Genomic DNA, 142,973 nt, shown 5'->3' with positions numbered 1-142,973 from the left:
TGCTCTCCTTCATATAGCATCATTTTCCTCTCCCTAATGATAGGTTTGGCTGCCACAACTTTGTTATACCTTTCTTCAAGTGCAGATGTTGTGAATCTATGGGAGTCAAATTCCGGAGGGGGGGTGGAGCTAGAGGCATCCCCTGTGGCCTTGGTCTTCCTTGCCCTCTTTCCCAAATTTTTATCTTTGGGTGCCATTCTTGAAAATCAGAAACTTTTCCAAGTTAGTGTAACTTCTAGGAAAACAATTCCCAGATTTGTTTTCAGATGTAATCTGAAAATAATAAACATGTATGGACTCAAAGTGGAGATATAAATTTGTCACAATTATGGGATCATTTAGCTAATGAGTGGGAACAAGTATGACATTGTATATCATTTAGCTAATCATGGTAACAAGTATACAACTCTGAATTGTTCTATTCGCAGATGAACACACTTACCATGATATACAATGTCATACTTGTTCCCACTCATTAGCTAAATGATCCTATAATTGTGACAAATTTATATCTCCAGTTTGAGTCCATACATGTTTATTATTTTCAGATTACATCTGAAAACAAATCTGAGAATTGTTTTCCTGGAAGTTACACTAACTTGGAAAAGTTTCTGATTTTCAGGAATGGCACCCAAAGATAAAAATTTGGGAAAGAGGGCAAGGAAGACCACAGGGGCTACCTCTAGCTCCACCCCCCTCCGGAATTTGACTCCCATAGATTCACAACATCTGCACATGAAGAAAGGTATAACAAAATCGTGGCAGCCAAACCTATCATTAGGGAGAGGAAAATGGTGCTATATAAAGGAGAGCACCCGGATTTCTACAATAACTTAATCCGAGGGAGGTGGAACTCTTACGCAATATCACTGACAGATAGCTCCGGCATAATTTGCAAGGAGTTTTACGCAAATGCCTACAATTTTGAGAAAGGGGCAAGGCGGATATATAAGAGTTATGTCAGGGGCAAGAGGATATTCTATGATTCAGATGCGTTACAGGAACATTTGAAGACAGCCCATCATAATAGAACAGTACCGCGTGATTACAGAAAGCTACTAAGCAGGCTTGAGTATGGGCCTGTCAGAGGCAATCCTGATCATGATACCTGGAATCCAGTGGAAGAGGCAAGACCTATTCTGCAAGCAATTGCACTTCCAGAGCAAAATTGGGAGCTAACTACAGATAACAGCCGTCCCAAGCTGTTAAAGCTAAGACAACTGAATGCAGTACAGGTCAGCAAAGCACCTCTCATTTACACCATTATGAATGGTGGTACAGTGGACCTTCCTCGAATTTTGGCAGGTGGTATTTATGATTTTGCCCATCAGAAATCTCAGAAAGCTGCTCTTGCACACATCTCCCTTATTCAGACCTTGTGTCAAAAAGCAAGAGTAGAGATACCCACCGAACACAAGCCAGTGGAAGTGTGCCCCCTATTCATGCTGCATTCATTAACTTCACCATGGGTATCCCTCCAGCACCTCCAACACAGCCTGTTCAGCAGGGAAGACAACCAGATCTCCCTGCTATATGGGAAGCGGTGCAATCACTGCAACTCCAGCAGGGACAGATGCAGAGGAGAGCTAGATACTCTGAGAGCAGACAGATAGCGTTTTAGGACTACATGAGTGCACATATGGTGGAGTTATGCCAGCAGCAGGATAGACATGCAATACCCTTTGAGTATCCAGCATATACTGGATCTGATGAGGAGGAGACAGGCACGACCTCCACACATGCTGTTGATGACACTGCTGCTGCTGATACTGCTGTTGCCGACCCCGCTGAGGCCGACATGACTGCTGACATCACACTGGACCACACTGACATATACACTGATGATGTTGATGCTGCTGATGAGCCGAGGCTGAGCAGTATGCAGAGGAGGAGGACGCACCCACCACTGATATGGAGGAGGATTGACCCTCCTATCAGTTTTTAGACTTTATGTTTTGTTCATTTTTCTTATTTTGATGTTTTGCTGTTAGTAGTGCATGTTGACATGAGATGTATATTGAGACTGATCCTGACATGACTATGATATTTTTTGTGGATATATGACATGCTGACGTAGTTTCTTATCTGTGACATGTGTGCAGAGTACAATACCAAAATTTCCTGACTTATTGCTTAGGATTCTTTTAGATTTAAATTTATTGCTGATGACAGCAGGATTTAAATCTGGGAATGGGTACCATGCAATTCATCAGACCACAAACTTCACATGGTCGGCAGGAGAAACTCATGATTACACAGATTTCACAGAAATATCCAAATTACAAATGCAGTTTTTCAGGGGAGTTCTCAATATTATTTTCATATTATTTTTATATTAGTTTATTTTAGAATTATTTTGATTACATATTAGTTTTTTTTAAGGTCTTCATATATATTAGTTAGTTTAATATTTAAGTTTTTTTTAAAAAAAATTAGTTTTAAGACCCATTCCATCTTAGTCAATAAATAATTAGTGGATCTTAAGAGATTTTCCATTGTGCTTGATATGGATGCATAATGAATAATTACATGAAATTGGTTTATAGTTGATATCAAGAGTATAATGATGTAAATAAATTTTATTTTCGTACATAAATGAGCGTCAGTCAAGCATGCTTCATAGTTCACTGGATAAGAGAAGAATAACTAGAGTAATCAAATAGAGAGCGGAAAAATAAGTCTCACATCTTTAGCCGTAAGCTTTTGAGCCTAAACATAATTTTTTTTTGTGGTGTGAACTTTACTGTTGAATCACTCTAGAACTTGTTTTGTTTCTCTTTGAAATGGTCTGTAGTATACAATTGTTGAAATGATAGAGGCAGTTCTTTTTAAAAGCTAGATAGCCAAATAGCCACCCTGAAGGTTTATTCTTAGATTAAGCCCTTTTGAGCCTAGGCCTGTTTGTTCATTGACAGTACATTATGAATAGCCATTCCATACACATCCTCACCTGAACTGATTAATTTTAAAAATTAAATGAGGAACTGGATAGGATTGAAACAAAGGAGAAAATCAAACTCTAAGTGTATGGGAGAAAAAGGTGAAAAGAGGGAAATTGCCACAAAGTGGTGGAAAAAGGAAATGAAAAGAAAAAGGTTGAACTGTTTATCTGTACAAAAACAGAAAAAGAAAAACAAAAGGAAGAAGGAAAAGAAATAAAAGACTCATATTATATGAATAAGTGGAAGAAGAAAAGAGAAGAAAAATAAGAGAAATCTGTTTACTATATGTTGAACAGTTAAACTAGTTCATCTTTGAAGTTGAATTTTGATCAGTTATCTTAAGCCACTTACCCAGATGATTCCTTTCCTTTTACCTAAGCCTCGTTACAACCTTAACAAAGACCTCTTGATTGACTTTGTATACTAGTAAGACTGTGGAGAGTGAAAATATAAACAAGCCTATAGTAGTGTTAATGCAGTCAAGTAAGAGTGAAACACATACCCTCAGACATTTGAGTATGAAGGAATAAATGAAAATCCTAGTGAGAGGGTGTTGTGGGTTTGAATTATACTACTCTTTATTTTGACTCATGTTATGATTCTATGAATAGTGAGTTGTGAATGTTTGCTTGAGTTTGATGTGTCATTAATTTTTTATCAAATCTGAATGCTCTGAATTCTCACTATTGGTCAGTTTCTTGTCTGTTATTCATTAAGCAAGACTAGCCGTCTTCAAACTTTCCCATAGTTTTATTCTATTTAATTGCTGAGGACAACAATGTTCAAATCTGAGAATTGTTTGATAAACCTTTAGTTTATCTTATTTTATAGACTAAATTAATATAAAATATCAAGTTAAATAAGTTAAAAACTAGGGTTTAATATAATAATCATGAACATTATCTGAATTTTGTTTGATTGAATTATCTTTGCTAATTTTAAAGGAGTTGTTGACAAAGAGATTCAAATATGAAGATTTGGATAAAGAGAGATCAAATCAGAAAAGAAGATGAATCAAGGTGAAAACAAGAAGATTGAAGATCTTATCAAGTTGTTAGCAGAGGGAGCTTAAGCCCCCATTTCGAAGCTTAAGCTCCCTAAAAACGCAAATAGCTACTGCCTCTGGGCGCTTAAGCCCCCAACTCAGGGCTTAAGCGTGCCACAAGAAGAAAGTTTTGTCGCGAGGAGCGTGCTTAAGCTCCCTCCATAGCGCTTAAGCGCGCAACGCGAATCTAAAATCACCGTCCTAGGGCGCTTAAGCGCGCTACAGCAAGCTTAAGCGCCCAGTCAGATCCAACTTAGGCCCATTCAATGTGTTTTATTGGGATACTAACTCTTGGCCAATAAAAGGACCATTGGGGACCAGAAATACATAACTTTTACATTGCAAAATAACTCTTGGGTGCTTGGAGGCTGAAGGAACGTGGAAGAAACATCAGATTCATGTTCGTGAGCGGCGGAGACGGATCAACGTCAAGTTTTCACTGGAGATATTGAAGATTCACCAATCACCTATGGAGTTTGGGGAGCTTTTCTATTGTCTTTTGTTCTTGATTTTGCTATGTATGGCGAGTTCTTTAAGTAGTTAGGGTTAGATGGATTTTAGTCGATTTATTATGCTTTGAACAATTCGTCTGTTAATTTTCCTTTATATCATGAATAAAGTTATCTGTTTTTAATGCTTTATATAGGCTTGGATCTTATATAATGATCATAGGTAAATGCATGACAATAGGGATGTTGGTGTGTGATCCATATCTGATAACTTCATCGTAAACATTATGATTCTAGGGATAGATAGGGTTTGCGTAATCTTTAAGATTCTTGAACTTAATGCTTATGTTCTTGGGGAATAACCGGGGAACTAGGGTTCTTCCAAGATCGTGAAGGTTTAGGGTAACAAGGGATTGAGCCCTAATCACATGCGAAAGAATTGATTAGATTGATACTAAGGACGATTAACATTAAGAAGGAATTCAAACATAATAAAGAGATTAAAGGAAATCGAACCCCTAGCTACGTTTTTTTTATTTTATCAACTTATTCAAATCTTTAATTTCTTGTCTTTAATTCTTGCGAGTAATTAGCTTTAATATTTAATATTTTAATTTTTCAATTCAAATTCTATTTCCAAATACAACTTTGATTGTCCAACTTAAGTTGCGATAGTGAATTGGTGTTTGAACCGTAATCCTCGTGGGAATGATCTTTTACTTAACACATTATATTACTTGTACGATCGGTGCACTTGCCGTGAGTAGCTAACAGAAGTCAACAAAGCCACCAAATCGCAAACCTTCACATCTCCCAGCACTCACCCCCTAAACCACCATCATCCCCCTACCAACAAACACAAACCAAGTATAGTTCAGACACAAAATGAACTTACCCAAAGAATCAGAGGTCTCCGAAGAACTGGAGGTGTAGAAGTCTGAATAACTAAGTGGAGAAGGCCACCATAGGGGAGGCACCTTGTAAAGCCCCAAATCTTCGGCGATAGCATCCCACACGCCGTAGCGTATGAGCCGAGCATCCTCCAGATGATATCTACCTAGCCGATTGTCAGATGACTCGTCATATTTGCGGCGATGAAAAGACCTAAGAATTTGGGGAATATGGCCACAAGATGTGCATAAGGCGACAGGTGGTTCAACAGTCGGATGAATTATTTGTAAAGGGCGAGGTTAGTAATACAACTCTAGAGGGCGATTTCGAGGCTCACAATTGATAGAGGATAAAGTTCGAATAAGTCGCCCCACTCTAAAAGCAGGGCGCCGCGAAGAACGGCGACGCGAGTCAGACCTATGATAATAGGAAGAACGACCAGAAGAACTGAAACGCCTCCTATGTGGAGGACAAGGCCAAACACCACTCCGAGACCCACCAGACAGACTCCTACCGGGTCTAGAAATCCTCCCACCAGGTATGGCCCTACGCCTACCATGAAAACCAGAACCAGGAGCCTCCCTAGAATACGGAACCACAGGTCCCAAAGCCCTTTCTGGCAAAAGCCCAGAATACTCTCGTGGCAGCGAGTATGGTTGTATCAGCCACATGTCATACTTGCCAGTAGGTCCAACGAGTTTAGTGATATATATACCCTCAGAAGCACGGACACACAAGTTTTCAAAAAATTTGCGTGTCAGACATACAATAATCCTAATTATATGACTTTTAAATTAGAGGGTTATGATGAGGACCTTATGGTCATAAATGGAATGAGGGTATTTTACACAGGTGGATTTTGATCTGTTATTTTTGACTGCTGACGCAGTAACAGTCAGTAGAATAGCTCCAAGTTAGCAAATTATAGTCAGAGAGCTAATCTAATGATATAAACATCACGAATGAGGTTAGTATATGATTTGATGAAGTTTGATACCCATATTGGGGTATTTTAAAAAAGTCACTTCTACCGGGTATTTTGTACTGCTGTAGAAGCAGCCGGTAGAATCCCAAAACGGGAAAAGATGAGAAAATGGAAATAAAGACCAATACATGTCTAACAAGTCATAATTAGACCAATAATGTTAAAGTTAAGAAGATTATGAAATCCAGATACCGTTAAGAATACCGATAAAGACTATAGTGTAATTAGACCAATAATTACACAGGTGAATTTTTATCTGTTATTTTTGACTGCTGACGCAGTAACAGTCAATAGAATAGCTCCAAGTTAGCAAATTATAGTCAGAGAGCTAATCTAATGATATAAACATCACGAATGAGGTTAGTATATGATTTGATGAAGTTTGGTACCCATATTGGGGTATTTTAAAAAAGTCACTTCTGCCGGGTATTTTGTACTGCTGTAGAAGCAGCCGGTAGAATCCCAAAATGGAAAAAGATGAGAAAATGGAAATAAAGATCAATATATGTCTAACAAGTCATAATTAGACCAATAATGTTAAAGTTAAGAAGATTATGAAATCCAGATACCGTTAAGAATACCGGTAAAGACTACAGTGCAATTAAACAACCGTTAGTGGATCTGTGATCCACTAATCAAATTTTTAAGTTATAAACATGATAAATAGACAAAATTAATGTTAGAGTCTTGGGGATTTTCGGGTAAAAATTTGACGCCGGTTCAGATAAAAATTACACCGGATCTCACTAGAGGACAAAGTGCCACTAAAGTGACATGACACCCCTAATTAGGGCACCATGCCCTTCCGGTGCCCTTCCCTCTCATTCTGATCAGCGCCTCCTTCCTCCTCCCTCTCTCTAAAATTCAATTTTTGAATTTGCTCTCACTTCTCTATAAGATTTCATCTCCAAAACCTCACAAAATCTCCTTCACCAAACTTGTTTCCTTCACTCTCCTTTTCACAACCATACCATTTTCATGGTGTGGATCAAATCCTCACACCAACATACAACCACGGTTTTTGGAGTTTCAAGGACCATGAAGTTGTGTTCTTGAGTTCTCTTGAAGAACAACACTTGTGTGCTTGGTTCCTTTGATTTCTAGTGTAAGTTTCTTAAACTCTTCTTGAAAAATATCATCTTTCTCTTTTGTGTTCATGAGCTCTAACTCTTGAGCGTGTTCTTTGAAGATGTGTTTTTGATTAAAGGAGCATTATTGGTGGTAAAAGGTGATGCTTGGAGCCAAATGTTTGAACTTGAAGATGTAAGCTTCACTTTGGGAAAAGATGACCCAAAAGCCTTCTTTTGTCCTTTTGATGCCACTATTTTTGTCTTGTGGGTGGGGAAATATTGTTGAAATTTTTTTAAAGTAATGGTTTTGATGATCATTCTTGAGGGTGTGTGAGTTTTGAACTAAGAAAAGGTTGGCTTGATGAGTAAAGGTGCAACCTTTGGATCCTTGGTGTGGTTTTCATGTAAAAGTTGAACATGAACCCTAAAAGGACCCCTACACTATTCGACCATGTTCATGGAGACTAAGGTGTGATGACAAAAAAATGTTAAAAGGTTGTTAAGTGTGAAAAAATCCTAAGAGAAACTAAGAAAGATTAAGTAAGTAGGTTATCTCTAAGTGAAACCTACTAATCTTGATTAAGGATGGCTAAAAACCCTAATAAATATAACTAATCAAATCTGCTACCTTTGGTATAATGGGGATTGGTTGTGTTAAAAATAAGGAAAACATGGATTAGTGGATTAATTAAGTGTAAGTATTAATTAACTAAATAAACGACTAAGAAATAAGCTTAAAAATACTAATTTGAACACTTATGCAATTCCCATGTAGGTTTAAGTTAGGGTCACTGTTAAAATTAATATTAAGACCTAATTAGGACATTAATCTAGTGATTAAGTGAGGTGGACAATGCATAATACACTAATTAAATAGTTAACCCTAAAAATGGACCTAATGATAGAAAAATAATAAAATTAAAGTGCCTTAGAGTTTCTAACCAAAGATAATTAGGATTTGCTAATTAAACACACTTAGGGTTAAATGACCAGTTTTTAGGCTAACTTTGGGAGGGCATATCTCTCTCAACAGAGGTCCTATAGGGATGTACCTTATATCATTTTGAAGCTTGAGAAGTTAGCTATGTGGTGTCAAAATTTGGTATCATTTAAAGATGTATAGCATTTTGTAGGTTTGAATGAGTGGAGACTTTCCTGGGAGGCCATATGCAGGGGCTGTACATGGCTACATCTTCTACGAATTATTTCTCCCTCATTTCTTACTCAAATTAAGCTTATAATATGTCGAATTAAAGTTGAAGATGTCTAGTTTCCTGTATAAAATTTTGAGAGCAATTGGTTTAGTAGATTTTCCAGAATCGTAGAAATGGTAAGGGATGTTTAGGCCTCTGTTCGGAGTTGGCATACAGTTTTGCTTGTCCAACTTCAAACGGTGATAATCGGAGATAGAAAACTCTAAATGAGGCATGTGATACCTTGTTGGAAAGGTAATTGAGTCTAGGTTAACATACTAAACGATGAGAATTTTATAACAAGTGGGTTATGCACAATGACTAGAAAACAGAAGCATGCATAGTTTTGGGAAAACCGTAAAAGTGATATTTAGGCTAAGTGGGCTTATGAGAACCCTTGTAACTTATAATAATTATATATATATGGCTTGGATGAGTTGAAAATAATCTAAGTTACCTTTGTGATCCTAGAATGTGATTCTAAGATTATGTAATGTGCTAAAACTACGTGGTTGATTGTGTAATAAGTGAACACTTCATAATGCACTAAAATACGTAATTATGTAATAATTGGTCTATACTTGTAATGGACATATTATTGGCATGTAAGAATGAAATGTGGAATCATTAAGTTTGCCTAGAGGATTTGGCACTTAAGGGTTTACTGGAGCTTACGTATTTTATTGTTGGAGTTGGGCTTGTGATAAGCTCAGAAAGGTATAAGCTCCTAGTTCTAGTTGCTCCTCTCTCTTGTGACCCCACCATGATGATGAACATTATGGTTGTATTGTATGAAAGTATGTGGTATAACGTATATGTGCATTTATACACATTCATATAGATGTTATATGATTCTTGATGTTATGATGATGCACTGATGATATATGTTATGAGAATCTGGCCAGTGATTATGGTATGTAGGCTGCCTATGACTTGACTCTGGGAGCTATTTCATATAGATGTTATGTTGACTGTCTATGGCTTGACCCTGGAGTCACACATGTGTAACCGTCTATGGCTTTGACCTTGGGGTTACACGAGGATGATATGATGATGCTATGTTTATGTTGTATGCCTGTATTATATGCTATATATCTGACTTGTCATCCAGGAAGTGGGCTCAGGAGATTAGAGGATCCTCTATGAACCTTGAGCTTACTGAGATATGTTATCTCACCCCATTTGGGGACATCATTTCAGGTACTCAGAGTAGTGCTGATGCTTCTAGGGTAAGGCCTCCGTCTTGGAGTAATGGACGATGATGCTAATTTATTTATTATGATTAGACTATATGATGGCAGGTATAATTATTAACATGCTTAATTATCATATGTTGAGATTATATGATGTATTTATTTAGGCTCATGACTTTATGATTGGAGCCATGGATTATTTACTGATGCTTAGACGTTTGGAAACTAATATAGACTTGATGTATGTATTCAGTTATTTGAGCATGGAGCCATATTATTTGTATTGACCCATTAAGGGGATTGCAGTCCGTGTGGGACTTGAAAGCTGTCTGTTTAATTGGAGCCAAGGATTATTTACTGATGCTTACTGATTGTATGATTGGAGCCATGAATTATTTACTGATGCTTAGACGTTTGGAAACTAATATAGACTTGATGTATGTATTCAGTTATTTGGGCAGGGAGCCATATTATTTATATTGACCCATTGAGGGGATTGCAGTCCGTGTGGGACTTGCAAGCTGTCTGTTTAATTATTGTATCTATCAGGTTATTGCATGCGTGGGACCTATGTTCCCAGTTATCGAAAATACAGTTGTTATGCTATCTGTGAGACTCTGTCACAAATGACTCTTGAGGTCATATCCGGAAGGTCAACGGCCACTAGTGATGGCCAATGATTTTAATTAATAGACTTAGAAGTTAACGTTACGCTAACACAATATATCAGATGAACGCTTTGAAAATGTTTTAGAAATATTTTGGAAAAAGTTTACTCGTATTTTTATAAGACGTGGCATTAATTTTCTTTTAAAATAAAGTCTTCCGCTGTGTATGCTAAATATCATGTATGTTAACAATCGGGGTACTACGGGGTGTTACAGGACACGTGTCGGTGGCCGATATGTTCCGACACACGATCAACTCTCCGACACGCAGTCAACTTTTTTCGTCACGCGGACAACGCTCCGACACGTTCTTTTAGTCTTAATTTAATTTTATTAACTAAATATAAAAAAATTAATTTATAAATCAATTTTTTTCTAGAGTAAATACCCTTTTTAGTCCCTAACAAAAATCACAGTCCCCACTTTAGTCCCTTACAAAAATAAATTAGTCATTTAGTCCCTAACAAATTCAAAGTGGACCCATTTAGTTGAAATCGTGGTCCCTCACAAATTCAAAAAAGACCCATATTAGTCCCTCAAAAAGACTAAAACGGGTCCACCTTGAATTTGTTAGGGACTAACTGACCAATTTATTTTTGTAAGGGACTAAAGTGGGAACCGTGTTTTTTGTTAGGGATCAAAAAGGGTCTTTACTCTTTTTTCTATTATGAAATTTGACATGAAAAATTAACAAAGTACGAAAAACTATTTTTGTTTATATTTATGTTATGAAATTTGAATATTTGATTGGTTATATGACTTATTATGGACTGTTATATGGATTAAATATAAATTATATTATATATATTAAAATTTTTATTTAATATCAAAATGTGTCCCAACGTGTCGAAATATGACATTTTTTAGAATTAACATGTCGGCGTGTTGTGTCGTGCCGTATCCCGTGTCCCGTGTCGGTGCATCATAGTATATACCCACCTCTCATTTCCCACGTATCATGCAATTGTCTATTCTTTTTATAAAATTCCTTTTAATTCTCTTTTTATTTGAATTTTTACATAATAAGTGACACTAACAATGATTTAATCGCCATTGTATACTATAACAAGAGGAGATATTTTGGACCGAATGGTCAAGTTTTTAAAGGAGATACGAAAATGTTTCGCATGAGTCCCCGATGCAATTATAATGACTTGAAGAAGACAATATACAAGAAGTTGAGAATACAACTGGGTCAATCTCTATCTTGGTTGTGGAGATTGTCGAGGAATAAGATGTAACGTTAGTAGTATATGCATATCGAGATCATTCAGACTCCATATTTATTGAACTGTATGGAGAAGTAGACTCCGATGGACAGTCTAGCAGTCAACAATCCCTTCCTTCCATTCTGTCTTGGTCAATCTCTATATTGGTTGTGGAGATTGTCGAGGAATAAGATGTAACGTTAGTAGTAGATGCATATCGAGATCATTCAGACTCCATATTTATTGAACTGTATGGAGAAGTAGACTTCGATGGACAGTCTAGCAGTCAACAATCCCTTCCTTCCATTCACTCCATCGACATTAACAGGAAGCCGCTGGTCAATTTGGAAGATAGGTATGTGTCACCCATACCACCACCCCTACCAATGTCTACAGAAATGCTTATTTCCCATGACATGCATGATTCGACGTGGTGTACTGACAGTTCCGACGAAGAGGCGGATGAAGGTGTTGTTCCAGACAATGACTCATCGGATACCGACGTTGATGGTGATTTCAATTCTTGTCTGTCTACTACAGTGTGTCATTTGATTCCTTCATCGAACATTGTCGGAATGCATGACCCTCCAGTAGTAGGTTAGAAATCGTAATGGTAAAATTTTTTTAACATAATTGTTAACGACACAATTGATCAATTGCTATGCATGTGTGATTATACAGGAGAAGAGAAGTCATTATACGGATATTTAATTGGGCATACCCAAATCACTATCCCAAAAAATAGACCTGCTTCACTAATAAGTTGACTTTATTGTTGTCAAGATTCTTTAATAGTAGTATTCCTAAATTGTTCTCCTTGCATGATGTTTGTCCAACTTATGATGACATAAACAAATTATCTTCTCAAGGTTTGTGCAGGCAATCATGACAAATTTAGTCATCCACACTCTTCTTGTGAAAAAATGAAGAATTTTTTCATTCAACTTTCTTTTAAACTTGTTCAATTCCAGAGGATCAATTAATGTGACATATGAGAATCCCTCGTGTGGAAAAATAAAGGCTTTTCATTCAACTTCCTTTTAACCTTTGTTCGATTTCAGAGGATCCGTTAATGTGAGATATGAGGACGGTCATTATTTATGGTTTATGGATGAGATATTTGTTAAGGGTGGCAAAGCAATATGCACAAATAAAGGGAAGAAGCCAAAAAGAATGTGTGTATACAACTATAACAGAGAGATTAGAGTTTTAAGAATATGTGTATGGGATTTAATCCTTAATTTATAAAAAAGTTTTACCTGAATGAACAAAGTTCATTATCTCCCAAAACCTGTGGAATCCAGAATAAAGCTCAACTAAGATATTAATCCAACCAAGACTCATCTACGATTGACACCTAGAGACCTTGCCTTAGCTAGAGAACAATGTTCCCAAGTCTCAACCTCAGGGAAGGTTAATAGAACCAACCAAATCAGATTGAGCATTTCAAGTTTTCTCAAAGAAAAAATTGGTTGCAATTAGGCTTGAGTCTAAAGACAGATAGATACAAGACAGCATTCCAACACATTTCAACTTTTCAAAGTAAGCATTTCAGTTCCATTTTTCGCACTAAGATCAAGACTACAACGAATTACAATTTGGGGCGGAATCTAATTGTCCACCGTCAATCCAATATAGTGAAGGAACACTAATTGTGCTTTCTATGGGTACAAATCATTTATATTTTCGGGTTATTCAAATTACATATATCCAGTGTGATCATTGAGCAAAAGCTATCCATGAAAAAAGATAGAAATGTCAGCAGAATGCTAAAGTTTTTCTAGCAATATAAAACCATGAACAATTTTGTTTTTCTTAAAATGTTATAACAATAAATTAATAATAAAAAAGTACAAATTGCAATAAGGAATATAGAGAAATTGAATAAGAAAGAAGCATAACGAGATATTATGTATGGAAACTTCCCCATATATATGCTCTGCCTAGTTACCAGATTTTGTGTGTGGAGTATGAGTTTGTGAACAAGCTGAACCCGGACTCTGTAGTACTTGGCATTCATCTCCACCAGTTTCAGATTCAGATTCAAACGCCACCGTTTCTTCAGTTTTCACCTTCTCAACAACATAGAAATGTACATTTCACCATTCTCAGTCTCTCTTTTTGATCGATTTGTATATGCAAAATTTGTAAATTAATTTCAAAAACTGAAAACACCACATGAACTATACACATACCTTCGACGGCGATGGAGCTTCGTTAACTATCTTTTCTTGTTCCTTCTCTCTGAGCGTTCGCATCGGAGAAACTCTCTGTTCCAATCACGAAAGAAAAAAAAAGAAAAATCAACACTGAGAAATCAAAGTTGAAAACGAATCGAACAGAAAAAAAAAAAAGTTGTGGTTGTGCAACATTGTGCTTACCATGCAGCGATACTTGAGTTCCTTCAATCGGAACAACCGATCAACCTGGATCTCGAGGTTCTTCTGAATCTCCGATCTCTGTTCTATGTCCTTCATCATAGCGTCCAGCACCGCCTCCTTCTCCTTAAGCGTTTTCTCTGTCCTTTCTTTGTCCGATCTCAGCCTCTCCAGCTTCTTCTTGATCGCGCTCAGCTCCTCCGCCAGCGACGCCTCCGGCAGCAGTGGTTGCGCCAGAGCCGGAGGAGTCGCAGCGGCGGCGATCGGACGGTTCTCCTTCTCGGAATCGTGTATCGCTGAGATCTCGAAAGTTAGATGGTCGAGCTTGGGTTTGGGCTTAACGGAAGGGTGGATGGGATCGGCGGGAGAGTTCTTCGGCTGAAGCGGCGTCCGGCCAGATCGCGGCAGCAGTTTCGGTGTTCCGGTTGTCGGAGTTTGCATTTGCGTTTGCGTTTTAATCATATTGTGTCGTTTTTGGTTAGTTTGTTATTGTTTTGGGTTTTTGGCTTGGTTGGGGAGCAGAAGGGAAAGAAAAGGAGAGTGGTGGATAAAAGAGGTTGAGATCATGAGGGTAGTTTTGAATTTGAAACCAGACAGGCGCTAACGGCTAGTCAGTGCTGCTCCTTTATTTTTTTTTCTTTTGTTGACTTGGCTAGAGTTTTGTTACAATGATTTTTGCTTTTAAAAAAGCCACATTGGATTCTTGTGCAATTTTTTAAAGATAGATCTTCTCACGTAACTTTGATTAAATTCTATTTAAATTTAACAAATGTTTGTTAACTTTTAGGGGTGTTCGCGGTCTGGATTGGATCGATTTTGAAAGCAAAAATCATCCAATCCAATCTTTTCGGTTTGATCATGTAATCATCCATTCAGTTTGAATTTTTTTTCAAATCCGACCCAATCCAATCCAATTTTTTACGGTTTGGATTGGATCGGTTTTCAATTTTTTGAAAATCCTAAAATTTGTTTCATGATTATTGCGCAAATAACATCTTTTGTATATATTGGCTTTGTAAAAAGAAAAAAATTTGAAATACAAAAGCATCAGTAAACGATAATATAAATTTTTTTGGGCAATAAGATATGAAGTTCTACACAAATGAAATTTTGTTGATGAGATGTGACTAGATTTTTTCTTGAGTTTAGTTAATAGGTCTTGGGTTTAAAAAATTTTGGGCTATGATTGGGGAAAAACCCAAGTAGGTAGAGGAGAATTAATATATTGGATCGGTTTGGATTAGATCGATTTTCATCAACCAATCTGAAAATCGGTCCAATCCAATTAAAATTTGCGATTTTTTTTCGGTTTCGATTTTTGTTTTATTCGGTTATCGATTTTTCGATTCGATCACCGCGATTTGAATCGGTTTGAATTGGTTGATGAACATCCTACTATTTATCTACAACATAAGAGAAGTATTTCCCAAATATAATCTCACTATAAATATTATAACACTAGTTTAATATGCGATGCCATAATATAAATGTATATAAGTAATGAATAAATGATAAAACTTTTAAAAATTTGTATTCATATAAACCGGTTGGTTTACATTAGAAGTTATTTTTTTTTTGGTGAGCAGAAGTTGTTATTTTAATTTAGTTTGATATCATTTTCGTATTCTACTAATTTTAGGTAAAGTTATGGCGAAATATTATTATTAAATATTATCATTTAAGATAACGGCCTGACCTATAAATTTGCAAGTCTTGTGAGAAATAAACTTGTGGTGAAAGAAATATTCATTGTCCTATAAAATAATATATTGTACTGTAATGATATTATTAAATTAAAGTCTTTATGCTTACCAAAAAAAAAAGAGTCTTTATAATTACTAATATAATTATAAATGGAACACATAAAACAAAATAGTATAGTATAATTTTAAATTTTAATTATGATTTCATTTTATATATGGGTGTAGACTAAATTTAAGAATTAAAAGTTATGAGTAATTAACAAACTATTATATTCAAAGAAATGGGGGAAATTATATCATTTAAATCATTTCAAGTAAATTATGAGCGAAATTCTAACTAAATTTAAAATTTGTAAATTAGAGTACATGAAAAATAAGGTTATAAACAAATAAGTGTAAATGTAAAGGAAAAAAATGATTTGTATAGTAGATAATTTGATGTTATAATAAAGAGTTACTAATGAATGACAATTTGAGGGAAAAAATTTGGCATTAATTGATCGTTATTGTCATATAGGTGCATAAAAAGTAAAAAAATTAGTATAATGATGAGGGATTAAAATAGCCTGCATAAAGTTATAGATTCAAACCTAATGAATGACATCTGTCAATATCATTACGCGTTATCTAGGAAAAATATTTCTAATTTTATTTAATTTATTTTTACCACATTTATATAAAAAAGAGTAGATTAAAAAAATCAGTGAAATTTACTAAAAAAATTAGAGAAATTCTTTTAACTTTATTTGAGTATGAAAAACAATTCTTTTTAATATTAAACCCTTTATAAATAGTATATAATTTATGAATTTGTTTAGATTGAAATAAAAATAAAAATATGGATTCAAAATATTGAATTTTCTTAAATATTAATAAGTGCAACGACTTCAAATAAAAAATATTAAATTATATTAAAATTAATTTATTACGAATTAATTTATATATTCATCTCTTCAAGCATCTTTTTAAAATCAACTTTCAAACTGTTATAAAAAAGAGTGTTTGAAACCTGCTCCAATCTAATTCACTACAGATTTATATCATTATAAAGTGTGTAAAATGCAGAGATTAAAAAGCTCCATTAAATTTTAAGATAATTTATGTTCTATGTTTTGTGATGCTTGAAAAGGATCTAATTGAGCTTTCTATGTTTTGATGCATTTGGGAAAGAAGAATCGAGGACCACTAATACGAAGGTGAGTAGGAGAGAAACAAAACTCCAATAATGGAAAACTCAGACACAGATAATAACCAATCGATTATGCTCGAGTCTTCTCTTTCACTCCCTAAACACATCTCTTACAAAATCTCTTCTAAAACAAAGAATCTTGCAGAATATTCCTATGTCCCTAAAGATGCCAAAATACTGGAAACGGTACCACCGTTGCTCAGTCCCTATAACATCTTTAAGCGACAAAGATATGTGATTAAAAGTATTTCTAAGTTGATCTCTACTAGAAGACAGACTATGAAAGAATATGTCCAATCTTCCAAGATGGACTAGTGTGCACTACAAGCTACTTCCCAAGAGCAATATGTAAATCTAAAGATTCCCACAGAGCTTATCAATTACTGGAAAAAAGAAGGATATACTACACTACAATTTGGTGCAATTAGACTAATCTTTTCATTCCATGAAAGGAAAGGTCTTCCAATCACTATGCTCGTGTTGCCTTGCTAGATTCTAGCTACCTCCACAATGAAAATGTTGTTATTGGCACTATTCTTACAACACTCCATACTGGAAGGGTGGTTCTGGCCATCTTCCCGAATTACAATGTAAGTATGAAGGATAAGACCCTATTCAAAAGATTCAAGGTGCAGACATGAGCAAATCAAGTTCCTGAGATGTACTCAGCTACTCTTCATCATCAAATAATCTACAGGCTCCAAGATCATTCTGTTGATTTTCCACAACTTCCAAACAGTCACAATGATGCCTTATTTGTTGTTGCAAAGAACCCAGAAAATACTCCTTTGATTATTCAAATCCCTAGAAAGATATCTCGAGAAGAACTAACGAAGCTATTTTCGTTAGAATATGTAACTAACCATGAGAAGATTCATAAGGCAAGCACGCATATCCAGTCCCACGAAGCAAGTTTTAGAAGATCTGTACATGGAATTGTTAAAACCATCTTCAAAAAGCTCGGCGAAGCTACATCTAGCTCAACTCCTCTGCTTTTTCAATCATTGATGATTTTGTCATCTTTCACAGAAGAACAGATTCCAATACATGGAATCTAACTAGATGGATCTCCTATTTATACTGATTGTGTCAATGGTCATTTCATATGGTATGTTGATCCTAATAGGTGTGATTGCTGGATGCACTTTGGAGATACCAGTGATGAAGATGAAGAAGATACTAGGAGATGCAAGCCTCCTCCACTTCCTCAAAGAAGGTCTGACCCAGATAATGAACCCTGGATTGGTCTCATAACTCATAAGAAACCTGAGTCTCTTTGGATCTATAAAAGAGGTTTAGAAATTCTTAGAGAAGAATGATTGCTTCATCTTGAGCCACCAAATGACCCAAATCTTGTTTCTTGGTCCCAAAAAAAATACTTTTCTTAAGTGTCAGCCTGAATTACAACAGGTCTCACAACCTATATCATGTACGGTGTTTCCATCAGTTGACTTTCCACCTTTAGAAAGACAAACCAACCATGTTACCAAAGCTATCACAAAACCAACTATTCACCAAGGAGAAGTTCTCCCATATGAGAAACTTAAACCTCTGAGCCAAGCTGAAGAAGTGCTGAACTAGCAGATTGAGAATGCTCAAGCTCAAAATTCTATTCCAAAAAGGCTTGATGCCAGGATAGATATAATTTCCAATAAGATGGATGCAACTAAAGATCGTCTACATCATCTCCCAGAAAAGATGAGAAAATACTACAAGAAGACCTTGATAAAGATATCTCAACTTGAGGAAGAATCCAGAAAGTTAGGATTCAGTCCTGAGGCTAGTTTGAAAGAGAGAAATAAGGAGATTGAAGGCAGCAATACAAGATCTGCACAGATATATTGAGCACAAAATTAAGGCTCAAGAAAAGCCAGAAACAGAAGAATACAATCCATTCTTGACACCATCTATTGTGCCACCTACTATTCTTCTTTCCAAAAGCCACCTACTTATTTAACAAAGGTTGATCAGTCTTGGTATCATACTTTCTATAGTAGTCTCAACTTCGAAGAAAAGCGAGAACTTAATCTGACACCAGCCAATCAATCTTGCAGAGTGATGACTAACACATATAGTCACTAATAAAGTCATTTTTTAAAAGCCATCATAGTCAAAAGCTACTTTAGTAGTTTGAGGTTGTAATTGAAGTTACTTTATGGTTTGGATTTTAGTATGCTAAAGTGAAAAGTAGTTGTCTCGTCAATATTATGTTTGCTTTATTAGTTTGGATTATAGTGTAATTTGTCAAAAAAGCTAGTGTGATTTCTCAAAAGCCTAGTGTGCTTAGTCAAAAGGCTATTTTTAGGTTTTTGATTGTTATGTACCTTGTCAAAAGTAGTAGGTAATATGTCCTTATCATGTCTGCTGATGATGTAAGCGATAATGTTAGTGTTTTCTACTTCCTTGCCTATAAAAGAAAGCTTGTAATCTGTAAAAATATGACTTGAAGGAACAAGATCTAGTGTGTTTCTTCTATAAGTACTTTCCATTCTTCTTTCCAAAAACCTAGTATAATGTTATTACCATGATTGCTGTCTTTCTAAGATAAGCAAGTATGCTATACATTTACCCTATTTAAGGGATCCTGTGTATCGAAAAACTTACTCTGATGATGATCCATATGTTCTGATAGGCTGCCTAGTGAAGGCAGTAGGGGAAAACCTTTCAAGTTTTTTCCAGAAAGAGGGTGAGAATGGTAATAATATTATATAAAGGTGAGTAGGAGAGAAAAACAACTCCAATCATGGAAAACCCTGACACTGGTAATAGCCAACCTATTATGCTTCAGTCTTCTTTATACCATACAAGGCCACAATTCCTAAATATCCATAGGTTAGTCATCTCTACCATCCTCTTTTAGAGCATTCCACGGCATCCCCTCGGCTTATAGCTCTTTTCCAGATGACTTAAACAACTATCACCCATTAATTCTTAAAGATAGGAAGATCATAAAATATATGGATCATCATCAGAGTAAGTTTTCGATACACATGATCCCTTAAAAAGGAGAAATGTAGAGCATACTTGCTTCTCTTAGAGAGGTGGCAATCATGATAATAACATTTTACTAGGTTTTCAGAAATAAGAGAGAAACTTAGAAAGTACTTATGGATGGAACACACTAGATCTTATTCCTTCATGTCATATCTTCTTACAGATTACAAACTTCCTTTTATAGACAAGGAAGTAGAAAACACTGACATCATTGCTTACATCATCAACAAACATGATAAGGACAACTAACCACTACTTTTGATAAAGTACATAACAATCCAAAACCTAAAAATAGCCTTTTGACTAAGCGCACTAGGCTTTTGACAAATCACACTAGCCTTTTTGACAAATTATACTACAATCTAAACCAATAAAGCAAACATCATATTGAATCGACAACTACTTTAGACTTTAACACACTAAAATCCAAACCATAAAATAACTTTTAATTGCAACCACAAACTACTAAAGTAGCTTTTGACTAAGATGACTTTTCAAAAGTGACTTTGTCTCTTTGTCATCGTTGTCTACGATTGATTGACTGGGTATCAGAATAAGCTCTCACTTCTTTCTGGGTTGACAATACCATAGAAAGTATGATACCAAGACTGATCGACCTTTGTCTTTTCTTCCATGACATCATTCATGACCTCTACATTAGGATCTTGAGAATCTACAAAGTAAGGATAAAGATAAGGATCAAATTCTCCAAGCTTATCTGGTACATCAACAATGTTATAAAGAGGAATCTCCATTGGGCCTTGTGATGAACTTGGGCCAACTGGATCAGGATGTGTAACAACAAATCCATTTATCTTTTTCAGGTACTGTGACAATTGGATCTTATAGCTTAGATCTATATGATATTCTTCAAATGTGTTCCATAGATAAGCTATATTCTGAGACCATAAGATTCCATTGGGCTTCTGCCAGTAAAGACGATGAAAATAGCAATAGTGGTTACCTTGGCAATCTGTCCATGTGTCTTACCATTGATCTCTTTGGAATGAATGATGTTGTGTAGTTCTATTCTCCACCAAGATAATGGAGAAAACCATTCCAAGAGTGTCCACAAATAGTAATCTTGCTTGTCCGGATCAGTGAGTATACTGTATGTATCCAGCATCTTCAGCATCTTCCATTGGTATTGTGCATTTGAAATGCAAAATGCACTTTTGTATTGATCAGTAGGATCACTACCAAGTTGCCAAAATCCAGATTTGAGATCAAATTTGGAAAAGATACGAGTATCTTTGATCAGTCCTGGAAATGCCAAGGCTTTTGGAATAGGAAATTGTTGAGTAGCTTTTAATCAATCATCAATCATTTTTTTGCCTTGAAGTTTTTCTGATCTCTTCTCTACACAGAAAGCTTGACATGCCCATTGAGATTCAGTTTGTTAAATTAAACCTAGTCTCAGGAGTTCTTGGCATTCTTTTCTAGTAAGCTGGAGATTTGAAAGAGTCATTCCTGGATGAGTTGCCTTTGTAAGATTGATATCTTCATTGAGTTTAAATGGAAGTTAGATGAAAAACTTCTCATTTTTTCATAAAGGGTTAGGATGAGAAAATCCTTCATGATTATCTGCACAAAGAGACTTGAGTTTTTCTTTGATGTGGTCAAGATCATGTGGTGCTTTAGAGAGTCCATACAACTCTCTGAATAAGATTTGAAATCCCTTTTGAACTTTATGCCATAAGGGAGAATCTGGACTCTATGAGCAGCAGAATAGACATCCATGCCAATAAGAATATCTTTGTTTGGCAGTTTAGTTCCAATGATTTTGGTCCAAGCAATGCATTCAAGGAACAATTTTATCCCAATAGGTTGTTTGGTGTTCAACTCTTGATTATGCAGTTCTAGCCATCAGTATGCCTGTAAGATAAGCAATGGAAGTTTATGAAGACTCTGATATGGAATCAAAAGTCTGAGAGTAATCTTTTGAAGAATGTCTTCTGGAAGAGGATGGTTCATCTCTTCAAGATTTGTGTATATAGATGTTAGCAATTAGTAAAGTCCAAGGTTTAGGAGTTGGGTTTGTGAAATAAGCAAATGGATTTTGGAAAGGAGAATAGTAGATAGGCACAACAAATGGTGTCAAGAATGGATTGTATTCTTCTGTTTCTGGTTTTTCTTGAGCCTTAATTTTGTGCTTAATATATCTTTCGAAATCTTGAATTTTTGCCTTCAATCTCCTTATTTCTCTGTCTTTAAAATTGGCCTCAGGACTGAATCCTAACTTTCTGGATTCTTTCTCAAGTTGAGATATCTTTATCAAGGTCTTCTTGTAGCATTTTCTCATCTTTTCTGAGAGATACTACAGACGGTCTTCAGTTGCATCCATCTGATTGGAAATTCTATCTGTCTTAACATTAAGCCTTTTTAGAATAGAATTTTGAGCTTGAGCATTCTCAGTCTGCCAGTTCAGTACTTCTTCAGCTTGACTTAGAGGTTTAAGTTTTCCATCTGGGAGAACTTCTCCTTGGTGAACAGTTGGTTTATTGGTAACTTTGGTAACAGGGTTGGTTTGTCTTTCCAAAGGTGGAAAACCAACTGATGAGAACATCATACAGGGTATAGGTTAAGAGACTTGTGGTAGTTTAGGTTGATACTTAGAAAAAGTATCCTTTGGGGACCAAGAAACAAGATTTGGGTCATTTGGTGGCTCAAGAGGAAGCAATCTTTCTTCTCTGAGAATTTCTTAACCTCTTTTATAGATCCAAAGAGACTGGAATATAACCAGCTCTTGATACCATGAAGAAAAGAAGAAGTGTTTTTCTGAATAACACAATTTTCTTAATACATTGAGAGACCCAATAGGACCTATTTATATTGAGTACAGAGAGCTATATTAATATATAGCAACAGTAAACTAAGAGACTTATTTACAATAACAAGAGACACTAATAAATAAGGGAACAGATAGCAAGAAAGTAATAAATGATAAATGATAATCTAGAATAATCTACAAGATGTTATAGCAATTGAGCAACGGTGGTACCGTTTTCAGTATTTTGGCATCTTCACAAACATAGGAATATTCTATAATATTCTCTATTTTAAAAGTGATTTTGGAAGGGATGTGTTTAGGGAGTGAAAGAGAAGACTGAAGCATAATAACTATTATCAGTGTCTGGGTTTTTCATGATTGGAGTTACGTTTCTCTCCTACTCACCTTCATATAATACTATTATCATTCTCACCCTCTCTATGAGGAAAAAACTTGAAAGGTTTTCCCCCACCGCCTTCACCAAGCAACCTATCAGAACATATTTGTGGCTTTGATAGCATACAATGTGCACATTGTTATTCAATCCTGAAGCATATTTATCGGGAAAAAAAAAAAGAAAGAAAAAGAAAAAGAAAAATTTACACCATCTATGTCAAACTATGGAAATTGCTTATTATCATTATGTACGGGACATTTATTCAGAGTTGAATAGGCAATACAAGCTAAAGAGATTGCTAAACAAAATATAAAAAAATAAAATAAAAAATCTAAAGAAATTGAGTGAAAGAAACTATACAAATGAAAGCCTACTTACCACCAAAAAGGAAAAAGGTGTGTTTTTACATGAAATTCTGCAGAAAATATATGAGAATCAGAGGTAGTCCATCGGCAGCTCCCAATTATCTTCATTATCCCATTCTCTTCGTTTGGGTTTGTTTCTTCCAAAACTTTTCCTTCTCCTTGAAACACGACCATATGTCACAGATTGTTCAGAGTCGTAATCTTCAACATCATCATCCACTGAAATTCCCACATTCTGGTTGCCCAAGAAACCCTAGTACAAGAAAAAAGGTCGTTTTATGATCAACAGGATAAAATAAATGAATGACTTGTTACAAAGTGCAATAAAAGGATGCCTTAATTTATTTAATTATTTTTAATTGGAAATCACAATGTTCAGCCAGTTTTCGCCACTGAATTCCAAATCATCTTCCAGATTAAAAAGGGAAAAAACTGGTCCTAGAAAGATGGCATCAATGATTTCAGATGAAAATGGACAAAGCCACTAATTGCCAAAGAATATAATTACATGACTGCGTAAAATATGAACTCAGTATGCCATAAGCAGGAGAAATCAAAAGGTATCAGAACTGAGAGTGGATCCTCTCATGTGAAAAAGTGGTCATGTGATCATGTTATTTGATCACAACCACTCATTGATCACAACCACTCATTTAAAAATTATACACTTTTCTCTCTCTTATCTCATCATCAATGAGTGGTTGTGATCAAATAACATGACCACTTCTCCACATGAGAGGATCCACTCCCATCAGAACTGTGAGTTTCCCATGCATAAACCATAATAAGCATGAGGTTACATTTATGTATCCGTCAGAACTGGAAATCACCGGCATTGACAAAGTCAGCAGAAGCATAGAAGCAACATATTCAGCAGCTAAGAAACAGAAGAGAAGTGCAGTTTTATTCTTGAATTAAAGGTACCTTTGAAAGCCTTTGTATACGTGAAGCAGCAGCTTCATGCACAATAACTGCATCAGAAAGAACTTCCAGTACGTCCTCAACCAGCAAAGAGTAGGTACTCACCTAAAATAAAACAAGTGTATGTTTGGATTAACTTTTTTTGTATACAAAACAGTTTATAATCAAAAGCTTTGTGAGAGAGCTTTTGCACACAAAAAAAATAATTATTTCCCAAGAAATAATCAAAATCCAAAACACACTCTTAGTATTATAATTTACTAGACTAAACCCTTAGGAGCATTACAATATGAAGGCTAATCATTGTAGCTTGGATTTGGTAACATAAGACCAGGGGCCCAGCCAGGATTTTATCCTTAGGGGACCAAGACTGGTGACTAGATATATTTCTGTGAATAGAATTGATGAGCAGAATATTTGGCATTATTTGTGCAGATTTGTAATTATATCCTTAATTAATTAGCCAGCTGTAGGTTATGATTTGTAATTATATCCTTAATTAATTAGCCAGTTGTAGGTTATGATTGTGTAATTATATCCTTAATTAATTAGCTAGCTGTAGGTTATGATTGTATAGTTATGATTGTGTAATTATATCATACTATTTAAATGAGAATTCTCCAAAGGAGAACATAAAGTTTTATCCCAATTTCTCAAAGTTTAACATGGTATCAGTCTAGGTTTCGTTACTAAATTTTTCGCTGTGCTCACAGTCTCTGAGTTCCCAGTTCTAGTCTTTTGCGCGTACTGTTCACGTCGCGATTCTTGTTTTTTTTTTCCTCTTGCGATTTTTCTCAGCATCATGTCTACTGAAAAATATGATGTTCTTTTTGTTCGTCTTAATGGAAAGAACTACTCCACCTGGGCATTTCAGTTCCAGATCTTTGTCAAAGGCAAGGAGCTTTGGGGTCATGTTGACGGAACTAATTCTGCTCCTGACAAAACTACGCACCAAGCGGCACATGCCCAATGGGAGGCCAAAGATGCACAGGTAATGACTTGGATCATAGGCTCTGTTGAGCCTAGTATTGTCCTCAATCTCAGACCCTTCACAACGGCAGCAAAAATGTGGGACTATTTGAAGAAAATTTATAACCAAACAAACACTGCTCGCAGGTTCCAGCTTGAACATGAAATTTCTCTTTTGCAACAGGATAGTCTCTCAATTTCTGAATTCTATTCTCATTTCATGAATCTTTGGGCTGAATATACTGACATTGTCTATAAAGATTTGTCGACTGAAGGACAAACTGCAGTCCAAAATGTTCATGACACCACAAAACGAGATCAATTTCTTATGAAATTGAGATCTACTTTTGATGGCATTCGCACCAACCTAATGAACAGGGCTCCTGTTCCCTCCTTGGATGAATGTCTAAATGAATTGCTTCGTGAAGAAGAACGTCTCCTTACTCAGACAAACATGGAACACCAGAAATCTGCCTCCCTTCCTGTAGCGTATGCAGTACAAGCCAAACCACGAGGTCGAGACATGAGTACTGTCCAATGTTTCTGCTGCAAAGGCCATGGACATTTTGCTTCAAACTGTCCTAAAAAGTTCTGTAATTACTGCAAAAAAGGTCACATCATCAAAGAATGTCAAATCAGACCACCACGGAGAAATGCAACAGCCTTCACTGCTACTGTTGGCTCTTCTACTACTCCTGTTTCTGTGGATCAGAATCCGCCTGTTTCTGTGCCAACTTTAACCCCTGAAATGGTTCAACAAATGATTGTTTCCGCATTTTCTGGTTTGGGTCTTTGCGGTAAAGTTTCTTTATCCAGCTCTCCTTGGTACTTTGACTCTGGCGCATCCAATCATATGACCAACAATGTTGCTTCTCTTACCAATGTTACAAATTACTCTGGTAATTTACAAATACACACTGCGGATGGAAACAATTTACCTATCACAGCAATTGGTGATATTTCTTCATCTCTTACCAATGTTTATGTTTCCCCTGATCTCACCAGTAACCTTATTTCAGTTGGTCAATTAGTTGACAGTGATTGCAAAGTTGAATTCTCAAAGTCTGGTTGTCATGTGCAGGACCAATACTCAGGGAAGGTGATCGCGAAGGGGCCTAAAGTTGGACGTCTTTTTCCTCTTTATTCATTGTTGTCACCATGTTCTTTTCAGCCTTTTATTTCTTGTAATTCTGCAACTGTTAATTTTCAATTATGGCATAAGCGTCTTGGTCACCCAAATTCGAATGTACTTCATGCCTTAATGAAATCTGGAGTTCTTGGTAATAAACATTTACCATCTTTTAGTGCTGTTCAATTTGATTGCAATTCTTGTAAACTTGGTAAAAGTAAAATTCTACCATTTCCAGTTCATCAATCAAATGTAAATCAGCCTTTTAACATAATTCACAGTGATTTATGGGGCATCACACCTGTAATATTTCATGCACATTACAAATATTTTATCACTTTTATTGATGACTATAGTCGTTTCACATGGGTCTATTTTTTGCGATCTAAAGCTGAAGCTTTCTCTGCATTCCAATTTTTTCATTCCTATGTTCAAACTCAGTTTGCATAAAAAATTAAAACTCTGCGTTCTGACAATGGGGGGGAATACACATCTCATTTGTTTCAAGAGTTCTTGCAGAAAAATGGTATATTATCTCAAAGGTCGTGTCCTTCCACACCCCAACAAAATGGGATAGCTGAAAGAAAAAACCGTCATCTTCTGTTGTCCGTACCTTAATGTTGGACTCTTTAGTACTCTCCCGTTTTTGGTGTGAAGCTCTCTCAACTGCTGTCCACCTTATTAATCGGCTGCCTTCTCCAGTCTTGCACAATGATTCCCCTTTCTTAAGGTTATTTGGTAAGCAACCCAATTATTCAACTCTTCGCACCTTTGGTTGTGTCTGTTATGTTCATCTTCAGCCACCAGAACGCACCAAACTCACAGCTCAATCTGTTAAATGTGCTTTTCTTGGTTACTCAGCCCATCAAAAAGGTTTTTTATGCTATGATCCTCACTTACATAAGATTCGGGTTTCTAGAAATGTCATCTTTCAAGAAGATACATATTTTCTTGCTACTAACCAAGACACTCAATCTTCTACATCCAAATCTGTCTTGCCATTGTTTCCTAACAGTTTTGCAGAAGACCAAGCTCGTCCTCCTGTCATTGTCTACCAAAGACGTCCGACTGTTCCACCAATTCAGACTTCAATCCCTTCAAGGCCCCCTTCTGATCATTCTCTGGCTGCTGATCCAGTGCATGCACTAGAACCTGCCCCTTTACGTCGCAGTACTCACATTCGTAAACCACCGGAAAAGTATGGTGTTTCTGAATCTTTATCTTTGACAGCAACTTTAGCATCTATTCCTATTCCTTCTTCATATAAACAGGCAATGGAGCATAAATGTTGGCGGGATGCTATAGAGACTGAACTTCTTGCACTAGAGGAAAATCAAACATGGGACATTGTTCCATGTCCTTCATCGGTTAAACCTCTTGGTAGTAAATTTGTATTCACTATAAAGTTGCGTTCAGATGGATCCATCGATCGATACAAGGCTAGATTGGTTGTTCTTGGAAATAAGCAAGAATATGGCCTAGACTATGAAAAGACCTTTGCGCCGGTGGCCAAGATGACTACTGTGCGGACTATTATTGCCATTGCTGCATCTGAATCTTGGCCAATTCACTAGCTAGATGTCAAAAATGCCTTCCTTCATGGTGACCTCAAAGAAGAAGTTTACATCAAACTTCCTACGGGTATGCCCTCACTATTACCTAATACTGTTTGTAAGCTAAAACGTTCTTTGTATGGATTAAAACAGGCACCAAGAGTGTGGTTTGAAAAGTTTAGCACAACATTACTTGGTTTTTCCTTCATCCAAAGTAGCTATGATCCATCTCTTTTTCTACAAAGGACCTCCAAAGGAATTGTGATTCTCCTTGTTTATGTGGATGACATTATCGTCACCGGCTCAGATCAAGAGGCTATCACTACAATCAAACAATTGATGCATACAACTTTCCACATGAAAGATCTTGGACAGCTTACTTATTTCTTGGGATTAGAAGTACAATTCCAACAAAAAGGCATCTTTGTCACTCAGCATAAATATACTCAGGATCTAATTCAGCTAGCTGGTCTCACCACTGCAACTATGGTTGACACTCCCATGGAAGTTAATGTAAAGTTAAGACGGGATGAAGGTGACCTTCTACAAGACCCAACTTTATATCGAAAGTTGGTAGGAAGTCTCATCTACCTCACCATCACAAGACCTGATATCTCTTTTGCTGTCCACACAGTCAGCAAATTCATGCAAAATCCTAGACACTTGCATCTTACAGCAGTACAACGAATCATTAAATATTTGTTGGCCACTCCCAGTCGTGGTATCTTCTTTCCGACAAATGCAACAATACAACTTCAAGCATACAGCGATGCTGATTGGGCTGGATGTCCCGACACAAGGAAGTCTACTACTGGCTGGTGTATGTTTTTAGGAGATGCCCCTATCTCCTGGAAATGCAAGAAACAAGAATCTGTCTCTAAATCCTCCACTGAAGCAGAATATCGGTCCATGTCTGCAGCATGCTCTAAGGTTATTTGGTTACGGGGCCTTCTTTCAGAACTTGGTTATTCACAAGCAACACCAACTCCGTTGTATGCTGATAATACAAGTGCCATACAGATTGCAGCAAATCCTGTATACCATGAAAGAACAAAGCACATAGAGGTCGATTGTCTTTCAATCAGGGAAGCTTATGACCGTAGAATTATCACTCTACCTCATGTCTCAACATATGTTCAACTAGCTGACATCATCACCAAGTCTTTGACACGTCAACGACATAATTTCCTTGTCAGCAAATTGATGCTTGTAGATTCACCAGCATTAATTTGAGGGGGGATGTCAATAGAATTGATGAGCAGAATATTTGGCATTATTTGTGCAGATTTGTAATTATATCCTTAATTAATTAGCCAGCTGTAGGTTATGATTTGTAATTATATCCTTAATTAATTAGCCAGTTGTAGGTTATGATTATGTAATTATATCCTTAATTAATTAGCTAGCTGTAGGTTATGATTGTATAGTTATGATTGTGTAATTATATCATACTATTTAAATGAGAATTCTCCAAAGGAGAACATAAGGTTTTATCCCAATTTCTCTAAGTTTAACAATTTCTTCATAAATCTAGGTGAACAAAAATCTAACCATCATACAATATAAGTATACAAATTGAAATAAATTCAATTCATAATCAACATACTATAAATTAGAAAAATCCATAGTCAATACAATTGAATATAAGACAATTATAAATACTCACCTTCACTTTTTAAGTTGTGTTTGAGACACTATTTCAAGGAAGAGACAAGACAAGCATCTTTGACTTTTCTATAAAATAATTTTTAGACAAAAACCCTATTTTGATCCCTTACTAATGCTTTCATTCTCAATTTAGTTTATGAAATTTAATTTCTCATTAATCAAAGTTGGCCACAATTTAATCCCTCTGTTAACACATTGATAGTAGTTAAATACTTACGTGTGACTAATAAGATCTTGTATGGCATCACAGACAACACTATTTTTCTATCCACCGATATCTCAGTAAGCATTATTTATCTCTCATAAGCAACATCATCCTCATTCTACTCTTCTCTCTTTCAACTCTCTGTTGCGATCTTGCCCCTGCCTTCCCTCCTCCATCTCTTGCAGTTGCAAGTTGCAACGTAACTTCTTGGTCGCAACCGAATCCCCTAGGTGCAGATTCCAATTCAAGCAATAATGAACCTCTAAATTCAATTGAAGAAATGAGTGTAGACAGAACTATTGCTGAAACTTCCAACTCTTTGATATGAAATGTCATTGGGGAATTGAATTTGTAGGTTGACGAGGTCACGAGGGAAAGAGTGAGGAAGTGGTGGAAAGACAAGGAGCAAATGCAATAAGACGAGGTTATGCAAGGTTACCAATATTGGTGTTCTTTGTTGGTTTGTAGGCAATGGGGAAAAAAGGAATCAAAAAGGCTTTCTCTGATTTCCTGAATGGGTGGCCTTTATGGTAGCACCAGAGGCATTTGACAAATGCTGAGGCTCACGCGAATCACCATGATGCCACCAAACAGAGTGCTCTAATTTGTTGAAATCAACAAGCACAGGTTTGAGTGACATTTCAAAATGATAATAGAAATCACAATGAAGTATTGGATAGAAGAAAATTTGAATATTCTAATGGAAAATTAAAAATAAGATATTGAAGAATGTAGGTAGCACATAGAATAACTTTCAGTTTTGTTTTTACCCAGAAAGTAGATAAATTCAGCCAAACATAATAGCCCCTAGTTCTTTTAGCTGCAACTACAACTGCAAGTGTGGCATAAACAAGTATACATATTTCTTAACCCAAAATATAAAAAGGAGTTAAATGCTGACTGAGAGAGACGAGTTAAAAAATGCTGACTGAGATGCCATAAAAGATCTTAAAGCATTACTAATGGTGCATTAACACATGAATTAAAATGAGGCCAATTTTGTTTTTGAGGGACTAAATTGAGAATGAAAGCCTCAGTGGGGGACCAAAATTGTGTTCTTGCCAAATTTTTATCAGTTACTTTTAGTCAAGTGAGAATTAGTAGGAATTTCAACTTATTAAAGGGCCATATTGGAAATGTACTATTTTTTAGGGAACCACCAACTTAAAATAACAAGAATAGACAAGAAAATTTTTGGAAGTTGCCCCCTTTCTCCCACTCTGCCACTGCATAGGATACATATTTCCAATTAAATTGACATAAATTGCATGCAATCTGTAGTTCTGTACTTGTTTTATTAACCTTACAAAGAAGCAACCACTTACCACACTTGATGGAATGATAGATAGTCCAAATGAATCAAGCTCAAGTTCTTCAACAGCACCTGAATTGATGCTGAAAGTGTACCCACGCACCTAAAAGTTAAGATTTCCATAATTATATAATTGGAGATAGATAAACTGGTGAAAACATCATGGGGCAAGAAACATATAATCACCTTTCCAATATTACGTTGAGAGGGCGTTAAAACTTTGTATCCAACCTAGCAAATACAAAGAAATTAAGATATTTCCTAACCAGGGTCAATTCGAGAGACGTAGTAAAGGAGCCAAGATTGACACCAGAAAATCCATGGAATCACTTTCTATGATAACTAATTGAAAATGGGGAAAAGAAAGGCTGAGGAAAAAATCATATACAGGTACTGGTATTTTGGATAAGAGTATGGAAAACCATAACTTCCACAAAAGATCTCTTTTCAATCTTCATATTGATAAAATATAACTGGTCACAACTAGTCATTATTGATCTTAAGGAGAAATAAGATAACTCCATTTTACTAGTAAGTAACTGAATCAACTATCATTTACAACATGATAATTCATTATAAAAAATTACCAAGATTGGGAAAAGGGTCCTCTGACATTTTTTGTTTGTGATACCTTCTGATCTCATTGAACTTAGCCAATTACCAAGAACCAATTCTTGTTGTTTTTAGCTTTTAATAATTGATTGCAACTTCTTTGGTTTTTTTAATATTGTTTTCATTCTCCCCTTATCTTCTTAGCTGTTTGAATTATGTTGGGCTTCTCTCTCTATCTCTCTTTTTTATGATACCTCATAGCATCGATGATGAAATTCAGTATACTTCGTACACTCATAAGAATCACATCTACTAAACTCCTAATGTTAGTTTAATGGTTCAGTGACTTCCCTCCTCACCAGAAAAAAGAAATCATAATTTCAAGCTAACCAGCAGCCAACTCAAATGCGAAATTTATTTTCAAATTTTATTTGAAAAATTCATTAAAGTTATCCAGTGTCAAGCACTGCCAAGCTAAGTTTCCTAACTCCACTACTAATATTAGCTAGAAAATAGAACCCTATATTGCCACTGGATAATCAATGGGAGGACATGTTGAGAAATATAAAACCATTAAAAAAATCTCACCCACCAGCTTAAGCTTTTGGGTTGAAGTGGTTCTTTACAAGGTATCAGAGCCTCGTGTCCCGGGTTCGATCCTCGCCGCCCCCCACTGTCTTTCAAGTGGAATTTCTTTGTTCGTACAGGTAGGTGGGTCTGTGCATTGTCCACCCTTCAAGCCCAGTGGGCTTTCGTGTGAGGGGGCGTGTTGAGATATATAAGATTTTGGGTTGAATTGGTTCTTTACAGGACATATTGAACACATTCAAATAAGATTTTTGAGATCCACATTAACATTCAAATAGAGAAATTTACTCATCAGCAAGAAGAAAAAAAATATCCATCAGAGCGGGGATTATGTTCTCCTTACCAAGTCCATACGAACAACTAAAACATCAGATCATATTAAATATTAACATAATTTACAAACCATGGGAAGAAAATCCCCTGCTATAAGCCGTGATACTTTAGGCAATATAAAAATTTCCCTCTAATGCATGATTTGAGTCTTTGCATGAAACATAATTATCTGCATTGTTTCAGCAACACTTCAGAGTTTAAGTACCACATATAATCAAAGAAGACTTGTTATCCATATTCTGCCAGACAATGAACTCCACCAGTAAATCATGTGAAAGAAAATAACTCACAAGTTCGAGTCATATAAAACAGTAAAACATACCAGTGTCTCCAATCCAACCATTTTAAATTCGTTGTCTATCACACTTTCATCCTGGACAAGGACAACATCCCCAACCTGAAAAAGGAACAGGCAGAACACTCAATAAAGTGAAATACTCAAGAAGTCACTAGCTGGCAAAGCAACAAGGTACACCATATTTATTATTAGCAGTTCAATACAGCCACAAGACAAAGTTACAAAACCATGCAGCAAATTTGCCATCAGGACATACAATACATTGGAAATTCCAAACAAAAAGATTTAGAAGCACCCCCATAATTCACTGGTATCTGACCTAAAAGATCATCTTTCATATTATTGCAGGCAAAATAACTCCCCAGAAGCAACATAAAGTAAACGTAAGGGTAAGTAAAATAATTTTTTGTTTTTTTGGATACATTATGGGTATCCTGCACGGGAGGCAATCCTGTTCAAGCCGAAAACATCCACATCATGGTAGGGCTAGCTCTTCCAAAGGAGATATTTTGCATTCACAAGAACTTGAACCCAAGACCTTGCTTAAGTAGAATCAAGTATGTACCACTTGAACTAACTGCCTTTGGTGTTAAGTAAAATATGTTTGAAGCAAGCATATACACAGTCAACTTAGAATATGATCAATCCTACTAAATCAGAAAAAGATAAGCTCTTTTGACCCCAAACCTGTTATATACCTGACTAATATCCTCCAGAAGAAATTTCTCTGAATCCCCAGAAAGCAAGTTTGGCCTCACCTCTACAAATAACACCATCCACTGGAAATGAAATTCACCAAAAACTTAAAATAAACAAACAAACAAATTACTTAGTCCCACAAATAGATATCATATCAGCAAAACAAACAAATGTCATAAATAAATTCCAAAAAAAGTTTGCTTTTCCAAATACAGACTAACAAAATGCACAAAAACCAAGATTCTGCTATTATTTCCATGACTCACAGAGTTGGTGTCCACCCAAAGCTGCGAGATGAATCCCAAGCTAAGAGCAGAGCGAATGCTGATCACTTGCTTCGCCAACAAATTCGACCTCTTGATTACCTGTTTACCACTTCTGAATCTGAGTTTACCATCAAATTTCTCAACTTTATCATCTTTTTTCAAATCAACACCATCATCATCATCATCACCCAGAAACTGAACCAAATCATCCTCTCCCAAATTGTTCTCGCTCTTTCTGTTTTCCTTATTATCACCATCCCCAGAATCCAACCCAACAAATGGGACAGACCCAGTTTCACTAAGCGAACCTTCGTCAACAGGGTTTCTCTCCAACCCAAAATTCTTGGCCTTTCTGTCGTCAAATTCAAGTTCGTTGTAAAAGCTATAACCCCTTGATGACCTGGAGCTCAGTGCCGCAGAAACGCTCTTGTTACCACCGGTTTTGGGTAGCTTGGGAGAAAAGAGGGCATGGGAATTTGGGTTGAGTTGGGGTCTAGTTGTAAGAAGGGTTGAGCATGAATTGAGAAAGAGGAATCTTGGAGATTCTGCAACTGAAATGGCAAGATGGTTCGTAGCAAGAAACTCAGTCATAGTGAGCAATTTTCCAGTATTAGCATACGGTGACTGTGCTGAACTCAGAAGAAGCATAATGGATATGAAAAAGCTGTAGAAAAAGAAAACTATTCAGAACATGCTTTGTCTATTTTATTTTATTTAAAGTTAAAAGGATAGTTTTAAGTTACAGTTAAAAAAAAAAAGAAGTTAAAAAATGCAACTAAAAATTATTTGATGATTATATAAAATTATTCTAATAGTTTTAAAATTTATTATTAGGATGAAGTATTAAGATAAATGATAAAATTTATAAATATAAATTTAGAAGAAAAGTAAAATAATAAAATAAATTTGAAGAGTCAAAAAAGCTGGCACACATTTAAGAAAAAAATCTCCTCTTGATTTTTTTTCATTATAAAAGAAATATTTTTATAAAATATGTTTGGCTAAACTTCTACTCTTAAGAAGATGCGAAATAGGCGCGATGCATGATTAAATTACATGTATCTTTTAGGAAATTAGAGTATTACAATTTATTATCATTTTGTTTTTGTTTTTAGATGTAGGAGGTAGATTAGCAGTAATAAGTTTGTGGATTGAAAAAAGGAATGCAATATTATGTTTATTTTTTTATGTTTATTTTATCTATTTTTTTTAACACTGTTAGATCAAAATCTTAAGAGAATAATAAAAGAGTGAGAGTTAGTTGATATTCTGATCTAACAATATTAGATATGGGTAGATATAAATAGGCATGAAAAAAAGAAGCACAATATCCTATCTTTTAAAAAAATTATTATTTTTTATTTTGGTCCATTATTTTATTAGTTATTTTAACCGTACTCAGTTTTTTAAAATAAGTTGAGTGTAATTAATGAAATTTCAAATACTTATTGTGAAAATCAACCTATAATAAAAAAATTACGATGGAGTGGCTAATATGTGGATTAAGTGTTATATGTTTGTTGCAGTTTAATTAATGGTCATGAGTTTGAGTCATGGCTATAAAATTGTCTTCAAAATTTGACGAATTTTTTTTTTTATCACTCTAATGGTCTGAACCGGATTAAAAGAGTAAGGTAGTGTTTGGTTGAAGGATTATTTTGGGATTGATGGGAAAATGTAAGTGGATATTAGAGAATACCACGTTTGGTTCAGGTTTTTTCAAAAAATACTAGACAAATGGGATAGATAGGGAAATGACTTTTGTGTTGATTTTTGGATGAAATTCACTGTTACAGAATACCACTTGAGATGTGGTATTTTGAGATAACTGAGGAAGTGAAAAAACAGGTGCGAAGTTTCTCCCGAACATAGATTTTGCAAATTTAAATAAATTTCCCTGGTAATATTTCGGTCAACCAAACAACTTTTTTTACATTTTCCTATCAAACTCATTTTCCAACTATTTCCCTAGTAATTACATATTTCCCTAGTATTTAAAAAATTTCTCCTCAACCAAACACCCCATAAAAAGAATTTTGGGAATTAGAGATGAGATCTAAAATTCAGCTCAGGAGAAGAAATTTGGGCCATGGCTTTGGACTGAGCAACCAAGATGTCGTATTGATCATATATACTAATCCCAGAAGCTAGAAAGCTCAAATCTACTGCTGAAAGAACTATATGATCACATGAAGGTCCTAATTGGATCCTAATGACACAATCATAATATCTATCAATCACTGCAAAGAGATACACATTTTAATAGGTGACATAATTGCATCTAAGATCACATTTGTTCTGCTAGATTTGGAACCTAGGTGACATAATTGCTTCCCTAACCTTTTTTAGAGCAATTTCTTGCTCAAAATCTGGTCAACGCTGCTGAAAAACGATGTGTATGAGCCAAGCTTTTACAATTTTTTATAATGTATAAAATATATTTTAAAATAAATTAATATTAGTGGTAATCGAATAATGATCCACACCTAATTCTCGAATATAACATACACACCAAAGAAGAACATAAGAGGCATATTCCCAATTTCCCAAACGCTACGAGAGAGAAGAGTCCACGGAACAAGTGGGGCCAAAATCCACTTGGTCAAACTCAACCAGTTAAATATCGACACGTGTCCTGGAATAATAAAAGAGAACCATGAAAGATGCTATAAGTGGCGACGCGAATGGCTTTCCACAAAAATCATAAAATATTCTTGAAAACAGCCTCTTCCTCCAACGCCTCTTCCCTGCAACCTTCCCTGGTAACTCTCTTTCTCTCTCAATCGATATCGATTTCGGTTTTTTAATTGCATCATGCAAGTTAGATTTTATTTTAATTGTGCTTATTAATTGTGTCTGTTTAGTTTATTTATTGTTTTCATTATAATAACCCTCGTTTCGTTTTAGCCTTTCGATCCGTGATTCTTATTTGGGATTTTTTCAGTTCGATTTCGATATCTACTGTCTTGCCATATAAATAATCGTTTTGTTAAGGTTTTATTATCCCGTCGTGTTTAATTCCAAATGATACTTATGTTAGTGGTGTTTGTATTCATGATAATTATGTGTATTTATTTAGGTTTATGCTTGGTGGTTAATTCTCTTTGAATGTTTTAATGTCTTATTATGGCAGTGATGTTATGGTATAATGATTAGATTAACTTATGGTTGTGTTTGTCCGTGTGTTATCTATTTATTTCATTTTGTTTCCTTTTTTTTTTTATTCTTTTTGGTGGTGAGTTGAAATGCAGATTGTTAATTGGATCTTCATGAGTTCAAAAACCACTGGAGCATACTTGGTTTCCTGTGAATCGGGAAACAAGAACAACCTCTTCTGCTGGATTTTGGTCTGCTTGCTGCCGAAATATTTGGGAACTCCGTTTGCCTACATTAACTTTCTCTTGATTCAAGCCATTGATAGGAGTCCATCAGCAGTGGGGGTATTGGGGAACTTCGGGGCGATTAATCTATTATAGTCTTTGTTGGTTTTGGTCATCAGCATATTTAGATCCCTTATTTTTCGTTGAGTGGTGAAAAATGGTTTCCTCTCAGTTTTCTGGTTTCGCGTACAAACCATTGCAGACTCAGTTTCTCTTTCCTGCGAACCTTCCTGATTCAGTAAACACGGATCATATTGAGCTAGATTTCTCTGATGTATTTGGTCCAGTTGCGGTTCCGACCTCAGTAGAAGTGAATAACGATGATTCCACTGATGCTGAGCCTGCAGAAGAATCAAGTGAGCTGGTTTATGATGACCCAGCTGTCATTTACACCCGCTCACATTCTCTGGTTGGCCCTTCTAGTTGTGTTAGTCAATCTCTGAAGCTTGGCAAACTCACCATACATGAGACTGAGGATTCATTGGAACTAGTGGACCATGTCACTCGGGAGATCATTAAAGACGTCAAAGAATCTTCCTTTGACAATGTTATCATCGAGGAATCTTTGAAAGATGAAGATGGGAATCTCATGAAGATCCAGAGAGTTAGCATTGAAGATTTTGAGATTTTGAAGGTTGTGGGGCAGGGTGCATTTGCAAAGGTATACCAGGTTAGGAAAAAGGGTACTTCAGAAATATATGCCATGAAGGTAATGCGGAAGGACAAAATTGTGGAGAAGAATCATGCTGAATACATGAAGGCTGAGAGGGACATTTTGACAAAGATAGAGCACCCCTATATTGTACAACTCAGATACTCTTTTCAGGTAGTTATTTTCAATTATGTAAGAAGGTTATGTAGCTTCTCTTCTGTTTTTATGATGATTTCTCTTTAATGATGTAGCTTTTCAAAATGCAATGAAACTTTCATTTGATTTCTTCCCACTTTATTGTCTGTCAATTTCAATTGTATATGTTACCCAAAATCTAAATGAACAATATGTTAGTTTACGGCATGTATTTTTTGGATTACTTTGTATCTGGAATTGTGTTCTTTGTAAGTAAAATACTTTCTCTTGGTAATTTGCTTATAGTACAAAGTGGTCTCCAATAATAGAAATTAAAAGTGATGTGTTCTGCATATATTGTTTCAGACAAAATACAGATTGTATCTTGTTCTGGATTTCGTAAATGGGGGCCATCTCTTCTTTCAACTTTATCACCAGGGACTTTTCAGGTAAATTTGGACTTTGGATTTGGCTTTTTCTTCTTCTTCTTCTTCTTTTTTAATGTTTTAAATTTGAAGCATTAATATCTGGTTCTATTCTCCGTCTTTGCATATTCAGAGAGGATCTAGCCCGCATATACGCAGCTGAGATTGTTTCTGCAGTTTCGCATCTCCATTCAAATGGAATAATGCACAGGGATCTAAAACCTGAAAACATCCTACTAGATGCTGATGGCCATGTACTGTCTTCTTTCAGTTGTGTTTTTCATAGTGACTTTCAGCCCTGCTTTGTACATGTAATAACTGAAATGAGATTTATTTGTGCATCTACTAGGTTATGTTGACTGATTTTGGCTTAGCAAAACAATTTGAAGAGAGTACAAGATCTAATTCAATGTGTGGAACATTAGAGTACATGGCACCTGAAATTATTCTTGGCCAGGGCCATGACAAAGCTGCTGATTGGTGGAGTGTAGGCATCCTATTGTTTGAGATGCTTACTGGAAAGGTTTGCGCCTTGTTTCTTGTAAATTTTTACCATTGGTTGTTCATTTGGATCTTCATAGTTAGACGTTTATTTACTGTGGGTAGGATGGTCTGTTTACTTGCATGTTGAGTAAAAATTTCACTTGGTGGACTTATGTTACGACTCATGTTATATCTCGGACACCTGGCAGTTAGTCAATTAGTAGTTGTGGACTATTCATTCTATTGAGGGCTTTAATTACAGCTATGGGTAGTTAGTAACACCCTATTAGGAAGTTAGGCAGTTAGATGTATTGGAGGAATTTACAGAATGTGTATGAAAGGGGCATAGTTCCCATTGTTAGTTACTCTCTTTGAAAGCTACATGTTTCGACCTATTCTAGAAGAAAGATATTTGACTATTATACGCTGTCTGATACCAGAATACCAGGCTGAATTTAAGTCATTTACATGCTAATCTTATATTTTATTTCTCTCCATGGACTTCTTTTAAATGGCATTTTTTAGCAGCGTCTTTGTAGCTTGTTCAAATTTTCCATTTCTATGGCAGCCGCAGTTCTTATGAAGTTATGATTGCTAGGTTCATTAAATGTCTAATTGGCCTTAGGATTTTAGTGTACCTTCTTAATTGATGGTAAAATGCTAAAACATTCTTTTTATTCAATAATACAATTCTCATATCTTTAAAGGGTAATTATGTTATCCAAAAAAAAAAAAAAGGGTAATTATATAAATGTTCTAATAAATTTAAATGCTCTCAAGCTTGGAAGCTGAGTCAACTGAAGCTCCTGGGAGCTGGCTTATTGAATGAGCTTAAAAGTTCACTCAGCTTAGTTAGAAGCTTATTAGTCTCTTGGCTCACTGATAATTTTACCACTTTCCTCAAATTAAAGGGAGAAAATAAAGGAAGGGGAGATTGTCTGTCATTTTTGGGAATTCTTACAACAATATCATCACAGATATTATTGGTTCATTGTTTTGTTATAGTAGTACTATATGCTTGTAAGTTGTGATGGCTTCGGTACTATATAACTGCTATGTCCTTTTGGAGTTGCTAAATGACTGTTTCTGTTGTTTCACCTCCTCTGAAGCCGCCCTTCTGTGGTGGGAACCGTGAGAAAATTCAGAAGAAGATAGTCAAAGACAAGATTAAGCTGCCAGCATATTTGTCAAGCGAAGCTCATTCACTGTTGAAAGGGGTAATAACTAGTACACATAGAAGATATTTCCTTTGGTTATCCTAGCACAAACACAACATCATCTGAAATTATATATGACTATTTGGCACATAATAAATTGTCCATAACTTTTGTGTATTCAATTACTACTATCAATTTAGGCATACCTGTATGTGTCAATTGCCCTACATTGAGGGGTCTGTGCATAACTAGGGTTTCATTTAAGCATGATAACTAATGTATGTATTGTGAAGCTTTTCTTCCATGGACTTTAAAAGGCTCAAGTTTTTTCATATAACGAATTCATTCTTTTTTTTTTTTTTTTAAATTATGTTCAAAATTTATCTTCTTTACAAGAAATGGCAAGTCTTTGATTCACTTTTTTTAGCTTGCCTGCTATTATATATTGCTAATTTGCTAGTTGACATAAACTAAATAAAGATGATTTATCCGTTACAGCTGCTACAGAAGGAGGCAAGTAAACGCATTGGTAGTGGACCTAGGGGGATTGAGGAAATTAAAGGCCACAAGTGGTTTAAACCAATCAATTGGAAAAAGTTGGATGCACGAGAAATCCAACCAAGCTTTCGACCTGAAGTAGCTGGGAAGCACTGTGTTGCCAACTTTGAGAAGCGCTGGACTGATATGCCTGTTGTGGACTCGCCAGCAGCCAGCCCAAATGGTGGAAACCCCTTCAAGGACTTCTCTTATGTGAGGCCTGCGGCATCTTTTCTTCACAACAATAGCCCTGCTTACTAACTTGACACCTTGCGTTGGCATTGGCTTAAGATGGATGCACATTTTCTATAATAGTTTTCTTCTTATGAGGTAGTTGCATGTATTTGGGTGCGTGAACAGTGGTACAGTGTCACGGGAATTCCCAACAAGGAACATTTTCTTGTGACCTTAGAAGTTGTGTGAACTTTGCAGGTTGTGAGTTTCTTATTTAGTGCCTTGCGGCTCTACAATTGCGTTGAGCTGACTTGCTAGAACTTGTGATGTGGAGAAAATAAATTGCTTTATGCTATACACTTTTAAAAAATACGTAGTATCTTATATCTGGGACTTAAACTGCTAAACTCGTCTTTACTTGCCTTTCATAAGAATTAAGTGTTCTCAACCAGTTTTATAATTTAGAAATAAAGGTTTAACATATGATTATGATTACTTGTAAATTTTTAGTTATCATCTCTCTAAAGTCTAAACTGTTGTGCGGCAAGCTCTGCTGTCTTGATCGTAGAACAATTTGTTTCCTTAATGTTTGATTGACGGTAAAATGTAGGTTTGGGATCATATTAAAGCAATTTGACCGTAAGTACTGAACTGTCACGCGGGTGGCGTAGTATATAAATTTTAAATGTTGATTTCTTTCACGCAGTTATAATATATTACGTCAAATTTATTAATTAATTAGTAATTTTTAATAATTTTTTTTAAGTTTGACACATGTGTCAAAGGATTATATATATATATATATATATATATATATATGAGAGATTAATGTTTCTCATGTTTTAGTATCTACTAAATATATAAAAATGTGTGGGAATCTCCTCTTCACATGGTCCCATATGAAACTCTCACATTTTTATATTCTCATATATATATATATATATATATATATGGGACATGATCATCTTACACCGATGTAAGAATAATAAATCTTACACCAAATCTTAACCTTTGATTTTCTGCATCTAACGGTTAAGATTTATTAGGTCTCATTTATTAATTAATTTTTAATTCTCAATAAATCTCAACCGTTTGATACACGGAAATCAACGGTTAAGATTTGGTGTAAGATTTATTATTCTTACACCAGTGTAAGTTGATCCTATCTCTATAGGATATTCTTACACCGGTGTAAAAGTTAAAAGTCTTACACTCAATCTTAACCATTGATTCACTTGTATCCAATGTCTCACACTTTATTTTCATAATCTATTTGCTTTCTTGATGATTTCTTTTCTACTTATTTTATTATTATTATTATTATTTTATGGGGCAGGATATTCTTACACTGGTGTAAGAGTTAGAAGTCTTACACTCAATCTTGACCATTGATCCACTTGTCTCCAATGGCTCACATTACTAAAAAATTTGAGCCCTTAGATATAAATGGGATCAGTGGACAAGATTAAGAGTGTAACTTACACTGGTGTAAAATGATCCTAACCCTTATTTTATATATGCAAACAAATTGTTTGACTTTCTTGGATCAGGTTTCAGATTATTTTGAACCAACAAAATGCATAGAAAAGGAGGATAAAGTAAGCAGAAACAGATGGCCAAAGAGCTACCTCTGCTGACACGTTTATTATTTTATTTATTTATTTATTTATTTATAGTTTATAGTTTTATGAGAAACAACCAACGTTGCTGTGAGGGAGCAGCATTGTCTTGTCTGGAAATAACGGTCATGGCTTCCTTGCTCCACACAACTGCAACTATACTTCAACATAATCATAAAATCTGCTTCTTTCCTCTGAAACTCACTACCCCAAATCACATTTCTTTCTTAACTAACCGTTTCAAGAGTAACTCTGCAAAGTGCAATGCATTTTTTGATAACATCCCCAAAGACTTGTTGGAGAACACTTTTTGTCTGCACCACTTTCCTGTTTTTCGATCAGTGTTAGTGAAGTTTCAGAGTGTAAATGAAGACTTATCAGACATGCAGAGGTGGGGTTTTGTGATTTTTTCTGGGCTGACATGGATTTACTTAACTGCAAGGCCAGGTGTTCTTGTTGCAGCCATTGATGCATTCCTTTTGGCTCCTACGCAACTGGTTTTGGAAAGCTTATCTGGAAGGAGAAATCTCAAGAGGACTGATTTTCTTATTGTTGATAAGATAGGAGAAGGATCATTTGGTGTTGTTTATTCAGGTGTTTTGGTACCAAAGAATGTGGATGTAGAAGAGATGATGCAGAAGAGTGGAAGAGGCAAGGTGACAAAGTTGGATGCTAAATCTAAGGACAAAGTCATTCTTAAAAAGGTGTCCTTAAGATGAATTTTCCAATGCTTACTTAGCCATTGAGGTCATTCTTAGAACGGTGCTATCCTGTGGTTTTCAATTCATTTTAACTAAATTGATACTATTTGCTGATCTTGTTTCTTAATTACCTGTACTTGAATGTTTTGTTTCTGTCCTGCATCTTTTGGGTTTGAAAATGAGTATAATTGTGTTAAGCATATTTTCATTCAACAATCATGATAATAAGGGAAAATACTTTGTCATACTGTTAAATAATGCAAATGAACTAGATTTTTATTTGAGAGTAGGGGGAATTTAGTTGGTCTATTCAATCAACTGTATAAACAGTATCAATCACCTTACTCACTTCCAATCTTATAAGGGATAGGATAATTGATGAAGAAGAATTGGACATCTCCTGAGAAAAGGAGTCTTCTTACTATTTCTTTCTTTCTCCGCAAGTTTTCTTTGATTTTGGAGGATTACAGATCCTTTTGTTCAATATTTCCCCCCCTTGATAGTTTCTTCTTGTATTAATGAAGAGGAAATAGATATCTAGATGTTCATATGTTCTTAATTGAACCCTCAACCCCTCTTTTTTGTTGGTAAATTACAAACTTATGCACGGAATCAGCTTATCATTTCTCAACTTATATATGATGTACTTCTTGTTCCTTTTCTGTTTTTAAATAGATTCAGGAGCTGACTGATGGAACATGCAGGTTAAGGTTGGAATTGAAGGAGCTGAAGAATTTGGTGATTTTGAGGAGTGGTTTAATTACAGACTCTCTAGAGCAGCTCCTGAAGCATGTGCTAAGTTCCTTGGAAGTTTTGTAGCTGATGAAAACAATTCACAGTTCACAAAAGGTGGAAAATGGCTTGTTTGGAAGTTTGAGGTGCCCTACTTGTTATTCCTATTAGATAAACTACATGCATAGATTACCTATGCATGCACTAATTAACTCTAAGGAGTTTTGTAACTATTTTGTTATGGTGGTTTTAAATGTTATCATGAATATATCCAAAATATCTATCTGGTTTGTCCCTTCATTTATTTAAATGAATTGCATAAATTAAAGCATGCACATAAGCTCAAAATATATTTTAAGATATGCCAACTATTCTATACACTAATTGCAGGGTTGTCCATTTCACAGGGAGGTCGCTCTCTTGCTGATTACATGGCAGATAAGAACTTTCCTTCAAACTTAGAGTCTGTCATGTTTCGACGTGTCTTGCAAGGTGTAGACTCTTCTAAACGAAATGCATTGATCATCAAACAAATAATGCGTCAGATCATCACATCTCTTAAGAAAATTCACAACACAGGCATTGTTCACAGGGATGTTAAGCCTTCCAACTTGGTGGTTACCAAAAGGGGACAGATTAAACTCATTGATTTTGGTGCAGCAACAGACCTGAGGATTGGAAAGAATTATGTTCCCAGTTATGCCCCTTTGGATCCTGATTACTGTCCTCCTGAATTATATGTACTACCAGAAGAAACATCAAGTCTTCCACCAGAGCCAATTGCAGCTTTTCTTTCACCAATCTTGTGGCAGGTTTTATTGCTATACCCTACTTATGTATTCAAAATTAAGTTTTTTTTTCAAGGGTGTCACTTTGTTAGTTTTAGTAAAACAATATAATACTGGCTTCAACAATTTTTAGAATTAGTTAAATTAGTGTATAGGCCAAGATGTATTCACAAATTCACAGACAATAAAAATTCTTTGGAGGATTTCAATATAGGAACTCTTAGTGAAGGTGCTTCTGCTTTAGGAATGTCAAATTAACTAGATGATTGTTTTAAGCACACCTTGACTTAATTAAATACCCTTTTTCCTAATGTTCCCAAATTAGAAATATCTTCACTATGATTTCTAAATCGCGCTATGCCTAAATTCTTCCTTTTACTGTAGTTTTCACTTCAGCTAGAATTTCCAGATTGTGGTATCATTTACTACTAAATCAGTATGGTCTCATTTTCTTCAAGCAAACACACTTTTCATTGTGTATGCATTATGCTCTTGCCTGCTTGTTAGAAAAAATTAGAAAGTGCTAAATGGAGCTGTGTGAATACCATTGCAGTTAAATAGTCCTGATCTGTTTGATATGTATTCTGCTGGGATTGTACTCCTGCAAATGGCAATACCAAGCTTAAGGTCTTCATCTGGTTTGAAGAATTTCAATTTGGAAATAAAAACATATGGATATGATTTGAACAAATGGAGGGACTCTACTCGCTTAAAGTCTGGTTTCCAAGTTCTTGATAGTGACTATGGTAGAGGGTGGGACTTAGCAACAAAACTTATCTCAAAGAGAGGTTCCCAAAGAAGAGGACGTTTATCTGCTGCTGCTGCTTTGAGGCATCCTTATTTCCTTCTTGGTGGTGATCAAGCTGCTGCAGTACTTTCAAAATTAAGCTTTAGCACAAAGTGAGTTTCGTAGCAATGTTATATAAGTATATTTGTCCCATTTTCTGATGTTATACACGTAAACTTGAGAAGATCTTGTTGGATTCTAAAAATGTATCTAGAGTTGTAAGCTCCAATGAAAAATCACAAGGTTCATTTCATCAATATAAATATAAATATATATATATATTTTTGGAGAATATCCCTCGGTAATCTTATAGGTTCCCTGTGGACTAATCCATAGTTCGGGACAGGTTCAGTATTAAGATTTTAAACCCTTCCCAAAGATGATACTGGTGAGAATCGAACACATGTTGTTACTCTCACCTGCTCAGCTTCTATCCTCAACTGAGTTACCATCATTTCACTGCTGGCTCGTTACACTTGATGACAAAAACCCTCCTCCTTTATCCTGACTTAGGACAGGCCATACATGTATGCACATATAGGTGGAGTTTATCTAGAGTTGTAAGCAAAGTAATTAAATTTGAATATGAAAACAAACTTAATTAATTAAACAGGATGAAAGGGGATGCTTTATGCTAGCAACTTGCACTTTATATGCAGTCTTTTGCACCATATATGAGGTGTGGTAACAACTGTTCATTCAAAAGATACCTATTTATTTTTGCTCTTATGATGGGTGAGAACCATGTCACTGTTAGTTGAAGGCTTGAAGCTTTATGTGGCAATATTGTTACAAAACATCTATTGTCTTCAGGGGGAGCTCATTTGATTTGGATACAAAGTTGTCCCATCCGAAGGCCCAACAAATTGTATGAATTAACCAGCAATATGAGTACATGGACTGATTTGGGTTTAGGCCTTCTATATTGAAAGGCATCTATGAATACTGATTAGTGATAACGACCAATTTGACACATTTTGTAGAAAATAAAAATAAAAATACAATACACTATGGTCCCCAAGTAATTTTGTATGATTTTTTTTTTAATTACTGTGAGGACTCATTAATGTTTAAAGAATTAAATTAAAAACTTAATCAAATTATATATACTAAGGTTGGTAGATAATCATAATCCGTCTTCTAAAAATTCAGTTCAACACAACAGAACACAGATATATAATATAAATGGTCAAAAAACAAAAGATGTATAATATAGAGTACAGTTCAGCATTGAGATCAGAAACCGCGTGCTGGCTAACCCACTTGCAAATCAAAACATGAAAGTCATCGCCACAATAATCACCATGGAAGTTTCTTTCTTTGGATCGGACGTGGCAAGCACTTTATACCACGTGACACTCATTGATACGTAAATAGATTTTGAGACCCTTTTGTTTTCCTTTTCTTCTGTCAGAATCTGATACATTCCTGTTGTGTAGGTATATAAATGATCATCGATTCTAGCTATAAATTATAATGTTCTATGTTATAACATAATAAAGTACAATTTGATTCTTGATTATTTTAAGGGTTTTATAATTCTCATGTAATATAAAAATAAAAATTTTCTTACACACCCTTCAATTTCCGTATTAAAATGAGTCTCACACATGATTTTCTCTAGGGAAAAGTTCACCAATGCCCCTGTGATTTACTCTAGAATCACTTATATTCCTGTGATTTTTTTTATCACATATATCTTTGTGATTTGCAAAAGGGTATGTTTTTTTATCACATATGCCCCTGTGATTTTTTATTTTTTACAAAGCACAGGGGCATATGTGATAAAAAAAAACTACAGGTACATAAATAATTCTGAAGCAAACCACAGGGGCATTGGTGAACTTTTCTCTTTTTTCTAATATATGAGTCTCCCGTAATTTTTTGTCTCTTTGGCATAAGAATTTCCTTCTTATATAACATAAAAATTATAAAACCCTTATTTTAATGTACTTTAAACCAATTTAGAAAACGAGAAGAATTAAGGCTTTAAAATCATATTGGTATAAGTAATGCTTACAAATTTTGGCATCTTTTCAAAACAGTCACTAAAGGCTAAGGTAACTATCAAGTTTTAACACAATTATATTTCAGAGACTCAAACTCGAAATCACTGATTAAGTTGGAATAATTATTAAGTTGGAATAATCCCTTACCAATTGATTCACTTGCTTGGTGGTAAGCTCTTTTGTCTTTAATTACAGATATTATCACTGAGATTAACTCTTTTGGCAACAAGAAGGACAACACTTGCCTTATCTGCATTTAAACCCTAATCATTTCTTAGTTAGACTCACTTGATACCACACTCAACCAACGTGCAACCGTTGTCTTAAGCAAGATACGATGGTTAATTATAGAGTAAACACCCTTTTTGGGCTCCGGCAATATCTACAAAATCCTTTTTAGACCCTGGCAATAAAAAAGGACTAAATTAGTTCCTAAAATTATAAAAAAAGGGCCACGTTAGTTCTTATGTCAACTCCTCCGTCACTAACGTGGTCCTTTTTACATACTGTTAGGGACTAATTTGGTCCTTTTTTATTGTCAGGGACTAAAAAAGATTTTGTAGATATTGTCAGGGACCAAAAAAAATGTTTACTCTTAATTATATTAGGTATTATAAATTGATTAACATTACATATAAGTTTGTACCAATTCAAAGTTGGAGGCTTTCACTTTCAGATGCACGCCACTCATACATCCATACCCAAACTTGATTAATACTATATAAATAGCTTGTACTATACAAGAACCTATTTATTAGTATATTGTGTTTTAACCAACAAAAACACAACAATTTTTTTCTGGGAAATCTAAGTAGCTCCTTATCTTCTCCGAATTTGAGGTCTATTGTAGTTTCACAGTCCCTCCCTTGTTCCATCCTTTCTGTCTTAAGCAATCTAACACCACAGTTTTGTAGGTAATTTAATAGTGGCTTTTCTTTTTCTCCATTTGCATAAATAATCCCTTTTTCCCTTGTTTTCCTTCAGCTATCTTTCTCTTCTTTTCTTTTATTAATTTATTTTTGATGGGTTTGTTTTTGTTCCATGCAAAGTGATGGAAAGCTCACAACTTTAAATTTCAGATATAGAAATCATGTTATTACAAGCAAGCTGATACTTTATTGCCTTTCAGTGAATGAGCTACATTGTTTCTTTCTGTGTTTCTCAGCAACCAAAACCAAAATGTTGGAGTTTATTAACTTTGCTTTGCATTTTGGGAGCACTTGTGTCTTATGGCATTCTTGGTATGAGTGGATGCAAATTTGAAAAACAAACCATGTATCATGGCTAAATATACATGTCTAGTTTCTCTAATCAAGTGTTGCATACAGTTATGAGTCAATCTATGACTTGGCTATTGTTTTCTGTACTTTCTCATTTGTTCTTCTGAAACTGGTGGTCTTTCTTCTTTCAGGCTTCCATCATTAAACTCTTTAAGAGTTTGTGGCTTTCAAACAATTATATGGGGAATTGCGTGGTTAAGGTTAGATTATTTGGATATATCAATCATATTCTTTATTGCTATACTCAATAAAAGTTGAAAGCCTGAGGCCTTTCTCCTGTTCTCTCTGATAAACTGTTGATTTCAATAGATAGCATACTCTAAAAGAAAAATTCTTAATTCTTTATGCTTCTGGAACTGTGTAATCTATCAGTCTACATCATTCATTGGTAAGTAAATTAACAGAGAAGATTCATGTTTCTGATGCTCATGGCCTCAGGCTAAGGATAATGATTCTGATTATAATGTGGATTTTGCTGCTGGGAATGTGAAACTTATTACCACCAAAGAAGCTTGGGACCAAAAGTTGGAAGAAGCAAGGAGGGATGGCAAAATTGTAAGTTTTCCCTCTTTTTAGTCATAAAATTGTTGTGTTTTAAGTTTTGTTTCTTTTGATTGCTTTTAGTTTATTGTCAAGCTAATTTTGGATTCTGTTTCAATTATAATCCAAAAGCTAATCAAAATGTTACTGTCTTATTCCAACGTTGGTAATGAGTTGTAAGATTTTCTTTGTAAGTACCTGACCAAACAATGGGTTTGTTCTAATTCAGAATCAGGATATACCGTGTTTCACGACTATACGGGGTGTGATTTATGTGGCACTCACGCTTGAGTGAGGTGTGTCCAGTCATGCCCAATCCGAACATGACATTTTGTAATATATCTGTAAATAGTATCTGTACAGAATCTTGGGATACACCACCTCAAAAGCTAGCTCAAAGGGTGGGAGTGCCCAAGGCCTTATAAACTTCACATTAGTTGCACACATACAACCAATGTGGGACTATATATCTCAACACGCCCCCTCACACGAGAGCCCATTGGGCTTGAAAAGTGAACAATGCAACAGGCCCAGCCTACCTGTGCTAAGAAACGCCACAAGAGAAAGTGGGGGGGCGGCGAGGCTCTGATACCATGTAAAGAACCTTGGGATAAGGTATCAGAGCCTCGCCCACCCTTTGAGCTAGCTTTTGGAGTGGTATATCCCAAGGTTCTACAGTATGAAAACAACTATATATTTGTAATTATTTTTTTAAATTATAATATTTTAATTTTTTTTCCGCAGAATTTTCATGTTAAAAGGAAGACTAATGTTTAAGACTAATGGTGGACATGATAAGATAAGAACGGATAGGATAAGAGAGTTGAATAAGGGTATGATATAATATAGGGCTGATGAGCCTATATCATGTCCTGTGTTTGACCTGATTAGCAATCTGATAAGATTATGTTATCATATATCATGTGTTTGAGGCGAACCAGATATCATCATGATATGATACAAATAGACTAAAATACCCTTTTTAACATAATGTCATATAGTTTATCAAAAACTAAATTTTAAATTGATTTATACAATTCTAACAATTATAATTTTAAACAAAATATTTTTAATTAACTTTTTCACTCTTAAGACTTTTTCTCTCTCTTCAAGCGAGTATTTCCCTTTCTTTTTCCTTCCTTTGTTCCTTTCTTAAGTTTTTTTTTCTTTTGTTTCTTTTTTAAGTTCCATTGGCCAAATTTAATCACAAGAGGTTGTTGAGGATTCGGTCTCCGCCGACCACCGCTTGAAGACTCTTCCTCTTCTGCGTTTTTTTTCTCCCAAATCTAAGCCGCCATAAATTTGGGTTTTTTCTCCACCTGAATCGCTTCAATGGTGGAAACGTTTGTTTCCACTAATCTTATGCGTTTACACGTCGATCCCAACCAGTTTGAGAGAAAAAACGATCTCAAGTACGATTCAGATCCTGTTGGATAGCGTGGCGTAGGGATATACTGGATATCTAATATTGATATCCTATCATGTTGAATCTTAACCCAACTCACCCCATAGGATAAGAAATCATGTATTGTTGGATAGGATAAAATTAGACAATAAAATAAGCTAATCATATCCTATTGACCCACTAAACAAGATATAAGAGTAGGATATGATAAGTCATTCTATCATATCTTTTTTATCATGTGGTCCAAACAGACCCTAAGGATATAACATGATATTCTCAGTATTGGTGTGGGAAGACCGTGCAATGTACTATTGAGCCTTATAAAGGACAACATGACTTTGTCTCTCTTTTAACGTGATTTTACTTTGGCTAGTCTAATAATGGTTGCAGTGGTGGAGCAAGTGAGGGGTGATTGCCCTTACATTATATTTACACTTAAAAGAAAGAAAGTGTAATATTTTTCTCCTCATTATTATTCACGTAAGAAGAAAACTTGGAGAGTTCTTCAAATCTAAATACGTATCGATTTAGTATCGTGTTGCCTTAACTAAGTTAATATGAATTTTATTTTCCACATGTCACAAAATTTTCTTGCTCCATCAATGGTAGTGATGTAGAATTTGTGCTAACTAGGTATTAAGGTATTATCTTAATGTTGGTCAATAATCTCTCTGTGTGTGACACATCCACACACAAGCGTGCATGCTTACATATACTCTGAAGTTGACCCTTCCCATTTAATTTGGATAAAATATTGAATTTATTTGCTTGCAGATTTTCCAGTATATTTTCTTTGACTTTAGTATACTTGTTATGCTATATAATTTATTTTCTTTGGGTATATTAGTTAATACCAAAGCTCCATGTTCAACAGGTGATTGCGAATTTCAGTGCAGGATGGTGTGATCCTTGTAAGATGATTGCACCATATTACAGCGAGTTATCTGAGAAATACTCATCTATGATGTTCTTATTAGTTGATGTGGATGAACTAACTGTAAGTCGTGATGCTATATATTATTATTATTATAGTGATTATTTTATAATTAAAGTTTTGTTAAATATATTAGTTGAACTAGTATTCTCCTTAAATATAAGGGCCTCCTGCAACAATTAAACATCTTCCTTTATCATAGATATTGTCCCTGGTAAATGTTATTGTGAAGATGTTATGTACTACATTATAATAATAATAATAATAATAATAATAGAGGGGGGATATTTTGACTACCAAAAGTGTCCACTACCACTTTACTACCTATCAAATCACCATTGGATCAAAGAGAGAGAATGTTAAAAAGTTTTTGAAGAGAGAGAAAATGTTAATCCAATGGTGATTAGATAGGTAGTAAGGTGGTAGTGAAAACTTTTGGTAATCAAAATATCATCCCTCATAATAATATATAATAAGAGAGTTTGTATCATTTTAAATGAAACGACCGTGTTCTGATATATATATTTATTTACCTTTTATATTCTTCTTTATAAAAAAATTAAGAGGAAAAAAAAAAGAGTCTTGTGGAGGAGAGGAAATGTAAAAAAAAATGTAAATACTCTATTTGGTCCTCAGCAAATTTCACGAGGCCCGTTTTAGTCTCTAGCAAATAAAAAGACCCATCGTGGTCCCTAAAAAATTTAAAATGGACCCATTTAGTTGAAATTGTGGTCCTCACAAATTCAAAAAGACCCACATTAGTCCCTAAAAGGACTAAAATGAGTCCATTTTGAATTTCTTAGGGACCACAATGGGCCTTTTTATTTGCTGGGGACTAAAGCGGGTATCCTGAAATTTACTGAGGACCAAAAAAGGTATTTATTCTAAAAAAAAGTAAATATCCACCAAAAAAGGTATTTATTTTAAAATGGACCTATTTAGTTGAAATTGTGGTCCTCACAAATTCAAAAAGACCCACATTAGTCCCTAAAAGACTAAAATGAGTCCATTTTGAATTTCTTAGGGACCACAATGGGCCTTTTTATTTGCTGGGGACTAAAGCGGGTATCCTGAAATTTACTGAGGACCAAAAACGGTATTTATTCTAAAAAAAAGTAAATATCCACCAAAAAAGGTATTTATTTTAAAATGATAAATATTTTCTCCTAATAATAATAATAATATGCCAACAAACTTTATTGAACATTGTTGTGTATGTTGTAGGACTTCAGCATTTCATGGGACATCAAAGCAACACCAACTTTCTTTTTTCTTAAAGATGGAGAAGAACTTGACAAACTTGTAGGAGCCAACAAGCCAGTGCTGGAGAAGAAGATAGATGCCATTTCTGATTCAGTTTCCCAGTGACTATTGTTTTATTCCTCTTTGTAAGAAGCCGTTGGCTTCTTCCTTTGACAAAGTAACAACTCGTGGTGTTGAGTGTTCTACATGTTTTTTTGCCGTGAGTGTCTTTGTATTTGATGTAAATTAAATATAAGACCGTTTCACATGAATTTCTCCTATTCAAAGTGATGTTACTGGTTGTTAAACAAGCCTGTTTTGCAAATATAAAAAAATTTGTTGTGCTTTGTTGTTTAAGCAAATTTAATTCGTTACGCTTTGTACTTTTTACCCACTTATTTTTCTTTTTCGGCATATTTTGACAAAGCTTGCGTGCAAATATTTTCATTGTTAAAGCGAATTCTAATAAATAATAATTCCAACAACAAAAATATGCTATTTCTAACGTCTGAAGAAAAGATAGTAAATCGACTAAAGTGTTATTATTTGACAAATCTTTTATTTAAATGCCACACAAATAATATTTTTTACCAGATTGTCATGGACATAATTTGTTACGACCGGTAGCAAATTACGTTTGACAATAATTTTATGACACGTGGCATATTTTCACAGAAAAAAAGATGAAATTCGCTACTAGTGATATGAAATCATAGGCGATGAAGTTTGATACCAGTTCTAACAAATTACATCACGTGCAATCTAATAAAAAATACTGTTCGTTCCTGTGGTATTTGTATAAAAAATTTACCAAACTATATGAGACTTTGATCACTGTTGTGAAAAGATAGGTCACGGAGTTTTGCACTTAGACACGTATAAGAACTTTTAAAATATATTCTTATTCAAAGTCTTACAAACCTCAAAATTTTCACAGACCACATTATTTTTTAATAATACTTACACAAACTAGTTTCCGACAAAACTTCACAAATCATTGTAACCTTAAAAAGATGGTTTTTGAGTTATATAAATGAATAAGATAACTGTCCCCTTTATTGTTTGACCCCAGACAAGGAATTTTCTTTATAGTATAAGTACAAATTTTCTACTCTTCGTGTTTTTATCTTTCTTTTTTCTTCAATAATCTCCCCATAATTAAATTTAGTTAATTCCATCCAACCAACCAACCATATCCAGCTTATTTCACGTTTTTCCATTCCAATTTCATGGAGACATAAACCTAAAGATTACACCACCAGCCAATTCAAATCAAGCAAAATTTATAATCACATGCCTTACACACAAGAAACAGATTACCTTCACTTCACATTTAAGCATTTTATAGTCAAATTTTTCATATAATATAAGCTTAATATAAACTAATATATAGAGTAATAATTATAACCCTATATAAAAACAGAAGAACACGAATGAATAAACAAATGTGATGGTTGATGGTTGATGTTTGGTGCAAGTGTCTCCTTCATCATGGTTGGAATTGACCCCTTCCTCATATATATATTTTTTTCCTCTTTATGTACACACAGCATGGTTGAGTCATACACACAGCAAAAGTTGAAAAAAAAACTCTATCCCGCTAACACTCACCCACGTTGTCCCTGCTGAGTGCTAATCACCCTATTTATAATTTAATATTTGATATTTTAATATTCCCTCCCCTAAAGTCTTGTGTCCTCTTTTTCCACGAGACCTACCGTTAAATTCTTAATGGGGATTATAATGATTAGTGGAATCCACACAAAAATTCATTATGGTTATATTCTCAGAAGAAAATTTTCATGTAGGAAGACACTAAGAATTTTACTTCAGTGTGCAAAATAATAAAAAATTGAGCCGAACCATGAACCGAACCGAACCAAACCGTCCCATAAAATAACCAGTTTTTAAAAACCAGTTCATGAACCGAACCGATTTTTAAAGAACCAGTTAATGAACCGAACCGGTTTTTAGACCCGGTTTAAGAACCGAACCGAACCATTTTCAAAACGAACCAAATTAATTTTTATAACTTTATTTTTTAAATTTTTAATTTTTTTTCTTTTCAAAAGAAGGTCGATCCGAACCGGTTCCGAACCGAACCACTTCCGAACCGAACCGAGCCATTTAAACCAATTCGGTTCGGTTTTTTAAAAAAACCGATTCAGTTCTTTAAAAAAACCGATTCAGTTCGACCCATGCACATCCCTACTTCACACACAGACATAAACTCCATCCACATGGATTCACCTGAACAATGATCACCCCAATTATAATATAGTACGCCATATCTTATGATAATGCCTATGCTTTGCTTACATATAGATAATGATCATGATATTGCATATGCTAGATTTACAGTCAGACCATATCATTGTTTTGCACGTCTTATCAACCATGGAGAAAAGTAAAGGGAGGGGGGTTTACAAAAGTTCAGATCACAACCACATCGTTACAATATGTTTACTCTTCAATCTTTATGTAACGTAGACACAAATTACAACTTACATCATAATAATAAATAAATCAGAAACAACAAGACAAAGGGATAATAATATTAGGAAGATTAATAACAAGTAAACTTCAAATGTGGTGAAAGCAGATTGCACTACCGAACTTGAGTTGTTGACCGTGTATGGAATGAGTTACTACATGACCTTAACGCCCTTTTGGATTCATGATCTGAGAAAACACAGCACTAGGCGTTAACCCATCAGAGTCTTCACTAGCTAAGCTTCTACCTCCAATGCTCATAGTAATGCCACTGCTTCTGGAGTCAGTAACATTACCATCATAACCCAGTATTGCATCGGAGTCCTTCTTTCCCTTAGAATCTTCAAATAATGGCTCATCTTCATTGTGCATTACACCAAGGCCGTTGCCACTTTCCTCTGCACTTTCTTGCAGCTGCAAAGCAAATTCAAGGTTCCACAGAACATCACCCATGGATGGCCTTTCAATGCCCTGGTCAGCCACGCACTTCATCGCGGTCTCAGCAAACTTCTTAAAGCATTCTGGAGCTATCTTGCCCTTCAGATAAGGATCAATGATTTGGTCAAGAATGCCTTTCTTGTAGCAATGAGATGCCCACTCAGCTAGACTCACTTGCTCCTTAGCAAGGGCTGGGTTCAAAGCCGGGCGAGCACACAATATCTCAAATAGAACCACACCAAATGAGTAAACATCAGATTTGTCAGTCAGTTGCTGCCTCCTGAAGTATTCTGGATCCAAGTACCCAAAACTACCCTTTACTACAGTACTTACATGTGTATTATCCAATGTTGGGCCCGTTTTTGATAATCCGAAATCAGAAACCTTAGCCACCCACTTCTCGTCCACTAAAATGTTTGTTGTCTTTACATCACGGTGTATGATAGTGTGTTTAGCACCAGTGTGTAGATAGTGTAAACCCCGTGCAGCACCGATGCATATCTCAAGCCTTTGCTTCCATGGCAGGGGAGGTTTCTGGGTCTTGTATAGATGCTCCCTGAGTGTTCCATAGGCCATGTAATCATAGACAAGGATCATTTCAGTGTTTTCTTCACAGTAGCCAATCAGTGAGACAAGGTGGCGGTGACGAAGTTTAGAGAGCATTTCAATCTCAGTTTGGAACTCGTGCACCCCCTGCTCAGAGAGTGGATTCCCTCGTTTAATTGCTACTTTGGTTGTTCCACCATCAACTTCTCCTTTGTAAACCTTACCGAATCCTCCAACACCAAGAAGCAAAGCCTCATCAAAGTTGTTTGTAGCAGACTTGATTTCAGCAAATGAGAAATGACGACAAAGGTTTGCTGGGAGAGAGGATGCATAACTTCCTGTTGTGTTGGTCTTGGCAGAAGCTGCAGAGTGTGAGTTACCATAAAGAGAAAGCGGAAGCCAGCCAGATGGCCCTTCACTTGCACTAGAATCTTTTCCATGCCTACGGCGACGGGATGCAGCAAAAGCAAATAGCCCAATCAGAAGTACTAAAACAACTCCTCCACAAGCACCTCCAGCAATTATTCCTGTCCGATTCTTGGATTTATGACTAGATGCCGTAGCCAATGATGGGTCAATTATGTCTTGCACAGGAGGAGGAATCGGATTTGTCCCCGCCAGAGTACCTGTAGTATCATTAATTTTGAATATCTCCACTCCATTCAAGATTGAATTATACCACTGGGGCTTTGTAGTTGTATCTGGATGCAGTGCAAGCCACAGGTCCTGTCGTGGTTCCCCATTAGGAACAAATACAACAAAATCTTTATGCACTGGAACACCATTTGAATGTGAAAGGGAAAAACTCTGCGCCCAGGCAATAACATCAGCCCCAGATTGAGCAGTTTGATTATTGAGGAATATATCAAATACTCTTTGATTAATCTTGGTTATATTTGTCGTCCCTTCACAAAAATGGAGTCTAACGAGATAGGAATACCCAGAATCAATGGAGAAAATCCAAGTCAAGTTGTAATTCAAATTGATGTTGTTATCCGGCCCCATCGTTCTGGATGTATTGTAGACATCAGACGGAGCAATATAAGTTGGTGTACCCGGAGGATACTCAAACTTCACTTGAGGATCAGCAAGCTCAGTAACTCCAAATGAAGCCCCATAGAGGTAGGGCATATCATCAGACCATGACCTAAACATACCAGTATCATGGGAGGGCGAGATATCATTCCCACCCACATTTAACCTATAAAGATTCTCAAGTGCAGTGGTGTTGTCAATGTTGAAAGCAGTATTTGTACCCACGATCATGGTAGTTCCATCAGTAGAAGTATAAATATCAGGCATGGACACAACCTCAATCCCATTAACAAATGCATAAGCATTAGAGGCATTGGTAGATGGAGTGAAAGTCACATTCAAGGTTCCCCCTTCAACATAGATGGAGTATTCCTTCACAATGTAGGCATAATTCAAAGCTAGAGTGGTCTGAGCAACACTAAAGTTCCTAACCAAAGTGTAGGATTGCGCCGTCACCGCAAAAAGGGCATCGGTTGCCTTGCGGCCAGAATAAGAAGACGAATAAAAGTACAGCCGGAGGAATTTCCAACCAGAGGCCACCGGAAAAGTGTAGGTATACGGCGCGCTGAACACGCGCGCCGTCGTGTAGGGAACCTGAGGGACGGCAGGGTCTTGAGTTGCCGCCGGAGATGTGGTGGAATTTCCGGCAGAGGAACCAAACTTGGAATGATCATCGGTGGTCCATTGACGGCCATCAGTATCAGAACTAACCGGAGGGCCCCCACAATTCAGAAGGATCTCATCTTTAGGCGTAAAATCCGCTGCTAGGACAAGTTCAACAGCTAATACCAAGCACACAAACAATGGAACAAAAAAACAGTACTGATTCATATTCCTCATCATAACCCCCCAAAAGTCCAAAACCAAAAACCAAAAACCCTGCTTTGTTTTCTTATATGGGATTATAATTCAACACACCCAGAAGTGGAAAACAAACAAAGATCCCAAATTTGATGAAAAGATCTGATTTTTATAGCACCCAGATCAGAACATGAAAGTGGGGTGGATGGGGATGATGATCAGCTTGAACAAATAACTGGGTGTGGGATAATGATGAACTAGATTTACAGTTAACAGAAGACTCAACAAAAGAAAAGGCGTGGGATAATCACAGCTAAGATAACGGTGTGGATGGAGAGATTTCAAGAAAAATTGTTGAACAAGAGAGGGGAATTTACCTCATGCCATGTGAATAGCAGCTGAAAAAGCAACTAGGCGAGTCAAACCAGAGAGATCCCAGGGATTTAGGGTTGAATTGCAGTTGGAAAGAGCAGAGAGAAAGAGAGAGAAAATGGAAGAAAGGAAATGGAATGAGAAAATACCAGAAATGAAAAAACCACCTTAAATATTGCACCTGAAGTTGTAAGATAAAAGGCAAAAATACAAGAATGTAAAATAACAAGAACAAATATATAAATTTATTTGACATAAATTTAATATGATAACATTAAATTTGAGTAAAAGGGTAATAAGGATATTTACCAAACAAAAAAAAAAGGAAAAGGATAAGAAATTTAATATGATATAAATTTACTTAAGAAATATTTATCAGTGTTGATTTAAATATAATCAATGATAATAAAAAAGTAATAAAGATGAAAAAATTAAATAGTTAGAGAATATAATTGTTTCCTTAAAATAAAAGATTTTATAAGAATTATGTTGTAGAAAAAGTGATTGTGTAATGTTATAGAGATTCGTTTTGCATGTCGTAGTTTTTTTTTTTTTTGCTTCAAAAAATGTGGGTCCCACAAAATATTGTGTGTGTAGGAAATTTTTTTGTGTCATGTGAAAGGATAAAATACAAACTCCTAAAATAAATATATCTTTTAGGAGAACTTTTTAAAGTAGTAATAGTATTTGTATTTAATTAATTTATGTTTAAAGAATAAATATTTGATTGGGTCCCAACAAAAAATACCGAATCCATTTTAATTTTTAGAAGAAAAAAAGTCGACTTATCATTCATGCGAAATTCTCATTCTTTGAAATTGTGACTTATATATAAAATTCAAAAAAAATTTATATTAGTTCATCAAAAATAATTAATATAAATATTTTTTAAAATAAATTCAATATTTTTTTTGTAAATACACAAAATAATATTTATTTATATTTAAATTGAGAAAAGTGTGTATCATTTAAAAGGATGTAAAATTGTGTTATTTTAAGAGAGAGAAAGAGATAGATAAAGAAAGACATCACCAGTTAACAAAAAAAAAATGTGAATCTCACTTCTTTATAAAAATAAAAAGATATAAATTATATTATTTAGAAGAATAAACATTTTTTTTATTTAAATTATTATAATACAATGAATCTCCAGAGCTGTTACCTCCGTCACCGCCACCAATTTGACTTTGGAGGGTACGGGTAGCTGTCTAGTTGCGCTTACGCTTTTTCAATAAAAACGATGATAATAATTAAATAATAATAGATTTGAATGTGACGATTTTGACCTTGAAATATAAACTTTTTAAATATTTTGGAAGCAATAAAAAAATTCTAAGACATATTTTTGCAGTGTTTAAATATTTTTTTTAAAGTAAATATCTAAGTATAATAGGAACAGTTCTTAAATGTCAAGTGCTTAATAGTATCTGAACTTTTAAATTTCTGATTCTTAAGATATTAATTATACATAGATTTGGTTCTTAACAAATTAATTTTTTTTTCCAATTTTTCTTCACTCTTTTTCTTATATTTTTCCTTTCTCTCGTTTTTACTCAAATTTAAAAATAATCATTCGGTAAAATATAATTGTAAGAACTACTAATTTATCGAATGATTATTAAATATTTTTTTAATAAAATTAAAATTTAAGACAAATTTTAACCAAATCAAAAAGTAAGCACTAACACAGCTGGTATTGTTATGGAGGTCACAGTTTTTTTCTTAATAACCAAACTAAATTAAAATTAATCATAAAGTGGGAAATTTATTAACTAGTGCCACAATGGTTTAAAAAGTTATCAAACTGTCCATCTTTTTATCTTTAATTTTTAAACAAAAAAATTAAAATAAAAAATTTATAAAATATAATGTGGGAAGTGCATGTTCATGTAAGGAGGAGGTGATTGATGATTAAATGACAGATAAGTTATGCGGGGAATGTGGTATCTAACAGATGGACAGGACAAGCACGCGTATTATCTATCAAACGAACGCGTTTTCTTCCCTCTGTGGTCACTACTACATACATTACTCACCTTTGCTTTGCTGGAATGCTGAACTCATATTTTATCATCTAATGCATTAAATTAAATCATTCAACCAAAAATCTTCTAATAGTTATTTTGATTTAGACACAATATGACATTCTTCTGTCGTTCTAGCCAATTTTTACGTTCTTTAACACTTATATATATAGTTTCATTTTTTCTAAAATTATTTTAAAAAAATTTATCTAATATTTACCGAAACAATATCGCTTTGGGAAGAAAATTGTACGTATTTATAATTTTAATTTATTCCAGAATTATAATAGTATTTATCATTCTAATTTTTTAACCCAAAATTATGTCGTTTTGATGAAAATTAGACAAAAATTTTAAAATAGCTTTAAAAACTTTATTCCATATATATATATATATATATATATATATATATATATATGGGTTTGTTGGATGCAAAGTGACTGCACGTCTGCACCTAAGCATTGGTGCAATTATATAAAACTATATCGTTTTATAGTGTGAAAGCATTAAATATGGAGAATCATAAGATGAAAATAAATATAAAACATTAAATATGAGGAATCATAACTATACAAATGTAGAAATAAATATAATATTTCTATTTTCTACAATTAATTTTGAATGCGAATTTTTTTTATCCCACTCAAAACGACGTTTGTTTTTAGGTGACTTAACCGTAAAATAAATATTGAAACTACATCACTCCCCGTTAAAATCTGACTAGCGAGTTACAGGCGGAGGAAATCATTGTACGCAATCTGCTTACCCTTACATAATTGCAAAGAGACTATTTTATGAATTCGAACTCATAACATTTCAGTCATGAAGGAACAATTTTCTCACTGTTTCGAATCGTCCCTTTTTAAATATTGAAACTAGTATTTTATAATAAAAAAATCATTAGAATTTAATGGTAATTAAAAAAAAATACGTAGAGGATTATAAATAAAAGTGAACCAAATCACTTAATGTCCAATAAAAATTACAGAGTTGCATTTCTTTAATATCAAGCATATGACCATGTAATGTAGAGGCCACCCCATTGATTTTGGGGCACACCCAAGGCTTTCCACACACAGCCTTGGATGCATCAACTATGTTGTTAGAACTTAGAACATGGAGGTTGGTAATCATGGTCTTGATCTATATATCACCGATATCGACACGGGACATGTGACATAACACAACACTCCAATACGTTAATTTTAAAAAATATTAGATTTCGACAGGTTAGGATGCGTTTTAATATTAAATAATATTTTTAATTTATGTATTATATATTATTCAATAATTTAACAAAAAAATGAAATTAAACTTATAATATTCATCAATTTTGTAAAAAAATATAAGATATCCCAAATATTTATATTAAACTCAATAAAATGGTAATCGTAATCCAACGAATAGTTAGAACTAAAAACTCAACGCAACACAACCTTTGAATCTTTTTTTGAATTTCTATAACGCCTGTTGAAGTGTCGGAAAGTGTCGGACACGATATGTCAGAGTTTTTTTGAAGTGTCGGTACTCATCACATCCCATGGTGGAGTCACACTCATCAACGACCATGGCTTTTACACTTCTTCCATTGGCATTGATGGTAATGTTTTTGAGACACAAGGTAATGTTTTTGAGACACAAGCTCTTGTTTTTGCATCATCCAGTGGAAAGTGCAACCACTGGAGTGTCATCAGAATAGTACTTGTTGTCACATTCTGAAGGGTCACCTCCATCTCCACCTTTTTGGAAATTATTGAGAGTGAGATATGCCTTTGTGTGTGTAGACACTGGTGGAGAACATTTATAAGTTTGTGTACATTTGGCCTGTCCCTCTTTTAACTATGTAACGAACGCGTTTTCTTTACTCTGGGGTCACTACATTACTCACCTTTGCTTTGCTGGATTCATCAACTAATATTTTATAAACTATACATTACATTAAATCATTCAATCCAAAATATCTAGTTATTATTTTTTATTTAAACACAATATGACATTCTTCTGTCACTTTAGCCGATTTTTATATATATAAGTGATCAATTTGTGTTCGGTAATTGGCTTGGCTTAGTCCACTACCAAGATATTTTTAAGTACACTGAAATTTAAATGTAAACATCCATATTAATGATTGAGAAACACACACGCATAACATGAAATGCTAGAGGTGTTAAGAGCACAAGAAAGCACGTTTGAGTAGTTTATTGAAGTGAAACTTAGATACAATTTGACATTAAGGAAGGAGAAACATTTCTAATAACAGTGGCTCCAAAAGGTGCAATCCCAATGTGTTTCTGAACTCAAGCTATTGGTTTCAGCACGTACATTTTACACGCATGTGAATCAACTGTGGCAGTCAACTTATCCACGAATGGTTTCTTCAATGTCTTGTGCTGCATGCAATTAGCAGATACATACATTACATCATTAGTACCCCAACAAAGTGTGATGAAAAGAGAAGCATCCAAGCCTACAAAAAACAAAAGATAATGAATGTATCCAACTACAATATATACCTCCCAAAGGTCTCTTGCTTCAACAACACTTTTTGGAGGAATGCCAATGTCATCCCAATTTGCTGTAATGGCAATACGGACAGGACCTCTATTAAGCAACACAACAGCTACCCTGTATCCTGAAAGAGGACCTGCCCATATCTGTCCAAAATGTATGCCTTTGATCATTTTTTTGCTCATTGGACACCAGAGAAACAATCAAATGTTGTGTATTACAGAATGCAACTTACCTCAAGATCACCTTCCATTCTAACCTTTTTAGCTTGTACACCAAGTGAATCTGACATGATAAGAGTTAAACATGAATAAAGTAGCACATTACAATGAATGAGAAATCAGAAAATGACCCTTATTATGCATCACCTTGGTTAACTGCAATAACTTCCTTATTTCCCACTATCTCCAGAGTCTCTTTAGTCATATTACTAATGTCACAGCCCAGAAGTAGAGGAGCCTGCAACAAACCATTGCATGAGAAAAAGAAGCACTGTCACATAAATCAAGATACTTGGGAAAAAAAAATGATGGTACCTTGGAAATGGCCCATAAACTGAAGTGAACAATATATTCATCTTTTGTCATCCCTCCATTTCCCACTTCAAGCATGTCAGGATCTGTTGGGTTTAAATGTTTAATGCATATCATGACTCACATTTAGATGAAATCCAAACATAAACCTTCAGTCAATGTAATGCTAGTGAAATTCTAACCATTCCAACCACCAGGTCTTGCATGCTCAGCATAAACTTCATTCATGTCAGCCCTTGAAATCATACTGCCAGAGACAATAGTTACATTTATTAGCTACAATTCCAACTTCATTAGATTTTGGTGAAGAGCTACACACCCTACTTCATATCAATTCAAGACTAATTGCATCAGCAAATTGAATGCATATATAGTTTTCACCTTTCCCATGAATCATTAATGTCATTTGTAGTTCTCCAGCTATTTCCCACACTATCACCCCATAAAGCTGGGTGCATGTCTCCCCTAACAAACAAAGCATTTGTAATGATTAGAGGGAATTACTTAAAATTGAAGGAACAATCAAAAACTACAAATAATAGCATTACCATTCACATAGTGAGTAGAAGATTGGACGACCTGCCTTCATTAAAGCCCGAGTCATAATAGGGTATCTGTATCAGTAAGAAAACCATAGTTTTCAAAATTATGTATTAAGATTAAAGTGGAATATTAAAAAGATACAATTCGATCAAAGAAAATATAACACTTGTATCCAAATATACTTTTGAGTACCTAACAGGGGGTTTTGATCCATCATTGTTACAGTTATCATACTTCAAGTAATCAATACCCTGTAAATAAAGCAAAATAGCCATTTTTTTAGTAGCAATTGATATTGTAGATATGGATGAACTAAGTCCTTACCTATTTGCCTTAGTTATGGATGAACTAACAAAAGATATTCAAGAGGAAGTGCCATGGTGTATGCTTTTTGCAGACGATATTGTGCTTATTGATGAGAGCAAGGAGGGTGTTAATAGAAAACTTGAATTGTGGAGAAGCACATTGGAATCCAGAGGATTCACATTAAGTCGAAGCAAGACTGAGTATCTGAAGTGTGAGTTTTCTCTGGTACAAGATGAGGACCAAGAACCTGTGCATCTAAATGGTCAAGAGGTACTCAAAAAAAATGCTTTTAAATACTTGGGCTCCATTTTACAAAATGGTGGAGAGATTGATGAGGATGTAAATCACAGAATCAGAGCAGGGTGGATGAAATGGCGTAGTGCATCTGCATTTTTGTGTGACCGCAAAATTCCCCTGAAGTTAAAAGGAAAATTCTATAAAACGGCAGTACGACCGGCAATGCTATATGGAGCGGAATGCTGGCCAGCACATAGGCAACATGAGCATAAGATGGGAGTAGCAGAGATGAGGATGTTAAGGTGGATGTGTGGGTACACAAGGATGGATAAGATAAGAAATGAAGATATTCGACGAAAGGTCGGAGTAGTACCGGTAGCCGAGAAGATGAGAGAACATAGATTGAGGTGGTTTGGGCACGTGATGAGAAGACCCATGGATGCTCCTGTAAGAACAGAAGTTTGTTACCAAGAGCTAAACACAAAAAGAGGCAGAGGTAGGCCGAAGCTTACTTGGGGGAAAGTAGTAAAACAAGATTTAATTGAGTGGGATATAGATTGGCGGACAGTATGTCTTAGAAAGGAATGGAGAAAAGCTATAAGTATGGTGGAGGGTTAGACTCGCTGTTATTCCTATGTTCCAGATGGTCCTTTTTTAGTCCTTTCCCCCACTTCTTCTTGTCCCTTTCTTTTTTACTTTTATTTATTTATATATACATATATTTTTATTTCATTTTATTTTATTTTATTATTTTATTTGTGTATTTTTATTTATTTATTTATTTATTTTTTATTTTTTATTTTTTATTTTTTTATTTTTACTTTTTTTCAACCGTTTTGTATCTTTCATGTGGGTTCATCTACCACCGACCCCAATTAATTTGGGATAAAGGTGTTGTTGATGATGTTGATATTGTAGATATGCCAGGGAAAAAAGATAAAGAAATGAACACAATGTTTAATACCCATGATGCAAAAGTCTTGGCATCTTGAAACTCATGACCTAGTGAACCAGGCATCTTTTTGCTACAAGTAAAATACCTGCCAAATTAACCAACATAAAGCTTAGTGAAAAATAGTTGAAAAACAACATGGTACTAAGTTGTTTAGGTGTTTGGCTAAGTCTATGTACCCTGCATCCGAATAAATCCCAAGCTTAAGACCCTTGCTGTGAACATAATCTGCAAGAGCTTTGATGCCAGAAGGGAATGTTGATTTCTTTGCTGCAAGATTTCCCTATAACAATATTTGGAAGAAATAATTTTAATTGAATGCAACAAGGTCCAGGTATCCAGCAAGAAAATGCAATGAAGCATTATCAAAAATTATACAACCAATACCTTATCATCACGATTTATTTCAGCCCAACAATCATCTACAGCAATGGAAGGAACATTGTGAAGGTTAATTAAATAGGCTCATGAAATTTTTGAAAGTGAAGGGTAGAAAGTAATAAAAAATAATAAGAGACTTGAAAAATAGGTGTTTTCATGTACCTATGTTGACATAGGTGTATCCAATCTTGGAAAGACCAGTAGAAACAAGAGCATCAGCTGTAAACAAATGTAAAAAAATTTACAATCAGACTGAATTTCTTATTTAAGTGAATCTTTGCCAACAATGCATAACAAAAGCCAAATGCTGGTTTCTCGGATGTACTTATAGTTTTTTTTTTTAAATTAAATTCATATATATTTATAATGATAGACACATTCAAAAGTTACATAACATAAACATATATAGATGACCACATACCAGTTTCTCTGATGATTTTTTCGTTAATTTGACAGTTAAAATGATTCCAACTGTTCCACCTGCTCAAAAACAAAATGTCATAACAGCTCAAAATCATAAATTTCAAAGTAGAAAGGAATATACTAGGCTAATTGTCACTATGTCAAGGTAGGATAATACTGTGAAAAATGAAAGGGGAAAAAAAGGACTTTTTTTTTTCCTTCCTAGGATTCCTTCATAGCACTGTTTATGGTATAAACAAGCATCATGGGTGAGCAGTATTGTAAGCAATGAAGAAGGAACACTGAGAAACTCTGAACAAGTAAAAAGCACTAATTTTCATACACACATTATAGATACATAGTACATACATACCCCATAGGAGGAGTTCTACCAAGGCCATTAGCCAATAGATTTCTCCTGAGTTGCTCCTCATGGTTATTGAGTTTGCTTAGCCCTGATGATGAAGCAGAAACACAAACCAATGAGAGATGCAAAAGGGTCATCAAAGCTACCAGCATCTCACCACCAACCCTTCTCTCCATTCTGTTCACTTCAGCAGTTACTTCTGCTTTTTCACATATAGGGATCCCTTATCTATTTATAAAGAGAAATGATTCTATAGTTTCTTAGCCCAATGATCTAATGACGTATTGTACACGTAGATATTTGATATATTCAAGTAAACCTTTATACCTGATTATAAGTAACAACTTTCATTTTTTCCTGAAAAAAAGAGAGACAATTAATCTGCATATCCTCTATATAATAGCTTTTTGTATAACTCAGGTTAATGAAATTGAATGAGAAGAAAACCAAGAAGAAGCTTTGATGTGTATGCTACACAATTGCACAATCATGACATAGCTGGCTAGCTGAACCTCTTCTCTAGCCAGGTTTCCTTTAACGTCCAGATATGCTGTCTTTAATGAGAGTTACTTCTCAATCTTGTCTGTTAGTGCAGAACATAACTATTACTTTTGAGGGGAATATGTTTATGACAAAAATTATTTTATTTTTATGCATACATACAAAAATAGAAAGGATCCATTAATTTTTATTTTTTTTTCTTAGTGGATCATATTTATTTTTTTATGTGTTGTATGAAACAAAAAATATATATTCCCCATTCTTTTATTATTTCATGAAATCATTGTTAATAAAACTGATAAAAATAGAGTCTTGTTAAATTGTTGTGCCAACATGACTCTTAAATACAAAAGGAATATAACAGGAAAAATTTACAATTTACAATTTTAAATTTATGCTGAAAACTAATTTTAATCCTATAAGTATACTGACAACTAATTTTAATCCTATGCTGACAACTAATTTTAATTCTACGATTATGTATATTATTAAATACAGAATACTTCCATTTGTTCCTCCAATAATTGTTTCAATTTAAGTGAAGTTTCCAGTGTGTGTCAGTGACTGAACAAGATTACAAAGATGTACTCAGAAAGGGACCACCTAGTGGGACTTAGGTTTCTTTTTTGACCAATGCATGTTGTGTTGAAATCAGAGGATAAGGATATTGAATATTTATTCAAACAAAAGTAATTGTTTTTAATTGGTTTATAGTGCTCATAGGAATGAACTATTGGTGGGAATCATTCTAGCTAAAATTGTGAATAATGTTTACGCAGATATTCCTGATAAGTTATTTGTATTTATTTTTAAAATAATATCGTTTTGGTATTAAAATCTTAAAAAATTATAAATATAAAGATTATTATAATCCTGAAATAAATTAAAATTAAAAAAATATCATGATTTCCGTCCTAAAACAAAGTCATATTGAATTTACTGCAGATAACTTATCTTCAGTAACTCCAGAAAAAACGAATCCAAAAAAAAATCCTGCACATACAAATTTATGTGGGTTCTACAATTAAAAAAAAAGATAGACATATTTATCTAAGGGTCAGCAGGAAACTTTTTTTTATAGTAACGTGATTACTTATATTTTCCTTAAAATATACAACTTTAATTACCCCAAAAATAATCTTCTAGAGGTTATTTTTTACATTAAATTGTGTCGACGAATTTGTTAAATAATTAATATTGGTCCCTATTTTTATGATTAAGATATGATTTTCTCATAAGAAGCAATGATTGACCATTAGCATTTCACTCATAAACTTTACTATTTTAGAAGATGACCACAAAATTAAAATATCATGAAAAGTTGGATTATTTTTTTTTTAAATATTACAGATTAAGTAATAAAAATTATAAATTAAATAAAAATGACAACCTCAATTTATATTTAAAACAATGCGTTTATCGTTTCTCTTGCCACATAAGATAAATTTATCTTCAGCAATCAAAAAATTACGTCGTTTTGAGGGTTGAGGGACTTAACGAAGAGTGTTTGGGTAAAATTTATATAACAATTTTTTTTTCCTTTATTAATTCTATCAATCCCCAAAATGATGTAATTCTGGATTTGCTGAAATAATTTTATCCCATGTCTCAAGAAGTATTTTTTCCTAAAACAATAATATTAGAAAATAAAGAATAAAAAATTGACAATGCCACGTGCTTTGTACAAAAGGTGGACTGTAATGATCTCCAATTTGTAAATCTTAATTAGAGATTTAATTTAAGGATTTAAAGGTCATACTTAGATTCAGAACGTAATTTCGAGTGTTTTGACTGTATTCATGACTAGGTCATGAACAGTTCCTTCTGTCGAGTATTTTGCACTGCTGTGTAGCAACCGGTAGAATCCACAAATGAGAAAAAAAAATTCAATTTATGCCAAACAAGTCATTTTAGGAGAAAAATGTTATTTTGTTAAGTATAAATGTATGTATTGTAAATTAAGTGAGAGAATGTTATCAAAAAAAAAAAAAAAAATTAAGTGAGAGAAAAATACCCTTTAAAAAAAGACACATGTGCATATAAGCTTTAAGTGACTTAAAAGACATTATTCGTTGTCTCTCATTTCTCATCTCATAGCCGCAGATCGTGCTTCCCTCCACAGAAAAAGAAAATTTTGAGTGAAATGTTCCAAAGTTTATATCTTTAGCTACACAACTCCAAATCATGTCCTTCCAAAGCCTAACTTGAAGGAAATTTCGAGAGGAATCCATTGGTGCTAGTATTTTGGGGTGGGGTTCACTATAGAGGGAGATTTATCCTCCTCTTCCATGTGGGTACTGTTCATTATCCAAGAAAAGTAAAGTTTTTAGATGATCCAATGCTTGGAGGTTGATCCTTTGGTTGCCTAAGAGTGGTTTAAGGTAAGAAACTCTATTACTATTGGTTGAATAATTGATTTCTAAGTCTAGGGTTCATGAACATATTTGTGGGAAACGTGAAATTTGAAATTTGAATTAGTTATGGATTATTGATGTTTAGATATGGTAATCTGAGATGAATATGTATATGTATGGAAAGTTGAAAAAAAGAAAAGAAATCCTCTTGAATATCTCCTTAGGGTTCGGCCATGATGCTCTAAAGGGAGCAGAGGCGGACTCACATTGTTGCCTGTGTCTGCACATGCAGACATAAAAAATTGAGATTTTTTTTTGAGGATAACAGGTGCAAGATGTTGAATCTTTCTGTGTTTCATAGAATGATGCAGGAAAAAATTGGGAAGACTTCTTCAACAATGCCTTTGGAGCAAATGGTGAATTATCTCTGGTCAAATCTTTCTGTATTTCCTGTTTTTTGGTTTGAACGACATTCTTTGCCTTCTCTACTTCGACTTTAGCTTTTTAAGAAGAGTCTAAGCTTAATTGTCCATTCTCATGATCACTCAGATAATCAGACTGCGTTATGTCTTCCAAAATTTGGCTGGTTTTATTAGATAGTGTCTTTGGTGATCTCATAGCAAGAAAATTCATCATCAGTTAAGAAATCTTTCTCTCTTTCAACAACATCATCACCAGAAAAAGGTTGAACCATTTTCTCCTCCTCAGGAACAGACACAACATCTTGCACTTGTAATTTTTTTATGTAAAGCCAGAATACATTTAAAATTTTCTTTAAAAAAAAATTTCGGTGGCGCTGCCCCCGAACCCCCGCCTTAAGTGTGCACACATAAAAAAAAATCCTGGGTCCGCCACTAAAAGGGGGTATGATGTGCAAAAATATAATGGCACATTTAGTGAAAGGAATATATATATGTATAAGAGAATGTACGAGTTATATGGTTAAAGAATTCCTAGGTTGTGAAAATGCCACTATGAGGCCTATGTGCTTAAATTGTGGAACCTTGGAAAATCATGAATATGTTAATGAATCTTGAATTAGAGATGTGTGATAAGCTTGAATTTGATGGACTAAAGCATTGGAATCGTGAAATTGGCATAATTTCCTTCATGTGTCTCTTAGCCATTTACAAAGGAAGAATATTTTTAGAGTTCTTGTTTGTGCTAATGAGCACTTATACGGTCTAAGGACTATATGATTTAGAGGTTGCAATTAGGGTCGAACTCGACGGGTCAACCTGTCAACCCGCTAAAACGGGGCGGGTTAGGTTATACTTTTCAACCCGCCTAGTTGTGGGTCAAAACGGGTTGGCGGTGGGTCGGGGCAGATTAACTCGCGGGTCAGGGTTTTTTTTTTTACTAATAGATAGTATTTTATTTGTCACTAAGCTTTTGTGATATGAGAAAAAATTTATCTTAGTACTCCCCTAGAAAAAATAAAGAAGAAAAACTTTATTTATTACAAAAGTTAACCATATATTGAGGCAAAAATAAGTTCCTAAAAAATATTTTACTGAATATTAATATACATTTTGGTTTGAGATTGGAAAAAAACTAAAGGAATTGTGAAATAAAAATAAGAAATATTATAAAATTAATAAAATCTATTTTATTTTTAATTATTTTTATTTTTTAGGCGGGTTGACCCGCCAAATCACCACAAAATTGGGTGGGTTAGAATTTTCAACCCATATCAAAATGCTGGGCGGGGCAGGCCAACCCGTTTTTGGCGAGTTGGTGGCGAGGCGAGGCGGGGCGGACCGACCCATTTTTCCATCTCTAATATGATTAGATGTTTAAATCTTTGGTTGGGTTAGATAAAAAAAAATGAATAAGTTCCTTCTTTGGGCCTTATATGTGTTTATAGCCATTTTCAAAGGAGGTATGTGCTAGGAGTTACTGTTTTACAAAGCAAACATACTTTTATGTGTGAAAAAATATTCTGAGGTGTATGGACCATCGCTTTGGTGAAATAAAAAAGAAAATAAGGTAACTCCTTTCTATGGCCTTAAAATGAGTTTTGACCATTTTCAAAGAAGGTATACGTTCGGAGATATTGTTTCGCAAAGTGAGAACACTTTTATGCGTAAAATAATTTATATAGATGGCTAAGCTTGTGTTTAGGCACTAGACAAAGAGAAATCTTATAGCTCCTTGTAATTGGCACTCTACCTTAAATTGGAAAACATAGGCTTTAATGTGCTAAGAGGAGTAATGAGTGTTCTAAAGGTCTTTTGGGACTATCCTAAGACTAAGTAAATATGTGAAATTATGTGGAGATTTGTTGAACAAAGAACCACCACTCATGGCCTAATATGATTAAATAAAAAGAAAACTGGTTATGACTTAAATGAATGGCATAATATTGGCATAGGAATTGATAAGAAAAAGAAAGTAAACAATAAAGTGGGTGTCTTGTATATTTACATGGCATTATATCAATTTATTGAGTTTTGTGTTGAATTCTTTCTCTAAGTGTGCCTAGGGACTGTGAACATTTGGATTCTCGTGGAGCAAGATAAGGAACTTGTGCTACAAGTAAGCAAATTGGTAAAGCTCCAAGAGGTAAGCTCTATGTTTAAAGAGTCATTTCCTACTTTAGTGCTCCACCGTGGTTAGTGGACTATGGTTGGATTGTACGATTGTATTTGATGCTTTGTATAGATACATTCATATAGAGCTATATGATGATATGATATGTTTTGTTCTGATGTGATTTCTGTAATGATCTTTGGCCATTGATTATATGTGCACTGATGTCCGCTTGGGGTCCTCCCTCGGGACTAATTGTGTACACCTCTGATATGTTCTGGTTCCGCTTGGGGTCCTCCCTTGAAAACATGTGTGTTGATTTTCGCTTGGGGTCCTCCCTTGAGAATGACTGTGTACTCCTCTGATAAGATATGTATATATGTTTTGTTCAGTTATGATATCTGTTATATGATGATTTGTATACTTTGTATCTGACTTTCATGCAGGAGTGGGCCCAAGGGTATAGAGAATTCTCTATAAACCTGGAGCTTATTGAGATTTGTTAACTCACCCCGTTTGGGGACATCATTTCAGGTGTACAGATTGTCGGTGAGCCTACACGGGGCAGGGATACGACCCGGGATAGAGTGCATTACAGACCAGATTTTGGGTAGCAGTATGCTACTATTATTTTGGAGGATTGTTATTTTGCATTAGTATTCCATTTGTTTTGAGGATCATAATGTCTAATCCGTTACTTTGTATATGGCTTGTATATGTTTTGTACATATTTTCTGCTTTGATGCATGTACAATTGTGTATTCAGACATGTCTATATTATGATATAGTATTCAATTATATGCCTACATGTTGGTTATGCATGATGTTAGACATACTGGCAAGGAGCCAAGTTATATATGAGCTCATGGATGGGTATGTGACTTGTGATGGATATCTGATATTTCTGTAATCATAGATTATATAAACTGTTTATCAGGATATCTTGAGAGTGGGATTCGCAAATCCCCACTTGTCCGATTTACAGACATTACTCTGCCCGATTTTCGTCTCCGTCAAATGAAAAGTAAACTAAAAGATGTATGCAATCCTAAATATCATGTGAAATGGATAAAAGAAAAAAGAAAAAGTTAGTCCGTATTTTCGTAAGTTAAGTCTTCCGTTGTTTCAGTTTAGTATCATATGTGTGTTAACTGAACCGGCTCGAGACGGGGATGTTACATGGACTGTGCTTAGCAGCATTGTTAAAAATTAGTGCTAAAAATGTAAAAATTTACATTTTTACGTTTTTATTGAAGTGATCTGTGTTAAAATCCAAATAAAAATGCTTCTCAGTAACAACGGTAAAATTATCGTGTAAAAACGGTAGAAACTTATTTTTATGTTTTCTGTTAAACCAAAAAATTGAACCTGATTAACTTTTAACATATGACCCGATTTTATTTTATTTTTAAAAAACTCATATTTCTCATGTCCCTATATGCACAGTATCTTCTTCTAGCTATCTAAAAAAACCTTAGATAGATAACTATAATAATAAGTATTTTTAAACTCTTTTTGTGCTTTTTGAATTTATATCTTATATAGTTATGTGACCTATATCTTTTAAATATAAAGTTGTTGATTGAATTTTTTTTTTTTTTTTTTTGATAACAAAGTTGTTGATTGAATTTTGAGTAGTGACTTATGTGATTTTTTTTACATGCATATATATAGTTTTGTATCTCGACCTTAAGTAATAAAAACTTTACGTTTTGTGTCATTTCTACGATTTATATTTCTAATTTTTTTATCATTTCCTTTTAATTCTGCATAGAAACTCGATTTTAACAACATTGATAAGTGGCTTTTGGTAACTATAGACAGTTTCAATTTAATTTCAATATAATAAGAGGTTGATTATATTTATTACCATTGTATATTTGTTATTTTTATAATTATCTTCATTATTGTTTGATTAATAGAGAAAGTAAATAAGAGGTTGTAAGTCTGGCATTTAAATTTAAAGCGACATTAATGAAAATAAGAGTAAAAAATAATAAGTATGAACTGGTAATAAATATAATTGAACTCAATAATGATACCTCAATTATCAAAAGCAACTGGTATTATGATCAACACCTACACTGCGGAAATATTTATTTAGTCCATGTGTCACTTTCCTACATTGCCCATCATGCATTTAAATAGCTGCGTGATTACGATACTATTTTGGGAAAATGAAATGGACAGATGTCACAGAACAATAAATGTAAGAATAAACCACACTTTATTTATTTATTTTATTTTTTATTTTTATTTTTTGGATTACGGCCCATCTCCTCAAGTCCACGCTCTTAGAAACCTTGAGAACTTGTAAATCGCAGAATGTGCATGTCAAGGTAGGAATCGAACCTGGTGCTTTGGTGCATTTCTCCCACAAGACCCTAGACTTCGACCCTTTCCACTACGTTTATGCTCCGGGAGCTTATTTTATTTTATTTTTGAAGAGTAATTCAATTGTCATGTTACATCAAAATAAAATGAATTTTCTGCAGAGACATCTCACAGATCACAGATGACACCCAGGAAAAAGTTTTCTCTCACATCAATTTTTTCCCTCTCTCCTAAACTTTTGTCTCTACACGAAAATGTTTCTATATTTCCTGTAATAGCACAATCATATTACCCATTTTTGAAATGTTTTAAGTTAGGTTACCTTATTTTTTCAAATTACAAAAGTACATTTTCTTCTATAAAGAAATAAAAATATACTATATTTTAGTTTATTTTAATATATATATATATATATATTAATAATTATGAACAAATATTTTAAAATATATTTTCTCCAGCTCTTAGTAATTTTCAATATAATCTGTAATTATCTTTTAATTCGTGGCATCTTTAACACTTTAAAAAATAAAAATTTAAAAATCTCATATCACTGATTTTTTAATTTCACTCAAAAAATATATTTTATCTTCTAAATTTTCAAAGTTAATAATAAATATTTGAAACATATTGCGAGTAACTCTACAAAAACTATTTTCGAGAGACTTTAAAATTGAACTAAAGTGTAGTATATATTAATATCCAAAAAATATATAATATTTAAAATAAAAAATAATAATATGCTCTGAGTACTTTAGATATAATTCATCCTAAATGAAAATCAGTCTATGTTAAAGAAAGAACGCCTAAGACTGGAATAAGAAACAGAAACAGATCCGGAAAAAAGAAGAAGGAATAATCTCTTTTAAGTTTTAATTGCGATGAGTCTCGGTCACGCCAGGGCCATAATCCATGTTCATGTCTAATGAGGAATAAAACAGTTCAAGTATTTAGAAGTAAAAGATACAAAATGATTTCGTAGTTATAGCCTATCTTACATGATACTTCAAAGTGTTATGTTTGACATTTTCAGACACTTTTTTGACACTCTAACATGATCTGATGTTATAATATTTAAAATTTCATTACATAACGTAAAAAAATAAAAATTGATCGATGTTTTATCAAATTGATATAATAAAAATTAAAAAGTTACTAAATAAATCTCATTAGAGTGTATAAGAGATTTTTAATTTGAAAATATAATAGTAAATATTTACATATTGTATTTTTTTGCAAAATTGATGGATATTATAAGTTTTATTTTTTATTAAATTATTGAATATTAAATATAATATACACTACATAAATTAAAAACATTATTTAATATCAAATTATGTCCTAACATGTCAAAATTTAATATTTTTTATAATTAACTTGTCGAAGTGTTGTATCATATATCTCATATTGATGTCGGTGTAACATAGAATATACCTCCTAAAATAGGTTAATTCTTTCTGTTAAGTCCTAGTCTTTATATGTTAGGGTCAAAATGTTCATAATAACAAAGGTTTGCATCAGCCAAAAGTCTTATATAAGTAAGGACTAATCCACAAGTAATCCAAAGTTATGATTTTAAATTTTTTTGTTTTATTTATTGGATTCAATACAATCATAATTATTTGCTTAAATAAATATTTAACCCTTTCGTAAAATATTCTATACAGAATATTAATTTTTACAATTTAATTTTTAATGAAATAATACCAATAATCCTTAAAGAGTTGGTTCTATATGAAAAAAAAATTAAACTTTTACTTTTTATTATGTCTTGAAGTAATGATATTCATTATTAAGTAATACTTACATTGACTATTTTTATTATTTAGTAAAACTTTATTTTTTCAGGAAAAAATAGTTAAACAATACTTTGTACTTACATTGATTTGTTATTGAATTGTTGAGATTGATCACATGATATGTTAAATTTAGATATGAAATGTTTTATTCTCATAGGACTTATTCCTGAATGCAATATTATTTATTAATTTTTATGCAAATAATTTTTTTTAATATTTCAGATTGTAGGATTCAAATTTAGATGATTAGGACAGTGTAAATTCGTATTTCAATACAAGGTTATGTCTTTTATATTATTTAAATTTTGATATAACTGCATTTTTATGTATTGGATTTATATATATATTTTAACTTTGTAGTTAGTTTTATTGCAAATATCGTATAAGAATGAATACAATATAATTATAAATATAGAAGGAAACATCTTTCACCTAAAATAGTTCAAAACAATAACGAAAAAAAAATCATCAAATTGTTAAAAAATATATTTATTATATATATTGTATAAAATTATACATATACAGACTATAGTATATTTTTATTATTATATAATGTTTATGATTTATTTTATATTTATAGATATTGAAAAAAAAAATTTTAAATTTTGATAAAGAAATTTTTTTGACCCATGGATAAATCTCAACACAACCCATTAAATTATAGGGTTTTGGAGATTAGGATTATAAAAGGCTTCACCACAATGTGAAATTAATGGATTAGGGTTTTACAGGCGGGCTAAAACCCATTTTGTTCCCAAAATATGATTATTATTATTATTATTGTATGACATTTTAGTCTTCTAAACTTCATGTGGGTTTTAACTTTTTGTTAGTCATGCTCCGGCATAGAATAAGGGAAAATGATTTTTGAGTAAATTCTCGAAAAATATACTGCAACGAGAGCTTCATAGATTAGAAAATCAATTGTGAAGACATTAGGATTGATTATTTGTATAATATGCAAGAAATCACAAGTTTAAATTTCCATTGTGAAATTGAATTATGTAAATAAAGTTTACAGTAATATGCTTTATATAGTAATGCAAAAGAGCATAGAAAATGAACTCCGGTAGATTGCATTCATATTGAGTTCTGTTGTTATAGTCTTAATTGGATAATAATATCTTAATTATTTCATTTACATTTTGTAACTCACTATCGGTTAATTAAATATGATGTTGAAGTGCTCACTTTTTTATGAATGTGGGTAATTGTCTGATTGTTTTCAGGTCCTGAGGATCATAAAGTTCGTCAAAATTAGAAAGTTTGATGCAAGTTGGTCATGCCATATAATATAGTCCCATTCTGCAGTATAAGAGTTGGAATTGGTGTTAGTTTTTAGTTCTTGTTAATGTGAACATAAGCACCCGGGGAAGGAGGCAAATAATGTAGAAAAAGATGAAGATATTAACAAGATAACTCACTACAATAATTTGATTGTGTAGCGTATGGCAACTTGGAAGATGTTCCTACGTACTAATATGAGACTTTTCACTCGCACACTTTCTGAGAAAACTTCCCAGAAGGTCAAATATGCTTAACTATGGAGTTCTTCCGTTCCGGGCTACCAAAAATTAGATGCATTTTGTTAGTATACCAATTAATTCTTATAAGCTATTCTCAACTGTACCGTCTCATACCAGCACAGTCTCTGGAATCCCTCTCTTTCGAGTGTTGATTCGATTTATTCATATACCCCGTCGATGGAAGCATGGCAGGAGCCGCTCCATGTCCATGCCCTTTCGCACCGGTGATCACTCTCCGCCCTCGTCAGCGCTCGGTGTAACACCCTGTATATATCTGGTAGTGTTATCATTACATCGTATTAAGCTACACTTAATTAAAAATACGGATATTCTTTTTCTTTTCAATTATGACATCATTATCAATTACCAACTTGATTACTTAATCAATTTCATAAAATATCGCCTGAATGTAAATTGCAATAAGACATCTACTGAAATACCTCAATATAACATATAAAGTGAGTATCTAAGTCACGACATTACATCACGTAATCCGGACAATATCCTGATAAAATACAACTCCAATAAAAGCAAGACATAACAAGCCTACGTGGCATGGACAATCCTCATGCTCACCAAATCAACAGCATCTCAACAAGATAATCCAAAATCATAACATGAAGCTAAAAGCATAAAAACAGCAAGCATATCCAGCATCCAACATGTCAGCATATAATGTCATCATTATCTAACTCAGCTCCGGCCTCCTGCCGCCTGAGGTCTCAACATTACCTGACCCTGAAATAAGCATTCCCCAAACGTGGGGTGAGATCTCTAAACCAGAAATCTCAGTAAGACAAGGGGTCCTCAAGGATCTTCCACCCCAAGCTCACTTACATGTGCAATATAAGTTCTGCAAGCATTTATATCAATATAAGTTCCAAAACTATGCAGTGCAACAGATATTCATGCCATGTGTGTTTATCATTATTCTACTGGCCAGAGAAATGCAGGAATACGTCTATACCTACATGTAGTACAAGGAACACCGCTTACACCTCACCCACAGCCTCACCATCTTTATGTACCACATACTCAGGCTTACCGTATAGGTGGAACACCACATGCATATCATAAAGGCACTAGCATATAACAGCTCAATAGCATTTCCAAAACATCAAAAGCATGTAACACAGCATGCATATAACCATACCCACATGGGACATGGTGGAACCACAACATGGCTAAACCGAGGACACGAAAGCTTACCTTGCAAGCTCACTATCCAATGCCAAGAGTCCTCACAGCTCAAGTCCAACACACAGCAGATCACAATCTGATTTAGGACCAGCAAGTGTATCAACATACATAGCTCAAAAGCATTAACATAAAGACTACGTTCTCCTTTAACGATTTACGTCTTAAGGCTTCCAACAAAGCCACAAGCCCTTAATCACAAGATTCTAACTTAGTTCATTAATTACAGAAGTTCAACTTCATCAATCTAGGGTCCACAAACCCCCAATAGTCTACTGTACACACAGCACAGCTACTGTTCTTCGAAATCCCAGAATATCCGGATATTCCTCGGAGCATATCCGGATATACAATATCCGGATATCTCTCTGGCAATATCTGGATATCCAGATCCCCATATCCGGATATCAATATCCGGATATCAATATACGGATATTTCACGAGCAAATATCCGGATATTTCGCGACAGAATGCACTTTCTGCATTTTCGCGAAGATATCTTTCCAAGGTTGGGTTTTTACTGAATTCAGACACTAAGACATGCATTTCTAGGCGTGTTTGGCATTACCCAACGTTAAGTTATCATCTTATAACCTTTACATGCATCAAGGTTCCATTTTTAACCATCAAAACTCAAGTTCAAAGGTGATGAAGCTTACCCAAGCTTAAACTCAGCAAAAGGATGCTCTTGGAGCTCCCAAATCAAATGCTAAGGTATTGTCCCTCAAGGTGCACGAAAATAACAACACCAAGGTTGGTTCTTTAACACCGAAGGTCACCACTTAGACCTCCAAAAACCAAGACAAGGCTTCTCTCAACCCAAAACCAACAAGTCAACAACCAAACCTCCCTCACACTGACTCCAAAACTCAGAAACAAGACCACCAACACACTCCCAAGGATGATCCTCACTCACACCAAGTGTTTAGGAGAAGAATTTGTGAAGGAAATGACTACAAGCTCAAGAAATGTATAATACCCCAAACTTAAGTATTTAATTAATTAATTTTAATTAAGTAATTAAGCCTGTATTAGTGAGTAAAATTAAGTATAAGACTTAATTAAACGAATTGGAGTCACTTTGGAGGTAAAAAGTGTACTCAGTGAAAGTTAAGGGGTATAAATGGGTACTGGAAAAAGTGTCCAAAATATAAAAATAAAAAATATTAATATTCCTGGAATAATATTCCAGACTTTTGGGTAAAGTTTGGTAATTAATGGAGTTGAATAGATAGATGAACCAATACCCACATAAGCCACTTAACTAAGTTAAGTGACTTAAAAGCCAAAAAGAACCCCTACCCCATTCATTCCCCACGACACACTGCACCAGGGAAGAAGAAAAGAAAGAAAAAGAGAGAGAAGGAGGAAAGAGGGAAGGAGAAGGGAGGAAGAGGGTGAGAGGGCGATTCTCCACCGATCGGAGTGATTCCAAAGCCTAGACCACTCAAAATCTTCCCCTCTTCCATAATCCTAGTTTAGTTTTGAGTGGGGGTTATTGTGGAGAGAGATATTCTCCTTCAAAAATTCGAACCCTAGGTGAAATTGAGGAGATTGATGGCTCCTACCTCCATGGGAGCTTGGGAGGCTTCTATTGCATGGTTGTGTGACCTATTGTGGTAAGTTTCCACTTCTCCAACCTTGTATTCATGGAAGTTTCTTGAGGTTGATGATGATGAATAGTGTATTTTGGGGTTTTATGAGTTTGAGTGTGATGGAGGCTTGGTGTCTTTGAAAATGTTGTTAGTGATGATAAATAAACGGTGAAAATGAGTTTAGATTGTCATTTGAGTAAAGTATGCTTGAGATTAAGGATTCTCTTAAATGTTAAGATATTATTAGCATCAATTGATTGTATTCCTTGTGTTGATAGGATTGAGGCAAGAAGACCAAGTAGAGTGACCAACCTTTGTGGTTGTGTGCAATTGAGGAAAGCTCAAGAGCAAGGTAAATCTTTGGACCTTGGGGTTGATCCCATTGAGTGTTCCACCATACTCCATGGAGGAGAAATGGTTTATGAGATGTGATATGTAATTATGATTGTAATTGTATGCTCATGCATTGATTCATGCATTGATACATGTTATGATTGATTGATGATTATTGGTTGATGTTTGATTGTTTAAGAGTAATTGAGGAATGGTTATAGAAGTAGCAATAATGAATGAGGTAATGGTTGAGGATTGTGATTGAGGTTATGAGTGATAGTATTATGATGATGATGATTGGTAGGAACTTCCCTTGGAAACAGCCCTATGTGGATCTCCATGTGGTTAGAGCCTACGAGGAACAGCCCTATGTGGATCCCTCTTGGAGGTTCCTAGATTGAGGAAAGGACTTCCCTTGGAAACAGCCCTATGTGGATCTCCATGTGGTAAGAGCCTAAGAGAAACAACCCTTAGTGGATCTCTCTTGGAAGTCCATGTGATGCTTGCTGATAAGAATGTGTTAAGCTATTATGATTATATGTACATCGAAAGTGAACCTTAGGGTGGAGTGATCTCCAAGGACCTCTAGTTTACTGTGATATATTCGTATATCTCACCCCGTGTTATGGGGACCCCCTTTCAGGTAAGGAAGCTGCAGGAGCCTCTGATGGCAAGTGGCCTTATTTGCAGTAGATCATGCATGAAGAAAATGATGTTTTGAGATCATACATGTTATTTTGTAGATTTACATGTATAGGATTGATTATTGATAGCATTGACGTATGTATATCTCGTTATATTTGATGGACTTAGCCTATGATCATGCCTTTGGATATCTCTTTTGTTGATGAGAGCCAAAGGATGGTCATAGCCTGTTGTAGCTAAGTTCCCCGTTATGTAATTAAACTTGTGTAATGTTATTTACTTCAAGGTTATGAACGCATGATGAATATTGGAAATGTTGAGCTGAATTGTCTATTAGGAGCTAAGCTGTTAGATTGGGAAACGTTGAGAAAACAAAGGTTATGCTGCCCAATTTCCGTTAAATCAATTATGGAGAGGAATTTATATGATAGATTTGGACCGTGGTGTATGTATGGAAGTTGTAGTATTTTTCTTAGCTTTCCATAGAGACCAATATTGTGTGAATTGGACAAGTACAACACTAGTTAGAGGTAAAATACTAAGAATTGGTGAAACCTTCAAAGCTTTGGCGCACCTGGCGCCAAACTTGGCGCACCGCGCGCCATAATGCTTGGAAGCTTCTGTTTCGTAGCGCAAATCGCGCCGGCGTTGGCGCAAATCGCGCCGGGATCACCAGCTGGCGCCAACCTTGGCGCCTCCAGCGCCATTTCGATCGGGAGCTTCTGTTTCGTTGGCGCCCGCCGCGCCACATCTGGCGCCGGTCGCGCCGGGATCAGCAGGATTCACGCGCTCGTTTCGTAGAAAACCCATAACTTGGGCTACAGTGCTCCGATTTGAGCGCGGTTTGAACCCACGCGTAGCGAACGAAGAGATCTACAATATAGTAGAAGTTGTGAAATAAATAAGAAGTAAACTAATGGTTTAAAAATAGAATGAGAACATGATGTTAAGCTTGGTTTATCTGATTCCGCAAGGTAATATGGTTATGATCACGCAATTGGATATTTTAAATTCGGCGTTGTTTTAAAAAGAAAAATTCATCCGGATTTTTAATTGAGCCAATGTGATTGTAACTGCGCTTAATATCATAATACGATGTTAACAAACCGGTTCTAGAACGGGGTGTTACAAAATGATGAAGGAAAGAAAATGGAACAGTAGCCAACACTCAGCCACCAAGTGAGTCACGTAGAGAATTCTAGTCTTAGGGTTTTGTGCCCATAATGGGAGTATTTAAAATCAAAACTCACTTAAGCACACAGTATTAACTTTAATTGCTACGCTTAGCATTTTAATCCCAAATTTTTGATTCTTCACCTACTCAATTTTACAAGAATTGACATATTTTTATTATATTTTTTGGAGCACATTTCCGGTACGCGCTTTTCATAGCCAATATCAGTTTCTGGCACCAGTTCTCATTATTTGGACTTGAAACTCGTTTTACAAGTCCTATATATTATTCTAGTAATTATTAGGGTCAATTATGGAATCATTTCCTATTTTCTCATAAATAATCAGTTAAATTCATTATTTAACGGTGCGGGTTCTTACAGTCCGGATGTTATAGATTAGAACAAATTTGACCTTCATTTATGAGGATAGAGCTTGAGAAGGGTCATGGACAAAAAAACTAACTATATCAAGGCAACGGATCTTAGCCAAATGGGAAAAAAAAAATTGGGGTGAAGCAAAATTGCATCAGAAGCTTCTTCAAAGATATTCTGAATCTGGAATAAACTCTAGTTCTAGAGTTGCAAAAATTATGTTCTTCGCAATAACAAAAGTGAGAAGAATAGATGTCTCAAGGGAAGAAAAGATAGCAGGTCTTTGTGCACAAGCAAACAACATACTCTTATATTTATTACTTTCAGGGTGGGTTTGGTATAGTCTTAAAAATAAAGTGAAAATTAAGAAATTAGATTTTAATGTAAAGATAATGTTTCACATAAATATAATTACTAATTTATATACCAAACTGACACTTAGAAAACTACCTAACTAACATCATGAATATAGTTCTAAAAGAAAATTGTTGACTTTGGAGGCAGGTGAAGTATAAGTGTCACAGGTGACACTGATAAGTACTACAATCGACCCTTCATTTTTCTTTGATCATCTCATCTCATCTTCACCACTCTTTTTTGCTTCAATTCTTCTTCTTCTTCTCTAACACCTACAAGCAGCTTTATCAAAGAAGGTATGTTTTCTCCTTTTGAGCCCAACACACAGACACATCACAAAGGTATGTTCTTCTATTTTCTCCTTTTGATAAGTCATTATCATCAATGTATGTGATGGAGACATCATAACTAGAGTTTGATTATAAGGACTTTGTGTTAGATAAGGGATGATAGTTGGTAAATTAATATTTAATAATCTTCAGTATATGATTCGTATGATACTAATAACAGCTAGTTTCAAATCTAACAAAACCTCTCTGTATCCAAAAGTGTAATTTGTGGAACCCACTTGAACATACCTAAGAGTTATGAGTTAGGGGTGAAGTTTATGCAACTTTACTCCTACCTTTCACTTGTCTATCCATTGTTCAACAATGGAACAGAGAATTTTCTTCGCTTTAAAGTTAGATTAGAAACATGACCTCTACTTGCACACTACTCTTCTGTATTTGATCCCCTTCTATGGAAGAAAACTTTAAGACGTTCACATATATAACATGGTCCAAAAGAGCATGGACATTGTGGCTAGGTAACCAAGCTCAATGGATAGATTTGGAGTACGCATTATTTCTTTGATCTTTCTTTTGATTCTTGCTAAAAATTTGAGTTCCAATGCATTTGGTGATAGTATGAAGGATGAGGAAGCACTCAAGGAAGGTCAGAGTTACAGAGAAAATTATATCTCAAATTATGGGTATGTATTAGAAATCCCTTTCTAGTTGTTATATCTCACATGTTTGTTCTTTAACCTTGGCTCTTGCAAATTATTTGGTTTTTCTAATTGTGTTAAGGAGTGAAAAGGGGATCATGGAAGAAGATGATTGGCAGATGGTGCAAAAGAAAGGAAACCAATTTGTGGTGAACGACCAACCTTTTTATATTAATGGATTCAACACATACTGGCTGATGGTATTTGCTGCAGATGAGTCCACCAGAGGAAAGGTCACTGAGGTGTTCAAACAAGCATCCTCAGTAGGTATGACAGTTTGTAGGACTTGGGCCTTCAATGATGGCCAATGGAGGGCCCTACAGAAATCCCCATCAGTTTATGATGAAGAAATCTTCAAGGTGCTCCAGATATCTGTTTTGTTTTATGTACTTCTACACTTGCTTAATATACATGCAATTTGACATTTATCTAATCTTATATATATATATATATATATATATATATATATATATATATATATATATATATATATACGGTTAAATTTTTCTACAATAACTTTAGATAACTTATCTACAGTGCACGATTTTAATTAAATCTTACTAGTAAGACTTAGTTAAAATAATAAAATTGTTTTTTTCTTTCTCCTCAGAAAAAGCTATTTTACCATTATAACTAAGTCTTATGAGTAAGACTTAGTTAAAATCGTGCACTGCAGAGAAAGTTATCTAAAGTAAAAGTATAAACCATTTTTCCATATATATATATATATATATATATATGGGAAAAACAAGTATTATGTTGTAGAAAATTCTTAGGTCATGTCATAGAGACAATCAATTGTGGGAGCCACTATTTTTTAAATAAAAGAAAAGTAAAATAATTGATGGACCCACTTTTATGTGTCGGTAGGAAAATTGATTGTGTCATGTGAAAGGAGGAAAACATTACCCTATATATATATATATATATATATATATATATATATATATATATATATATATATATGACACAATCAAACTTCAAGTTATTGGTTATTAGTGCAGCTAATTAACATTCCTCATGCAATTCTATTTTAATGTTGGAGTTACAGGCCCTGGACTTTGTTGTAAGTGAAGCAAAGAAATACAAAATCAGGCTCATATTATCATTGTCCAACAACTGGGAGGCATATGGTGGCAAAGCACAATATGTCAAATGGGGCCTAGCTGCTGGCCTAAATTTAACTTCAGATGATGACTTCTTCTCACATCCAACTCTTAGAAGCTACTACAAGGCCCATGTTAAGGTAAGTTCCTTTAAATGCAACAGGTCAAAACCACCATTGGTTATTACTTTTATTTGGACACTGGAGTTAAAGCTTGTTTGTTATGTGCTGCAATGCATAACTGCCTAGAAATTGCTACCTGCTCAATGCTCATGACTGTTGTTTTATTATTATGATTATTATTCTTTTTTTTAATCCTCAGTACTAAGTTGATTCCAATACTATTTTCACTGTGCAGACAGTGCTCAATAGAGTTAATACATTCACAAATATCACTTATAAAGAAGATCCAGCAATTTTCGCTTGGGAATTGATGAATGAGCCTCGATGCACCTCAGATCCCACAGGTGATAAGTTACAGGTTTGCCTCTTGGAAACTTCTGGCTTCCAAAAATGAAAAAGAAGGGTCTTATGGTATTGAAAAGAAAATATATGATGCAGTTTGTAATATCATATAATCACATTATTACATCAAACAAATGCATTCAAGTAGTCAGTTCTTTCCATGAAATCACATATATATTGCATTCAACACAGCTACTCAATTGAATATATATTCTAGGATTGGATACAAGAAATGGCATTCCATGTGAAGAAAATTGATCCAAAACACCTAGTGGAGGTTGGACTAGAAGGATTTTATGGCCTCTCAACACCTCAGAGAGTTCAATTCAATCCAAATACATATGCTCAACAGGTTGGAACAGATTTTATCAGGAACCACCAGGTTCTTGGTGTGGACTTTGCATCTGTTCACATATATGCTGACTCTTGGTAAGTCTGTTCAGAAATAATATTCTTTAATTCAAATATGTGAAGTTATCATAAGTAACTTCTCCCAACCATTTAATTACATTTATATTAATATGCATTTGCATACTTGTCTAGCCTTTATTAAACACTTATTTTTTCTCTTCATATTTGGCATAGCACATTTAGACATGAATAAGACAGTTTCTAACATAATCAATTACCTTGTTGAAGGATTTCACAACAAATTGCTGATACTCATCTCCCATTTATAAAATCATGGATGGAAGCCCACATAGAGGATGCTGAAAAGATTCTTGGAATGCCAGTTGTTTTTGCTGAGTTTGGTGTATCTTCTAAAGATCCAGGCTACAATTCAACATATAGAGACACACTTATAAGCAGTGTGTACAATACCATCCTAAACTCTACAACGAAAGGAGGTAGTGGAGCTGGAAGCCTTTTGTGGCAGGTGTTTCCTGAAGGAACAGATAACATGGATGATGGGTATGCAATTGTTCTCTCAAAATCTCCTTCAACCTCAAGTATGGTATCCCTTCAATCCAAAAGGCTTACCTTATTCAACTCCTTGTGTTCATCGAAATGCCAGTGGAGTTGTAAGAAGAAAAAAGTATTGGAGAAAACTCTCTATCATGACGAACTCTAATACCATATATGTTGAAAGTTTCCAATCGTAAAGCAATGGCCATATAAAACCATATATGCATGTATAAATATGTGATTCACCATATCATTCTGTTTGTATTAATGTAAATTGTGTGCTTAATTTGTATGTTGTGACATCAGTTATGGTCTTGCATGGTCACCATCTTTATCTAGAAGCGTGCTACAGCATTCTTCACTGTTTTACATTAACAATATGTAAAAGTAGATAATTTAAAGAGAATTTATTGTAACTCATCTAACAACACAGACCGAGTAGGTGAGGATAGAACCTTACTAAAGTCTCAACCCGGAATTAATCTCGTAATAAGCTCAAAGAATTGAAGTTTATAAAAATCTTCAACAACCAACTCACCTTAAAGAATTAATTAGGGTTAGTATGCCAGAAAAAAAAATAGTACCACCTTATATATAGTAGTATTTTTGTCCATATGATCACTTTCTCATTATGTTTAGTTGTATGAAATAAATTCAATTTACAGAAAAAATAATTAAATTGATTATTTATATAGACTTCAGGCTTGGCCCGGTCCTGGAATTTTATTCGGTCCAATATTAGATCTGGTAGGTTAAGGCCAATCCACCCAACAACATCAATCCCCAACATTACATACATTTTGTCACGTGGCAAAAGGACGTGAGTCTAACTAGCTCAAACAGCTACATTTAACTCACCAATTAATAGGCATTAATCTCATTCCTTTAGAAAAACATTTAACCACCTCTCTAGTCATTTTTTTAGTCAATGGATCCATAATATTTTATCTTGATTTTAAAAAGTCAATGATAAAAATTTCACTAAAGAGTAATTGTCTAATAGAGATAAATAGAGTAATCAGTATTTAGTTTAACCGGTTAATGATATGTATTATGCATTGTTACATACCATTAAGAGGATCTATGAAATCTCTCTTTCACCTTTATTTTTAGTTTTATCTTCGTGTTTTCTCTATATTACAAGTTTTAAATTCAAAACAAAGATAGAGGGGACGAGGTAGTGCGGTCAAAACCAAATATCACTGGTGGACATCATGGGAATGAAGCAACATGGTATGACCCAAAATCAAATTTGTTCAAACAACAAAAGCACAACAAATTTTTATATTTGCAAAACAGGCTTGTTTAACCACCAGCAACATCACTTTGAATCGGAGACATTCATGTGAAACGGTCTTATATTTACATCAAATACAAAAGACATTCACAGCAAAAACATGTAGAACACTCAACACCACGAGTTGTGATTTGGTGAAAGGCAGAAAGTCAACAACACCTTACAAACAGGAATAAAACAACTGTCACTGAGGAACTGAATCAGTAATGGCAACAATCTTTTTCTGCAGCTCTACCTTGTTGGCTCCTACAAGTTTGTCAACTTGTTGTCCATCTTTAAGAAAGAAAAAAGTTGGTGTGGCTTTGATGTCCCATGAAGTACTAAAGTCCTGCAACATACACAACCATGATCAATAAAGTTTGTTGGCACTTTTTTTCTTCTCTAGTGTAACACAAGACATATTCCCAATAACATCTACCAGGGATAAACTACATGATCATCCAACAAACTTTAATCTATTATAATTTGTTTCCAATGAAGATTTCTTAGTCCCTTAGTTCATGTTAAAGGAATATGTTTGCTTCATGAGGCACTTGAAACTGTTTTCTGTCCATATTTAAGGGGAATAGTAGTTAATATGTTTCACAAAACTTTAATTACAAAATAACCGCATGAAATAGCAATATTTATAGCTTCACTACTTACAGTTAGTTCATCCACATCAACTAATAAGAACATCATAGATGAGTATTTCTCGGATAACTGACAGTAATATGGCGCAATCATCTTACAAGGACCACACCATGTTGCACTGAAATTCGCAATCACCTGTTGAACATGGAGCTTTTGGTATTAATTATTGCAGTATTAACAAGTAAAATAAAGTCAAAGAAAATGTACTGGAAAATCTCCAAGCAATAAATTATATATTTTATCCAAAATGGGAAGGGTCAACTTCAAAGTGTCTCTGTAATCATGCATACTTGCGTGTGGGGGTGTCACAAAGAGAGAGAGAGAGAGTACTGATCAGCACTAAGATAATATCTTAATACCTAGTGAGCACAAATTCTTCGCCAATATTAAACTAGCCAGAGTAAAATCATTGTTAAAAGAGAGACGAAGTCATGTTGTCCTTTACACGCCCATTGTTTGTTCAGGTGCTTACTATAATGACCCAAAATGGTAAATCTTAATTAGAGATTTAATTTAAGGATTTAAACGCCATAATTAGATTTAGTGCGTAATTACGAGTATTTTGACTGAAATCATGACTATGTTATGAGCAGTGCGTTCTGTCGGAGAATTCACAGTATTGTGAATTAGTCGGTAGAGCTTAAATAAGCAAAAGAAAATTAGAGACATAATTTGACAATTCTGACGACAAATATGAGTTCAGAATGAAAAATTGTATAGTCTGGCACTTTCCGTAAAAATCTCGTGAATAGTGTTTCTACCGGGTATTTAGTACTGCTGTTTGAGCAACCGGTAGAGTCCAGAAAATAAATAAATGATGGAATAAGAGTAAGAAAGTTCAATATATGCCATACAAGTCAAAATAGGCCCAAGGAAATGATAAGTTTATAAGTGTTAAATTTCAAAAATAAATAAAGTACAGTTAGTGGTTCACAGTGCTTTTCGTCAAAAACGGTGCAGAAACGGTACTGCGAATTATGAATATTGTTCCTTAGGAAATAAAAATTAATGTAAATAACTTTAGAAAAATAAAAATATATTCGTAGCTTTAATTTAAGTTTCGGGTAAATTTAAGTGAAATACGCGATAGAAAAACATCCGACAAAAGGGCCACATGTGCCTAAATAGCTTGGCCACTTAAATGAATCACTATTCATTGCAAAAATTTCTTCTTCTCTCTCTTGAAGGGCCGAGCTTCAGCCATGGAAAAGGGGGGTTAGGGTTTTGCTTGTTTTGTTGATTTCTTCTTGAATTCTCAACCAAATCTTATGACCCACCACTTGAAATTGATTAGGAACCACTCAAGGAATCCATTGCACCTATCCATTTGAGCTATAGTTGAGTGTGTGAAGAGTTATTCCTCCTCTTATTTTCGGATTACTATTCATAGGAGGAGAAAAAGTGGGTTTTTGATGGAGCTTTGCTTGGAGGTTATTCTCTAGGCTTTGTACAAGTGATTAGAGGTAAGAAACCTCTATTTCTATGGTATTATTTTGTGATCTATGTTTTGAAAATTTGGAGCATGTTTTGAGTGGGAAATATTTGATGTTAGAAGGTGAAAATTATGATGGATTGTTGTTGGTTAGGAAGGATAGTGTTTAGTAAGCATTAATTTGTGATAAAAAAATTGAAAAGCCCTAGTGCACCTTTCCCCTAGGTTTCGGCCTTCATGGGTTATGTAGGGTTCATCATGCAAAATTTTATTGTATGTTTGAAAAGGTAAAATATGTTGGAATGTAGTGTAAATGGATGAATTGGTGGAAATGCCAAAGTTGGAAAAAAATCCTACAAATACTTGCTCTATGTTTCGAACTATAGGATGTTTAGGGGTATATATATATTGGTTACATTTTATTCTAATAAAATGTGTTGCATTTTAATATACCAATGGATGAGCTAAGAAGTGAAATGCTTTGACAAATGGTTGAAAAATACCTTGAGTCCCTAAGAGTATGCCCGCGACTTTTAAAGAAAAATAGCATGATTTATGTGGAAAATTCTTAAGTAAATGCTTGATTAAATTAAAGAACGCCAACGGGTGTATAGAGGTCTAGACTTGTGTATTGGCATAGAATTGGCAAAAATATAAAGAAAGGAAAATAAGCGATAAAATGTATGCTTATGAAATAATAATGGCATAGTATCATTTTATTGATGCATTGTAAATTATTCTCTAGGTGTGCCTAGGGATTGAGAAGGATCGGAAATCTCTTGAAGCGATAAAAGTAACTTGTTCCACAAGTAAGCGTATTGGTAAAGCTTCAAGAGGTAAGCTCTATGTTTAAGGAGTCTTTTCCTACTTGAGTGCTCCACCATGGTTAGTGAACTGTGGTTGGACTATATGACTGTTGTTGATACTCTGTATAGGTGCATTCATATAGAGTGATTTGATGATATGATTTGATATGATATGATATGATATGATTTGATATGATATGATATGATTTGATATGAGACGATATGATATAACTGGGTATGATATGAGTTCTATATTGACTTCTGGTACACTGATGTCTTCTTGGGGTTTTCCTGAGATTGACAATGTACACCTCTGAGATACTCTGATTCCGCTTGGGGTCATCCCTTGGGAACACGTGCGTTGAATTCCGCTTGGGGTCATCCCTTGGGAATTACAGCGCACACCTCTGTTATGATATGGTTATATGTTCTGTTCTGTTATGATATCTGTTATATGTTGTACTGGTATACTCTGTATCTGACTTTCATGCAGGAGTGAGCCAGGGGTATGGAGAATTCTCTATAAACCTGGAGCTTACTGAGATTTGAAATCTTACCCCTCGTTGGGGCAACATTTTCAGGTGCACAGACTTCCGGTGAGCCTTCGTTAGGCAGGGACACGACACGGGGCTGAGACGTTTGACGGATCAGTATTTTGAGTAGCTGTAGGCTACTAATCTTTTTGGAGTGTACCTATGTATTTCGTATTTCCGTAGTGATGGATCATTATGTTAGATCCTGTATTTTGTATATGGCCTGTATATGTCTTGTACATGTCATTCAGTTGATGCATGTACCTTTTGTATTCAGGCATGTTGATATGACTATGTAGTATTCAGTTATGTTTCTGTATTGGACTGCATGCTGTTAGATTAGTGGCACGGAGCCAATTTCTGCATGCGCCCATGGATGGGTATCTGATTATATTGCATGACTGGTACTTCTGAATATGAATATTATTGAAACTGTCTATCAGGAACTCTTGGGAGTGGGATTGGAAAATCCCCAGTTGTCCGATTTACAGAGGTTACTCTGTCCGATTTTTGGTTATGCTTTATATGAAGTTAAGAAGAAAAAGAAAAAGTTAGCCTGTATTTCCGTAAGATAAGTCTTCCGCTGTATCTGTTTATATCATATGTATGTTAATTGAACCGGCTCGAGACGGGGATGTTACACTTACACAGAAAACCTTACAACTCATCACCAACCTTGAATGTAGAATTCATTCCTAAGTTACACCTCAATGTTCCTAAAGGGATTAGGGAGGCTTCACTATCAAGCACTGAAAATACAGATGTTACCAACTATACACATGTATGGTAAATCATGGTAAGGTATTAATGATTCAGCCAAACAACACAACAAAATGGATACAAGCATTTAATTTTACTGTCATACATATCAAAAAAGAGGGAAAACTTACAATTTTTCCATCCCTCCTTGCTTCTTCCAAATTTTGGTCCCAAGATTCTTTGGTGGTAATAAGTTTCACATTCCCACCAGCAAACTCCACATTATCATCAAAATCATTATCCTTAGCTTGAGGCTACGAGCATTAGGAACATGAATCTTCTCTGTTAATTGACTTATCAATGAATGAAGTAGATTGATAGATTACAAAGTTCTAGAAGCATTGAGGTTCCACTAAGTTGCTATCATACATTTAAACTCGTTTTCCAATTATTATTTTTTCCATTTTTCCTTTATGGCAGCCAGCAGTGGAGAGGAACAGAAAGGTCAGGACTAGAAGCTGACAGAGGAGCATACTTCTAGTTATAGAAGGAGTACTATCGCATCATATTTGATTTAATAAGATGTTAACAAGTCACAATCACTGAGATATTAAAGATGAGTAGGAATAGTGATGGGGAAAAGAGATGCATTTAGAAATATCACTATTAAAGGTAATGAAGGGGGCAGAGGGAGAGAGAGAAGTGAGTGGAGAAAACAATAAAGAAAGTTGCAAGATAGCAAATTAGTTCTTCTTTCGCTATTTCCGTCTCTAATATGATCTGCCTCAGCTGACTAATTGCTACTTACAAATATAATTTAAGACTTCTTTTTCATTAACTTCATAGGCGGTATAATTTAAGCTATAGATCATTGGCTGATATTTAGATAATTTAGAGCAGTTGGCATTCTTAAATAATTACCCATTTCTGATTCTTATCTAGTTGTCATTAGTTGTTGCATCCTGTTATATTCGTTTCTCCATTCTTGTGTCTAATCTATCTGCTACAGATTACATACAACAAACACAGTTCACATGGTCCGGCTGAAGATGTGAAAGTTAATCTCTTATGTGGCTGGCAAGTGACTTTTGGCCACAAGAGAAGGCACATTAAAAGGCTGTGAGTTTAAAGTTACAACAATATATCTTGCTTATGTTATCTTGTAAACTCTATCAAAGAAAAAACACTCTATATACTTACAGGAAATATTAAGACTTTTGCTTTTTAAGTATGCTATCTGTTGATAATAGCAGTTTATCAGACACAACAGGAATAAAGTCTCAGGCCTTCAACTTTTGATGAGCATAACAATGAAGAATATGATTGATGTAACCAAATATTCTCACCTTAGCCACGCAATTCCCCATACAAGTGTTTGAAAGCCACAAACTCGTAAAATTTAATGAATGGAAGCCTGAAAGAAGAAAGGGCACCAGTTTCAGCAGAACAAGTTTCTCTAAGTCCACCAGAACAAAAGAGAAAAAACAGAAAACAATAGCCAAGTCATAAATTGATTAATAAATGTATGCAATACTTGATCAGTTGGCTATCAGCCATGCAAGTTACACCTAGACCAAGGGAAAGCAAAAATTAAGAAACATAAGAAAATAAGCACTCCCATAAATTTTCACTTAATCAAATACCAGAAATCACTCCCATACACACATTTCTGAAAATGGAACCATAAACAACTAAAGGGTCAGAGAAGATGAAACCTAACAATAGAAAATAAGAAGAGACAAAATCAAGCAGGGGAAGGAAAATATTTACTCTTCAAACAACATTCATGCATTCTCAAAACTTGTCTAGTTGAAGACTGGGAATAACAACACCCTCCACCCTTCGGCTATCACAGAAGAGCAATGTGCTTTGTAGAAGTGAAAATTAGAAGAATGGAGGGAGACAATGAAAATTGCAATTTCTATTAAGAAAATGATACATGGTTTGTTTTTCGAATTTGCATCCATTCCTACCAAGAATGCCATAAGAAACAAGTGCTCCCAAAATGCAAAGCAAAGTTAATAAACCCCAACATTTTAGTTTTTTCTGCTGAGAAACACAAAAGCAAACAATATGGCTCATTCATTAAAAACAAAGACAATAATAACAGGAATTTCTATATCTGAAATTTAAAGTTGCGAGCTTTCCATCAATTTGCATGCAATAAAAACAAACCCATCAAAAATAAATCTGAAAAAAAAAAAAAAAAAAAAAAAGACAATTGAAGGAAGACAAGGGATTATTTATGCAATTAGAGAAAAAGAAAAGCCACTATGAAATTACCTCCAAAACTTTGGTGTGAGATTGCTTAATCAATGCAATAATCCAATTTGCAGATTTGAGCTGAAACGAGGGAGGGACAGTGAAACTACAATAGACCTCGGACTCGGAGAAAATAAGGAGCTACTTAGTTTTTGTGTTGTTGTTGGTTAAAACACAAAATATATATACTAATAAATAGGTTCTTCTAGCATAAGATATTTATGTAGTATTAATCAAGTTCGTGTATGGATGTATGGATGATCTGAAAGTGAAAGCATTCAGCTTTGAATTGGACAAACTTATATAGAATGTTAATCACTTTATGAATAGGTTGCTTAAGGGTTAAGACTTAAAGACCATTCAGGTTCAATTCATGACATACCACCAACGGTTGCACGTTGGTTGAGTGTGGTATCTAGTGAGTCTAATTTTTCAGAAGCGACTAAAGTTTAAATTCAGATATGGCATTTGTTGAACTTTTAGTTGCAAAAGAGTGATAATATCTGTAATTTAAGACAATTTTTTTTTTTATAATAAGTAATAGGGTCCCTTTTTTCGGATGTTGCAGGAATTTAAAATTTTACTGCAAACTATGTACTTCGGATACTGCATAGTTAAATATAAAAAAAAAAAAATTAATATTATAATTATGTACTTTCCGGAATACATAATTATAAGAGGTATAAAAAAATTTAATATTATAACTATTACTCCCTGGAACTTCAAATTCCTGCGATAAGAGCCTATTATACCTAAGTAATATAGAATTTGGTTATTGAAAAATGTTATTTTAATTTTTCAAGATATGAATTTATTAATGGGGAAACTATTTCTGCAGCTGTGGCAGAAATAATTTATTTGCCACAAACACAGAAAAGAGAAATGTGTTCCATCAAATTTTTCTCTCTCATTTCTTTATAGTGTCTCTCTCATTTTTGTGTATGTGGCAGACAAATTATTCCTGCCTCAATTACAGAAATAGTTTTTCCTTTATTAATAATATTAGTAGGATAAATTTATTATAATAATATCAAAATAACAATTAATATGTTTCAAAAATTAAATAATATAGTTACTCTAAAGATAATCAACCACCAAAATTACCAAATGCTGCGCACCATTGTAAAAAAAAAAAAAAGATCAATTAGAAATATTCAATAGAAAGAGAAGCTACCTTAGAGAATATGAAAGAATACAGTTATGTAACAATTACAAACTAGAAGAGGGATAAGACTAATTTACTTTCTTTTTTTTTCCTAAACAAGAGCCGAGAATATATAAGATCCTTAAATTTCAAGTAGACTACCTTAAAAAAATTGACTATGTATTCGAGAATAATAACATTGACAGAAAATTTCCTATGTGTTGTGACACTGTGCTTCTTACGTCTATCCATATAATCTTTTTTGTTATGATTGTTATGGCAAAGTCAAAATAATCTTGTCACTGTTGTTTTTTCAAGTGGGTACTGGGTAGCGTCAAATAAATCTGTCACTGACAGAAAGATCAGTTCAGATTCTTTTATTAAAGCATTAGCGAAATACTCTAATATAGAATATTATGATTGATAGCTAGAATTGATGATTCTGACAGAAGAAAAGGAAAACAAAGGGTCTCAGAATCTATTTACGAATCAATGGGTGTCATGTGGTATAAACTAAACTATAAAGTGCTTGCCACGTCTGATCCAAAGAAAGAAACTTCCATGATGATTGTGGCAGTGACTTTCATGTTTCAATCAGTGGCAAGTGGGTTAGCACTTATTAGCAGCACATGCTTTCTGATCTAAATATCAATGCTGAACTGGACTTTAGATTATATATCTTTTGTTCTTTGACCATTTATATCGTATATTAATATCATTGTGTTTTATCTGTTGTGTTGGACCATCTATATTATGATTATTAGAATTATTTATGAGATGATGAAATCTGCAACAGAAGAGAGCCAGAGAGTGGTGTGGTGGGGCTTTCAATTTTTGCAAGCTGGAGAGCCAAGATAATGAGTACTGAGTCCCAAACCCTATTCTTTTTTTGTTCACTGCAAATTGTTAAACTAAACTCCAACCTTGCTAAGAAGGGAAAGCCAATTCCTAAAATATGATCAACAGTTACACGGGCATCTATTTTGTACTAAATAAGAATAACAATAATGATTCACCAATTCAATTTTGATTTAGGTTGCCTTTTTTTATTTTAAGATATCAACTGGAACATCAATTACTCAACTAATCCAATTCAAGTCAGATAAAATCACATGAAACCACATGGACAGAAAAAATTCCGCAGCTAAGTTTTAACATAACCATATTCCTAGAGACTCTAACTCAAAATTACTAGTTAAACTGGAACAACCCAATTTAGGTTGCCTTTAGTTTGTTATTATATAGTATCTGAAAATAGAAATGGGAAAGATAATGATAACATGTGCAAGTTAGAGAGAACAAGTTTTTTAAAATGCTTCAAATACCTAAAATATTGTGTAAGGTGCATAAAATTCTTTTAAGTACAGGGCATCGTTTTTCAATGAAATGATAATGTCTACTAATTTTTAATTGCCTCATCCTTGATTCTCAAGTCTCTATAACTACGGTGAAAAAAGTAAATCATGGTGTCATATTTTTATCAGAAAACAGCACAGAGGGAAGCTAATAAGTTGTCCTATTAAATATCAACCTAGTTATTAGAGATGATCTAACAAACATGTTATCATAGTTAAGGAGGCATCATGGGAAAGGTCTGTGTTTGTGACACATCACTATTTCTACATTGCTTCATAGAATAAGATACAAACACAGCCATGACACAAATAACATCTTGTTGGTGCCTCTGCATCATGATAACACTTCACAGTGGTTGAACATAAAGTTATATTTTTTTTTTTATCAAATTACGACACCACCTTCCCTGTCCAGCATAACAAACAGAATCTCACCCCTAGAAAACAGGAAGAGATAAAACAAACCAACAACAGTATTCATAGATGCCTTTCAATATACAAGTTCTAAACACAAATCAGCCCATGGCATACTTCTGGGTCCAGCTGCGAGCAGTGGCCTCATACTTGGCCCGGTCAGTTTTGTACATGTGAGCAATCTCCGGTACAAGTGGGTCATCAGGATTTGGATCAGTCAGCAGTGAGCAGATAGAGAGCAATACCTGGTACAGCAAGCAAAACATAATTAGAAAGCCCATTATATTCAGCTTCCTCAATATAAGCAATGAGTTCCACATACAACAAATGATTTTAGGAAATTCCTGGTAATCAACAGTACAAAAAAGCTTAAAGACAGATGTTAACTCTTGTACTAAGATTCCAAATTCTTGCACAACATATTCATGTGTAAAATTACCGAGAGCAGAAACACAATTCAAGCAAAAGTATGCCACGTATTTGCATCAGGCATATAAAAATATAGAACCAGTCTCCCAAATTATGTTGGCAGTAGGTAGACCGACCAACCACAACTAAAAATCAGTGTTGTGATTGTACAAAGTTATAACTAGAAGTCAGTAGAACGCATGAACCTCCACTACTGAGGGAACATTTGGTATACAATTAAAACATAAGGGAGAAAAACATAGTGAAGAAATTTTTCATGGGGTAAATATTTTTTTATTTTTATATAGAATATCATGGAGTAAATGTTAATGGAGTTAAATCTCTTACTCCTTAAAAACTAAGGACGTTTGGTAGAAAAACTTTAGATAATTGTGAATCCCCTTTATCAACCTTAAAAACCACTCCACAGCCCCTCAATTCCTCCATTGTTGTTGCCTGAAGCTATCCATGGCAGTGACTCCTCCGTGGCACCCGACAATGCTTTAAGAAGCAGATTTTTCATTCTTCTTCCACTGAACAAATCCCAGAGTCACTAGCAGCTTCGATATGGATGGTGACAGCGAATCAAGCTGTGTAAAGCAGTGGCTAAGTACCCCACCTATTAATTTTAGGTCGATTTCTGTTGAAGATTCTATGAAAGAGGGGTTGAATAGAAATAGAGTGAATCCTTGCAAGCCATGCTAAAAATGGCAACGGCCGATAAACTCTAACTCCAATAAGTGCTCTCAGAGGAAATGTGCAACAAAAGAGATACATAGACAGAGAGAGAGACAGACAGCCATTGTCAAGTGATTCGATTGAAAGAGAGGGGAAACAGAGAGCAATGACATGTTCACATAAGCACGCAGATATAAGTCTCAACAAGTTGCACCTCAGCAACCCGCCATTTCAGCTGCTGCCCTCGGTAGCACCAAGCTTGAGAACCCTGCCATCTCCTAATCCCTTATCGCATGACTTCCTATCAAATGCCTAATTGAGGAAGAGATGCAGACGCAACATCACAACAAACTATGCTTCAATTACGACTAGAAGTTCGTCCGTGGACATTGATGCAAAAACTTGGGCATCTCATATTTGGTAGGTTTTTGCGTCATGGAGGAATACTCGCCATTCACACACCATGTCTTGAATTGAGGACAAATCTAGTCTGACAGGAGGAAGGAATGTTTGGATTTTCCACTAATAAAAATATTAGATTGGTATCAATTAATCCTGATTAGTATCAATTTGGAATAGCATTTATTATCTTTGTTGTTTTAGCATTTCAAGTCTTTGTTAAAATGGCCAAACTGCTAAAGGGAATAAGAAGAAAAAATTACTTCCTTCCCTATAACTTTCCCATGAGTGAAGAAAAAATTCACTCAACAGAAGCTCATATATGTTGTTATTGAGAAAAAAAAAACACAATTTGTGGGTGCTTATACACAGCACAGCCACCCACAAGTTGCAACACAAATGACTCATGCAGGACAGCACCTTGGTGAAGAACCATGGAGCACCACCAAGTTCGATCAACTTAGTCTAAAACAAAAGGGAAAACCAAGGCAGAGTTATAACGCCACTCAGAGTTGCAGCAGCACCGATGCAGTGGGACAGCAACTCAGAGGGACGGGCAAACCAGCAGGCAGCAGCACACGCAAATGGAAGTAGATATAGTCTAAATTAAAAAATCCAATAATTGGGGAAAATCTTGTAACCTAGCTAACTGAAAGTAGTTTTACCGATTCCCATAGATATGATGCATAATAACAAATAAGATCTTCACCCAACCCCAAAAAGGAAAAATTACAAAAAAAGGAATTTCTAATAAAATAAGACAATAAAGGAATAAAATGTAGTGATTGTGTACAAAAATATGGACTAAAAATATATTTCTAGGAGTTTCTTTCTGGTAAACTTCCAAAATTATTGTAAACAAAATGTTCTCTTCTCTCTTAAGGGAAGCTAGGAAATGTTAATATCTTTCTATAATATATTTACGGTCATTATTTAACACGAGCCATGTTATTCAAAGATCCATTTTCATGCCCACTGATTTTAAAACCAAAGGAAAAGAAAGTCCAACCTTAGAGATGGTAAGAGCAGGACTCCACTGTTCCTTCAGGATATCAAGACAAATGCTACCATTGCTATTGATGTTCGGGTGAAATACCTTAGTCCTAAAAGCAACCTGGTTGAAAAAAGGACGCGACATATTTCCAATACATTCAAACAACTGAAACACCTCAAATTCACAGGCATCACACCATAATGCTTACACATTTTACCTTAGGGGGCTTGAAAGGATAATCGGGAGGAAAATGAATAGTAACTAGAAATACACCTCCAGCATATGGACTATCAGCAGGACCCATAATTGTTGCTTGCCAATGGAACATGTCTTCAGCCACTGGACCTGCAATAAACAAAAATATGACATTTGCATATGCTACAAACACGTAGCATTTAAATTTAACAGAATAACACACAGTCACTCACCACCAACAACATCACACATAGCAACCAATATTTCTATGCTTTTATCTAATTTCATTTCACAATTGCATGGTCATAACAAATCACACACTCATGACTACCTCAAAAAAAGCATTTTTTCTGCACCTTATTTAAATTTATTCTACTCTACCCTAACATGGGGGATGTTGAACGTGCTGGCATCTAAAGCATGAAAACGAACCCAAGAAAAAAGATTAAATTTTTATGCAACAGAATTACTTTTAAGATATTAATCTCAAGTTGGGGTGATGGGAATAACTAAAAGGAGAAAAGGGTACCAACCAGCGCTGCAAGAAGTGGGTGGGTCTTTCTGCAAGTCCTTGAGCTCCTTCAGGATACGCTTTGAGGCCATGGGTGGCACTTGGGACTTTCAGATCTGAAGGGAAAATGGGGAAGAGAGATCAAAACAGAACCCTAAGAAGTGTGAGTGAAAAGAGATAAAAAAAAAAATCATATATATATATATATATATATATATATATATATATATATAGAGAGAGAGAGAGAGAGAGAGAGAGAGAAACCTGAAGGTGAAGTGGTGGGTGAAAGAGGAATGAGGGATCCAAGAGATAGAACTTCAATCCCTCAATTTCCCAATCACAAACCCTTCGTTCTTTGCTTTGTTCCAAAACCAAAACCGCTCTCACAGACACAGACCACAAAACGTGTGCTCTATTTTCTTCAATATATAGACACACCAAATGACAACCTTATCCGTTTCTTCTTTCTTTATTCCACCCCTTGTCCTAATACCTACTTTTTACTTTTTTTTATTCCAACCCTTTTTATTATTATTACACATTATTATATTAATAAGGAAAAATAATATATGAAGTTGTGGCGGAAATCATTTCTCTCTCCATCGTACACAAATATTTGAGAGAGAAAAGCCAACATGATGAGAGAGAAACCAATATTTGTGTACGAGGAAGAGAAATAATTTTTACCACAACTGCATAAATCATTTTCTTTAATATAAAATTTTTCTTAGAATGGATTATTGTTGGAGTTTAGTATTTTTCATGCAATAAAAAAATAAAGTTATTTCTTGCAATTTTAAAATTATGAGATAATTTTATCTTCTAATATATAAGAAAAATATTTTTTTCTTTATTTTATTTTTATTATTTTAATCAATTAGTTTATCGATTACTCAATTGATTCGATTCAAGTACTACCAAGTCCATTTCTGTATACCCTTTGTTAAATTTGGAAAAAAAAAAAGTTATATAAATGACTTTTCTCATTTTACGCTTCCTTTTATGGTTATTTTCACATAAATCTCATATTTTTGCATTTTAATACATGAATACATATTCCTATCATATCAAATATATGCTCCAATATAGACCATTTCCTCCATTCTCAAAGCTCAAGCTTGAGAACATTTTCTGTGTTAGATTTTCATATAAATTTTATCACATGAAAATTTTATATTTGTTTTTCTTTATAAATATTAAATATTTGAAGTCTTACGTAAATTTATAAATATTTATAAAAAAATAAATATACCATTAATTATATATCTTCACTATCTATTCAATCCTTGTACGTAAATGATGCTGCATAAAATAAAGTTGAGTGCCATTTTTTTAATAAAAATAAATATTAATGAGTGGAGGAGTTTGTTTTGAAATAATTTTAACTTTTTGAATTTTTTTAAAAATTTATTGAAGTTAATTGTAGATCAACTAAGTGTAACGTATGTTAGGAATATGGTTTCCGTACTAAAAAAATGGAATGAATTGAGTATTGCAATTTTTTTACAAAACCTCATTCTTGTTTTCAAATTATCATTTTAATTTTTAAGCAAACTTTGGTATATGAAAAGTTAATCAATACATTCAAAAAGTTCATAACACATAATGTATCAAAATTATAGAATATATACTAGCATATACAAGATATTAAAGAAACAATTAAAATGCTAGAAATAAAGAATTTAGAGAATTGCAAACACAATATATACTGATTCAGTCACTACCACTTGTGACTTACGTCTGTATTGAAGTCGATCAATCAATTCTTTTACTATCATTTAAGCTTCACGAGTGCTTGATAAACCATTATAACCTCCAAACTTACAGGTCCTTAGAATCCTCTCAATCTCTTCAAGAATACAATGAGGAATTGTTTCAATAAGGATTTACACTCTCAAAATATGGATAATACAAGTTGAAGCACTATAGGTATATGGATTTTCAATATATAAGCTCAAATATTTATAATATTTGAAAAATATTAAAGAAAATGTAAATGATATTACATAAACTCTTAAATTATCCTTAAGATGTTTAACAATAATGACCGAACTTGTTTATAGCCATAAGGAATGTATTCATAGTGATTTTGCCCAAAACTATTTGTTTATGATTGTTTATAGCCATCATAGGCATACTAAGCAGTAAAGATTCAAATCATTTTTATTAGAGATTCAAAGGAATTCGAATCTTTCCCAAACAATAAGTGGAAAATGATCAAAAATATATTTTTTACACTCATTTTTACTTTTAAAACATGTTCAAAACATGATAAAATCATGTTGAAATAAATTTTTAGACCTTACTGACTTTTTATGCATGAATTTCACAAATGAAAACCAATTTGATTTGAAAATAGTTTCATGCATGTTCTTGGCTCTTATAAAAATGATTATCATATTTAACATTTTTTATTTTCCTTTGTTAGAAAAGCGTGCCAAGATGATTTGTATAAGGGTCATGCAATATTGAACTCATACAATGCAATTTAATATATACCCTTATAAAATCAAAGTTCTAAAAGTATAATCCAATAAAAACCCTAACTTTGCTCCTTGCATTGATTCTTGGATCTTGATCTTTACTTCAACTTAAATGCTTGAGTGTTGGTTTTACAATAGTTTGATCCTTTGTTGGATTTGACCATCCTTTTTCATAGCTTGTACAATTAAGCTTTTCTTCAATGTTATTCATGATTTGTTGCATTTGATTTTTGATTTTTCTCTTCTTATTATTCCTTGCTCTTCTCTTTTTGTTATTATTTTTTTGTTATCATCAAAACAAACATTGTATCCACAATGAATGAGTGTAAAATTAATTTTATATTTTATTATTTTGCATATAATTATCTTTTTATTTTTTATTTTAGGAACAGGTTATATTTACAATATTATTTTCTTTATTATTTCTTACAAAATAACATCAAGTATAATCCGCTGGTATATTTTTTTGGTGAACAAAATAATCCCCTGATTTAATTTTGATACAACGATAACAAAAATAATTATAAAAGACAATAATAGAAAAAATGTTGTAAATATAATTTCTCTACTTATTATACTTGTTATATTTTGTACGACTATGAAATTACACTTTTCTAAGATGAATTTTTTTTTTTAGTAAAAGCTTTGAGTTAAAGGAAATCAATAATTTTAAATTTCTTTTCATAAACACCCTTTGGTGTTTATATATAATTATCTCAAAAAAAGATAACGTTGGTCGTTCACATTTGATCATTCGACGCATCAACTTTTGTTACACTATCTTCCAAGTGTTCATATACTCTGCTAGTTTTTCTCTATAAATTATTATTTTGCTTTTGTCGTTTCTTAAAAGAAAATAAACATAAAGAAAACTAAATTAATTATAATTGCACAATCTATTTAAAATTATACCTTGCATAATTTTATGAGTAATCTTTAAGGGGCTATTTGGTTCAGGAGAACTGTCAAGATCTCCAGTAATCCATGAGTGAGAATCAATGTTTGCTTCGTTTGGTTCAGGAGAATCAAAAAAATTCTCACTTTTCACAGTTGCCTAGCCATTGTCTTTCGCGTGCAAAAAAACAGGGAAGTTATTGTGCGATTTGACCAAAGTTAATGTGGTACTGTGAGAAGCATAGAGAAATGGCAAAAGTGGTGCAATTTTGTGACAAAACTACCCCGTCCAATACTCCCATCATCTGTGACAGACGCCATCACTCTTCTGCGATAGGTTCCATCTGGTAAAGTTAAACCCAAACCTTTTGAAACCTAAATTGAAGCATGACTGAAGAAACCCAGTTGGCTATGGTCGGAGGTCAGGTAATGCTATGCAAACTCGGTTTTGAATCATTTCCTGTCCAGTTGTGACATGCACTTCGATGGTTTAGTTGATGTTATGAATTAAGAAATGGTTTCCAACAAATTTCTCCTCTATCTTTTTTTGTATGTTCTTATAATTTCGACAAATGCATGGAGAAAAAAATGGTGGTTCAGATATGTAAACCCACATGTGACCCTGTATTTGGTTTAGGGTTCATCCGCGTAGCTGGTCGAAGAATACTGTTATTGAAAAGGGGCAAAGGCGACAGATAAGTTGCCCGTGTGAAGTCCGGCTGATTTGGAGCGGTACAGGGCAAGTTAGGGGAGTGGTATTGCTGTTGTTTTGCACAGTCTTGTTCAGACGTGTTATGGTAAGTCTACACACCACCGTTCGAGTCCCCTTCTATCTTTTTGTACTCGTTAATTCTTGCAAACACTATTATGGGACAACATTAGGCACACACCATTGTCGGGTTTGTTCATGGTATTGGTTGTGCATGTGATTTTCCCGTGATCCTTATTTATGAAGTTATGTACTGCTTTGTAATTATTTTCAATATGGACGAAGATGGTGAGTGACCACATTACCCGATCGTGTGATCCAAAAAAGGATTTTCAAAAGAACAGATGTATTTTTGTATTATAAAATTTGACAAACATATGTATATATTTGACTGACGGACTGATAGTGAGTCTTGTAATTCATTGAATTCATTCCAAGCAAGGTCAGAAGGTATGGTTTGAAGTCCTAAATTTAAGGCATGTAACATATGGTTCGAGATTCTGAAGTAGTGCATAATAGCTTATGCTCCTAAAATTATTTAATCATGTGTTGTACTTATAAAATTGCATTGAAAGCCTCATCCATGAATTTCTAACACTAATGCTTTTTACCCCTGTAGCAAAGATTGTTAAATGTGTATTTTTTGAGTGGGGTTAACATTATATTTCCATATTGATGTAAATATATGCAGTACCTAGCTACACTTTTGTGATCCTGAGCATGGTAGAATGAGATTGCATTAAAACAGTCGTCAGCAATGCTTTTCATGACATATATAGAGTACCAATCTGCCCACTTTGTTTATCCACTTCACGGTTTGTGTATAATTACATTTAGTTGTTATAATTCCATATCTTCTTCATCAAGTGTCAAGTATGACCACTTTGTAGATTAGTGATTTAGTATCAGGAATGCTTTGTAGATTAGTGGTTAACTGCCGGAATATTATTAATATAATTAAATTAATCAATGGTTAATCAAATATTAGTTAACGACTAACTAAAATAGAAACTTTTTTCATAACGTTTACTGAAAAAAGCATATCTTAATGTTTTGTGTCGTAACTTGATACAATAGTCAAATCTGGCCAACCTTTTTATCTCATTATAAAATAACTTTACCATGACAAACTTGTAACTTGACTCATTAATGATTAGTTTGTAAGAACTTACTAATTAGTGACTATATTATTCATATTTTAAGCGGTTAATAATAGTCACTATTCCTCATCTCTAATCGTTTACCAACCAACATCGTGTAATTATTACAGGAATAATTATTACTCATGTTTAAATGGTCAACTATAATCATTTTGCTTTCATTACCGACAATTTTAACTATTAAATAATATTTTGTTCTAATTAAAGTTTGAATCCTAATAATATTTTCTAAAATTAAAAATTAGTTCTTAATAATTTTTCATTTTAGTTTTTCAAAATTAAAAGCATACAAAACAGAAGTTTGAAAAAAAAAATGGGAAAAATATTTCTCCTTGGTCATTTTAGTTAAAATTAATAATTTTATTTTAAATAAAAATTAAAAAAATACTAACTTTCTTTCCCCGTAATATTCATTGTGCATCTTTTTATCTCATTTAAGTTTCCGTTTGCATCCTTTTATTTTTAGTATCTCTTCTCCTTATAATTAGAAGTTAAGCCAAATAAGTTTTGAGAAAAACTCTTATAATAAAAAAAATTTAGTTTATAATAAAGAAAAAAATCAAAAATCAAAAGCTCTTAGAAGGAGTTTTTTTTTTTAAACTCTTATCAGCTTTTCTTGATTTGTATGTTTTTTTGAAGGAAAATTTTTCATGTTGCATGAGAATTTAAGTTGCATGAGAATTTAATTCTCATGTTGTGATCTCTCGATTTGTGTGCAAAATTTTTCTTTTCTTTTTCTTTTTTTAATAAATATGTGACCTACCACTAATTAAGTCACAACACGAGAATTCAACGAAAAAATCAAACCCCTTTTTTGAAATGAATAAAATAGAAATAGAAAAGGAGGCTTTTCTTGAAATGTGTGATTTTAAATAACTTTTTAAGCTAAAATTTTTATCTAATCATCATACAGTTTTTAACTCTTGTTTAATTTTTTTTTTATTTGAAATGAATAAAATAGAAATAGAAAAGGAGGCTTTTCTTGAAACGTGTGATTTTAAATAATTTTTTAAGCTAAAATTTTTAACTAATCATCATACAGTTTTTAACTCTTTTTAAGTTTTTTTTTTTTTTTTAGTTTAGCTTAAAAGTAACTTCTAACTTAAAAAAAGAAAAGATTCAAACGGGCTTTAGAAAGACACAATTATATATCATTTAAAAGAATAAACAACAAACATAAAATGGGAAAGGGTTTATTGTTTCTCATTTAAAATGATAGTCCTTTTAGATGAATATAGTGTGTTTTTTTAAATTTTAAATTACAAATTTTTCTCTCTACTCTTTCTTTTCCATAGTTTGTTTCTTTATCTCTCTTGAAATGATATAAGTGTGTGTACTTTAAATAGACACACACTTCTCCCAATGGGAAAAATATTAAAAAGGTTAAATAGTCCACAGAGTAAACGACGAATGAAGGCGTCAAAGCCGTTAGATTTCTTGGAGCGAAATGAACAAAAGATGTCGTTTATTACATCACAAGGAAAGTGCCATCAGATCAAACGCTAAAAACGCGCATCATCGACGCGACACAAGCCCTGCCCTACCCTTCAATTTTCAATTGCTTCTCTTCTCACTCACTGAACCCACCGTTGCTTTGAATTTGCACATTCATTTCACGCAACTTTAGTTTTCCAGATTACGCTAACTCAACATTACTCTCTCTCTCTAATTCAACATACTCTCCGTTCATTCCTTCCTCTAACACTTTCCAGGTTCTATCTGTAAGCATTTTTATCAATATTTTCCATTCGCTGTTCATCTTTTTTTTTTTTATGATTTTATTTTCCAAATTTGTGAACTTTTTTATCCTAGATTTAAGATTTCATGATGCCCATCACTTGTAACTGGTAACTGTAAGTTTTGTGTTTTTTTTTTCTTTTTTGGTTTCATTATTATGAATTGTGATTGAATGTGAATCTGGGTCTTTGATCCTGAACTTGACTTTGGGTTTTATAATTTTTTTGAGGCAATTAGACTTATAAACTGATTTTTTTTTTTTTTTTGGTGTGTGTCAGTTGTGCCTCTTAGAAGTTGGAATAGAGATTTTGAGCTGGGCGGATGGAAGATGATAAGAGAAGAAGGAAAAACAAGAAGAAGAAGAACAAGCAAAGTAAGAATGTGGAGAATGGGGTTGGAGAACCAGACACTAGGGATCAGAATCTGGTGAATAATGGTAAGGATAAGCATACTAATCGTTCTGACACCGCGGACGAGCAAAGCATGAATGTGGATTTGAATGGGGTTGGAGAACCATTAACTAGGGATCAGAATCTGGTAAATAATGATAAGGATGAGCCTGCTCATCTTTTGGAGACCGCCACGGATGAGCAAAGCATGAATCTGGATTTGAATGGGGTTGGAGAATCATCAACTAGGGATCGGAATCTGGTAGATAATGGTAAAGATGAGCCTGCTCATTTTTCAGAGACTGCCGATGAGCAAATTATGAATGTGGATTGGAATGGAGGTGGGGAAACCCCAAACAGGGATCAGAATCTGGTGAAGAGTAGAGAGGAGGAGCATAGTCGACCATCGGAGTCTGCATATGGGCAAAGTACAAATATGGATTCGAATGGACATCTGCCAAATGGTAAAGAATGTGTAAGTTTTCCTTCAGTCAATATAGATTTCCACTGATGTTTAGAGGTTTATGCTCATGACTCAAGTGCTATACTTTAAAATTGAAACCGATAAATTTGGTTTAAACTTCTTATTTCCTAGTTCAGTTTCTGAATACTGTTTCTAGGTGTGTATGCCTTATTATACAAGCTATACATGGGCAAAACATCGTTTTGATGTCTCACCATTGTGCAAAATGGACAGTCTTGTCCTCATAAAAAATTGTGAAATTTTACACATACAATGTAATATTTTTGGTATTTCCTAGTCCCACTGATAGAAGATGATCTTACTTAACACTCTACAAAACAAAACTTTCACTTGAAAATTACCTTTACTTAAGCATTGCCAAATATAATACTCATTATTTCAATTAAATATTGTAAAATCCGTTAGTGTCAGAATTAATTCTACGCCAGTTATGCAAACAAGTTCATGGAAAACTGGATCTCATTGTTTCCCTCTGTCTCTTTCAAACATACTTGCCATCATATTTATTTGAATTTAGTGTTTGTGGACAGAGTGCACGACTTAACTAAATAAAACTACCTTTTCACAGCCTACCTCAGAAGAGGTAATTAAAAAATTGGGAAATGAAAATGATTGTAGAAAATTAGAAGTCAAACATGTTTCCGTTTTTATTTCCTATTAATTAGGATTGATTAGGATTGATTATGATTGATTAGAATTAATTGTGATTGATTAGAATTAATTGTGATTAGGATTGTGATAGGATTGATTAGTCATCGCTTAGTCATTCTTAGCGATTCTTTCTTGTATAAATACTCACTCATGTAATTTATTCAATATGAAATATAAAAAAACTTCTTTTCAATATGGTATCAGAGCGGGTTCGTTCCTACCCTAATTCAAATCTGAAATAACCATCCAAACACTTCCATCACCGTCAAACACCTCCTAAACACCGCCTTGAATCTGTCCAACACAGAAACCTAGTTTACTGACCTCCGATCAAAAAAGTGAGGTGACCATTCGACTCAGAAGGATCTGACGAGTCGACCGCCGCTGGACCCATCGCCGTCAGCCGCTGCACGCGCCGCCTTCCAGACGTTTTTTTTCCGTCGCGACTTGCACAGACCTTCTCGCCGGCTTCTCCCCTTCCTGTTCCAGAGGTCAGATCAAAAGTTTACAAAACTTGATTTTTCATCAACGGTCAACCCTTCTCTTTTTATTCATGGCTTCCTCAAAACACTCTTTTTATTACCACGAGCAACCTCCTAAGGCCACTAGTCATGTGGTCCAGCAAGGTACAACTTTCCATGTTGATAGTCAAAATCATTGGATCCTTGATTCTGGAGCCTCTGATCATATGACAGGTAATCTTGGCTTGTTTTGTTCATACACTCCATATTCTGAACCTTCTCGGGTCAAGATCGCCGATGGCAGTTTTTCCCAGATTGCAGGACACGGAACCATTAAACTTTCTGAGCTGATTACTTTGACATCAGTTCTTTATGTTCCTTCTCTGACTTGTAATCTCATTTCCATTAGCAAGCTCACCTCTGAGTTGCATTGCTTTGCTAAATTCTTTCCACATGGTTGTGTTTTTCAGGAACAGGACTCGGAGAGGATGATTGGCAGTGCTAGAGAGGATGGTGGACTTTACTACTTTGAGGAGGATGTGACTCATGAAGCTGTTTTCGTAGAAAAAAACTCTATGTTTCCTTTTGATTCATGTAATGATGTTATGCTGTGGCATCGTAGGCTAGGCCATCCAAATTTTATTTATCTTCAGAAGTTGTTGCCAAACTTATTTATTAATAAAAGTCCAAGTTTGTTTTCTTGTGATATTTGTCAACTTGCCAAGCATACTCGTGCTCATTATCCTTCTAAAGTTCACCATGACTCTTCCCCATTTTCCTTAATTCATAGCGACATATGGGGTCCAGCCCGTGTTAAAAATATTTCAGGTACTCGATGGTTCATTACCTTCATTGATGACCATTCTCGAGTTTGTTGGGTGTATCTTCTAAAGGATAAGTCTGATGCTGCATCCGTGTTTAAAAAATTTCATGCCATGGTTCAAACCCAATTCCAAGTTGCTATACAAATTCTTCGTACAGATAATGGCAAAGAGTATTTTAACTCTATTCTTGGAGAATACCTTTCCCAACATGGCATCCTTCACCAAAGCTCGTGTCCTGACACACCCCAACAAAACGGAGTTGCGGAAAGAAAAAACCGACATCTCCTTGAAGTTGCTCGTGCTCTTATGTTTACCACGAGTGTTCCTAAATATCTTTGGGGAGAGGCAGTTCTCACTGCCTCGTATCTGATAAATCGAATGCCATCTCGCATTCTGAAATTTCAGTCTCCTCTTTCTAGTCTTGTTCGTATCTTCCCTTCCTTCCGAGGTGTCTCCTCCTTACCTCTCAAGTTATTTGGTTGTGTTGTATTTGTCCATATTCCCTCCCATCAACGGTCTAAGCTTGATCCTAAGTCTCTCCAGTGTGTCTTTATTGGTTATTCTCCTACTCAACGTGGCTATAAGTGTTATTCACCCTCTCTTCGTAAGGTCTTTGTCTCTATGGATGTCACTTTTTCTGAGAATGACCCTTTCTTCCCCTCGACTTCTCTTCAGGGGGAGTCTATAGGAGTAGATGAAGATCAGTCATGGGAACCTATTAATGCCACAGTATTACCTCTACTTTTGGAAACAGGGGGAGCTACAGAATCCTCACCATCAGAAGCCTCCTCAAAATGGGGACAAGCTTATAGCAGGCGAAAGCCTCCTCAAAGTGTGAATAACCCAGAGCCTCTACACTGCCAGGATTCTGAACCATGTTCTAGTTCCAGCACCCCAATACTTGAGTGTCATGGTGAAAATGATCTACACTTGCCCATTGCTCTCAGAAAAGGTACTCGATCTTGTACTACTCATCCTATTTCTAATCATATTTCATATGGAAAGTTGTCCCCAGGGTTTCGTGCTTTCAATACTATGTTGGATAGTACAAAGATACCGAGAAATATACATGAGGCTCTCAATGATCAAAAATGGAGGGATGCTGTCTTTGAAGAAATGAATGCTTTAGAAAGAAATGGAACTTGGGAGATAGTGACCCTACCCAAAGGAAAAAAGGCAGTAGGATGCAAATGGGTGTTTACAATCAAATTCAATGCAGATAATAGCATCAACAGATACAAGGCAAGATTGGTTGCAAAGGGTTTCACTCAGACTCACGGGATAGATTATCATGAGACTTTTGCTCCGGTTGCTAAAGTCAATACCATCCGAGTTCTCTTATCTCTTGCTGCCAATCTAGATTGGCCTCTGCAACAGTTAGATGTGAAGAATGCATTCCTAAATGGTGACTTACATGAAGAAGTCTATATGGATCCTCCACCTGGTTTTGAAAAGGGAAATGGATCAGTGTGTAAACTAAAAAAGTCTCTATATGGATTGAAACAGTCTCCCAGAGAATGGTTCGACAAATTCACACAAGCAGTCAAAAGAAGAGGCTTCATTCAAGCACAGACTGATCATACTCTCTTCCACAAACACTCTAAGGATGGTAAAATTGCTATTCTTATTGTATATGTAGATGATATAATTCTTACAGGTGATGATATTGAGGAATTGAACACCTTGAAGAAATTTCTAGCAGCTCAATTTGAACTCAAAGACCTTGGCACTCTCAAATATTTCCTTGGTATGGAAGTTGCTAGGAGCAAAACAGGCATCACTCTAACACAAAAGAAATATGTTCTAGATCTTTTGTTGGAAACAGGAATGTTAGGGTGTAAACCTGCTGAGACACCTGTGGAACCTAATACCAAGTTAGGTATTGAAGATGGGAATGAGGTGGATAAAGAACAATATCAGCGATTGGTTGGTAAACTAATCTACTTATCTCATACGCGTCCTGACATTGCCTTTGCGGTGAGTATGATTAGTCAATTCATGCACTCACCCAAGGAGAAGCATCTTAGTGCAGTCTATAGGGTGCTTAGATACCTCAAGAATACTCCAGGAAGAGGATTATTCTTTAAAAAGGGGTATAAAAGGACAATTGAAATCTACACTGATGCAGATTGGGCAGGCTCATCAGTAGACAGGAGATCTACCTCAGGCTATTGCACCTATGTGTGGGGAAATCTTGTTACTTGGAGAAGCAAAAAGCAAACAGTGGTTGCAAGAAGTAGTGCTGAAGCAGAATTTCGAGCTTTAGCTCATGGAGTTTGTGAAGGAATCTTGAGAAGACTTCTTCAAGAGTTGAAGATTTCATATTCCCTACCAATAAAACTATATTGTGACAACAAGGCAGCTGTTAGCATTGCTCAAAATCCTGTGCATCATGATCGAACAAAGCACGTGGAAGTTGATCGTCACTTCATCAAAGAAAAATTAGATGATGGAAGTGTGCGTTTGATATATGTTCCAACCAAAGAGCAAACGGCAGATGTCCTTACCAAGGGCCTACACCGTCCAGCATTCGAAGACTTGATTGGCAAGTTGGGAATGATCAATATTTACCTCCCAACTTGAGGGGGAGTGTAGAAAATTAGAAGTCAAACATGTTTCCGTTTTTATTTCCTATTAATTAGGATTGATTAGGATTGATTATGATTGATTAGGATTGATTATGATTGATTAGAATTAATTGTGATTGATTAGAATTAATTGTGATTAGGATTGTGATAGGATTGATTAGTCATCGCTTAGTCATTCTTAGCGATTCTTTCTTGTATAAATACTCACTCATGTAATTTATTCAATATGAAATATAAAAAAACTTCTTTTCAATAATGATATGCTCAAACAGAATGTGGTAAGATGTTTAAAAGTTTTATTTTTTTCATATATATGCTGGCATGTTTTATAGTTTCAAATTTTTTATATGTGTAGCCTATCTTTCCACAGGGCATATCAGAAGAGACAATTAAGAATTTGCAAGGAGAAAATGCTATGCTCATTCAGAAAGAGGTAATATTTTACCTGATAAATTTCTGTCCTTTGTTTTAGAACCTATGTTTCAATGTTTTTATAACTTGTACAGCATATCACTCCGCAGACATTATCAGAAGAGACAATAAGGAAATTAAAAGAAGAGAAAGATATACACATACAGAAAGAGGTAATATTTTTATCTGAGAAATATCTGTCCTTTGTTTTATTATGTTTCAATGTTTTTATAATATGTATTATGTATCACTCCACAGGCCATATCAGAAGAGGCAATCAGGAAATTAAAAGAAGAAAATGATATACACATTCAGAAAGAGGTAATATTTTTATCTGAAATATCTGTCCTTTGTTTTATGGTATTTTAATGTTCTTATAATATGTACTATGTATCACTCCACAGGCCATATCAGAAGAGAAAATCCAGAAATTAAAAGAAGAAAATGATATGCACATTCAGAAAGAGGTAATATTTTATCTGAGAAATATCTATCCTTTGTTTTAGCAATTATGTTTCAATGTTATTATAACATGTAAAGCGCATCATTCCACAGGCTGTATCGGAAGAGACAATCAGAAAATTGAAAGAAGAAAATGACATGCATATACAAAAAGAGGTAGTATATATTTTTTTATCTATAAGTGACATTTGTTCTTTTTTCTATTGTTTATATCTTGCAATTTTCTTTTGACACGTATAGTCTATCTTTCCACAGGTTTCATCAGAAGAGACTATCAGAAAATTGAAAGAAGAACATGATAAGCATTTTCAGAAGGAGGTAATGTTTTATCTAGAAATATATGTCCTTTGTTTGAGCACTTATGTTTCTCTGTATTTATGACATGTACACCCTATCATTCCACAGGCCATATCCAAAGATACAAATAGAAAATTGAAAGAAGAAAATGATATTGTCATGCAGAAAGAGGTAATATATTTTAAATTTTATCTGTGTGATATCTGTTCTTTGTTTTAATCTTTATCTCGCAATTGTCTCTTTACACACATATCATATTTTCAAACAGGCGATATCAGAAGAGAAAATAAGAAAATTGAAAGAAGAAAATGAAGTGTACATTCAGAAAGAGGTAATTTTACTTTAAACCTTATCTTTGAGATTTATGTCATATATTTAAGTGCTTATATTACAAGTGTTCTTTAGTATGAACGCATATAACCTATCTACAGGCTATGTCAGAGGAGACAATTAGAAAATTGAACGAAGAAAATCATAAACACATTCAGAAAGAGGTAATATATTGTAAGTTTTAGCAGATTATTTGTTTAACTGGTTATATTGCAGCTGTATATTTACTTTATCAACAGGAAATCTAGAAAGAAATTCTAGAAAAATAACTAAAAGTAAGCATGACTCCTAATATCACCTCTTATTATTATCTTTTCATCTCTACAATTTGTTTTGCCTTTCTTTTACAGGTTTCCTTGGAAGAGATCATCAATAAATTGCGAACTGAAAATGAATTGCAGACTCAAAAACATGTAATTGAATTTGAATTTAACAGTTTTGATGAATGTGTGAATGGTGCTTATGTATTATTTGAATTATATTATTCTTATATATTTTTAGCTACTGACTGGTATATTTAACTTGATTATCTGCAGAGTGGTCTGGAAATGAGAATAGCACAATTGCAGGGTGAGAATAATTCCTTGCTTCAAAAAGAGGTAAGTGACTTAATATTTTTTTCCTTTTAAATGATTTAGGAGCATTCAGTTTGATAAATTATTTATCATGTTATTCAATATTTAATAGTATATCATATATAGGCTGGATTGGTGGAAAAAACCAATCAGTTGCTGAATGAAAAGGAAGTCTTGAGCCTGAAAGTGGTAAGAATTGCTAATCAACTTTGTCAATTCACATTCACTGTTTATTCAACCTTGGCTGGACCCCCTTCCCCTCTTTCATGGTGTGTGATATTTTGAGCTTTTTTTTCTAATGAAAGTTGGGTTAAAATTCTTGATCCAATATACATTGTTCCACAGGAGAGTTTAGAGCAAAAAATGAATCTCCTGGAGAATGATTTGAGTTCTTTTATTGAGAAAGAGGTAATAACTTGTCTATTCTCTCGTGTTATTTCATTGAATATCTTGTTGGCTTAATAAGCAACCTTAGCTTTCATATAATAGATTAGCTGTTACCAGCGCCCAATTTGGACCAGGTAAAATAAAATAAAATTTAAGCAGGTAATTGAATTTGAATTGAACAATTTTGATGGATATGGCTTTATGTATTATTTAAATTATATTATCATATATTTTTAGCGGTGTATTTAACTGGATTATCTGCAGACTGGTGTGAAAACGAGAATTGCACAATTGCAGGGTGAGAATAATTCCTTGCTTCAAAAAGAGGTAAGTGACTTAATTTTTTTTCTTTCAAAATATTTAGGAGCATCGTGTTTGAGATATTATATACCAAGAATTAAAATATTTAATATTTAATAGCATACCACATGCAGGCTGGATTGGTGGAAAAAACCAGTCAGTTGCTGAATGAAAAGGCAATTTTGGACCTGAAAGTGGTAAGAATTACTTATCAATTTTGTCATTTCCTACCTTCACTGTTTCTTCAACCTTGGCTGGACTCCCTCCCCTCTTTCATGGTGTTAATATTTTGAGTTTTTTTTACTAATGAAACTTGGGTTGAAATTCTAAATCCAATATACATTGTTCCACAGGAGAGTTTAGAGCGAAAAATAAATCTCCTGGAGTGTGATTTGAGTTCTTTTATTGAGAAAGAGGTAACTTGTCTATTCTCTCGTGTCATTTCATTGAATATCTTGTTTGCTTAATTACCAACCTAAGCTTTCATATAGTAGATTAGCTGTTGCTAGCTCTCAATTTGATCAGGTAAAATAAAATTAAACAGGTAATTGACTTTGATTTGAACAATTTTAATGAATGTGTGGATGGCTCTTATGTACTATTTAAATTATATTTTTAGCTTCTGACTTGTATATTTAATTGGATTATCTGCAGACTGGTCTGGAAACGAGAATTGCACAATTGCAGAGTGAGAATAATTCCTTACTTCAAAAAGAGGTGAGTGACTTAATTTTTTTTTTCTTTCAAAATATTTAGCTGCATTGTGTTTGAGAAATTATTTATCAAGAATCAAGATATTTAAAATTTAATAGTATATCACGTGCAGGCTGGATTGGTGGAAAAAACCGATCAGTTGTTGAACGAAAAGGAAGTTTTAAGCCTGAAAGGGGTAAGATTACTTCATCAACTTTGTCATTGCCTACATTCACAGTTTATTTAACCTTAGCTGGCTCTCTCAACACCCCCCCCCCCCCCTCCCCCCTCCCCGAGTGCAATATTTTGAGTTTTTTTTTTTTTTTTTTTTTTAATGAAATTCTAAATCAAATGTACATTGTTGCACAGGAGAGTTTAGAGCAAAAAATAAATCTCCTGGAAAGTGATTTGAGTTCCTTTATGGAGAAAGAGGTAATGACTTGTCTATTCTTTCCAGTGTTATTGCATTGAATTTATTGTTTGCTGAATTAACAGCCTTGACTTTCATATAATAGATTAGCTATTGGCATAACTTTCATATAATAGATTAGCTATTGTCAGCACCCAATTTTGACCAGGTAAAAAAATAAAAATAAAATTAGAAAGTATAAAAGTATAATAAAGTATAAAAATCTATTTGAAAAAATAAATTAAAAATAAAATTCTACCCCAATTTTCAAAATAAATCCCTAGGGCCAAACCAATTCTTTGTCATAGTTGGAAATTTCTGATAGCATGAGTGTCCAGTTTAAGTTTTAAGACTAAAGGTACCTTTCTGTTTGATGGTAATTGGGAAAAAAAGATTGATTGATTTAGGAAATATAGGTGGTTTTGAAATGAAAAAAACCAAAATAAAAAGGGGAGGTTTTTTGCAAACAAGATATTAGTTTGGAGAGAAACAGAAGGGAAAACGTAGATAGAAGGGTGCAGAGTAGTTGAGGTATCTTGGTAGAAGTTTATGTTTATCCCATTTTTTGGACTCCAGGTTAGTTTTGTTCTGTTTTTCTTTTTTTTTCCCCTTCAGTATTCTCTGTTGGCTCTGGGGGGCAAGCCATGGAGCATTAATAGTAAGGTTGTTTTTTTGTGATTGGAAGGTTATAGGTTCGAGTTTAGGAAACAGCCTCTTTGCAGGAATGCAAAGGTAAGACTGCATAAATTCAACCGCCACCCTACCCTCAATCGAGCCCTTGTGCAATGGTATTTGCCCTTCTCTCTTAGCTCTACTGCACACCATGCCGTCACATGAGCCCCTCTTGTTGCTACAATCCCCATGGTTGCATGAGCCTCTCCTCTGCTGCCGTAGCCTGCACGTTTTATGGGTTTAGAACAGAAATTATGTTTGCCTCTGACCTTTATACAAGGGCATAGTGGTTCAGTAGATAGTTCCATGTGAATGGCAACGAATAAGCAGAAGGCAACAATATTGCAGACTCATGACATGATCAGGATTTAGTACTTAGTTGGACAATTAATAATGAACTTGAGGAGTGCTTTAGCAAATGCAAGAACATTTTACATGCAAGCCAAAAGGGGTTAGAAGGAAAAATTAGGACTGCATGACTGGATTGATCTGAAATCTGAAGATGTGCCTGCGAACTGTTAATTCATATTTCATTTTTCCCCCTTTATTGTTATTCCAAGATTGAAAGCAACAAGTTTTCATCATCATAGTTTATTGATTGATTGTGGCTTGAATCAGTAGATTTGTGCTAAATGCCTGGCTTTATTTCTTGTGAATTTGTCCCTTAGCAGAAGCATAACATGTTTTTTATTTACAGAACTCAACTAAAGAAATTATTTCAAATCTGAATGGAAACGTCAGCATGCTACAAGTGCAGGTATGTACCTCATGTATATACATGCATATTTTATGTTGAAAAACCTACGAAAGTATTAGAGATTAATTTTTTTTTAAGGTATCATTATCCTTAATTTCCATCTTTAGGAGTTATAAACTTGTAACTACTTGAAACATTATCTTGTACGTTCAGCTTTGGAATCAGTTTAGTATAACTACAGAATAGGGCTGCCATTGTAAGCGAGCCTTCTGATTCATTAAAAACTTGTTCAATCATGAATTTTGAAGACTTCAATCCAAGTGGATATGTGAAATAAAAAAAAATTTATGCAGTTCTTTATTTGGGTAATAATACTTGTATCTCTAGCATCAAGTTCGTGTTGTTTTTCTTACACTTTGAGGCTATTAAGAGTGGCCTGAATTCAGCTGTTCTCCAAAATTTTCCTAGTTCTAATGCGAACATATCTGGTGTGGCAATAAGATATTGCATCTCTGTTTTTTCTTTTGGCTGTGCCGAGTAATTTTATCTCGCAAGTTTGTATCTATTGGTAATACTATGGTTTTCCTTTGCTGGCAAAAGAGCAGATTCTCTGCATGCAGACGAAACTACCAATATAATTATTTTCTCAACTTTTCTTGCTTAGACATTCTGCCTAATTTTCTGTAACAATTCAGGTTGTGTTTTTACTTGTTATGGTACTGAATACTGATCCATTATTTTATTTTTTTAGAATTGTGTTGTTTTGGCAATCCTTCTGACATAAATGCTGTTCCCTGTAATCAAGTCTTTCTTTAACTCCCATCTGTTATAAATATTGGCTTGATGGATCACCCTCACATGTTGTTATTGGTCATGTCCATATTTCATACCAAACCTGTGTTAATTCTGATATGGAAATTAAAAACAAAGTTTGGCAGGTGGCAGAGTTGGAAGATTCCAGGAATAATCTTTTGCTAGAAAACCAGCTATTGAGGGAAAATGTGTCAGGTCTTCAGTCAACAATCCAAAATCTTGAAAACAGTAGCACGTCTTGCTCACTGGATGCATCTGCTAAGGTTTAATTTTGCTATCCCATGTGTTAAAATCTACAGTACACATTCATCCTTAGGAAAATTAAGTTTTCCTGACTTTTGTACTTTTGAAAGGAGAGGATCGTTGATAGTTATATATGACTACGTGAAAAATGATCTTCTAATGTGTTATATTTGATGATAGTCAAATTTGAAGTGGTGGACTTCACAGTTTAGTAGTCCTTGACTGTTACTAGTTACATTTTAGTTCTGTGGCTTATCATAATTTCTGAAAATGATGATGGAGTATAAAATACGTGTTATAAACCACTCAAGTAGGTGAATATGTGACCTCGAATAGGAAGGAGGCAGAAGAAACTTTACTCTTTGCCTACGTATGTTGCCTCTGACCATGTTTTGGTTTATGTTGGATAGGATCGTGCTTCTGAAAATGAGGACTTGAAGTCTCAAATTGAAGCGGCCTGTATGTTGGTGGAGAAATTGGTGGCAGAAAATGCGGAACTTGTTGGGAAGGTAATGTGCTGGGTTCTTTATGGCTTTGTAAAAGAATACCACGAATTGCTGATGACATACTAAAACATTTGATATCTTGTATTAGTAGATTTAGATTGGTTGGGTAAGATTATGTTGATAGTGTTATGCATGCTTAATTCATTTTAATCCTCAGGTCAACGAGTTATATGTTGAGCTGGATCAGCGAAGTGCAGAAGTTGGACTTCCTGGAGTCGCTGGGCCTGATGGGATGGTGGAATTTACTAAACCTGAATCTGCTGAAATTACGGCTATATCAGCCCAGGAGTTGGATTCGTTGGAAGAGACTTCAGTGAAGGATAATGGTGAGTCTAGTGATGCTGAGCATGCTGTTGGGGTAATTTCAAACTTGTCATTGGTATCTGATGATGCTGGAGAAATTGTGCAAATTCCATTGGATGATAATGAAGCAGGAGATCCTGAGTTGCAAGAAGCCAAGAATGTGGAAAATGATGGTGTGCCAATAACAGATGCTCCCCTTATTGGTGCTCCTTTTCGCCTGATATCATTTGTTGCTAAGTATGTTAGTGGTGCTGACTTGGTTAACCAAAGCTCTTCAAACACCAGTCGTTGACTTTCTAATACTGAGTGAAATAGAGTTGTCCTTTTTTTTTTCTTTTTTTGTGGGGGTACAGTAACCTCATATTAGGCAGAATACCAATAGGTTGGCCTGAATTGGGCCATTTTAATGTCAATTCTTTTGAACATTTGGAAATATTGTACCGGGGAAGAGTACAGTGTTGTATTGTGTATTCATACCTCACATTGCTTTCATAGTCAGAAATTATAGCTTTAAACGATGGCATAATGAATAAGAATCTAGTAATTTATGACTAGTTTGTGCTGTGGTCGTATGAGGGAGCGTGTTGAGATATATAAAATCATTAATGTAATCTTATCCAATAACTTAAGCTTTTGAGTTGAATTGATTTTTTACAGTGCCGCCTCAAGTCTTATGATGATTAGGCTTTCTGATAAATTGCAAAATTTGGCCACTTTTATATTGGTATACCAAGTGCCAACAAAAAATCACTGGTCTTTTCTCCATGTTTACTAAGGGTAGTAAGATATTTTTCTTAAAATAAATTGTTATAATTATTTATTGAATCCCTGCTCATTGGAATAACTTGCAAGTCATAATATGATGCTAATTCACTGAATCAGATATATCAATATTTTTATGTTGACCGAAATTTAATCTATTCCTTTAGTATGGTATTAGACGTCTGGTTAAAGCAACCATGAGAAGGTGAATAAAAAAAATGCAAGATGCTTAAACATACAAGTGTTTTTCTTTTGATGCTAAGATCTCAAATGAATATTGACTAGGTACATATCAAACTAGGCAATGGATTATATTGTTCGTGCAGATTGTTATTTGGAAAATACTTATGCATCTTCATCTGTTGAGTAGCCAGCCATTCAATTATATGGAGTGAAAGCATGGAGCCCCTTGAACTTGTTATCTGAGAATTATGTCTGGTTCTCAGAAATGGATGCTCTGATTTCTTCAATTATCCTAACAACTTCCTCCATCGAAGGTCTGGTGTCAGGCATCAGTGCCACACATGCCATTGCCAGTTGCAGCATCTGCACCAGTTCTTCTTCAATGTTTGGATATCTCATTAGCTCAAGATCAAACACTTCAGCAGTCCATTCCTCTCTTACAACAGATTGCACCCACTTTGGAAGATCAAACACATCATCATGATGCCCTGAAAACTTAACTGGTGCTTTGCCAGTCAGCATCTCAAGAAGGAGGACACCAAAACTATACACATCAGATTTTTGGGTGAATTTTCGGGTTTCGATAACCTCAGGTGCTCGGTATCCTTGACTTCTGGAGGAGACAGAGAAACTTGTTAGAGGAGTTAAGCCAAAATCTGATATGCAGCCTTGAAGATCTTTTGAGAGAAGCACATTAGATGATTTTATATTGCCATGGACTAATTTCCTTCCATTAGCTGAGTGGATATGAGCAATGCCCCTAGCAGCTCCCACCATGATCTTCAATCTGGAATCCCAATCCAGTGGAGTTCGTCCAGTTTCCCTTGTTCCTGTCATCATATTTCACATGAGATATGAAGAAAATGTGAAAATTAGCAATGCATTCAACCATCTCTAAGCATACATAAAAAATATTGACAAGCACCTCCAATGTAACAATATACACTCACACACACTGAAGATAAAGACCAACATTTTGTATATTGGTCTTTTAATGTGCACAACAATATTTAGGTTTGTTCTAATACTGACATAAAGCATACAACATCATTGTGTTGATAGTAATATTGACACCATATATTGGTTTATCTTCTTCTGACATCTATAATAAGAAGAGAAAACTATATGGCATTGCCAGCCTTGAACATTTTGTGTAACCCAAGAGAAGTTCAAAATGATAAGTAATTACCGTGCAATAACTTGGAAAAGCTTTCAGATGTTAAGTAATCGTAAACCATTAGTTTTTCATCCTTGGAATAGTAGTAAGCACGAAGGGGAATAACATTTGGGTGCTGATCAAGCCTTTGGACAATCTCCAATTGCTGTTCAAATTCTTTTTTCCCCACTGCCACTTCTTTTAACCTCTTCACTACAACTGTTGTCCCCTCCTCCAAGATGGCTTTATATGTTGTTCCACAACTTCCCTTCCCAAGCACTTCAGCTGAAGCTCTTAGTAAATCCTCAAGATCAAAATTATAAGAACAACCTCCAAAAAATACTAGCTTGTTTCTCTCAGGTTCTTGCACACCACTCCCAAAGTCCTCCCTAAGCTTCTCACCCTTGTCTTTAGGTGCTGCATTTTGTTCCCCTTCCTTTTTCTTGAAACAGCAGAACACTACTATAATAACTGCAAGAAATAGCAGTGCAAAACCCCCCAAAGAAATTGCAATTTTTGCACCTTTACTCAGCTTCTTGCTTGAGAGATCACTTTGTTTTGGGGAGACAATTGGTGGGGACAAAGTAGGAGTAGGGGATACTGAAGAACATTGTTTCAAAGGTGCTCCACATAACATTAAATTCCCTTTAAATGAAGAGGCAGGAAACTTATGGAACCCTGAAGGAATTGAACCATTTAAGTAGTTGAAACTCAAATCCAAATTCTTAAGGTTAGGAAGGTTAACATCAGGAATAGGTCCTCTCAGAGAGTTATTTTGGAGGTTCAGTCCTTTTAGGTATGTCAAGTTTTGGATAAAGGCTGGAATATGTCCTGAGAAAGAGTTATAGGACAAATCAAGATACATAAGCTGGGGTGGCAGTGAGTCAGGAATATCACCTGAGAAGTTGTTATGTTGTAGATATATAAAGCGTAGAGAAGGAATGGAAAATATGTCACTTGGAATGCTACCACTCAAGGTGTTGGACCTAAGACTGAGACTAATGAGGCCATTTAGCTTACCAAGTGTATTGGCTGGGAGAGAACCACGCAATCCAACACCTGGTAACCTCACAGAAAGCACATGGGAGCCATTAGAACTGCAAGTAACTCCAACCCAAGAAGTGCATAATGAAGTACTAGAGTTCCAATTGACTTTTTGACCATGATGAACTGCAGCAGCAAAGTCAAGGAGGGCTTGTTTTTGTGAATGTAGATCAGCTATAGTTTGAGGAAACTCAAGCAGGAGTAGGAAAATTGGTATTGTGACAAAGTAGGACTGTAGCATCATCAAGTTTTGTTGTTCAGACTATGAATCAATGTGCCTGAGATTAGAGGCTGTGACTGGTTGTCTTGTTTCCCTAGCAATGAAGATTCCAAAATATTACACACTGATCCAACTGAACAACTTTAACCATTAACCAAACATGCAATGCAACAAAACAGTAAAATTTTCCTTTCTCAGTTAAGCTGTACTAAAATTTGTGTCTCATCTTTGAAAGTGAAGACATGAACATTCATTGGCCAAAATCAATTGCAGAAGCAGTTTAGTTGTGTTTTTCATAATATGAAACTAGTAGCACACTTAGTTATATGTAACATATTAATTTGTTCTATATGTGTAAAGAAAATGAACTCACTAAAAATGAAGATTGAAAAAAAAGAAAGAGAAGAAAATAAAATGCAGATAATTGAGAGATGAAAACCTTGAAAAAAAGGAGAGAGGGAAGGCAAGTTGGAAGTGGAAGAAGCAAAGGGAGGTTGAGCACTGTAAGTGATGGAAATGAATTTTGAGAAAGAAAAGGTTTTTGTTAAAGCCATGTTTGGTTTGCTTATTTGGCAACAGCCAAGGACAAGCTTTAACGGCATAGCTTCAGGAACACGCCAAACAACTCATACACACAAAACCAGAGACATTGAAAAAGTGAGGCTTATTAAAAGCACTATACAGTACTATACTATCATACTATGCTACAATATGCATAGATAATTTTAGAAAAAAACTATTCTCATGCTACATGAGATATATTTTTCCTTCTACATACTCTTTGATAAATGTACCACTTTTTTTTTTTTTTTTTCAGGTAATGGATCCCATAAGTTTATCTCTGTGACATGAGATAACCTATCTACTTTAACATGAGATTAATAAAATCCTACTTTACTTTTGGTTTTCTTGTTTATGATTTGGTAGATTCAACGTTTAAGTAAGCTTATTACTCAGCTTCAACTTGAAGCCTTCTTGTTAGTCCAATTAACATTAAATAATTCTATAAAAATTTGTACTACAGAATGATTTATATGTTAAAGTAATAATGTTTCAGTTGTTGATTTACTTAATACACTCAATTTTATATACCATGTCTATACAAGAATCACTCTAGTGTTAAATCATTCGTTTCTTAATACTTTATGATAAAATAAAATAAAATTAAGGATTAAATAATTTCTTTTGAACAGTAGAAAATCTTGATCCCCATGTTAACTAAGATGTAAGAGAAATTTTTTAAAGGTTGTGAAAAATGAATTAGATCTCAAATTGAAAAAAAGAAAAGAAAAATTATTTGAACTATTGAATAAGACTTATATTAATTTCACTTGCAGATCTCGATGGAAGTAAGGTATGGGTTTCCTTCCTGTTTCCCATATTCCTATGAATTGATCACTACCTCAGTTACAGTTAAAAATTTTAATTTCCCTGATTTTCTTGGGCTTAGTTCTTGTTCTGGATCACGCATAGAGAAGTTCTCGAATCACTATTATAATCTATTTTTTTGCCAATTTATCATAAGTTATAACAGGACCATTTATTAAAAAAAAATGAAAAAAGTTTTTTTTTGCTATTGTTGTTAGATCACATTTGTTATTATTTTATAGAGTTCATTTTTTTCTGCGGTTACTGCATATAAGTTATCTGCAATAAGTCCAATACGATATCATTTTGAGACAGAAATCATAGTGTATTTATAATTTTATTTTATTTCAGGGTTATTATAGTCTTTATAATTATAATTTTTTTAATATTTCAATCTCAAAACGATGTTGTTTTGAGAGTAAATGCAAATAACTTATCTGCAGTAACTGCAAAAATATTTTATTTTATATCTAAAACCATGTGTTACGAAAGGAGCACCAATGATTCAATTCAGTTCATCTTGATCATGAAATGCGTGAAAAAAAAAAGTTTTAAACAAACATAAAAAAGGTACCTCAAACAATTAAGGAATACTATTTACACTTTTTTTTCCTTCTATTCAAAGGTTGCAAAGCTGTTAAATGTGATTAAATTTGAATAATGATGCTACTTATCTTAGGGTGAATTATATAAAGGGTGCCACAACAGTTTCAACACTATTTGAGACTTATAATTGTACATTACTTCTGCCTTCTGTTCTGACTTCAAATAGGATTGATTGCCTTCTTGAAGTGTGGATGGCCTTTTGTCCCTCCCTAGAATCAAAGGACCACAACAACTAAAGTCTACCATGTGTTTCAAATTTTTGTAGGTCCAATCCCCATATCCGTTAGAAAGGAAGCTTTACCCTTGTGTTACTAGATTTTAGAATTCATTTTAAGGTACACTCAAACAAGTAGTGAAATTGTTGTCAAACACTGATGGCACAAATTTAACGGTCTTTAGACATAATTTTTGGGTAAGAATAAGATTTCTTATACTTAAGTCATTGATTTAGATACATCTGACTGTTATATTTATTTTTATTTGAGTGTCCTTGTATATTCTTTGAGAATGAAATACAAGCAAGGTGTGGGGGTGTTTTCTGATAGGGACAATTATTATAATTATCTAATTTTATGATTAGACTTACATAATAGAAAAATATTCATGAAACAAATTTAATTATTGTGATTGACAAAGCATAAGAAAAGTATATACAGCTACATAAAATTAAGAATCTCTTTCCTTTGGCTGCTAATGTGAGAGGCTTTGAAATGGAAAATTATTAATGGATTGATCTGCTTTGGGCCTCATGACCCTGCTAAGAAACTTAAAAACAAAACAAGCCATCAATGATTTATTGGGCTTTCTTCTCGGCTTGTTTGACTAACTCTTTTTTCTTCTTTTTTATACCAATCATAATAACTTCTTTACGAGGTGTTTGGTAAAAGAAAAAATTTTATTTATCTCGGAAATAATTATTATCGGAATGTAGTAGGAAATATATTTTTATTGGAATGTTAGTAAAAGGTGTTTGGTATGACCAAATTTACCTAGGAATTTATGGTTAAAATTATTGAGTGTGTGTTTGGTTGATTGTTAAATATTAGTGGGAATTGTAACATCCCCAGCCTCGAGCCGGTTCAATTAACATACATATGATACTTAACAGAAACAGCGGAAGACTTAACTTACGAAAATACGAACTAACTTTTTCTTTTTCTTTAATCCTTTTTCACATGACATATCACATTGCATACTTCTTCTAATTTAATTCTTATTTTACGGAGACGAAAATCGGACAGAGTAACCTCTGTAAATCGGACAACTGGGGATTTTCCAATCCCACTCTCAAGAGTTCCTGATAGACAGTTTAAACAATATATATTTCCAGAAATACCAGTCATGCAAATATACTCAGATACCCATCTATGGGCGCATGCTGAACTTGGCTCCGTGCCACAAATCTAATAGCATGCAATCCAATACATAACATAACTGAATACTACATAGTCATATCATCATGCCTGAATACATAAATGTACATGTATCGAATATGAACACTATGCAACAATACATCTTTTCCAAAAATACGTCTAAAACAAATAGTAGCATCCGACCACCCAGAACTCCACATCCTCATACTAGTACCTCTAGCCACGGTTAGTGTCCTTGTCCCATGAGACTCTTCAATTAACTGTGCTCCTGAAATCATATCCCCAAACAAGGTTAGAGACGAATCTCTAGTAAACTCCAGGTTTATGGAAAACCCTCCATACCCTGGGCTCACTTCCTGCATGACAGTCAGATACATAATATACAAAATATCATATAAGCAATTATCATAACTGAACAAAGCATATATACATATCTTATCAAAGACAAACGCAGTCATTCCCAAGGGATGACCCCAAGCGAAAATCAACGCCCGTAACAAATATCTTTTACAAAAATCATCACAATACTCACATCAGAAAAAAACGTGTTATATCAGAGACGTACGCAATCGTTCCCAAGGGATGACCCCAAGCGGAAATCAACGTACGTAACAAATATCTTTTACAAAATCATCATACATATCCCATAAAACATGTCATATAATCAAACATCATAACTAAACAAAACATATACACATATCTTATCAGAAACGTACGCAGATATTCCCAAGGGAGGACCCCAAGCGAAAATCAACGCACGTGTTCCCAAGGGAGGACCCCAAGCGGAACCAGAATATATCAGAGGCGTACGCAGTCATTCCCAAGGGAGGACCCCAAGCGGAAATCAACGCACGTGTTCCCGAGGGAGGACCCCAAAGCGGAACCAGAACATATCAGAGGCGTACGCAGTCATTCCCAAGGGAGGACCCCAAGCAGAAATCAACGCACGTGTTCCCGAGGGAGGACCCCAAAGAGGAACCAGAACATATCAGAGGCGTACGCAGTCATTCCCAAGGGAGGACCCCAAGCGGAAATCAACGCATGTGTTCCCGAGGGAGGACCCCAAAGCGGAACCAGAACATATCAGAGGCGTACACCATCAGTCCCGAGGGAGGACCCCAAAGCGAACATCCGAGTACTATACAATCAATGGCCAGATATTGTTACCGAAATCATATTACAGAAGTCATATCATAACAAAACATATCATATTAACACATATCAAAGTAAATACATCAAAACAAAACATATCATATTGTCATATAGCTCTATATGAATGCATCTACATCATATATCTCATACATATCATACAACCTGACCACAGTTAGGTCCACTGATTGTATATTAACACTATGGCGGAACACAAAGTAGGAGCGAACCCCATAAACATAGAGCTTACCTCTTGGAGCTTTACAATTTGCTTACTTGAAGAACAAGCTACTTATCATGCTCCACGAGAATCCAAACGTTCACAGTCCCTAGGTACACCCAGAGAAGGAATTCAACACAAAACTCAATAAAATGATATAATGCCATGTAAATATACAAGACACACACTTTATTGTTTATTTTCTTTTTACTTAATCATATTAAGTCATGAGTGGGTGGTTCTTTGTTCAATAAATCCTCACAAAATTTCACATATTCACTTAGTCTTAGGATAGTCCCAACTTAAGGCAGAATGCCCATTACAATGGAGCTATAAGATTTCTCTTTGTCTAGTGCCTAAACCCAAGCTTAGCCACCTATATAAATTATTTTACGCATATAAGTGTTCTCACTTTGTGAAATAATATCTCCGAACATATACCTCCTTTGAAAATGGCTAAAACTCATTTTAAGGTCATACAAAGGAGCTACCTTATTTTCTTTTTTATTTTACCAAAGCGAATGTCCATACACCTTAGAATATTATTCCACGCATAAAAGTATGCTCGATTTGTAAAACAGTAACTCATAGCACATACTTCCTTTGTAAATGGCTAAGATCATGCCAACTTCATGATTCCAATGCTTTAGTCCATCAAATTCACGCTTATCACATACCTCTAATCCAAGATTCATTAATTCATATATATACGGTACTACGGTACTGTTCATCTCTACAATACTATTCATGTATACGTCACTATTCACGTATACAACACTATTCAAAAATATGGTATCTTTAATTTTTCAGATACATTTTCACCGTTAAAATTCTCATCTAAACACTTTTCTCAACATGAGCTAAACCTGAATCAAGCTCTAACATGCTCAATCAAACCAAATTTTCAAAATGAAACCATAAATTCAATCTTCATAAAAACATGAAAAGGAAGGGAATTTCTTACCACAATGCACTCTAAAACAAAGGAGAGATGAGTATCTAAGCTCCCATGGCCTCATCCATCAAAATCCATCTTTTCCATGAAATTCGAAATATTTGGAGGAGGAGATCTCTCTCTACAGTGAAACCCACCCAGAAATACTAGTACCAATGGATTCCTCTCGAAATTTCTCACAAGTTTGGCTTTGGAACGAAGTGATTTGGAGGTCTCTAGCTCAAGTTATGAATTTTGGAAGATTTCCATCAAAATCCTTTTTTTTTCTTCATTTTCAGGCTCTCTGTCTTTGCCTCCCGTATAAGTCACGAAATGAGAATGGGAATAGTGACTCCCTAGTCACTTAAGCAAGTTCATTATACCAGCGGGTATAAGTTCATCTATCTACCCACCTCCATTCATTACCAAACTTTACCCAATAGACTAGAATATTTTTCTAGTCACCTTTCTATTTTATTTTCACTTTTTGGATAACTTTATTTACCCGCATTTTTATCCCTTAACTGTCATTTTAACTCTTTTTTCACCAAAGGTGACTTTATTTCTTTTACTTCTAATTATTCTTCAATATTAAATCCACAATTACTAGTGAGGGTTATTATATGTTATTATATTCACCCCACCTTTTAAGGATTTTGCCCGCAAAATCACACATATAACATAATACATACCTGACGTCAAACTCAGGATAACGCTGGAGAATATCATTCTCTCGCTCTCAAGTAGCGTCCTCAGAAGTCAAACTTTCTCATTGTATCTTAACCAGAAGAATAACCATGTTCCTCAATACTTTCTCATCGCGAACCAGAACTTTCAATGGTCCCACAACAAACTTCAAATCTTACTTTACCCCATTATCGTCCTGCTGGACAATGTGGGACACATCAGATACATATCTACAAAGTTGACTGATGCGAAAAAATATCATGAAAATTAGACAAATGTGGAGGTAAGGCAAGCTGATACGCCACAGGTCCGACCCTCTTTATTATCTGGTGGGGCCTTATGAACCTAGGACTTAACTTCCTCACACCTAGAGCACGCCTAAACCTGTAGTCGGAGACAAACTAATAAACACATGTTTCCCTTCATAAAATTCAAAGGGTTTATGTTTCACAATCTCTTTTACATATAATCGAGCCAACTGCTCAGTAGAGAAACTCATCTTGACTGGAATGAAATGTGCAGACTTAATCAATCTGTCTATCACAACTCATATAAAATCAAAACCAGCATGAGTTCTCGGCAATGCTACTACAAAATCCATAGAAATACTGACCCATTTCGATTCCAGAATATTCAAGGGTTGCAGCAATCCAGAGGACTTCTCATTCTCAAACTTATATTCGTCATTTTATTTCTCTGAGCTCATTTAAGTTCACTTTTATTCCCTAAGGAACAGTAATAACAATTCACAGTTGGGTTTCTGCACTGTTTTTAACGAAGTGCCCTGTGAATTACAAACTGTGCACTGTTTGCACGCAAAATCGTAAAATTTCTAAACTTATCATTTTTGGTCTAAACATGACTAATTTAGCATATAATAGACTTACTTATTACATCCATCTTCTTACTGAAAATATAATTCCACTGAAACATCAATGTATCAGTCTTTCTACTGATAATATAATTTACAATTTATTGTACATCAGTCCTTGCACTGATAACACAATTTACAATTTCATTGTACACCAGTCCTTATACTGATAATACAATTTACAAATTCTACTGATAATATAATTTACAATTTCATTGTACATCAACCCTTACACTGATAATACCATTTACAAATTTTAATGACCAGGGAAACTGCACTCTATGAATTACACAAGGAATATCCTTGATACATGCTAAATGCAAAGCATCACATCATAACTAATACTCTGGTTAACTATTCAAGGGCTCTCCCCAAGAATAGCTAACTGACATGTCTCACATGTCTAGTGTGACTCCCAGGGTCAAGCCATAGGCAATCAACACAAACTGTAGTATGAAAATAACTCCCAGGGTCAAAGCCATAGGCAGTCAACATACCAAGGTCACTAACCAGGATTCTCATAACATATATCATCATTACATCAAAAATCATATAATATTTATATGAATGTGAATGAATGCACATATACAACATATCAAACACTTATTCATAAACTGAACAATATCTTTCTTCATACCAGACCACCAGAAATTTGGTTTCATGGCCTGATACATCTTGGTAGCAATAGGATGGATAATGTACTTACCCATACGGACCTCAGTTAACACCTCATCCACTATTTGACCCTTCGGAACAATGATCTGATCTTTGTAAAATTTAAGACCGAACCTATCAGTGGACACAAAGTCTTATTCTTTCATGGACTGGATATCTTCATCAAGCAATTGAGCTTCTTTGATCCGCTCAACTAATGATTTCTGAACTACCGTAGTAGTCAATAAATGCAGACTATCCTCGGTATTCACAGGAATGCAGAGATCCCTGAATTTCTCAATCAAATTATACTCAGAAATCATCAAATTGGCCATACCAAGCGCCTTTCTGCTTAAAGCATCTGCTACTACATTAGCCTTACCGGGGTGATATTGCAATTCAAAATCATAATCCTTCAAGAATTCCACCCATCGGCGTTGCCTCATATTCAGCTCTTTCTGATCAAACAGATACTTCAAACTTTTGTGGTCATTGTAGACAATGAAATCGGCCCCCGTATAGAAAGTGTCGCCAGATTCTCAATGCGAACACGACGGCTGCCAACTCAAGATCGTGTGTCGGATAGTTCTCCTCATGCGGCTTTAACTGCCGAGAAGCATAAGCAACCACCTGATGAAACTGCATTAAAACACAGCCTAACCCAAACTTAGAAGCACCACAATACACCACAAATTTACTGGTAGGATCCGGCAATATCAATACCGGAGCTGTAGTCAACTTCCTTTTTAACTCCTGAAAACTCACTTCACATTCTTGGGTCCACACAAATGGGTTCCCCTTACGGGTTAACCGTGTCAAAGGTAGTACCATCTGTGAGAATCCCTCAATAAAACGCCTGTAATACCCAGTCAAACCAAGAAAACTCCTGATTTCTGTAATATTTTTAGGACGCTCCCAATCTAACACTGCTTCAATCTTACTCGGGTCCATTTCCACTCCTTCAGATGAAATGACATGGCCCAGAAATTGTATCTCAGAAAGCCAGAAATCACACTTTAACGGTTTAGCATACAACTGATGCTCTTTCAGAATCTGCAAAACAATCTTTAAATGCTCAGAATGCTCTTCTTTGCTCCTTGAATATATCAGTATGTCATCAATAAAGACAACCACAAATTGATCCAGATAGGCTTTAAAGATCCTATTCATATAACTCATAAAAACGGCTGGTGCATTCGTAAGCCCAAAAGGAATAACCAGGTACTCGTAGTGCCCATATCAGGACCTGAAAGCTGTCTTCGGAACATCATCCGACTTTATCCGGATTTGATGATACCCGGACAGAAGATCAATCTTAGAAAATATAGTCGCACCACGCAACTGATCCAACAAATCGTCTATACGCGGCAAAGGATACTTATTCTTGACAGTAACCTTGTTCAACTGCCGGTAATCTGTACACAATCTTATAGACTCGTCCTTCTTCTTAACAAAGATCACCGGGACTCTCCACGGAGATACACTTCGTCTGATAAAATTCTTACTAGACAAGTCTTCGATCTGCTTCTTCAATTCAGATAATTCCAGAGGTGACATCCGGTATGGGGCAAGAGAGATAGGCACCACGCCAGGTAACAAGTCGATTGTAAATTCAATTTCCTTCTCTGGCGAAAATTCGAAATTTCATCCTTATCACAGTCAAATTGAATGCTTCATTATTAATTCAAGCTCTTTCTGCCTAGTTGCAGTCCAAGTCTTCTGTAGTGCAGCCAAAATCGCTACAACATGATCCGGTGGTGGATCATGATTATTAAATGTTCTACGAGTTCTCCTTGGAGGAACCATATCTCTGCATATATTACACTAAGGAATGAGTTAGCTACGCTCACACTCAGTGATCACACATGCATTATACAGCACTCCAAGAAAACACTCAAGAACTTCCAACTTCAAATATCTTATGCTATATATCATGTAACTCCCTAGAGCAACTGCTCTGATACCATAAATGTAACATCCCCAGCCTCGAGCCGGTTCAATTAACATACATATGATACTTAACAGAAACAGCGGAAGACTTAACTTACGAAAATACGAACTAACTTTTTCTTTTTCTTTAATCCTTTTTCACATGACATATCACATTGCATACTTCTCCTAATTTAATTCTTATTTTATGGAGACGAAAAATCGGACAGAGTAACCTCTGTAAATCGGACAACTGGGGATTTTCCAATCCCACTCTCAAGAGTTCCTGATAGACAGTTTAAACAATATATATTTCCAGAAGTACCAGTCATGCAAATATACTCAGATACCCATCTATGGCCGCATGCTAAACTTGGCTCCGTGCCACAAATCTAATAGCATGCAATCCAATACATAACATAACTGAATACTACATAGTCATATCATCATGCCTGAATATGTAACAGCCCCAAACCCTGTAGCATGATATTGTCCGCTTTGCCCCGCGCACAAGCACCGTCGAGCTCACGGTTTTGTTTCTTGGGACACCCCACAAAAGGCCTCACACTAGAAGAGGTATCCACACCCATATAAGGCATGTTTTGTTCCCCTCTCCAACTGATGTGGGACATTACATCCTCCCCCACTGGGAATACAGCGTCCCTGCTGTACACACCGGTCCAGGGCCATGCTCTGATACCAAATGTAACAAGCTACTTATCATGCTCCACGAGAATCCAAACGTTCACAGTCCCTAGGTACACCCAGAGAAGGAATTCAACACAAAACTCAATAAAATGATATAATGCCATGTAAATATACGAGACACACACTTTATTGTTTATTTTCTTTTTACTTAATCATATTAAGTCATGAGTGGGTGGTTCTTTGTTCAATAAATCCCCACAAAATTTCACATATTCACTTAGTCTTAGGATAGTCCCAACTTAAGGCAGAATGCCCATTACAATGGAGCTATAAGATTTCTCTTTGTCTAGTGCCTAAACCCAAGCTTAGCCACCTATATAAATTATTTTACGCATATAAGTGTTCTCACTTTGCGAAATAATATCTCCGAACATATACCTCCTTTGAAAATGGCTAAAACTCATTTTAAGGTCATACAAAGGAGCTACCTTATTTTCTTTTTTATTTCACCAAAGCGAATGTCCATACACCTTAGAATATTATTCCACGCATAAAAGTATGCTCGATTTGTAAAACAGTAACTCATAGCACATACTTCCTTTGTAAATGGCTAAGATCATGCCAACTTCATGATTCCAATGCTTTAGTCCATCAAATTCACGCTTATCACATACCTCTAATCCAAGATTCATTAATTCATATATATACGGTACTACGGTACTGTTCATCTCTACAATACTATTCATGTATACGTCACTATTCACGTATACAACACTATTCAAAAATATGGTATCTTTAATTTTTCAGATACATTTTCACCGTTAAAATTCTCATCTAAACACTTTTCTCAACATGAGCTAAACCTGAATCAAGCTCTAACATGCTCAATCAAACCAAATTTTCAAAATGAAACCATAAATTCAATCTTCATAAAAACATGAAAAGGAAGGGAATTTCTTACCACAATGCACTCTAAAACAAAGGAGAGATGAGTATCTAAGCTCCCATGGCCTCATCCATCAAAATCCATCTTTTCCATGAAATTCGAAATCTTTGGAGGAGGAGATCTCTCTCTACAGTGAAACCCACCCAGAAATACTAGTACCAATGGATTCCTCTCGAAATTTCTCACAAGTTTGGCTTTGAAACGAAGTGATTTGGAGGTCTCTAGCTCAAGTTATGAATTTTGGAAGATTTCCATCAAAATCCTTTTTTTTTCTTCATTTTCATGCTCTCTGTCTCTGCCTCCCGTGTAAGTCACGAAATGAGAATGGGAATAGTGACTCTCTAGTCACTTAAGCAAGTTCATTATACCAGCGGGTATAAGTTTATCTATCTACCCACCTCCATTCATTACCAAACTTTACCCAATAGACTAGAATATTTTTCTAGTCACCTTTCTATTTTATTTTCACTTTTTGGATAACTTTATTTACCCGCATTTTTATCCCTTAACTGTCATTTTAACTCTTTTTTCACCAAAGGTGACTTTATTTCTTTTACTTCTAATTATTCTTCAATATTAAATCCACAATTACTAGTGAGGGTTATTATAGGAATATGAGGTTATTTTACCAAAATAAGCCCTACTTTACCAACTAGAGGGAGGGACCAACAAATACTATGCTTACAGTTGTACAATTAGCAAGGACAATTTGGTCCAACATTTTGCAATATGTTTCCACCTGCCCAGATAGCAAAGTTTTCCATATAATCTATGGAATTTTTGTGAAGGGAGCCGTACTGTTTTTTTAGAACAAGAACAAATTCTGGGAAATATTTGAACTCTGGAAAGTTGATTATTTTAAGTTACCAAACATAGTATTTATATTAGTCTGACCAGCATTTCCCGAGAACACAAATATAATCCTGGTAACAAACGCGCCCTTAAGGTGAATAGGTTTTCCCGGATATCTCCACAAGCATCGGCTCTTTGAGTCGGTTATGAGTTTAATTCCAAGTTCGGGACGAGTCATGGATTAAAGTTTAATGCCCCTCCCCAAGATGGCATCGGTAAGGATCAAACCGAGGTCATTTCCCATCCATTTAACTCCCTTATACCAACTGAGCTGTCATCATTGGCTAGCTTGTATAACTAACTCTGATTACCACATGTTTCCCCATCTTTTGGAAATAAGAACTTGTTGATATTTAATAGGCAAATTTCACATTAAAGTTATTTTCTTTCTATAAATTGTTAGCAAAAAATAATAATTTAATTAATTAAAATAAATTGAACACCTATTTCTATAAACATTTGAAGCAATAGACATATTTTTTTTTCTTTTATTTTACTATAATGTACAAATATTTAAATATTTAATTTTAAAGAAATAATAAAAATTATAATAATTGTACTTGAGTAAAAAGGCACTAAAAAGTAGAAATACAACTCAACTCAACTATAGTGTTCATTGCCAAGGGGAAAATAACACTCAACCATAGTGTTTGAGTAAAAAATCACATTCCATCTCTATGTAATTACAGTAGTACATTTGCCTTTAGACAAATGCATACTTGTGTATGCACAGACAGAAGAAATTACTCATTTCTGAAAACTCTCATCCACCCAAAGAAACTTGGACCTCTTTGCATGTAATTTTTTCCTGCATTGCTTTTCTAACAGAAAGATCAAAGTTAAATCCACTGATTTCACTGCTGATTGCAGAAAACATATAATGCAGCTTCACTTCTCCACCTTGGAGCTTTATATTGAAATATCCCATCCTTTCAAAAAATTGAGATAACAATCAGAACATAAATAGCATGTTACAAAATGCTCTCAGCAGAACCTTTTTGGATGCTACAAGAGACCAAAAGGTTCAGGCAGGTGCTCAAATCCATTATCAAATATGAGGCCTTGATCACATTTATCATCATCAGCACCATGCAGCCAGTTTGTATTCTTCAAATCTTCTTTAAGCAATAGTGCATCATAACGAGAACTCTCATAGATGTCCACTTCACTCAGTTTTGCAGAGTATTGTTTTTCATCTCTCTCTCTTCCTTTTATCATATTCCTATTAATACCATTTCCCACATCAAAATTAGCACCATTGTTACTGCTTAGCATGCTTCCATTAATGTCAACAGACGCTGGAGCACTCGAAACTCGATGAGAGTGACTCTTGGGAGTGGAATTTCGAATACTTTGAGGAAATAATGTGGTGCTTGATAGTGAACGAAGATTTCCTGAGCTGTTTCTTATATCCTGTGAAAACAGAAAAGCACTTAGAAAATCAGGTTTAAGTTGATAGAACAAACTTGCAAGCCTGTTTGCATAACTTTACTCAAAGACATATGAAGTATCATGGCCAAAATATAATAAGACTAGTCTAATTCATAAAGTATCCCAAGTTGACTGATGAATCATAACACATTATTGGCAAGGATTGCAACTTATTATTCATAATACCAAATCTTAACCCAAAACCTTAAGGCATTGGGTTTATGGGTCTTTAGTCCTTACTTAGTCCATTCCTAACCAATGTAGGACTTAATTGCTCATCACATACACTTGAAATTCTAACATAAGTTGTTCAATGTTGATTAGTGTAATCAGTAAATTTTGATGGTCAATCTTGCATAACTGGAAAAAGTAGAGTATACAAACCATGTGCTTAATAGCCATATCCAAGGATTTCTTGGAGATAGTCCTCCCAAACCCTGAGTTGTCAGTGGTAGTGGTTGAAGCCTTAACTGATTTCCTTGCAACTACCTCAGGAGCATGTGGAACTTTCCTAGGCTCAAGAACATCAGCATGATGGCCATTTGCATTGGCATAGCCACGGCTTTTCCCAGCAGGTTCTGTCAATCTCCCCCTACTCACAATAGGAGATGAATGTCTCCTTGGCATATTAACTGAGGCTTGAGTTTCAGAATTGTTTCCCTTCAGAGTGACAGATCCAGGACGGGATCTGCCTGCAGAAACTGGCCTATCAAGTAATGTTGTTCTAAGGTTTGGTGGTGTTTCAAGGGGAAAATCAGGTGGAACAACTGGCTGTGGTGGTGGCCGGACTCGGGGGCTTGGTGAGCTTGCTCTTGATACCGGTGCTGAACTGCGCCCGGTTAATGGAACACGGCCAGATGAAGTTGAAGAAGCTGTAGTAGGGGAAGGAGAAGGAGATGGAGATAGAGATGGCATTGAACTCCTACGAGTGGGAGTAGAAGGGCGTGACAGTGACCGAGTTGATGGAGAAGATGAGGAGTGTAAGTTTGCAGGAATATGAGGCCTAGAACTAGGAGTGGATGGCCTTGAGCTTTGTGATGATGGTCTATGTTTGTCACTAGAGGAGCTAGTGGAAACTGACCGTACTTTTGAGGGTGTTGAAGACCTTGATGATGGTGTGGTGCGGGAAGAGGGAGTGGAAGGCCTTGTTGTAGTTGTAGAGCGGGTTATAGGGGAAGATGGTCTAATGTAAGATGAAACTGAGGCAGAGCTTGTGTTAAGGATTGAGGTAGAGGATCTGTTTGAAGAATAGGTACTGTACTGTGAGTGTGAAGTGGAGATGGAAGGGCGAGCTACTGAACTGCTTCTTGCTGGTCTAGAGTGATTGGAGTTCTCGGATTGTGAGACTGAAAGCTGAAAGAAACATGATTAAGAAGTTAAACTTAATAGCAGCATCTAGCTTACCATTTTCAACATCATCATCATCAACATCACCTTTATCCCAAACTAGTTGAGATAGCTTACCATTTTCAACATGTCAATATAATATAAACTAGCTCTCCAAGTGGAAAATTTTCTTCATTCTTGCAATAGTGAAGACTAAGTACATCACTTACTCAAGTTGAAAAAAAAAGTAATTCAATTAATTGCATTTATTCTACTCACTCCTTTATGGTTAATGCCACATGAGTCCTACTCATTTCTACTTTAAGTAAAGGAGTAAGTACTACGGGAGTACTCCTCCAAGTAATCAGTATGCTTCAATATCAGTTAGTTTCTGTGAGTTGAAACAAGGAATTAAATGAGATTGTTAATTGACATAGGCATATTGTTCAGAGAAGATAACTTGGGAAACATCTAATACCAAAATCAAACATACATTTGCATCACCTTATCCCTCACCCCAAACCCCCCAAAAAGCAAAAGACCCTGGCTCCTTGCTTGTGGGGAGGAGGATAATCCTCTTTCACTTGAATTTGATAGCTAATATCTTATCAATCCACTTACTAATAAATCTGTAAGCAAGAATACCGGTAACATATATGGAATGTAATTGTAAAAGGGACATGTAGAAATTATGAGAGGAAGACACATACCCTTGAAGCCTTAGTGGTAGAAGTTGATCTACTCATACTTCTCCTTGGAGGCACTAAAGTTGACTGGGATTCGCCTTCTGATGCTGGAAAAACTGGGGTCCCCGGGGGAGTGAGAAGCCTAATGACATAGAATAGTGATAATTACAAATTGGGAAACCAATAGTAAATTTATTTACATAATTTTGTCTGTGTGTGAGATAATTTATGACTTAAACTATTTAAAGTTGCACCCCTTCATTTCAAAAGTTGAATAAATATTAAGCCAGCAACTAAAATATTGTAATAAGGATTTAATTGAATTGATTATGGGTTCCATCAACTGTCTGCAATTATATCCGGATCTATGAATAATCTGAAATAAAATAAAACTGCATGAAGATATGATCTTTTCTCCAGGAAAACTGCTAACATCTGTTTCCTCCCACTTTCTGTAATTGTTTCTTCTGTCCTCTTAAATGTGATTTCTTTGTTTTGTTGGTCAAATTCAATCTACTAATGATAGATAATGATGAAGTCAATTTGAATGTAGCATACCAATCATAATCATGCTTTCCTCCTTCCGCAGCTGATAATAGATCATCAATCCCACTTCTGGCTGGTTTTGCTGGTCCTCCAACTGAGAGCCTCCCCAGTTTCACAGAAACTGTATCCACAAATAACAATTATTATTATTATTCATAGATAAGATCACTTGATCACCTTAAAAACAAAGAGAAATGGATTCAAATAAAAATAAAAAAAGTGCAGAAACCATGGCCTAATAAATGATATCATGAAAAAAATACAAATCATAATGCAAGAATTGATGATTAACCACAATTTTTCATAATCATATAGTTCCTACATAATGGAAACTATATAATAATGTTATTTTTATTTACCATTACCAAAACATCCTTTTCATTCCAAACATCAATGCTTAAAAACAGCCAATGTTTCCGTTTGTGATTAGAAATTAGAATCAAACAAAAATAGAATCAAACAAACAAAAATTAAGAAGAAAAAAAAAACACTTTTTGCACATATTAAGAATGTGCAAAAACAAAAAGCAGTGCAGTACCATCAGAAGAGTCATCAGAAGAAGCAACAGAAAGAGAGCGGCGATTCTTGGAGAAGAGATCAAGGTTGTCATCATTGTTGGCAACCCCATTGAAGCTCTGACCTCTACGGTGATGGTTAAGGGATCCCAATAAAGAGTCTCTCCCATTCCTGTTACTCATCATGTTTAACACAAGAAGATCTGCAACACCAACTGGTTCAAACTGGTTCAATGTTCAATGAAGTAGATGTGAATCATCACCATTCATTCACATTCAGATCTGCAACTTTGCTTGGTTTTAGTTTCATGTCTCATTTTCTTCTATGTTTGAGGTGAGATGGTAGTGTCAGAAAGCATTAAAAATCATTGACACAAGATAGATAATTAGATACCCACATGGCTTCTTTTGTTATGGCCCACATTCCCAATCTTAGATCTCTCTTATTTTTCCTTCTTCTTCTTTCATTGGTTCCACAAAGATCAAAGCTTTCTTTGTTTGAAGCACTTTGCTATTTACAAATGAAATACCCTATTGGCACATGGCATGGTTCCTTTGTTTTCTTAAATCTTCTTGTCCCTTGTTTCTTGTACCTCGTGCTTTTGTGCTCGTTGCTTCCTTTATTTATTTATATTTTACACTTTACTTATTCTTTTGTTTTTTATTTTTTTTTCTTTTATTCTAATCGGTTATCATTTCACAATTAGTTCGATTTTGATTCGGAGATTAAGGGTATTTTTGGTGTATAGTACAGATAAAGTCTGATAGTATAAGACTTGATTGTATAAGATCTGATTAAATTTTAATACTATCCAGCGTTTGGTATGGTATTGTATAAGATAATATCCTCCAATATTTTAAAAATTAGTATATTAAAAAAAATTATTTTAATATATTAATATTGAAATGATATATTAGTTCTTGAGAATTGTACTTGTAAGCAATATTAATACATCAATCCTTTGTCAGGCCTAATCCCACATCCTTAAGCCTGATTAAGTTTTACATCATTTTGATGTATTAAGGGCCTGTTTGGTATGATGTATAAGGCCTGATAGTATAAGCTTATACTATACGTTATGACATTCTCAGTTGTTTGGTGTGACCATCGTATAGTATAAGCTTATACACCAGGATCCTTTTATATATCAAAATGATGTATAACTTAATCAAGCCTAAGGGGTAGGATTAGGCCTAATAAAGGGGTTGATGTATTAATGTTGCTTAAAAGTACAATTCCCAAGAACTAATATATCATTTCAATATTAATATATTAAAATAATTTTTTTTAATATATTAATTTTTAAAATATTGGAGGATATTATCTTATACAATACCATACCAAACGCATGATAGTATTAAAATTTAATCAGGTCTTATACAATCAGGTCTTATACAATCAGGTCTTATACTATCAGGCCTTATACTATCAGGCCTTATCCTATACTATGCACCAAACATGCCCTAAGGGATTCTGCTATATAAACTTATACTTTACGATGGTCACACCAAATAATTGAAAATGTCATAACGTATAGTATAATCTTATACTATCAAGTCTTATACATTACACCAAACAAGCCCTAAGGCTTTAAATCTCTTCCAAAAACGATACTAAAGAAGATCAAATACATATTCTCATATCTAAGTGCTCAATTTTCTGACGCCAAACGAGCTAATATCATTTTGTTATTCTTTTGTTTTTTTCTACTTTTGGTTATCTTGCACTGTTCACTACAGCAGGAGAATCTTGTTTATGCAAATTGACACAATTCATGTTACTATCACATAACACATGATTTCCACTCTAGCATGTGCATCAGATCATATCATTATAGGTTACTTCCTTCTTACTTCCTGCAAAAATTAAAAATAGTTTTGTATTTATGATTCTAATAATCCCTTCCGACTAGATCCCTATATATTCATACGACCCGATCAAAGAAAGAGGCCCGTCCAAATACAAGATTAATCGCGAGTCAAGTAGTGTGACAATTATCTAACTTTGATTTTAAAAGTTCTCTTCAAAATTCAAATCCTTCCTATTTTTCCAATTCATTCGACCTGCGGTTTATATTATCACTTGAGTCAATTCTCAAAAATAAAATAAAAATTGTTTTAACACAAACGGTTTAGTACATTATCTTTTGTAAATTGTTTCATTTATGTAGGAAATTCAACACATTACCTACACCTAAGCAAGTTGTCTGGGAGTGCATAATTGATTACTTAACAAATTAATAAGTGTTTCTAACAAAAAAAAAAAGATATTATGAGTGTCTTAACTAATTATACATAATTAAATGATAATTGTTCATCATTAATTGATGCGTGGAAGGCATGAAATTCATATTATATGAGTAAGTGAGTAACAAGACTCTTACTTTTTGGCTATATAGCTTAAAAGGCTATGTTTGTGTGTGAAGAAAAAAGAAGAGACTTTCAGGTTTTGTGTTATTTTTAACCATTTTGGTGTCAATGTATGGACCCACTTCAAAAAATTTCATTGGCACTATGGTGTTATTATTTGTGGTTTAACTGAGATTGCTTGAGTAGGTTTACCAATAATAAACTCAATGTCCCATCCACAAAAGGTC

The 142,973-nt window shown here is 34.5% G+C and overlaps 13 protein-coding genes across 18 annotated transcripts; 5 read left to right on the top strand and 8 right to left on the bottom strand.

Annotated features, from left to right (window-relative positions):
• Positions 1 to 13,587: 13,587 nt before the first annotated feature.
• LOC133317620 (uncharacterized) lies at positions 13,588 to 14,463 on the bottom strand. Its single transcript, XM_061519476.1, has 3 exons — positions 14,026 to 14,463; positions 13,840 to 13,914; positions 13,588 to 13,716 (listed from the first exon to the last, which is right to left on the bottom strand). The coding sequence occupies exons 1-3, from the start codon at positions 14,461 to 14,463 to the stop codon at positions 13,588 to 13,590; spliced, it is 642 nt and encodes a 213-aa protein (XP_061375460.1).
• An 8,850-nt stretch (positions 14,464 to 23,313) lies between these two features.
• On the bottom strand, positions 23,314 to 34,573 carry LOC133317641 (uncharacterized). The gene is made up of 7 exons (XM_061519501.1): positions 33,934 to 34,573; positions 33,667 to 33,747; positions 32,993 to 33,067; positions 31,384 to 31,428; positions 31,211 to 31,300; positions 24,365 to 24,466; positions 23,314 to 23,693 (listed from the first exon to the last, which is right to left on the bottom strand). Exons 1-7 carry the CDS (start codon positions 34,522 to 34,524, stop codon positions 23,511 to 23,513), a joined length of 1,167 nt encoding a protein of 388 aa, XP_061375485.1. The 5' UTR covers positions 34,525 to 34,573; the 3' UTR covers positions 23,314 to 23,510.
• Positions 34,574 to 36,589: 2,016 nt separating this feature from the next.
• Positions 36,590 to 41,254, top strand: LOC133317637 (serine/threonine-protein kinase AtPK2/AtPK19-like). Its single transcript, XM_061519495.1, has 7 exons — positions 36,590 to 36,695; positions 37,185 to 38,139; positions 38,467 to 38,549; positions 38,659 to 38,779; positions 38,875 to 39,048; positions 40,118 to 40,225; positions 40,664 to 41,254. Exons 2-7 carry the CDS (start codon positions 37,471 to 37,473, stop codon positions 40,961 to 40,963), a joined length of 1,455 nt encoding a protein of 484 aa, XP_061375479.1. The 5' UTR covers positions 36,590 to 36,695; positions 37,185 to 37,470; the 3' UTR covers positions 40,964 to 41,254.
• A 1,346-nt stretch (positions 41,255 to 42,600) lies between these two features.
• On the top strand, positions 42,601 to 45,744 carry LOC133317654 (serine/threonine-protein kinase STN8, chloroplastic-like). Its single transcript, XM_061519515.1, has 4 exons — positions 42,601 to 43,199; positions 43,901 to 44,074; positions 44,336 to 44,740; positions 45,270 to 45,744. The coding sequence occupies exons 1-4, from the start codon at positions 42,624 to 42,626 to the stop codon at positions 45,618 to 45,620; spliced, it is 1,506 nt and encodes a 501-aa protein (XP_061375499.1). The 5' UTR covers positions 42,601 to 42,623; the 3' UTR covers positions 45,621 to 45,744.
• A 3,200-nt stretch (positions 45,745 to 48,944) lies between these two features.
• On the top strand, positions 48,945 to 53,126 carry LOC133317664 (thioredoxin H9-like). Its single transcript, XM_061519530.1, has 4 exons — positions 48,945 to 48,992; positions 49,231 to 49,347; positions 51,612 to 51,734; positions 52,896 to 53,126. The coding sequence occupies exons 1-4, from the start codon at positions 48,972 to 48,974 to the stop codon at positions 53,037 to 53,039; spliced, it is 405 nt and encodes a 134-aa protein (XP_061375514.1). The 5' UTR covers positions 48,945 to 48,971; the 3' UTR covers positions 53,040 to 53,126.
• Positions 53,127 to 55,231: 2,105 nt separating this feature from the next.
• LOC133317621 (receptor-like protein kinase FERONIA) lies at positions 55,232 to 58,708 on the bottom strand. Its single transcript, XM_061519477.1, has one exon. The coding sequence runs from the start codon at positions 58,266 to 58,268 to the stop codon at positions 55,572 to 55,574; it is 2,697 nt and encodes an 898-aa protein (XP_061375461.1). The 5' UTR covers positions 58,269 to 58,708; the 3' UTR covers positions 55,232 to 55,571.
• Positions 58,709 to 62,880: 4,172 nt separating this feature from the next.
• Positions 62,881 to 67,234, bottom strand: LOC133317622 (alpha-galactosidase 1). Of its 2 annotated transcripts, XM_061519479.1 has the most exons (16): positions 67,179 to 67,234; positions 66,858 to 66,939; positions 66,504 to 66,562; positions 66,245 to 66,301; positions 66,089 to 66,123; positions 65,881 to 65,984; positions 65,714 to 65,789; positions 64,399 to 64,457; positions 64,212 to 64,277; positions 64,045 to 64,128; positions 63,846 to 63,910; positions 63,667 to 63,749; positions 63,499 to 63,589; positions 63,366 to 63,415; positions 63,136 to 63,276; positions 62,881 to 63,012 (listed from the first exon to the last, which is right to left on the bottom strand). In XM_061519479.1, exons 2-16 carry the CDS (start codon positions 66,860 to 66,862, stop codon positions 62,920 to 62,922), a joined length of 1,068 nt encoding a protein of 355 aa, XP_061375463.1. In that variant the 5' UTR covers positions 66,863 to 66,939; positions 67,179 to 67,234; the 3' UTR covers positions 62,881 to 62,919. The 2 variants fall into 2 exon arrangements, with proteins under 2 accessions (XP_061375463.1, XP_061375462.1); XM_061519478.1 differs by lacking the exon at positions 67,179 to 67,234 and having other exon boundaries at positions 66,858 to 67,036.
• Positions 67,235 to 83,771: 16,537 nt separating this feature from the next.
• LOC133317658 (mannan endo-1,4-beta-mannosidase 6-like) lies at positions 83,772 to 87,254 on the top strand. Of its 3 annotated transcripts, none has more exons than XM_061519523.1 (7): positions 83,772 to 83,909; positions 84,476 to 84,541; positions 84,639 to 84,915; positions 85,608 to 85,802; positions 86,020 to 86,142; positions 86,344 to 86,555; positions 86,766 to 87,254. In XM_061519523.1, the coding sequence occupies exons 2-7, from the start codon at positions 84,477 to 84,479 to the stop codon at positions 87,196 to 87,198; spliced, it is 1,305 nt and encodes a 434-aa protein (XP_061375507.1). In that variant the 5' UTR covers positions 83,772 to 83,909; position 84,476; the 3' UTR covers positions 87,199 to 87,254. The 3 variants fall into 3 exon arrangements, with proteins under 3 accessions (XP_061375507.1, XP_061375508.1, XP_061375506.1); XM_061519524.1 differs by having other exon boundaries at positions 83,793 to 83,864; XM_061519522.1 differs by lacking the exon at positions 83,772 to 83,909 and having other exon boundaries at positions 84,390 to 84,541; positions 84,642 to 84,915.
• Positions 87,255 to 88,389: 1,135 nt separating this feature from the next.
• Positions 88,390 to 95,000, bottom strand: LOC133317660 (thioredoxin H9-like). The gene is made up of 5 exons (XM_061519526.1): positions 94,716 to 95,000; positions 93,779 to 93,846; positions 92,624 to 92,746; positions 88,975 to 89,097; positions 88,390 to 88,657 (listed from the first exon to the last, which is right to left on the bottom strand). Exons 2-5 carry the CDS (start codon positions 93,797 to 93,799, stop codon positions 88,514 to 88,516), a joined length of 411 nt encoding a protein of 136 aa, XP_061375510.1. The 5' UTR covers positions 93,800 to 93,846; positions 94,716 to 95,000; the 3' UTR covers positions 88,390 to 88,513.
• A 2,388-nt stretch (positions 95,001 to 97,388) lies between these two features.
• On the bottom strand, positions 97,389 to 101,217 carry LOC133317665 (ubiquitin-conjugating enzyme E2 28). Of its 2 annotated transcripts, XM_061519531.1 has the most exons (5): positions 101,057 to 101,217; positions 100,815 to 100,908; positions 100,304 to 100,431; positions 100,102 to 100,206; positions 97,389 to 97,852 (listed from the first exon to the last, which is right to left on the bottom strand). In XM_061519531.1, the coding sequence occupies exons 2-5, from the start codon at positions 100,882 to 100,884 to the stop codon at positions 97,709 to 97,711; spliced, it is 447 nt and encodes a 148-aa protein (XP_061375515.1). In that variant the 5' UTR covers positions 100,885 to 100,908; positions 101,057 to 101,217; the 3' UTR covers positions 97,389 to 97,708. The 2 variants fall into 2 exon arrangements, with proteins under 2 accessions (XP_061375515.1, XP_061375516.1); XM_061519532.1 differs by lacking the exon at positions 100,102 to 100,206.
• A 6,377-nt stretch (positions 101,218 to 107,594) lies between these two features.
• LOC133317642 (COP1-interactive protein 1) lies at positions 107,595 to 120,767 on the top strand. Its single transcript, XM_061519502.1, has 25 exons — positions 107,595 to 107,759; positions 108,054 to 108,639; positions 113,543 to 113,605; positions 113,679 to 113,756; positions 113,842 to 113,904; positions 113,988 to 114,050; positions 114,139 to 114,201; positions 114,301 to 114,363; positions 114,451 to 114,513; positions 114,611 to 114,673; positions 114,774 to 114,836; positions 115,023 to 115,085; positions 115,209 to 115,271; positions 115,374 to 115,436; positions 115,593 to 115,655; positions 115,899 to 115,961; positions 116,069 to 116,131; positions 116,288 to 116,350; positions 116,589 to 116,651; positions 116,761 to 116,823; positions 116,997 to 117,059; positions 118,406 to 118,465; positions 119,344 to 119,481; positions 119,872 to 119,970; positions 120,125 to 120,767. Exons 2-25 carry the CDS (start codon positions 108,097 to 108,099, stop codon positions 120,560 to 120,562), a joined length of 2,490 nt encoding a protein of 829 aa, XP_061375486.1. The 5' UTR covers positions 107,595 to 107,759; positions 108,054 to 108,096; the 3' UTR covers positions 120,563 to 120,767.
• A 694-nt stretch (positions 120,768 to 121,461) lies between these two features.
• Positions 121,462 to 123,656, bottom strand: LOC133317653 (probable inactive receptor kinase At5g58300). Its single transcript, XM_061519514.1, has 2 exons — positions 122,405 to 123,656; positions 121,462 to 122,045 (listed from the first exon to the last, which is right to left on the bottom strand). The coding sequence occupies exons 1-2, from the start codon at positions 123,654 to 123,656 to the stop codon at positions 121,462 to 121,464; spliced, it is 1,836 nt and encodes a 611-aa protein (XP_061375498.1).
• A 12,982-nt stretch (positions 123,657 to 136,638) lies between these two features.
• On the bottom strand, positions 136,639 to 140,573 carry LOC133317657 (uncharacterized). 2 transcript variants are annotated; one of them, XM_061519521.1, is made up of 6 exons: positions 140,400 to 140,573; positions 139,874 to 139,982; positions 139,340 to 139,457; positions 137,688 to 138,656; positions 137,105 to 137,285; positions 136,639 to 137,068 (listed from the first exon to the last, which is right to left on the bottom strand). In XM_061519521.1, exons 1-6 carry the CDS (start codon positions 140,560 to 140,562, stop codon positions 136,878 to 136,880), a joined length of 1,731 nt encoding a protein of 576 aa, XP_061375505.1. In that variant the 5' UTR covers positions 140,563 to 140,573; the 3' UTR covers positions 136,639 to 136,877. The 2 variants fall into 2 exon arrangements, with proteins under 2 accessions (XP_061375505.1, XP_061375504.1); XM_061519520.1 differs by having other exon boundaries at positions 136,639 to 137,285.
• Positions 140,574 to 142,973: the final 2,400 nt, after the last annotated feature.

The sequence above is a fragment of the Gastrolobium bilobum genome, unplaced genomic scaffold (assembly GCF_033153095.1).
Source record: "Gastrolobium bilobum isolate Gb01-03AN ecotype WA unplaced genomic scaffold, APGP_CSIRO_Gbil_v1 utg356, whole genome shotgun sequence".
NCBI lineage: Eukaryota > Viridiplantae > Streptophyta > Magnoliopsida > Fabales > Fabaceae > Gastrolobium > Gastrolobium bilobum.
Note: the sequence above shows the minus strand (reverse complement) of the source record. Positions and strands in the feature narration are given on the sequence as shown.

Excerpts from the sequence above, each read along its gene's own strand:
- LOC133317620 (XM_061519476.1), bottom strand. The coding sequence starts at position 14,463 with ATGCAAACTCCGACAACCGGAACACCGAAACTGCTGCCGCGATCTGGC. Across the intron at positions 13,915-14,025 it reads AACTCAAGTATCGCTGCATG|AGAGTTTCTCCGATGCGAAC; the intron begins GTAAGCACAATG and ends TGATTGGAACAG. Across the intron at positions 13,717-13,839 it reads AAGCTCCATCGCCGTCGAAG|GTGAAAACTGAAGAAACGGT; the intron begins GTATGTGTATAG and ends GTTGTTGAGAAG.
- LOC133317641 (XM_061519501.1), bottom strand. The coding sequence starts at position 34,524 with ATGACTGAGTTTCTTGCTACGAACCATCTTGCCATTTCAGTTGCAGAA. Across the intron at positions 33,748-33,933 it reads TTTGGGTGGACACCAACTCT|TGGATGGTGTTATTTGTAGA; the intron begins GTGAGTCATGGA and ends TTTCATTTCCAG. Across the intron at positions 31,301-31,383 it reads CTCAACGTAATATTGGAAAG|GTGCGTGGGTACACTTTCAG; the intron begins GTGATTATATGT and ends CTTAACTTTTAG.
- LOC133317637 (XM_061519495.1), top strand. The coding sequence starts at position 37,471 with ATGGTTTCCTCTCAGTTTTCTGGTTTCGCGTACAAACCATTGCAGACT. Across the intron at positions 38,140-38,466 it reads AACTCAGATACTCTTTTCAG|ACAAAATACAGATTGTATCT; the intron begins GTAGTTATTTTC and ends ATATTGTTTCAG. Across the intron at positions 39,049-40,117 it reads TTGAGATGCTTACTGGAAAG|CCGCCCTTCTGTGGTGGGAA; the intron begins GTTTGCGCCTTG and ends CCTCCTCTGAAG.
- LOC133317654 (XM_061519515.1), top strand. The coding sequence starts at position 42,624 with ATGGCTTCCTTGCTCCACACAACTGCAACTATACTTCAACATAATCAT. Across the intron at positions 43,200-43,900 it reads ACAAAGTCATTCTTAAAAAG|GTTAAGGTTGGAATTGAAGG; the intron begins GTGTCCTTAAGA and ends TGGAACATGCAG. Across the intron at positions 44,741-45,269 it reads TTTCACCAATCTTGTGGCAG|TTAAATAGTCCTGATCTGTT; the intron begins GTTTTATTGCTA and ends ATACCATTGCAG.
- LOC133317664 (XM_061519530.1), top strand. The coding sequence starts at position 48,972 with ATGGGGAATTGCGTGGTTAAG. Across the intron at positions 48,993-49,230 it reads TGGGGAATTGCGTGGTTAAG|GCTAAGGATAATGATTCTGA; the intron begins GTTAGATTATTT and ends TCATGGCCTCAG. Across the intron at positions 49,348-51,611 it reads CAAGGAGGGATGGCAAAATT|GTGATTGCGAATTTCAGTGC; the intron begins GTAAGTTTTCCC and ends CATGTTCAACAG.
- LOC133317621 (XM_061519477.1), bottom strand. The coding sequence starts at position 58,268 with ATGATGAGGAATATGAATCAGTACTGTTTTTTTGTTCCATTGTTTGTG.
- LOC133317622 (XM_061519478.1), bottom strand. The coding sequence starts at position 67,027 with ATGGAGAGAAGGGTTGGTGGTGAGATGCTGGTAGCTTTGATGACCCTT. Across the intron at positions 64,129-64,211 it reads TTCTACTCACTATGTGAATG|GGGAGACATGCACCCAGCTT; the intron begins GTAATGCTATTA and ends TTTGTTTGTTAG. Across the intron at positions 63,590-63,666 it reads GTTTATGGGCCATTTCCAAG|GCTCCTCTACTTCTGGGCTG; the intron begins GTACCATCATTT and ends GGTTTGTTGCAG.
- LOC133317658 (XM_061519522.1), top strand. The coding sequence starts at position 84,390 with ATGGATAGATTTGGAGTACGCATTATTTCTTTGATCTTTCTTTTGATT. Across the intron at positions 85,803-86,019 it reads ACTACAAGGCCCATGTTAAG|ACAGTGCTCAATAGAGTTAA; the intron begins GTAAGTTCCTTT and ends TTCACTGTGCAG. Across the intron at positions 86,556-86,765 it reads CACATATATGCTGACTCTTG|GATTTCACAACAAATTGCTG; the intron begins GTAAGTCTGTTC and ends ACCTTGTTGAAG.
- LOC133317660 (XM_061519526.1), bottom strand. The coding sequence starts at position 93,799 with ATGGGGAATTGCGTGGCTAAG. Across the intron at positions 92,747-93,778 it reads TGGGGAATTGCGTGGCTAAG|CCTCAAGCTAAGGATAATGA; the intron begins GTGAGAATATTT and ends TAATGCTCGTAG. Across the intron at positions 89,098-92,623 it reads CAAGGAGGGATGGAAAAATT|GTGATTGCGAATTTCAGTGC; the intron begins GTAAGTTTTCCC and ends CATGTTCAACAG.
- LOC133317665 (XM_061519531.1), bottom strand. The coding sequence starts at position 100,884 with ATGGCCTCAAAGCGTATCCTGAAGGAGCTCAAGGACTTGCAGAAAGAC. Across the intron at positions 100,432-100,814 it reads ACCCACTTCTTGCAGCGCTG|GTCCAGTGGCTGAAGACATG; the intron begins GTTGGTACCCTT and ends TGTTTATTGCAG. Across the intron at positions 100,207-100,303 it reads ATCCTTTCAAGCCCCCTAAG|GTTGCTTTTAGGACTAAGGT; the intron begins GTAAAATGTGTA and ends TTTTTCAACCAG.
- LOC133317642 (XM_061519502.1), top strand. The coding sequence starts at position 108,097 with ATGGAAGATGATAAGAGAAGAAGGAAAAACAAGAAGAAGAAGAACAAG. Across the intron at positions 113,757-113,841 it reads ATATACACATACAGAAAGAG|GCCATATCAGAAGAGGCAAT; the intron begins GTAATATTTTTA and ends ATCACTCCACAG. Across the intron at positions 115,272-115,373 it reads ATTCCTTGCTTCAAAAAGAG|GCTGGATTGGTGGAAAAAAC; the intron begins GTAAGTGACTTA and ends TATCATATATAG.
- LOC133317653 (XM_061519514.1), bottom strand. The coding sequence starts at position 123,656 with ATGCTACAGTCCTACTTTGTCACAATACCAATTTTCCTACTCCTGCTT. Across the intron at positions 122,046-122,404 it reads CTTTTCCAAGTTATTGCACG|GAACAAGGGAAACTGGACGA; the intron begins GTAATTACTTAT and ends ATATGATGACAG.
- LOC133317657 (XM_061519520.1), bottom strand. The coding sequence starts at position 140,562 with ATGATGAGTAACAGGAATGGGAGAGACTCTTTATTGGGATCCCTTAAC. Across the intron at positions 138,657-139,339 it reads CTACCACTAAGGCTTCAAGG|CTTTCAGTCTCACAATCCGA; the intron begins GTATGTGTCTTC and ends TGTTTCTTTCAG. Across the intron at positions 137,286-137,687 it reads ATATGGCTATTAAGCACATG|GATATAAGAAACAGCTCAGG; the intron begins GTTTGTATACTC and ends CTGTTTTCACAG.